This window comes from Zootoca vivipara, chromosome 14, assembly GCF_963506605.1.
Source record: "Zootoca vivipara chromosome 14, rZooViv1.1, whole genome shotgun sequence".
In the NCBI taxonomy this organism is placed as follows: domain Eukaryota; kingdom Metazoa; phylum Chordata; class Lepidosauria; order Squamata; family Lacertidae; genus Zootoca; species Zootoca vivipara.
Window position 1 is genome coordinate 27935167 of NC_083289.1, and position 108470 is coordinate 28043636.

At 52.4% G+C, this 108470-nt stretch overlaps 10 protein-coding genes across 17 annotated transcripts; 7 read left to right on the forward strand and 3 right to left on the reverse strand.

The window, feature by feature from the left end:
- The first annotated feature begins 13764 nt into the window (after window positions 1-13764).
- SEMA4B (semaphorin 4B) lies at window positions 13765-40681 on the forward strand. Its single transcript, XM_035130452.2, has 14 exons — window positions 13765-14183; window positions 29457-29617; window positions 30461-30523; window positions 30703-30801; window positions 31693-31804; window positions 32078-32194; window positions 32931-33091; window positions 34343-34521; window positions 34984-35134; window positions 35356-35569; window positions 37255-37370; window positions 37889-38055; window positions 38190-38275; window positions 38699-40681. The coding sequence occupies exons 1-14, from the start codon at window positions 14090-14092 to the stop codon at window positions 39484-39486; spliced, it is 2508 nt and encodes an 835-aa protein (XP_034986343.2). The 5' UTR covers window positions 13765-14089; the 3' UTR covers window positions 39487-40681.
- Window positions 40682-40744: 63 nt separating this feature from the next.
- CIB1 (calcium and integrin binding 1) lies at window positions 40745-45314 on the reverse strand. The gene is made up of 7 exons (XM_035130457.2): window positions 45154-45314; window positions 44844-44878; window positions 44105-44207; window positions 43162-43315; window positions 42033-42151; window positions 41797-41885; window positions 40745-41601 (listed from the first exon to the last, which is right to left on the reverse strand). Exons 1-7 carry the CDS (start codon window positions 45202-45204, stop codon window positions 41580-41582), a joined length of 573 nt encoding a protein of 190 aa, XP_034986348.1. The 5' UTR covers window positions 45205-45314; the 3' UTR covers window positions 40745-41579.
- A 23-nt stretch (window positions 45315-45337) lies between these two features.
- GDPGP1 (GDP-D-glucose phosphorylase 1) lies at window positions 45338-48240 on the forward strand. 3 transcript variants are annotated; one of them, XM_035130455.2, is made up of 3 exons: window positions 45349-45487; window positions 45579-45747; window positions 46309-48239. In XM_035130455.2, exon 3 carries the CDS (start codon window positions 46357-46359, stop codon window positions 47518-47520), a length of 1164 nt encoding a protein of 387 aa, XP_034986346.1. In that variant the 5' UTR covers window positions 45349-45487; window positions 45579-45747; window positions 46309-46356; the 3' UTR covers window positions 47521-48239. The 3 variants fall into 3 exon arrangements, with proteins under 3 accessions (XP_034986344.1, XP_034986346.1, XP_060138467.1); XM_035130453.2 differs by lacking the exon at window positions 45579-45747 and having other exon boundaries at window positions 45338-45487; window positions 46309-48240; XM_060282484.1 differs by having other exon boundaries at window positions 45368-45692.
- Window positions 48241-49639: 1399 nt separating this feature from the next.
- Window positions 49640-60648, forward strand: TTLL13 (tubulin tyrosine ligase like 13). 4 transcript variants are annotated; one of them, XM_035130458.2, is made up of 16 exons: window positions 49641-49786; window positions 51774-52073; window positions 52336-52376; window positions 52738-52856; window positions 53723-53853; window positions 54067-54223; window positions 54404-54547; window positions 54905-54990; window positions 55453-55678; window positions 56591-56775; window positions 57279-57467; window positions 57592-57763; window positions 58461-58661; window positions 59102-59468; window positions 59837-60074; window positions 60182-60647. In XM_035130458.2, the coding sequence occupies exons 2-16, from the start codon at window positions 51787-51789 to the stop codon at window positions 60192-60194; spliced, it is 2556 nt and encodes an 851-aa protein (XP_034986349.2). In that variant the 5' UTR covers window positions 49641-49786; window positions 51774-51786; the 3' UTR covers window positions 60195-60647. The 4 variants fall into 4 exon arrangements, with proteins under 4 accessions (XP_060138468.1, XP_034986349.2, XP_060138470.1 ...); XM_060282485.1 differs by lacking the exon at window positions 57279-57467 and having other exon boundaries at window positions 49640-49786; XM_060282487.1 differs by lacking the exon at window positions 49641-49786 and having other exon boundaries at window positions 52005-52073; window positions 52305-52376.
- A 1636-nt stretch (window positions 60649-62284) lies between these two features.
- Window positions 62285-65982, forward strand: NGRN (neugrin, neurite outgrowth associated). Its single transcript, XM_035130463.2, has 3 exons — window positions 62285-62452; window positions 62542-62652; window positions 62808-65982. The coding sequence occupies exons 1-3, from the start codon at window positions 62337-62339 to the stop codon at window positions 63310-63312; spliced, it is 732 nt and encodes a 243-aa protein (XP_034986354.1). The 5' UTR covers window positions 62285-62336; the 3' UTR covers window positions 63313-65982.
- Window positions 65983-66205: 223 nt separating this feature from the next.
- Window positions 66206-68514, forward strand: HDDC3 (HD domain containing 3). The gene is made up of 4 exons (XM_035130464.2): window positions 66206-66478; window positions 66681-66736; window positions 66958-67198; window positions 67749-68514. Exons 1-4 carry the CDS (start codon window positions 66364-66366, stop codon window positions 67871-67873), a joined length of 537 nt encoding a protein of 178 aa, XP_034986355.2. The 5' UTR covers window positions 66206-66363; the 3' UTR covers window positions 67874-68514.
- An 84-nt stretch (window positions 68515-68598) lies between these two features.
- On the forward strand, window positions 68599-78647 carry VPS33B (VPS33B late endosome and lysosome associated). Its single transcript, XM_035130461.2, has 23 exons — window positions 68599-69242; window positions 69337-69417; window positions 69837-69898; window positions 70111-70160; window positions 70828-70895; window positions 71446-71491; window positions 71997-72091; window positions 72255-72359; window positions 72684-72780; window positions 73263-73340; window positions 73518-73591; window positions 73785-73871; window positions 73960-74050; window positions 74399-74473; window positions 75116-75180; window positions 75553-75607; window positions 75700-75746; window positions 75966-76098; window positions 76269-76342; window positions 76432-76533; window positions 76661-76736; window positions 77273-77389; window positions 77790-78647. Exons 1-23 carry the CDS (start codon window positions 69147-69149, stop codon window positions 77867-77869), a joined length of 1854 nt encoding a protein of 617 aa, XP_034986352.1. The 5' UTR covers window positions 68599-69146; the 3' UTR covers window positions 77870-78647.
- Window positions 78648-81354: 2707 nt separating this feature from the next.
- On the forward strand, window positions 81355-89759 carry PRC1 (protein regulator of cytokinesis 1). 3 transcript variants are annotated; one of them, XM_035131262.2, is made up of 14 exons: window positions 81355-81558; window positions 81778-81910; window positions 83759-83881; window positions 83969-84202; window positions 84293-84463; window positions 84568-84717; window positions 84972-85119; window positions 85225-85361; window positions 85491-85586; window positions 85699-85845; window positions 86384-86497; window positions 87323-87421; window positions 87846-88088; window positions 88770-89759. In XM_035131262.2, the coding sequence occupies exons 1-14, from the start codon at window positions 81548-81550 to the stop codon at window positions 88845-88847; spliced, it is 1884 nt and encodes a 627-aa protein (XP_034987153.2). In that variant the 5' UTR covers window positions 81355-81547; the 3' UTR covers window positions 88848-89759. The 3 variants fall into 3 exon arrangements, with proteins under 3 accessions (XP_034987153.2, XP_060138471.1, XP_034987154.2); XM_060282488.1 differs by having other exon boundaries at window positions 87909-88088; XM_035131263.2 differs by having other exon boundaries at window positions 81356-81558; window positions 87846-88011.
- A 62-nt stretch (window positions 89760-89821) lies between these two features.
- Window positions 89822-96000, reverse strand: RCCD1 (RCC1 domain containing 1). The gene is made up of 8 exons (XM_060282490.1): window positions 93459-96000; window positions 92825-93025; window positions 92562-92715; window positions 92036-92157; window positions 91193-91297; window positions 90893-91051; window positions 90433-90462; window positions 89822-90324 (listed from the first exon to the last, which is right to left on the reverse strand). Exons 1-8 carry the CDS (start codon window positions 93631-93633, stop codon window positions 90182-90184), a joined length of 1089 nt encoding a protein of 362 aa, XP_060138473.1. The 5' UTR covers window positions 93634-96000; the 3' UTR covers window positions 89822-90181.
- Window positions 96001-96134: 134 nt separating this feature from the next.
- Window positions 96135-106948, reverse strand: UNC45A (unc-45 myosin chaperone A). The gene is made up of 20 exons (XM_035131261.2): window positions 106905-106948; window positions 106658-106825; window positions 105951-105987; window positions 105673-105848; window positions 105421-105513; window positions 104655-104822; window positions 103524-103692; window positions 103198-103368; window positions 102943-103114; window positions 101732-102032; window positions 101486-101580; window positions 101052-101193; window positions 99446-99586; window positions 99040-99167; window positions 97560-97626; window positions 97332-97445; window positions 97114-97229; window positions 96862-96979; window positions 96627-96782; window positions 96135-96489 (listed from the first exon to the last, which is right to left on the reverse strand). Exons 1-20 carry the CDS (start codon window positions 106917-106919, stop codon window positions 96211-96213), a joined length of 2826 nt encoding a protein of 941 aa, XP_034987152.2. The 5' UTR covers window positions 106920-106948; the 3' UTR covers window positions 96135-96210.
- Between the last annotated feature and the right edge of the window lie 1522 nt (window positions 106949-108470).

Below are 108470 nucleotides of genomic sequence, written 5' to 3' on the forward strand. Positions count from 1 at the left end.
CTGCATCAGGTACCCAGACCCTGGGGTTGCATCTGCAGCATAGACAGATTTGCAGGGTCTGTAGGTCCATGTGTGTTTATGGTACAGAAGCAAAAACACTAGCTTAGATCCAATGAAGCTGTGTTTGTCTCTTGGACAAACTGGAGGCAAGATTGCAACTTTTTCCATGTGCAGATATTTATAAAAAGTCACTCAAAAAACCCCACCTATGTCGCTTGCTAAGGCTCATGTCTACAATTCTATGAGTCTATGATCTGGGCTTGGAAAGTTCAGTTTTGGTTCCATTATATAAATGAACCAATTTATTTGGGATTGGTCTTGGTGACTAAAAGTTGCTAGTCTGCATTAGAGTCTTCTTGTGGTTCTTACTGTGTCTTATTGCTGCATGGTGGTTTTATTTAATTTTTGTCGTTCTGTGGTTCCAGACTAGAAGAGAGGTGGGAAGGAAAAGTCACAAACAAGCAGAAATAATCTCAGAAGCTTCATGGGAGGGTATTGACCAGTGAGAATGAACAGGCACCCAAATGCAGAATAGCCAATGGTCAGGGGAGATGGGAATTGTTGTCCAAGAACATCTGGAGAGCCTCCACAGGATATCCCTTCCTACCCAAAGGGCTCCCCAGACAGAAAGGAACACCTGAAAAAAGGAGAAACTAAATACTTAGTGGGACGGAATGGGACATAGCATCAGTTGGAGAGGAGAGGAGGAAAGATCACCCCAGGAAACAAGCAAACCCCTCAGACAGCAGTTAAATGAAGTCCAGGCAACTCTTAAACAAACTGCAAACATAGGAGATAGCGCAGCTGAGCTTCAGAACAAAGTACACAATGCGTTGTAAAAATATAAATAAAGAGTATCTCAAACAAGAAGACCTTGAAAAAGATAGCCACCAAAAGCTTCATTTTCAGACTTTTCTAAAGCAGTAGGGGGTTCAGGCACAGAAATCTCCCTTGGAAGTTGACTTGGCCAGCTCCTGGAACTGGAAGAAATGGGCAAATGCCCCCATGCCCTGAAGGTAAGTCCTGAGCAGGCTTGGAACCTGGTGCCACTCTTTGCCCCTGAGCTCTGACATGACTGCGGACTCCACAATAAAGAGTACACCATCTTTCTCCTCTCATGGAGAAGCAAAGATCCCAGCGGAGGGGACTTGCAAGATTTATGCACAATAAAACAAAGGAGACAATATTAGCTGAAGCCAGAAAAAAGATGCTCACTCAAAGAATTAATTGTACATACTCCTTATTCCTGAAAAATATTTTTATACCATCCTTCATTAATAATACCATGGTGGTTCAAAACAATGCAATTATATTAAAACTGGTACATTAAAATATATACAGCATTAAAATACATCACAGACCAGCCAGATGCCACCCAAAAATGCCTTCTGGGCAAGTAGGAAAAGCCCATCAACACTGGTGCCTTATTTCAAAGGAGAGGCCATTCCAGAAGCTGGGTGCCACAACAGAAAAGTCCCTTGTTTGGGTTGCTGCAGGAAGGATCTCAGCACATACCCAAGACAAGCTCATCCAAGGATCCTTGCATTGGGCTGGTACATACAGGAGAAGGCCTTCCTTCAGGTACTCTCACTTCATATATAGGGCTTTATACATCAAGAACAAGAAAGATAAGCTCAATATTTAAGGAAACAGTTTATCATCATCACCACCACCATCCACTTTGCATACAGAAGGTCCTAGGCTCAATTCTGGTGGCATTTCCAGGAAAGGATAGGAGCATCACTGTCAAGTTCTCCCTTTTTTTTAAAGGGAAATTCCCTTATGTTGAATAGGCTTCATCGCGAGAAAAGGGAAAACTTGACAGCTATGGATGGGAGATAACCCTGCCTGAAACCCTGGAGAGCTTCTGCCAGTCTGTGTAAGACAGTGCTGAGCTAGATGGAACAATAGCCTGGCTCCGGGAAGGACACTTCCTGTGTCTCTCTTACTTTCTCTCTCCCCATTCCGTGTTACATCTTTTGCTTCACAACCGGCCTGGAGAGGAGGCCTGGAGAACCTGGAAGCTTCCTCCCTCCCTCCTGCCCTTTCTCCTAGTGAAGGGGTTGCTCTCTTGTGGTTTGGAGGTGTTCTCTTCCCTGCATGAACCAATACAGCTCAGGACACATTTTGCTCTTTAACCTTCGTTTTATTTCGCTGGTTTTCTTGGCATACTTCTTAGTGGGTTTGAGCTGGAAGCCAAAGACAGTCAAAATCAATGTCGCTTTCCTTTCTTCAGCTGCTGGCATTTCGCCGAGGAACTTTGCTGGAACAGACACCTGTCCTTGTAGGACATGGGTCGGCAAACTAAGGCCCGCGGGCCGGATCAGGCCCAGTGGCCTTCAAGATCCGGCTCACGGACGGTCCTGGAATCCAGGCAGCCGGCACTGCGCATGCACATGGTGGTTTTTGCGACTCAGCCAGGCTTGGGGGTCAAAAGTGAGGTGAGCGGCTGCTCGAGACAAGCCCCTTCTTCATCTGTCGTGTGCACACAGCAATCTTTTCTTCCAGGGTGGGGAAGAGGGAAAAGGAGCCACAGTTCAGATTTCCACCATGGAGCTGCCGGTGACTTACCTCAGAAAGGGCAGTTGCAGCGGCAGGAGCTCAAGGCGCCTCTGAAGCGACGCCCGCTGGTTTCTGTGGCGGCGGGCATGGGTGCTCCCCGCCAAAGGAAGCGCGGAGCCCCTGGGTGGCTGCACTCCGAAGCAGTTCTGCGTTCTGCTGGGGAGGCCGCTCATTAGCTACACGGTGTGAGCCACCGCCACCACCGCCTTGTCTTCCCTCATGCGGGGGAAAGAACATTTTTGCTTCAGCGGTGCTGGCCTGACTTAGTGTGGCCAACGGCTTTTCGCTTCACCCACCCATGCACCCACGCTCTCCAGGGCTGACAGGAATGGCGCACTTACCTCAGCCCCCCACCCCGCCTTACGAGAGAAATAATAACTGTCAACACGTAAAACGCAAAGGAAGCAGCATGGGTTATGAGGGAACACCTCCCCCCCAAAAAAAAAAACATTTGGGCAACTTTGGGGTTGGTCCCAATAAGGGTTTTGGCCAAAAATGCGGGTCATAATCATGGCAACATATAGTCTGGCCCCCTACAAGGTCTGAGGGACAGTGGACTGGCCCCCTGCTGAAAACGTTTGTAGACCCCTGTTGTAGGGGTTTCCCTGGATGAACAAAGGCGCCCCTCCAGGTACCAACCGCCTTAAAGGGCTCCATGCGCAACCCGCCATTGCCCACGAGAGGGCGCTGCTCCCTCGCTCCGTGGCAGAGCCACTTGCTTTCACCTTTGGGAGTCCCTTCGCTTAATTCAGCATCCTGGAAAATCCTCCCTGCAGGAGCGCCCCCTGGAGGGCATTGGTCGAGTTGCATAAGGAAATGGAAGGGAGCGGTCTCTGCCCGCAAGCGGCTTACAATCATCCTAATAGGCAGCGCAGTGAATGCTATGGGCGGGGGAGGGGGAGGATTTGAACTCGACCCAACCTGGGAGCGGGGAGGAAGCCAAAGTCGGGGGGCGGGGCTCCTGCTGCTGTCCTCAGTGCAGCCCTGGGGCTGCCGCTGCTCCGCTGGTCTGAGCGGTGGTGAGAAGGGAATCCCGCTCCCCCGTGCCAAGAATCAGCCCCACACCACGCCCCACACCTCTCGATCTTCCACTTCCCTTGGCAGCGCGCCTTGCCCGTTTCCTCCACTTGCCCGTTGCCCGTTGACCAGGAACCAACCACCAACAATCCATGCTGTTTGAAAGGGACCTTCTTTTGCAGCATCTTCGGCTGACCGGGGTGAGGGTCGTGCTTACCTGGCATAGGGACAGAAGGCGATTCTGTCTAGGGGGGCTGGGTGACATTTCGGGGTCCCGCCCCCTCCTCAGCCTCCGACCAACCCGCCACACACCAACCTGCATTGTGTGGACCCCTCCCCAATTTCAGCCCCCCCCCCATCTCCTCCCTTTCTTGATGTCACCAGTTGGTCTGGAAGCACCGCCCCGATCCCTCCCCCCACCCCGACGGCGCCCCGCGATTCCGGCACAGACAGGGAGAGACGCACCACAAAGAAAGGCGACGGCGGGCCACGGCAGGAGAGGCTGGGGCCGGGGAGAAGACTCGCGTCTGTGCTGGAGGTGAGAGAGAGAGGCGGGCGGGCGGGCGGGCGGTGTCTCTGCCTTCAAAGGCTGCTGGCTCTGTGCCGGGACTCAGCCCCGAGTCGAGACCTGTTAGCAGCCAAGACAGACAGTGCCTCTGCCCATGTGCCGAGTCTTTTTTCCCGGCAGAGGCAGGACAGGCGGAGGAAAGCCCCTCTCCCCTGGCACAATAGCGCGCCAGGAATCCCCCCCCCAAGAGAAAGCCCCTGCAGTTATCAATTTAGCGTGGGAGGGGCAGAGGGATTTTATATTGCTAAAGGGCTTCCGAGATTTGGGGTGTGTGTATAGCCGTCTGAATGGCTCTTTTCAACATTAGAGGGGCGCAGGTGATGGCCCCTCTGGCGCACCCCCCTCCCCAGCTTAGCATTGGCTGGGGATGTGACAACCAGCAGAGCTTGTAAGGGAGCTGGGACTGACCCCTCCTGAACTCTGGGGTTCAGCCGTGGCCCTTGGCAAGCAAAGCAACCTGATGCCCACGTGCCCCACCCATCTCAGCAAGGCGCTGGACCAGACCTCGGTCACCACACAGCCAGTCCTCAAGGGCCACCCTGAGGCAAGGAGAGGAAGGCATCGCAAGTGGGGTTCTAATGGCCCCCGCACACTATCTCGCCTGCATTTGCAAAACCCTTCATCTGCTGTTCCCCCACACCAGGTTGTGCTGCCAATCTGGGCACCCAAATGTTTGTATCTGTCTTAGATAGAGCATGCTTGCCAACTCAGATTTTGCCACAGAAGCTGTGAACAAAAGTGTATTTCGGAAGGACTGTCTGCCACAGGGGGGCTGCGGAGAGAGAAAGAGAAAGGGAGGGAGGGAAAGAGAGAGTCTGTCCCCCCAGAACCCTAGGAGAGCACCTGCTTTATAGGAACATATTTTAAAATTGCTTTTATATTCAATCTTGTTCTCCAATGAGTTCAAGGTAGTGTATATGGTTCACTCCTCCTCAATTACGGTAATTCTCTCAAACTTGGGGCCCCATCTGTTGTTAAACTACAACTCCCATCATTCCTAGCTAGAGCACCTGTGGTCAGGGATGATGGAAGTTGTAGTCCAGCAACTGATAGGGACCCAAGTTTGAGAAACACTGGGTTAGTGTGTCAGACTAGGACCCAGGAAACCAGGGTTCAAATCCCCATGGAGCTCATTGGGCCAGGTACTGTCTCTCAGCACATGGTTGTTGTGGATCAGGGAGCCACATGCACACCACTTTGAGCTCCTTGGAGGAAAAACTGGGGTAGAAATGTAATAAACAAACACCAATCACCCCCAAAACCTATTTTCTGCTGCACCATGTTGCAGAGAACTTCCTGTCAGTGGACCATGACATCTTGAGAGCTTCAGGCTGGGAACTATTCCAACTTGGTTGGGAATTTTCATATTTAAAACCTTATTTCCTTCTCCCCCTCTCCTAGGTCCATTCTGAAAGCCCCAGCTGACCTCAGCATCTCTGGCCTCCCAGCCAGGTGAAACTAGTTCCTTGCATCTTAGCATCCACGCCAGCTGCTCAGAGCTGAAGAAGGTGAGTGTGAGGACCCTCAGCTTGTCAGCTCATGTGCTTCCTTTATGAGATGAAGCCTCGACAAATGGGCAAAGAAGTCGAAGCAGCTGCCAGCCGAGAGGGTATTTGGCATCTTCTGGGAAAGGCTGGGCAATCAGTGAGGGAACCTGCCTGCAAAAAAGGTTCCCCTCCAATGAATTTGGGTCCTTCCTTGGGCAAGTGCCATTCTATGAACCCCAGCCTACAATAGTGGGACCCACCAGGGTTATTGGGGAGGGCTTCCCCTGGTGTCATGTGGTGGGAGGCAGCTCACGGCCACATATCTTTCTTTCTGACAATATCCCGAGCTATTTAAGGGTAGAGTGTGTGTTGCGGGGGAGGGAGAAGGGATTGCCAGTCACCATGTTTTTAGGGTGGCAGACATTTCCTTCCTTCTCTCCAACCTCCCTACCAAAATGTTTGAGAACAACTCAATTTCCACCAGGGCATCAATGGAAATAAAGGAAGTAGCCTGGAACAGCCAGGTCAGAGTATGTTTCCCTTGGCTTTATTGGAAAGCTAGAAGCGGGGAGGAGTGTCTGTGGTGGTGGTGATTTATTAATTTACGTACTGCGTTATGTAGGTACCAAAATGGTTCCTAAGCAGTTTACAACGACAAAACCAAATATGCAGAGTACACAGCAGCATCAGAACACCCTTAATTTGAGTTCACAATGAAACAAACAATTCAGAAAGCATGACAATTAAAGACAGTTTGAAAAAAGCAGCGAAAACAATAAAACCACAAGTTCAAGTTCAGGGAAAGGCTTACCTAAGCAGGTGTGTGACCAGGTGGTGGCAGAATGCCAACAGTAATGGGGTGTCTCGAATTTCATCAGGGAAGGCATTCCACAACACTGGTGCCACCAGCAAAAAAAAAATTAAATAAAACCCAACTTCTCTGTTGCCACAAGCTGATAATCATGAGATTGTGGGCCCTGCTGTGGTGCTGACGACCTGGCATTTGCCCAAGGGAGCTGCATTGCAGAATTGCTGTTTTGTTTTATGTGGCTGAATCTCTCCCTCCATCTGCCTTTGTTTTTGCCACCTTTGGTGCCCTACAGGAACTGGCAGCAGCCATGACCACACACCCCTCTGTGGGAATGCTGTGGCCTTGAGGAGGCGGGGATTCCAACATCCGTTGCAGTTGCAAAAAGGGACAGCCTCCCTGGCAGCCTGCTTGCACTCTTTGGAGTCATCAGTGGCCCTTGCTGGGTCTCTCGGCCATGGGAGGAGGGCACAGGGCATCTTGATTGAGTCAGCATGGCTTAGGACATGGCTCCTCTGAGCTGCTCCCCACATGCATGCTGACAGTACTGGGCAAGGAAGAGGCAACCCAAGAAGGCACTCGCTCATGTCTATCCCAGCCAGCCTGGTTGACAGTGACTGGGGAGAGTTTTTCTCCCAGGGAGGATAGGGGACACCTGAAGGTCTGCACTGGGTCATCCAACTGGACCAGTGGCTGGATCTTGCTTCAGCATTGGCAACAGGACAGCACCCAAGTGCTGCAGTGGGTCACACCCACCCCATACACATTGAAAGTGCACGGGTTTCCCCAAAGAATCCTGTAGTTTACTCCTCAGAGAGCTACAATTCTCGGCACCCTTAACAAACTGTAGGATTCTTTGGGGGGAAGTCATGCACTTGAAATGTGGGAGAGTCCCTGAGGGCAAGCAGTGGTGGGGGGTGCAGCAGGTCATATGGCACATGGGGGTCTGTCTCCCAATACTTTGCAGGGGCTCCCTCTCTCTCCCCCCCCCAACACAGCACCTGGATCCTATAGGCAACAGGGCATAGGGTTGCCCTTCCCTTGTCTGAAGGCTGAAAGGGCCAGTGCTGAGCTCCTACAGGCTGGTCTCCCAGCTGCCTGCCCCTGCCTGCAACCAGATCTGGGCCCTGCCCTGAGCTAGGAGATCAAATGACACCATTGATTGTGTGGTTGATCAGATGTGCTTCCCAACAGATCCCTTCCTCCCAAATCCCAGGGCACGACAATAGACCTGGGGCAAGCAAAGCTGGCTGGCTGCATTTTTCTCAGGCCCAGAGGTGTTCTGTGGGTGGGCACACAGCCAGCTAGCCACCTGGGCAGCCACCTGGAATCTCAGCCTCCAGGCTTCCTTTCCTAATGTCCAGAAGAAGGCTCAGCAGGGGAATGCCTGCCTTTTTGATAGGGAAGGAGTGCATGCCACACGTCGACATTTGCCCTCCCGGCCACCTCGTGAGGGAGCCCAGCGTTCCCAACAGGAGGCTCCCCAAGCCGCTAATCCACAACAAGCAAGGCACCCCAGCATGGGGGTGTGGTTGTGAGGTCTGTAGATGGAAGAAAGGGGCCCAAGCCCACAAGGGTGCCTCCTTACTCCAGGCATGGGCTGCCAGCCCCCTCCCCCATTTATCTATTGCCTCTGCCCGGTTGAATTGATGCATTTGTTTCAGTGGTGGGGTTGTGTAAGGATAGTGGTATTAGAAACCCACCTGCCGCTGGAGATGCCTGAGCACCTCTGCAGGCAAATTGCAGGATTGCAAAGGGAAGGGCAGAAGCGCTGGGCTGTTTGGTTTCGAGCTCTCTATGCCCCTTCTTTCTCCTAACCACTGGCTGCCCTTGGAGAGTTTTGCTCCCACATTCCATCTCTCTGCCCAGGAAAGGGGAGGCCTGGGGTGCAGTTGGCCTCTCTCCCAAGCTGCTTTTGTCCTGGCTGCCAGCCAGGGCTTTGCCTCCTTCCTTTTGCAATGGGTGCTGCTGCCGCTGCCACCGCCCTCTGCTTGGGACCAATCCAGAGCCACATCTTGGGCTTGGCCACCATCCCTCTGGGAAGATTGAAACAGCCACTGCCTTTCCTCCTCCCCCACTTCCTCCCCCGCCTCTCTCTCCCCCCCTACTTTGCTCCGCTGGGCCCCTGATCCTCCCCGTGCTGATGCCAATGCTCATTGACCCACCACCTCGACCCTTGCTAGTTCCCGGGGGCCATTCTCTCATGCTCCTCTGTTGCCATGGCAAACCAAGTGGCAGGCATTCATCACGGGTTGCCGTGGTTACTGCTGGACTTATGCAGTGAGAAGGTCCTAGAGGGGGCTCCTGAGCAGAGTCCCACCTGGACCCCCTTCATCCTCCTCTCCCTCCTGACAGCTGTGTTTGGGAGGAAAGAAGCCTGCTCAACAGTCCCAGCACCCTAAAGAAAGGGAAGCAGAGAGAATCCTTTTTGTTAAGCCTGTGCATTGAAACCCTCCCCCATCTCCTCAAGTGCTTGCTCCTCTTGCTGCACAGTTTGTTTTCCTAAAGTGAGGGGAGAGGTGATGGTTCTGTGTACTCCCTTTTTGTGCAAAGACAGGGTGCGGGTGGGCCCCTGCCGGGGCTCCCGGAATCATCATTTCCCTGGAAGAGTTGAGAGAGCAAATATCTGCACTGAGTTCAAGGCAAGAGTGGGAGATCTTCCTTTCTGAAAGTCACGGTTCCTGCCATGGTGCTCAGGAGCTGCTCCTCAATTATATGTGAACTGGAAGGCCGCAGGAGCCATGTTCTCTGCCACGAGCATGTCTCCCTCTCTGCTTCTCCCTTTAAGATGCAGAGGCCGAGTGTTGGGCATGAGCAAATGATTCCTTCGCCACCATCCTTGTCGCAGAGCTGCCACTACCCACTGGAAGGGGTGGGGGACTTAAATCCAGGCAATGCCAAAAGGTTTTTCCTTCCCAGAGCTCAGGGGGCTTCTTAATTCTTAGAACCACCCCACAAGGGTGTTGTGGTTGCTGGATGTGGAAGGGAAGCAGAAAGAGAGAGGGGGATAGAGTTCTGTGCATAGGTGACTTGGGGATTCTCTATTTCAGGGGTCAGCAAACTTTTTCAGCAGGGGGCCGGTCCACTGTCCCTCAGACCTTGTGGGGGGCCGGACTATATTTTGAAAAAAAAAATGAACAAATTCCTATGCCCCACAAATAACCCAGAGATGCATTTTAAATAAAAGGACACATACTACTCATGTAAAAACACCAGACAGGCTGCACAAATAACCCAGAGATGCTTTTAAATAAAAGGACACATTCTACTCATGTAAAAACATGCTGATTCCCGGACCTACTGCGGGCCGGATTTAGAAGGTGATTGGGCCTCATCTGGCCCCCGGGCCTTAGTTTGGGGACCCCTGCTCTATTTGTTCAGAGTGATGGTATCCCACCCTTTGCTTCACCTCTAAAAACTCTCAGGGCAACTGACTTGTGAAATGAAAGCTAATGGAGTATTATTATTTTTTGCTGTGACTGGGGATGCACACATCTCAGGCTCTGCTGGGTCAGCATCTGGAGCCTTGCAGGGTCTGCCATGACCATTTGGCTTTGTATCTTGCCTATGAAATTGCTCATACCTGTTCCAAGGTGCTCTGGGTGGGACTGTCTTTGAAGGTGGTTTTGAACCTGTAATGGTTATAGAAAGTGGCAGCCGAGGTTATATCACACCTATACTGGTTAAAGTGACTGCTTGTTCATTCCTGTGCCCAGTTCAAGGTGCTGGTTTTGATCTTCAAGGTCTTAAACCGTTTAGGACCAGGTTACCTGAAGGGCTGTTTGCCCACCTGAACATTGAGATCAGCGCCTGAAGTCCTGAGGTCTGGCCTGCCAGCAGGAGAGATTAGATTGGTGGGCAGCAGGGACAGGGCCTTTTGAGTGGAGATCCCACATCTCTGGAAGCCTCTCTCCAGGGAAAGATGTATATCTTGGACACTGATAGCCTTTAAGGGAACTCTGAAGATGTTTCTGTTCCAGCCTGTGTTTGATTATTTCATATACTGTGCTTGAATTTCTTTTAAAAACCAGTGGTTCTATTGAAATTGCTGCTATCTTTATGAGCTTAAAACAGCTTGTGAACAACTTTTAGAAGGTGGTGGGTTATAAATATTTGAATAAATAAAAACCCAAAATACAGCACAACAATACAACACATACCGTCTTTAGGCATTACTGCCCTGAAGAGGAAGCACACGCATAATGGAACAACACTGCTAAATCATTGCCCAGCTAGTTCTAGATTCTCCATCGTTTGACTGCTATTCCTGAAGCAGGGAGCCTCCTGTGCTCATGGAGGCTCCCCACAAATGCTCCTCCAGTGCAGGAGGGTTCCTGCATCAGAAGGAAGAGGACTTCAGCTAAAACCAGCTCCAAAGTATGTTGGGCAAGCAATAAGAGCATATTTGCCTGGCACCCAAAGGACATCAACACCAGATGAGAGTCTTGGTTGCAGATGCTGAGGTGGGCACTGCACTGGGTCTTCTCTCTCTCTCCACAGTTGCCACCCACCGGACTTCAGAGGGCTTCTACTGGAGGGCTCAGGTGACAATCATAAAGTCCAGGTGGGCTTATCTGTGAGGAGGAGGAAAGATCCACAGCTGTGCCTGCCTGATATCGTAAAGCTGCTATTACATAAAAGCCCCCAGGGTGGCTTCCAACAGCATAATTGAAAACAGACACACGTAGCAATAAACATAAAACCAGCAGTAATAAAAAAGAAAGCAGCAAAACTAAACAAAAACCCATAGCCAGTTTACAGCTTAAAGCCCAAGGAAATGCAGAAGTCCTTTGCCTGGCACTGAGATGACATCAGGCCTTTAATGGTGATGGGCAGCACTTTGAATTGTGCCCAGAAATGGATGGGCAGCAGCCTGGTGGCCAGGGGTCCTCTCTAGAGCCAGTCCCAGCCCAGCAGCTGCATTCTGTCCTGACATTTCTGGGGAACCTTCCAAGGCAGGCAAGCATGTGCACTGCAGATTGCAGCTGTGGTTTAAGCTAGGAAGTTTCAGCTCTCTAATTATTCTTGATGGACGGGTTGAGTTCTAGTCTGAAGAACATCAGAAGAGCCTGCCTGCAGCAGCTGGGTCACACCACAGACTCACCTAATTCTGTATCATAAGCAAGCAGACCCTGAGCCCTCCTTTGCACTGGGCAGCACATGCTGTTTGGAAGCAGGGCAGAGTTGCCCACTGGCATCTTAAAGTTTATGTGATGCAGGATTAGGCTTCCCAAGTCACCTTCTGAAAGGTAGAGGGCTCAGCCCAAAAGTGCACCCAGGGCAGAGGCAGAAGAACCTTCAGAAACCATCAAGTCAATAGCGTATTAAAGAAAAAGGGGGGGGGGAAACTGGCACAGAATTAAAGCATTAGGAATTAAAAATAAACACGTCCAAACAAGCTGACCAGGAAACTCAGCTCAGCACAGGGGTTGCCTTTTGCAAGTCAAGGCCCAGATAACTTTCTATTGCTTGTTACAGCTTTTGTACAGCCATAGAGAAGGAATTAATCCGTTTATTCTTTAGCTGAAACAACTTATATACAAAAAAAAACCACTCCAAAATATTAGACCAGACAATTGAGCAACAGACAGAAGGCAGGAAACACATTAAGCCAATATTATAGTCGGCATTTTAATTTATTATCTGTTCTTTGTTTAACAAATATAGACATATAGGATGCTCAGTTAGGTGGTCCCCCACCTCCACCCCTCTCCGAATCATGGGTCTTGGCATCAGGATCAGCATGGGAGAGTTCCTCAATAAATAGTTCCTGGGGAAACTGGAGGGGCAAGAAAGACTAGCGGGCATCAATGGAGCTGAATGTTGGGAGACTGAAGACAGATAAGAAAAAGCACTTCTTCATGCAGTGCATAGTCAAACTATGGAAATTGCTCCCACAGGAGGGAGTGATGGCCACCAACCCAGACTGCAGTAAAAGAGGATTAAACAATTTGATGGAAGAAAAGGCTATTATTGGTGACTACTAGCCATGATGGCTTTGCTCTGCACCCGCACTTAGAAGCAGCAATGCTGCTGAATGCCAGTTGCTGGAACCCACAAGAGGGAAGAGTTGCTCTGGTGCTTGGGTTCAGCTTGCCGGTTTCCCACAGGCGTCTGGTGAGAACAGGATGCTGAACTGGATGGGCCATTGGCCTGATCCAGTAGGCCAGGCATAGGCAAACTCGGCCCTCCAGATGTTTTGGGACTGCAACTCCCATGATCCCTAGCTAACAGGACCAGTGGTCAGGGATGATGGGAACTGTAGTCCAAAAACATCTGGAGGCCCGAGTTTGCCTATGCCTGCAGTAGGCTTTCCTGATGTTCTTATGTTTTCAGAGAGAAAACAAGACACCCACTGGCACTGGGACATGATAATCTTCAAGGCTCCACTCTCCAAGGCAGATGCAGTCTGTGTTAAGAGATTCAGCACATTCAGGATAAGATTTTACATAAACAAAAACAAAATCAAGGAAAGGGGTGTGATCCCTGCTCAGGAGTGTTGTAATGATGGTGTTGATATTTCACATTTTACTTCCACCCTGTTGGTTCAGTGGTCCCTGACCCAGGCAGCTGTTAGGGTGGACTCTCAGCCATTCACTTATGATGCACCAGAGGGAGTTGCAACCCAGGAGGAGGAGGGTCAGACTGGGCAGAGCCAGGTGCCCAGGGCAGGCTCAGAGCAGCGGGCCAGTTGCCAGGGGAACAGGCAGGAGCCTGTTGCAGGCCTGCCTCTCTGAGGCTGCCCTGCTGGTTGGCCCCACAGCCTGTGCGTCTCTCCCTCTCTGTTTGCCAGCCCTGCCTGGGCGCTCTGCCAGGGCGGGGTGGGCACGGTGCCCAGGGGAGCATGGAGATTAGCCCAGAGTTCAACAATACCCACAGGGCAGAGGAGCTGCCAGGGAGGTCTGGCCCAGTGCGGGGGGCAGGGGGTATGCGGACACTCCCACCCTTTGCTTCTCCCCAGTGGGGTGTCCTTGAGATGCCCTCATTCAGCCTAGCTCCAGGGAGAAGCAGTCATGGAGCCCAAGGAAGAGTTGGAGGAGAGGGGCGCGGGGGTGGGGCTGTCTTTGTCATAATGCCCTGGAGGGAAAGAGGTTGCCTTGGGCCCAAGAGGCTCTTTTGTTTTGGGCTGCGGTTTTGGGGTTCGCGGGGGGGCACCCATGGGTGCTAAAGCTGCCGCGTGCCTTGGTTTGACGGCGCCGCCAGGCGAAGCCCCAACGAGGGTAGCTGCCTAGCTCGGGATTGGGGCGTCAGTTTTGGAGGGCGGGAGGGAGGAGGAGGAGGAGGAGGAGGAGGAACCGCTTGGGGGTGGTGCGGTTCTGGGAGAGATTAGCAAAGGGACGTTCAGGGCTGCTTTCAACGGCCGGGGGAAGGTGTTGGGGCGGGGACGGCTCTCGGAGCTTCCCCCACATCTCCTCCCTCTCCCTCTCCCTGTCTCTCTCTCTCTCAGGTCCGGACCTGTCTCTCCTCGAGGGAGGGGGCGGAGGCGCGGCCACTCCCGCCCCGACGGGGGAGGAGGAACCAGAAAGAGCAGCAGCCCGAGCAGCTCCGAAGTTTTGCAACTTGATCCGCCCGCCTGCCTGCCTGGTCGAGCGAGCAAAGCCTCCGCCGCTGCTGCCCAGGCCCCGCTCCCCTCGGACCTACTGCGCCATGGGGCTCCGGGAGTCGGCGCTGCTGCTGCTGGGAGCGCTCCTGGCCGCCGCTGCCGAAGAGGAGCCGGTGCCGCGCCTGAGCCTGCGCCTCGGTAAGCTTGAGAGGTCGGGGGCGGCCCAGCCACAGCGGAGGCCCCGTCGAGGGATGCTCCTGGCCGGGGAAGCGGCGGGGGACCAGACCGACGCTGCTCTCTCGGCTTGCCCCTTCGGGGTCTGGTTGGTGGGGGGCGGGCGCTGATATTTCATGCTGCTGGTGGGGAGAAGGAGATCTCCGCAGGCTGATGGGGCGCTTTAGTATCTTGCGGGGGCTCGAGGGCGCGGAGCCCAGGGTCTTTTCCTTCTGCTCTTTGTAAAGCACCTCGAATACTGACACACACACCCCGAATACCGTGAGAGGCCCCCTGCCCGTGAAGAGGCTTTACCTTTGGGCTTCTTCCTCGACGTGGCGAGGACTGCCCTGGCACTTTTGGTCTCCTCCTTGGAGTCGGAAGCCTTGAAAGAGGGCCGCCAAGACCATCACCCAACCTCTCGCCTTAGGAAAGGGTTTGTTGACTGGAGAGTAGTGCTGCTCCATGAAATCAGGAGCTGGGCCTGACTTGGCCCATGGCCGGACTCTGTGGCCAGCATCCATATGATAACTACACATGTCTTGCACCCTGGTGGGTGGGTGGCACCAAAAGCACCCTGGCCAGGGCTTTGTTACCCTTGTTTTCCAGCCCACCCAGTACCAATTCCCTTTGATCCAGTGGGGGGCTTTGGCCAGGGTCTCCTGAGCATCTCCCTGGGGAAACTGTGGCTTCGGACAACTGATGTCTGTGTGGATGGGGTCTTTTGGATTTGAAGGGGAGTCCAGCTGACCCTGCAGCAGTCCTGGGCTGAGCCTGAGAAGGGGGCTTCCTGTCCCCTGGGCACTGCCATTCATTGCGAGAGCAAGAGTAAGTTGCCAGCCTCTCACATTTCAGGGGGTCCTTCAGTGATTGCCCCAACATCTCTTGCCCCACAGGGCCTGGGCATTGAAGGAAATCCTTCCTCCCCTGGGAGGTCACTGCAACCACTCTTGTGGTCAGTCAAGGCCTCTGCTGCTACCCCACATCCACAGCAGTCCCCACTCTCCCTGGCCTGTGTTTTTGTTGCTCCCCAGACCAGCAGGGGGCAGGAGGAAGAGAAGGAGGGGCCTGAGCACCCTCCCTCCCTCAGGTTTGTTTGAAGGTGACGCGACCTGCCCCAACAAGCTTTTCTGGCAACTGCATTTTGCTTCAGTGGCGCTGTTCAAATGGAGGCTGGGTAGCTACTGGGGACCTCCAGAGATCCGGGGAGGGATTGGGGCCTCCTCCTGTGCATGTGCCAGCCAGGTGCCAGGTGCAGTGGGTGCCCCGAATGGCCCCAACAGACTCACCTGTGGCCCCCCTGAAATACTTTCTTTTGTGAAAACCATTAATTATCATATGGGGAGCTGGTTTATGGAGGGGATTAGTAGCAAAGAACTGCTTAGCAAAATTGGGTATAAGACAAAACACCCATCTAGTGGGCAGACTTTGGGGGTGGCTGCTATTTCCTCCGGCCTTGGTTGGGTGTGTGCGTGCAAGAGGCAACAAAGTGCTGTCTCGGCTTGTATGTTGCCTCTTCCAACACAGGGCCAGGTGTGCAGGTTGAGTGGGTTTGAGGAAGAGGCACCCGTCCTTCCGACAGCTGCCACATCAAGTGACAACTTGCCCATAGGAAGCGCTCATCACATGCCACAGGGCACAGCCCTATGTGACCTCAAAAACAATCCCTTCTGATAAGGGTGCTTCACAGGACTTTGTTTAGGAATAAGCCACTGGGAAATGAGATGGGCTCACCTGGGTGCCTCTACCTGGAAATGCCTCTTGCTGACCAGGAAGGGGTTGGAGTTTGGAAGACTGTGCTCCCTCTTACTCCCCTCACAGAAGCCAGTTGGACGCCCCAGCAGTAAGGAAGACCTGTCATGTCCTGGAGGACCCAAGCTGGAAGCACCTGCAGTCAGTTCAGACAAACTGTTGCATCTCCTTCCCTCCCTTCCCACAGTTTGCAAGGGAAAGAGGGGGCAGTTTTTTCTAGCGAAGCTTCACAGTTTGAGGTTCAGAGCAGGTGCATAGTTAAACTGTGGAACTTGCTCCCATGGGAGGCAGTGATGGCCACTAACTTTTCCAGTTTTTAATGGAGGTGGCTTGTCAATGGCTACTAGCCATGATGGCTGTGCTCTGCCACCACAGTTGGAGACAGCAATGCTTCTGAATGCGCGGGGGGAGGGTAGTCTTGTGTGCTCAAATCCTGCTGGTTCCCAAATCCCGCAGTCACCTGGTTGGTCACTGTGAGAAGAGGATCCTGGACTAGATGGGCCATTGGCCTGGTCTTACGTTCTTATGGAGGCTTTAAGAGATGATTAGACAATGGAGGAGGATACCAAATTCATGGTGCCAGTGGCTACCAGCCACAATGGCTATGCTCTCCCTCCACTGTTGGCAACAGAATGTTGCTCAATGCCATTTTGGGGAGAGTTGCTGCCGTTGCGCTCAGGTCCCATTGGGGCGTCTGGTTGGCCACTGGGGGAACTGGGTGCTGAGCTAGATGGACCCCCTTTGGCCTGATCCAGGGCCGGCCCTACGGCCAGGCTGGGTGGCGCAGGGTGCCAGGGGGGCGCCGTGCAGCAGCACCCGCCCGCCGCACTGGGAAACAGGGCGGGGCGGGGCGCCAGAGGGATCCGTCGCATCACGGCGCCAGATATGCTTAAGATGGCCCTGGCCTGATCCAGCAGCCACATTCTTTTTAGGGTCTCGTATTCAGTGTCCATGGGGATGTTGAACCCCACAGCACCATGTTCTGAATTCCTCTTGCTTGACCATAGGTGTAGTTCCCTAAAGGACTGTGCATCACAGCAAGTCCCTTTCATGGACACTGTTGTCTTTTGGTTGTGCCTTTGGACTCTCTTTTGCTGGTGTAGGAACTTGGCCAGCCCAGTCCTTCCCCTCATATTCACTCATTTCGTAGAGAGTTGCTGCAGCAACAGAGTTGTCTAATCCTGTATGATACTTTGCAGTCCAGATCAGGAAATTCCTGGATTGGATAGACTGGTGGGAGTGGCCCTCTGCCAGCCTCTGCCCCTTCTGGGTCACAAGCGAGGGCGAGACATTGCCCAACCCTGTGACGAGGCACAAAGTCACAGATGTGTGCTCTGCTGGTGCCCACGGATCACCATCCTGCGGAAGCTGGCTCATCCAGACTGCAGGCAGGTGCTTGTTCCTCGGGGAGAAGCAAGCCTCCCGTTCCCTGCTCAGCTGTTTCCCTCTTGCCTTTCCCATAGTTGGACCATCCATCCTCTGCTGGTGAATGGGAGCTGGAGCTTTTCTAAGGGATATTTGTAACTGCACAAGTGCTACATGATTGTGGTTTGCAACACACACCTCTGCATTTTCTCTGCGTGCGCACACACGCACACACACTGTTGCTTGGAGTCCTATTCCAATGGCATTTGGAGGACTACACAATAGTAGCCGAGAATCCTCAGAACTGGGAAATCTGGCAGTGCTAATGCAGAGATGTTTTATATTCAGGCTTATTTATTTAGTTAGTTCATTCAATTTATATAGTGCTTGATTGTAGAAAACCTCAAAGCGGTTTACAGAAAGAATGAAACAGCAAGGTCACTAGCAAAGCAGTTAAAACATTCAAAAAATTAGAAAGCAGCAATGAACTAACAAACACTTTAGCATTCTAACATGTCTGGGTAGGCCTGTCTGAACAAAAATGTTTTTAGCAGGCGCTGAAAAGAGTACAGATGTCAATAGGCAAGGAGTTCCAAAGTTGTAGGACTTGCGTTAGAGCAGGCATTCCCAAACTTCGACCCTCCAGATGTTTTGGACTACAATTCCCATCTTCCCCGACCACTGGTCCTGTTAGCTAGGGATCATGGGAGTTGTAGGCCAAAACATCTGGAGGGCCGCATTTTGGGGATGGCTGTTGTAGGTGCTGCCACCCTAAAAGATCAAATTACTACAAATGTGGAACAGATATTATGTGACGCCTGTAACAGTTCCTCAGATCAAAGTGGTCAAGAAGTCACATACATGGGGTAAGGCAAGCTCGCAGGTAGACTGGTACCAAGTTATTAAGGCCTTTATTTGAATACTAACAGTAACACCTTGAACCCGGCCCGGTAGCAAATCGAAAAACAATGCAGGTCTCTGAGCACATCTGTTATATGCTGGCCCAGTCTCACTGTCAGCAATTATGCTGCAGTATTCAGCTTCACACAAGAGATGTCATGGACTCAAACAAAACTATGTTTGGAATAAGAGATTTTTTAAAAGTGGAGGGATGCACAAACATCAGAACAACTGAGCCCAGCTCTCCCACTTCCCAGTACACAGACTATATTGGAACCAGGAAGTCAGCTCTTAGAGAAATAGTAATCTTGGGTATCACATATCCCATTCATCACCCAGAGACGAAAGTCTTAGTAACTTCCCAGGCACGTGGTCAGCTTTGTTAGCTAGTTTCTTCCTGCTTCTGGGAGGCCACAGGGCTGGAGAAGTGGGGCAACTGGGACAGGCTGGAGGAAAGCTCTTCTCTCTTGCCTTGAGAGGCACAGAATTGCCTTCTAGGGCAGTTGCAGGAACTCCCGGTGTTTACAGAGGAGCCTGCGTGAGCTGCTCTCTTGATTGGAGGACTTTGCTGTCGCTCTGTGTTGGAGTGGGGAGGTTCGGTCATGGTTCACTCTTGTTATATGTCAGGAGACCCAGATCATGTGTGAAGAGGGTGATTGCAAGAGTTTAGAACATCCTTCCCTGGGGCCTCCTTGAAGTCAGGATGTGGCTGGCTTCTCATTGCAGTGACAAATCTAGGCAGCAGATTTCTGTAAATTGAACATTGTTGTTCCTGAATGTTTATCGTCTTGTAGTATTTGGAGGAATCTTGGGGCGCTTCCAGATCATAGCTGCCAAGTTATCCCTTTTTAAAGGGATTTTCCCTTATGCTTAATAGGCTTCCTCGTGAGAAAAGGGAAAACTTGGCAGCTATGTTCCAGATGAGGGTGTCATGTTGCAAATGAGCCATTCAGATCCAGTTTCTTGGTACATTCTCTTCCATACACTGTTACACTGTTTGGGTGTTTGTTGCTGCACATTCTGGTGGGCAGAGATTGATAGATATATTTGTTCTATTCTGGACATGCACACAGGTTTTTATCTACCTGAGCACATGCAGGGTTTTTTTGTTTTTAAATAATTCACCAGAAGCACACAAGCAAATGTCAGCAGCTGTTAATTATCACATTTCACAACAGGCCAAATGAAGGGCTGTGCTTTTGTGAGGAGCAATATCCATTTCCATTTGAATTTTTTAAAAAATAATTCTGAGGTCTTGCACAAGAGTGATTTCAGGTGACAGGGAGAAGTGGAGCTGAGTGTCATCAGCATATCAATAGCACCTCACTGCAAATCTCCTGTTGACGCATCCAGCAGCTTTGTAAAGATAATAAAAAGCTGGAGGGAGAGGTAGGGGTAGGATGGAATATTGTGGGACCCTCAAAGCACAAATGCAACTGAGTTAAGTGGAAAACTACCACATTATCTTCTGAAACTGCCTCTGCAGATAGGAGCAGAACCTCCATGTCTCGTGAGTCCCCTATTCCCAATTACAGATTTGGTCCAGCAATACACTGTGGTCAGTAATATCAAACCTTTTCAGCAGGGGGGCGGCCCACTGTCCCTCAGACCTTGTGGGGGGCCGGACTATATTTTTTTGGGGGGGGAATGAACGAATTCTTATGCCCCACAAATAACCAGAGATGCATTTTAAATAAAAGCACACATTCTATTCATGTAAAAACACAAGGCAAGCCCCACAAATAACCCAGAGATGCGTTTTTAAATAAAAGCACACATTCTACTCATGTAAAAACACATGTAGGCAACCTAAGGCCCAGGGGCCGGATGCGGCCCAATCGCCTTCTCAATCCGGCCCATGGACGGTCCGGGAATCAGCGTGTTTTTACATGAGTAGAATGTGTGCTTTTATTTAAAATGCATCTCTGGGTTATTTGTGAGGCATAGGAATTTGTTCACCACCTACCCACCCAAAATATAGTCCCGGCCACCACATGGTCTGAGGGACAGTGGACCCACCCATGGCTGAAAAACGTTGCTGACCCCTGATTTAGCCAATGCCACTCATCCCCTGGCTAGCTGTCAATAGCCAAGACAGGCAAGGATCAAGGGTGTGGTCAGCCGCACCTTTGCCCGATGCTTTATCCACATCCTCAGGCATCCTCAGTTGAAACTGATCCCATTAAGAGGCTAGACACCTTCATAGGAGCTGCATCCAAGTTGGCCAGGTTCACAGTGAATACGAACCACTTTAAGACACAAATGTTTCACGTCGCTTCCCTTCAATAATTTCCCTGCTAAGACTGCTCTGTTTTCAGTCTTCCCCAGCTTGGAGCTGTCCAGAAGTTTTGGACTACAGCTCACATCAAGCCCAGCTGTAAAAAAAAACAAATCTGGAAGGCACCAGGATATTATTATTATTATTATTATTATTATTATTATTATTATTATTATTATTTCATTTTGCTATAATCCTGGCACCACCACCCTCATAAAAACACTTGACACAGTTCAAGACTCTGTACTGGAAGGGATCCCTTCAACTTTGAAACGATGGGGTACCTCTTGAGGACTAGAGTAGTGTGGAGACTGCAGTGACTGTGTTTGAGGAGGGAAAGAGAGATGGGTGGTCTGATCAGGCTCTAGGGTTCTAGAAGAGCCCAGACTGCTCACTAGATGCCCTCACTTTTTACAGAACAAGCAGTAACATAATACAACTTCTGCATGACACTTGAATTTCAGAACTGCATAAATATTTGGAGGGGGGAGTGCACATCTCCCCTCCCCACAGAACATCACACTTTATGTCCAGCCCCCATTCGAAGGTAGGTTCCTGGTCCTCCCTGAACAGGTTATTATTATTATTATAATAATACTTAATATTACTTTGGCCAGCTTCCAACATACTGTATATAAAAACATAATAAATCATTACACAGTAAAATATGTTGGACTCTGCCTTTGTCTGCCCCATGGTGGTCCCCACGGACCACCTGAATGGGCAGCCCGAGACACTCCCCCTGTGTCTCTTGTTAAAAATTGTTCGCCATGCCTGCAGCAGCCCTCTGAGATGTTGGCTGTTTTCTGTGTAAACACAAGCTGGCTGTGTTATCAGCGGGTTTAGGAGGCGTTGATTTGTCCAGCTGCTGCTGTGGCCATTCAAGGGGCAGGAAGTCATGGGGCAGCCCAGCTCCAGCAGGCAAATTCTGGTAATTCTCCTTCACCTCTTCATGCCTGACCTTCCCACTAGCTACACTGTGCTTGGGCCTCTCAGCTGTTCTGTTGCACTGCCCCTCAAACTTGCTGTTATCCTGCTCTATGAGCACTTGCAGAAAAGCAGGGATTTCAACAGTCAGCTGTTTTTTCTCAGGGATGAGGAACATGTGCCCCCTCCCTAGAAATGGTTGCACTACAATTCCCATCATCCATGAGCCATGCTAGCTGCTGGGGCTGCTGGGATTTGAAGTCTAGCACCTTGAGGGCTTCAGTTCTTCCCCATCATAATTTTATTTCTATTTATTACAAAATTGCATTGCTTAATTTAATAAAAGGTAAAGGTACCCCTGACCATTAGGTCCTGTCGCAGATGACTCTGGGGTTGCACACTCATTTCGCTCTATAGGCCAAGGGAGCCGGCATTTGTCCGCAGACAGCTTCCAAGTCATGTGGCCAGCATGACTAAGCCGCTTCTGGCGAACCAGAGCAGCGCACGGAAACGCCCTTTACCTTCCCGCCGGAGCGGTCTCTATTTATCTACTTGCACTTGACGTGCTTTTGAACTGCTAGGTGGGCAGGAGCTGGGACCGAACAATGGGAACGCACCCCATCATGGGGATTCGACCACAGCGCCACCCGCGTCCCTTAATTTAATAAATTAATTTAATAAATGTTTCTAAATGGTTGACACAAAAACAATACAAATACCACCACCCAGAAAAATGTCCCAAAACTAGAGAATACTAAAACTAAAACGGAGTAATCTGCAAAACAGAGAACTTTGAGTCAGAGTTCAAGACAGCTTGGGTAAACAAAGTTTTAAAAGAGTTGTTTAAAGGTCATTCCTGTCTCCTTCTCACAAATTACCCAAGGGGAGGGCATTCCAGGGGTTGCGGCGGCTTAACAGACCTGCTTCCATGTTGTCACCATCAGCTGGTCATGAGATGACCAGGAAAGCATCCCGAGAGGATCTCATAGATACGATTTTAAAAGACATCTGAAGGCAGCCCTGGGTAGGGAATTTTTAAATATTTAATGCTGTGTTGTTTTTAACACTCGATTGGGAGCCGCCCAGAATGTCTGGGGAAACTCAGCCAGATGAGCGGGGTATAAATATATTATTATTATTATTATTATTATTATTATTGACTTTGGGGGTATGTATTGGTAAATTTCCTTCCCCATACTCTCAGGGTTGAGATTTTTAAATGCCCTAGATCAGGACTGGCTAATCCATGGGCCTTCCAGATGTTGGACTACAAAGCCCATCCTCCCTGACGCTTGGCCACCCTGACTGCAGCTAATAGAGGGCCACAGATATCCTCCACATGTGCTCTAGGTCTTTGGCCTGGGTCTTCCTGACACCCCAAGCTAGCTGCCTGAAGTGGCCGCCTCATACTTTGCCCTGCCCATCTAGGCTAGCATCCTGTTTCCTGCAGTAGCCAAAGAGATGCCTTCAGCCCACAAGCAGGACACGAAAGCAACAACTTCTCTCCTGGTGCAGGGCGGGGAGGGGGAGTGCTGCTGCTCCCCAGCAACTGGCATTTAGGCACAGTTGTATATAGCCATTATGACGGATAACTACTGACTAATGATAAGACTTCTCCTCCTCTTCCTCTGTGAATATGTCCCTCTTTTCCGTAGCACTGATTTGGGACTTTCAGAATATTCTGAATTGAGGTTTTATTTTAGGGATTTGCCGGGGGGGGGGGGGGCTGCCCTGACTGAACTTTTCTTTAGGATGTAGATTTGACTTAGGTTTAGTAAACAAAACTTGTAATTTAATTTTACATTCGTAGATAGACAGACAGACACACTTCAAATGTGTTTTCAATAGCCAAAAGTAATTAAGCCGAAACATTTGATTGTGGTGGGGAGATCAGTAAAGGGCACAGTGTGGTTTATATTCAAATGAAATGAGAGCAATTCTTGGAAACTGATTTTATGGGAATACTGGTAAATGTCTTAAGTCAGAGATGTCAGCTCAACAGTTTGAACTTCCCTTTTATATTAAATTTGGATTTGAAGGGAATTTTAGCCTGCTTGAAGAACTGAGCAGAATAATATCTGCCCTTCCTACGGAGAGTCGCCTGAAAAAGTTAGTTGCAACGTTGACTTTAAGCTGCAGCCATCCACTGTGCTGCTGCACTCTGTCAATTCATTCGCTTGCTTTATGAAGCAAGGCATTTCTAAAGGTAAACTTTGCATGGAGAAATGCAGCAGTGGGGAAATCTCTGCCCCACTTCATTCAGGTTTGGTGCCATGGAGGAAGCCTAACTCTGAATTGTTGGTGGAAATTGTCAGAATCGGGGCCTCTCCGCCCTTCCCAGAATGCTGCTGTCTCACCCAGAAGGAATCCATGGTCTCTAGAAAGCAATGCAGCAGAGAACTCTAGCTAGCCCCTCTGTGATTTCATAGCCCTTATACTGTGTTCATCCTCTCCTCCTCTCAACCCATCTAAACTTGTTCTCCTGGGATAGAAGGGGCTTTGCTGAATCCCACCCCCTCATCCAGCCTGCCAAAAAGCGTTGTGCTGCCCTCAGCAAAACCCAGCTGGCTCTGTTTGTGCTCACAGATCTCTTGCCAGGCGCAGCTGGTTGGCCTAGTCTTTGAATCTTACGGAGAATCCCATAGGAGGAGCAACTGTTGAGCTGGAGGGAGATTCTGCCCAGTGCTTTGCTTGCATGGGCTGATGGACAGGCTGGGGCAGGGCAAAGCCTTGCTTTCTTCCCCCATAGGGGCCTACCTTTAGCCACTCTTGGGTCCCTTTGCTGATGCAGCTCTCTGTGCTGTCTGTAAGCCTGCTTCAAGCTTAGTCAAGGCTTCAGGGCACAGTGGCGAGAGGCAAAGTGTGTGTGAGGGGGGGGGGGGGCAGAGAAGCCTGGCCCGTGACTTGCACCTCAGTCCCTGGCTTCCACAGTTGCATAACCTTTGCCAAGCTGGATCCTTTGGAATACAACTCCCATCTTCTGGCCATGGAGGCTGCGGCTGCTAGGAGCTGTAGTCCTAAACATCTGGAAGGCTATGGGTTGGTGAAGACTGCCAGAGGGGGGGGCAGGGGAGGGCATGACATCTTGCTTGTGAGAGTCAGCTGACAAACTAGGCATTCTTTGCGCCTAGTTGGGTATGAGAGGAGCCCCGGGGAATGCTGGTATCTAGTTGTGGGCCGGGGCCTCTCTGTGCTGCACAGAAGAGGTTGAGCCAGCTGTTCCTTCTCAGCCCAGAGTGGCCTTCCCGCTGACGGAGCCCCAGGACTTCCTGCAAAGTTTGCCTTAGGGGCGCCCAAACTTTTTTCAAAGAGGGCCAGATTTGATGAAGTGAACATGTGTGAGGGCCGACCAAAGCTGTTGACCTTTTTTTAGGATTGAAGTTGTTGAGCTTTTTTTTACGATTTTACCCCAGGAAATAAACTGCCACAGGGGCCGGATTCGGCAGGCCAGATTAGGCCCCCGAAACAGACTTTGGACATGCCTGCTTCTTGGGAATAAGGAAGAATAGCTTGAAGGACAGAGGGTGATGTGACTGGAAAAAGGGAAGAGAGGAGCTGGGCACAGCCTGGCTAGTGTCTTCTCCTGCCCCCCCCCCCGCTCCCTTGGTGGGATGCTCTACCCAGGGAGGCCCACCTGACTCCGTCATGCTCAGTTTATAGTCCCTAAATTTAGATGCTTTTGTCCCCAGGTTCTGGCTCATAACATTGGACTGTTTCAAAATTTGATTTCTATTACAATTTTTATTTATGATTTTCAGTTGTATACATTTCAACAATAGCGTAACAGTGGTTCTAACATTTCAAACCTCGACTTCCTTCCTCCTCTTTCTGCGGTTCCTTAAATTTATTTTATCATTCCCTGCATATTTTAAGTTATCTTAATTCATTCTTTTATTCATCTACTTTGATATACATTTTTTGAAACTGCCAGTTATTGTAATAATCCTGCCAATGTTTATCTGTTTACAGTTTGCTTGTAAATATACAACAAACCATTTCCATTCCTTTAGGAAAAGTTTATTATCTTGATTTTTATTATCTTGAAATTAGATTTCTGACCTTTTCATGTGTATTGATGGATGGGCACTTTTTGGTATTTGTGTGTTTGGCTTGAGTGTTTCTTACACTATTCATATTTTATGAATTGCATGTTGCTCTGAGGCATCTTTTGTGAAAATTGATGAATAACTCCATTAATAGATGAATGTTGTAGCTTGCTGGGATTGGACAGAGCCAGCAGGATCTGCCCCCTGCTCAAATGGCTGCCCAGCCTCTGCATCAGAGAGAGATCCTCACCAACCCTCCAGGTCTCCATTGACGAGCCACACTTTTAATTCCAGAGTTTGTCCTATTGTGTTCCTTCTTCTGCCCATGAGATCTATAAAGGCCCAGAGGTATCCCCACAGGCAGAGTGCCCTGATACTCTGGCCAGCTGCTTCTTAGCACCGCCGGTTATCCAGGGACAGTCCCTCTTTCAGTCCTCTTCACCTTTTGGCACACATTCAAGGGGTGACTCAGCTGCAAGAGAGCAGGTCACCTGTGGGGAGCTCCTTTGGCCTCCTTCTCTTTCCTCTCATTTGCCTTTGATGAGTAATTAACGGGAGAGACAAGGCAAGACAGACTCTTGCTGTCCCTTTGCCCCTATTGTATCACACTTATGCCACCTGTGGGGCTCAAGGCCATTAGTCATCCTTGGGGGATGGGCACCTACCAAAGCTCTCAGCTGGGAAGTCCTTGGGAAGAGGCACCGGTGCCTGAATGTCCTCCCAGGTGTTCTTTTGATCTCTCACTGTACCTGTGCGATGCTCACCCACAGAGCCTCACCAGCGAGACCAATTATCGTTGAATCTTTCTCCCACTCACCTGTGTGAGAACGTTTTGCTTACTCAGTTCATAGGGACACCAGTGCTCCATGTGTCACCTTTCAGGTTCTCAATCAGATTCAAGCATTTTCTCCTGGCTAGGGCTGGCTGGCAGGTTTTAGATGAGGCTTGTATTGTGGGAGAGCCAGGTGGAATGGGAAGAGTGTCACAAGGTGGATTGATGGAGGTGTGCAGGCAGTCAGGTGATTGATGCATGCATGGGGTGTTTGTGTAGCACTGCCTGTTTCAGTAGGCAGCTTCCAAACTTGAATGCAGTGAAATAAAAAAAAATTCCTTCAGTAGCACCTTAAAGACCAACTAAGTTTTTATTTTGGTATGAGCTTTCGTGTGCATTTAAACTAGCGTATGCACATTTTATGCAGATCTGTGCCTTTTTTCTTTCTTTGGGGTGATGCATTTACTTTCCTGTGTTTTGGTAACCCATAAGCGGACCACCTCTCTGTTATCCTTTAATTCAGTGTTTTACAAAGTGAGCATTACCACTCCCTGGGGGGGGGCATTGGAATGACCTAGGGGGACACCAAGAGGCAACGGGATGACAGTGGGGCCCTATTTGTCAGACTTCGAAAAGCTGGTATCACTGGATCAAGCTCATCAATTCTGTTGACTTAATTAAACGAGTTTAATTAAATTGAAATTAATTGAATTGAATTAAACTAGTAGTTTAATAAGATTTTGAATAAGTGTGAAATTGTTACTGTTCTGAATGTCATTGTGTTTACTACCTTCCTTAGTGGATCATGCAAACAGCTTTTCTTAATACGGGGTACCACTGTACTGCTTTTTATAGGGCATAGCTGCCAAGTTTTCCCTTTTCTCGCGAGGAAGCCTATTCAGCATAAGGGAAAATCCCTTAAAAAAGGGGATAACTTGGCAGCTATGTTATAGGGTAAGGTAGGAGGCACTGGGGATGAGTTTGTGGAACCAAGGGGGCAGCCTGAAAAGGTTTGGAAATCACTGCTCTAGTTTATTAAAGAGGAATTTACATTCCTGCACTGTGGGGGGGGGTTTGAACTAGATGACTCTTGGGGTCCCTTCCAACTCTACAGTTCCATGATTCTATGAATTTCCAAACTCCCAGAGCCCCTCAGCTATCAAAGGAGCAGCAGAAGGGGACTGGAAGTTCCTCCTTTCTCCGCCACGGTCCACAGAGCTGCAGGGAGATGGCTGTTGCCCATGGCTGGCTGGGAACAAACAGTGTGGCTCTTTGAGCCACGTGTGGGCTGAAGTTGAGAAGCTGCTCCGGGTTCCCTTGGCAAGGCCGGAGCACCAGCCGCCCACACCTATGCCAGGCCTGTGTTGCCACCCAGGAGGAAGAGCAGGGCTGGGAGAACTTTTCAGCCTTTTAGTGAAGCAGGAGCAGGAACGGGCTGGAACTTGTCCAGTGGCAAACAATCAGGCACAGGCTTGCTTGAAACACACAGAACAGGCTGTGCTGCAGAGCTGGAGTCGTGCAACAGGGAAGGTCACCCAAGGTCACCTGGGTTGGGCTTCGCAATCCAGCGCAGAGGCTGTTCCCAGACTCTGCAGGCAGGCTCCCAGGGAGAGTCCCTGTGATGGGTGCCACACCCAGGTACTCTGCCCTTCCCTCCCTTCTGCTGAAGCTACACAGACCCCGCCAGCCTCCCCAGCCAGTCCTCTAGGCACCCACAGCATGGTAACTCTGGCTTACGCTCCAAAATGAGAGGTCCTGGGGCTGAAAGCTGTGCCCTTGAGACCTCAGCTGTGTGCCAGTTCAAATAGGTAGGTGCCGGTGCCCCACAAGGAGTTGGGCCAAGAATGGCAATGGGTGACTCACAGGGTCCCCTCCCCCAACAACTCAATAGGGTCCCATCCTGCACTGCAGCTGAATCATCCAGCAGTTTCAGGTACCCTCAGGCAGAGGTGAGTCATTTCCTGTTAGCAAGAGCCCTGACTGGAAGCTACCAGGCCCTTGCAGGAGGGTCTTTCCCCCAGAGTCAGGTGTCACCTCTGCTCTGAAGCGGAAGGGGAAAGGAGCACAGGCAGAGTCATCCCAGGTGTGGAGGTGGAGGGGAATTTCGAGCAGCAGCCAGCTCTTCCTCAGGGAGTCCCTCACCTCACACACACCCCACCCCCAAATGCAAGAGGGAACCAGTAAGCCAGTTGTTGAGATTTTGGCGTGTGCCATACAACAGCCTCTGGGAATGTTGCCTTGCCCAAGGCTGTTATGGAGACAACGACACCATGAGCGCCACCAGTTACCATAGGTAAAAGGTAAAGGGGACCCCTGACCATTAGGTCCAGTCGTGACCGACTCTGGGGTTGCGCGCTCATCTCGCATTATTGGCCGAGGGAGCCGGCGTATAGCTTCCAGGTCATGTGGCCAGCATGACAAAGCCGCTTCTGGCAAACCAGAGCAGCACATGGAAACGCCGTTTACCTTCCCGCTGTAGCGGTTCCTATTTATCTACTTGCATTTTGACGTGCTTTCGAACTGCTAGGTTGGCAGGAGCTGGGACCAAGCAACGGGAGCTCACCCCGTCACAGGGATTCGAACCGCCGACCTTCTGATCAGCAAGCCCTAGGCTCAGTGGTTTAACCACAGCGCCACCTGGGTCCCTTACCATAGAACCATAGATTTGTAGAGTTGGAAGGGGCCCTGAGCATCATCTAGTCCAAACCTCTGCAGTGCAGGAATATGCAGCTGTCCCATATGGGGATCAACCCTGCAACCTTGCCATTATCAGCACAGAGGTGGACATGAGAGAAAAGTAACTGCAAAACCTGTAATGGATAGAAAAGACTGGGAGCAAATAATTGCTTTTGATAATCTGAAAAGGCTGGACTCCTGTCTTCCGCCTTCTGCTCGGGTGGATTATTGAAACTCATTCACCTTTTCTGTATTTGTGTGTGGCCAGTTCCCTGAGCAAAATGCTGCTCTTGGGCATTCTGCAATACTGAATGTTGTTTGCAACACTCAAATGCCTTTTTGGAGAGTTCTGACCTGTTATGTCTACCTTGAGCTTTGTTTTGACAAATGAAGGTGCATTTGAGACACGCTTGATAAGTTGTTAAAATGTGGCAGCGCCTTTGTTCTCTGCTTGGTGAGGGGGCAGGACTGCTTGGGACACTGGGGTTCAACCTGCCTCTCATAGGCCATCTCTCTTTTCTTACCTTCTCTCCCCCCCCCAGGCTCCCCCCTCCGGCTCTTGACCCGCTTTGAAGAGCCTGGAATCACCAACTACACCACGATGCTGCTGAGCCCAGATGGGGGCACCTTGTACGCAGGTGCCCGTGAGAGGCTCCTTGCCCTCAACACCAGCTCCTTCTCTCCTGGGCCACAGCACCAAAAAGTAAGTGCAGGGTGCCCACCGGCCACTTTAGAGCCCCACAGTTCAGATGGGCAGTGGAAATATGCAGGAAGGACACCGCTAGTTGACGGGCTGGCTGGTATTTCCATTGTACTGTACCTCTCAGTCTGATGGGACCAGCAAGTCCCTACTCATCCTGGAAGCAGTTTGGGCAGCAGTCAAGGAGCCAGTCCTCAACACTGGCAGCAGAGGCTGCCTCTCCTTCCCCCTCTGAGGGTTCCTAGCCTGGGAGGGTTTCCTAACCATTGCCACACACAACTGCACTCTTTGGGTTCAGGCACAGAAACTGGCAACCTGAGGATCTTGGAGCCTGTTGTCTTTCTAAAAGCATGCTGCTTCAGCATTTGATTGAGGAGGATAGCTTGGAAATGCTGGTCAGCACCCCATAGCCTCCCAGGTGCCAAAGGAGGGCTGGGCAGCTGCTGCTGCTTCCCTTGGCCCTGCCCCATGGCAGTTACTCTAGATGCCCCGGTCATCCTCTTGGCATAGTATTTGGGCCACTTTAGGGGAATGCTGGGGTTTTCCATTTAATGCATCTGCAGCCCTGGCACTGGACATCACTGGGCTGGCCCCCCTTGCAGCAGGTGAGCTGTCCTTTGGGGCTGGAGACTGCCACAGGCACAGATGAGGTTCACTGAGAGGCCCCAGAAAGTACCAGTGGGAAAATCAAGGAAGATTGGGAAATCAAGGGTCCAACTGGGAATGGGGCAAGAGGGGCACTGCTGGGGCTCACAGCCTGCCAAGGATGGCTCTGAAATGCCATTCTAGAAACCGCCCTAGAGGGAGGCAAGCCCCCTGGTCACTTCCTCTCTTCCTGTCCTGCAGCTGCTGTGGGGGGCTGAGGAGGAGAAGAAGCGCCAGTGTGTCTTCAAGGGCAAAGACCCCCAGGTGAGTGCTAGGGACGTGACTCCCCCCTCCCTACCAGAAGTGGGTCTGCCATTCCTGTGCCATGGGGGCTCCTTCTGCCCCTTGGATTGGGCTGTGACCTGCTCAAGGCATCCCCTCCATTGCTGGGGGGCATTCTGAGTTAGGCGGAGCTCAAAGCTTTCCTTTTCTGTCCTGTGCAGAGAGACTGTCACAATTACATCAAGATCTTGCTGCAGCTGAATAGTACCCACCTGTACACCTGTGGGACCAGCGCCTTCAGCCCCACCTGCACCTACATTGTGAGTAAGCTTGTGGGGGGAGGCACACCTTGCTGCCAGTATGGGACCCCTCACCTTGGAGAAGCAGATCTATCGGGTTCTACAAATACAACTCCCAGCAGCCCAGCCAGTGCGGCAGTTCCCCCATCGACCCCTGTGTCACATGCAAGCTGGGGCTGGTGGTGGTGGTACCGGCAGTCCAAAGCATGTGGAGGACACCAGGTTGGCAGAGGCTGAGCTATCTCAAGAGATTATCCCATGCATCCTTCAGCAGGATCCAAGAAATGCCCTTTGGAGTTGTTTGTCTTGCCAGGAGTTTCCACCACCTCCCTGGGCAGCCTGGCCCAGTCCTGTATGGACCTTCTCGCACAGGATCAAGCCCCATTCATTAGGAAGCCTCCAGCTGCCAGTTGTGGGCAGACCCTGGATGGAGTCCTGTTTTCTGGGAAGGACCCACTGCTGTTGACTGCTGTAGTGTTGAAAACACAGCTCAGTGCTCTCACAGGCCAAGACCCTGGCAGGATTTGCACCTGGAGGCTGTGCAAGGGTCTTATTGATGGCCCTATAGTTAGAGTCTACATCAGGCACTCCCAAACTCGGCCCTCCAGATGTTTTGGGACTACAGTTCCCATCATCCCTGACCACTGGTCCTGTTAGCTAGGGATGGTGGGAATTGTAGTCCCAAAACATCTGGAGGGCCGAGTTTGGGGGTGCCTGGTCTACATGTTCAGGGAGCCCCAGCCCCTTCTATTTGGGGTTAGTGGGAAGGGTTAGGCTAGGTCTTGTCTCCTGGCCTATTTGAGCTCCCAGACCTTTTTTTAAAAAAAACAGAAATCAAACGTTTTTGTTGCAACACCACCCCCAAATACATACTTCCAGGCATCTTCCTGACTGCACCATCCTCCCCTTTAGAACATTCCAGAATTCAGCCTGAAGCGAGAGGCCTCTGGGAAGCTGTTGCTGGAGGACGGGAAAGGGCGCTGCCCCTTTGATCCTGCATACAGGTCCACGGCCATCATGGTTGGTAAGGAGATCCTGGATTATAGCCAGTGGCTGCCTCCCTTCATTCCATGGAACCAAGGAGGGAAGGGCCTGGGCCACCCCAGGACTGGAAGAGTCATAGAATCATAGGTGGTGGGACGGGGACCCAAAGGGTCAACTAGTCTGGTCCCCTGCAATGCAGCAGGGAGAGGGGAGCCAGCCAAGTCTTTCTAAAGCACTGAAGAAGAGGAGACTGTCCCTGGGTGTCTGGTAAAGGGCTCTGAGGGTCTTCCCTGATGGGCATACTTTCTGGCAGATGGAGAACTGTACGCGGGGACTGTGAGCAACTTCCAAGGCAACGAGCCGACCATCCTGCGGAGTCATGGCAATCGCTCAGCCATCAAGACCGAGAACTCGCTCAACTGGCTGCAAGGTGTGTGGGGTAGTGTAAGAACATGAGAAGAGCCTTCTGGATCAGGCCCATCTAGTCAATCATCCAACCAAAGGCCCCAAAGGGAAACCCTGAAAGCAGGATCCAAGCACAAGAGCCCTCTTCCCCTCCTGCGGTTTCCAGCAGCTGGTATTCATAATCATGGCTGCCTCTGACTGTGGATGCAGAGCTGAGCCTTGTGGCTAGTAGGCATCCATAGTCCTCTCCTTCATGATGCTGGAGGAGGTGGGTGAGCAGGGAAGCTCCGCTGCTCAGTGAGACGACTGGGGAGAATGCTTATTGCCTCAGATGGCTCAGACATCAAGACCTTCACTGGCCCTTCCCATGGCCTTGGGGGCAGGAGTGAATTCGCAAGAGCCTTCTTCAAGCCAAGGTGTTCTTCCACCAGCCAGACCCCCTGCAGCTCTGGTTTAGACTCCCCATAGGGATGGGGGACTCCAAGATTCTTCCTTGAATCCGGGTAAATGGGATGAGGGAGCAACTGCAGAAAGGCCTGCCTCTTTGCCATCAGGAGGGCTGCAGCTCAGCAGCAGAACATCTGCCTTGCATGTGGAAAGTCCCAGGTTCAGCCCCCCATGGCATCTCCAGGTAAGGGTCGGAGAGACTCCTGCCTGGAACCCTGGAGAGCTGCTGCCAGCCAGTGTAGGTAATGCTCAGCAAGATGGACCAATGGCCTGTCTCTGTATAAGGCAGCTTCCTATGTTCGTATGTGCCACAGATCCCTTCTTTGTGGGCTCGGCCTACCTGCGAGAGAGCCACCTGCCCAGCAGCCCCCAGGGGGGTGACGACGACAAGATCTACTTCTTCTTCAGCGAAAGTGGCAAGGAGTTTGACTTCTTTGAAGACACTGTTGTGTCGCGCATCGCCCGCGTGTGCAAGGTGAGGAAGGCTTCGTCTGTTTGGGGACCAGGATATTTGCCCCCCCCCTTCTGCTCTTTGCAAAAGTTTGGAGGAGGAGGCAACCTGCCTTTCTGCTGAGCCAGGGCCAGCCCAAGACATTTTGCTGCCTGAGCCAGAGCAGTAAATGGTCCTCCCCGCCCTCTTTAAGTCAAGGTTCATTGTGCCCAAGGCTGGCCGAGTTATTTTGGCGCCTGAGGCAGGAGATTCTACAAGCGCTTCTCCCAGGGAGAAGAATGGTCATAAACTAATAAACTAGCAATATGCAGCTGCCCTTGCTGCCTTCTCTGGGCCTGCAGCGTCCCCTGGTGCCCACCTCTTGCTCTCTCATGCCTTCTCTCGGCACCAGCAGGAACAGCAAGTGGCAGCTGAAAGCTCCCAGCTGGGTTCAGCGTGGAAGGAGAGCTTAAAAAAAATTTAAAAGCCACCTTTCTGTCCTAAGTGGGGAACTCGGTTTTTATATGCAACAGGTTTCGACCTGTTCCTCTCAAAGTTTTATTGAAGCATTTCTTATTTATTGCATTTAAATCCCACCTCTTTCTCCCTGGAGCTCAAGGTGGCTTACATGGTTCTCCTCCTCGTCATTTAATCCCCACAACCACCCTGTAAGGTTGGCTAGGCTGAGAGATGGTGATGGGTCCAAGGTTACCCAGTAAGCTTTGTGGCCAAGTGGAGATTTTGAACCCTGGTCTCCCAAGTCCCAGTCCAACATTCTAACCACTGTGCCACCTTTTGCTGCAAGGTTAATCCCATACTGTCTTAGAAATAAAAGTGAATCCAGTTACACCCTCAAAGGACTCTGTAATGTAATACAACTTGGGACCAAACTAGATGTGAGCATCTGGGATGCAGGAACTTGCCTCCCCCCCCATTGGGTGGGTGGGTGGGGAGGGAAGAATAATTTGCATCTAGCTACATGTTCGCCAGAAGCGGCTTTGTCATGCTGGCCACATGACCTGGAAGCTGTACGTCGGCTCCCTCGGCCAATAACGCGAGATGAGTGCCACAACCCCAGAGTCGGTCACGACTGGACCTAATGGTCAGGGGTCCCTTTATCTTTACCTTACATCTCATTTGGCCCCAAGTCTAACCGTCTTCCACCAAGCCTGTCTCAAGTCCAAAATTAAACGCCCATTAGATGTCCTTCCTGCCACACTGTGCCTTTTCTAGGCCCGGCTCTTGCAACTTGGCATGGCAGCACCACCCCTCACCACCTCTTTCTCTCCCTGCCAGGGCGACGTTGGGGGTGAGCGGGTTCTCCAGAGGCGGTGGACGACCTTCCTGAAGGCCCAGCTGCTGTGCTCACACCCCGAAGACGGCTTCCCCTTCAACGTGTTGCAGGACATGTTTGTGCTCACCCCAGGCGAGAGCTTGGCAGAGACCGTCTTCTACGGGGTCTTCACCTCTCAGTGGTGAGCAGCGAGAGGAGGCTGCCTCTGTGGGCTGCCAGGTTCTCTTGGCAGAGGGCACTGGGTGCATGCCCCATTACTTCTGCATGCCTGTGGGTTCCTGACTGCCCCATTTACTTATTTTTTGTCGATTATTTTTTATTCAGTTTTCAAATTTATAACACATCAACGCCAAATTAAAACGAATACATCCCCCCCCCCAAAAAAACCTGGCTTCTTGCTCTCTCAGATATTTCAATTTCTTCCCCTTTTACATGCTGCTTAAGTAACAGATTTATCTCTAATTAACACCTATTTTTCTTTAGCAAATTCCTCATCCCTCAGCTGTGCCTGTACCAACTCTTGCATGTAGATCAAACAAAATTATATCAAATGACAAGTGAGGTTATCGTAGTTTAAATCTTTCATTCTTATTTCTCGACTGTCCCATCCTTGACCCTCCTTCTCCTTCCTCCTCTCTCCCAGGGACAGGAAGGGCACTGGGGGCGCAGCAGTCTGTGCCTTCTCCAAGGCGCATGTGGAGGATGCCTTCAGTGGGCTCTACAAGGAAGTCAACCGGGAGACCCAACAGTGGTATACGGACACCCACCCTGTGCCGGAGCCCCGACCTGGAGCGGTATGTCCATCACCCAGCAACCAGCTCCATGGGCTTGGGGGTGGGAAGGCCTTGGGACTAATGCTGGTGGGTCTGCCTGCCCTCCACCTTGAAGGCTACCAGGCTTTTGCCTTCGGCTTTTGCCTTCGGTCCTGCAGAGCATAGGGGCTGCCAGAGTCCATTGCTGGACAACCTAAGCTCACTTCAAGACGGCTCTTCTTTTCCAATCCCCCTGCCCACAGTGCATTAACAACCAGGCCCGGCGGATGAAGATCAACTCCTCACTCCAGATGCCCGACCGGGTGCTCAACTACCTCAAGGACCACTTCCTGATGAGCAGCCCCATCCGGAGCAAGCCACTCTTCCTCCTGCAGGGTCATGCCCGCTACCAGCAGATCAGCGTCCAGCGTGTCCAAGGCCTGCACCGGGCCTACGATGTCTTGTTCTTGGGCACAGGTGGGTGGTGATGATGGCGGTGGCGGTGGTTGGGAGGAGGGAGGCAGGGGGAGGCCCTCTGGCAATGGCTAGAATGTCAGGAGGAGGAAGAGATGGTTCATAGCTGGGCAAGGGGAAGGATGGACCCTCCAAGGTGCTGGCTGCCTCTCATCTGCGCTTCCTGGAGGAGAGGGTTATTATTAATAATAATTTACACACACACACACACCGCCCATCTGGCTGGGTTTCCCCAGACACTCTGGGTAGCTTGCAGCACATAAAAATTGTAAAACATCAGACGTTAACATTTCCCGATACAAGGCTGCCTTCAGATGTCTTCTAGAAGTCAGATAGTTGTTTATTTCCTTGGCATCTGATGGGAGGACATTCCACGGGGTGGGTGCCACTACTGAGAAGGTCCTCTGCCTTCCATGACTACCAGCCACGATGGGTATGTGCTGCTTCCACGGTCAAGAGGCAGCAATGCTTCTGCATGCCAGTGGCTGGAAACCGTAGGAGGGGAGAGGGCTCTTGTGCTCAGGTCCTCCTCGTGGGTTTCCCGCAATGGGCATCTGGTTGGCTGCTGTGAACACAGGAGGCCAGACTAGATGGGCCATTGGCCTGATCTTCTCCTGGAAACTTGCTCCAAGCATCCTTAGAGAGGAGGCATCCTTAGAGAGCAAGGCTGCGTCCTGAGTACTCTTGGAGGTGCCCCGGGTTCTATCCTGCCTATCATGGAACCCAAGGGAGCAGGCTCTCAGGAGGTCCCCCACCCAGGCCCTGACCAGGCTTGGGCCTGCTTATCTTCAGCAAGGTGGTGATGGTGACCTCCTCCACCTTCTCCATTGCCTGGACTGCTGTAGCTGCCCTGTGGTGGCTGGGAGAGACCTGTTTAGGGAAGTTTTTAATGTTTGATGTTTTATTGTATTTTTAATATATTGTTGGAAGCCGCCCAGAGTGGCTGGGGAAACCCAGCCAGATGGGCGGGGTATAAATTATTATTATTATTATTATTATTATTACACTCCAAGTCTCTCATTCTACAGCTGGCTTCTTTGTTCTCGCTGCTGCCTTCAGAATTTCCCTGTTTCAATTTGCCGTGTGTGTTACGATTCTTTAAGACGCCTATTGAGGGATCTGCATCAGGCCAAAGAAGCTGGGGGAGGAATTAGAGACTGCTGAATTTAAAGGTGGGAGAGGTCAGTGGGAGAGTGTTGCAGAGTGAGGCACATCTTGCCTTAAAGGCTGTTGATGGGATAGCCCAGGGTTCCCCAAACTTGGGTCTCCAACTGTTTTTTGGACTACATCTCCCATCTTCTCTAGCTAACAGGACCAACGGTCAGGGGTTATGGGAATTGTAGTCCAAGAGCAGCTGGAGACCCAAGTTTGGGAAACCTTGGTCTAGCCCAACCTAAGGCCAGCCTGGCCACAAAGGGGATTCTGTGTCGTTTCCACTTACTCAGAATAGCAGGCAGGAAAATGCCCAACAGCAGGAGAGACCAGGCTGTCGGGTGACTGGGAAGGCTTTTGGCTTCTCTTGGTTGGGACCTCCAGACTTCAAACATGCAGGTTTTGGTTCTCTGTGGCTGGCCCTGGACAGGTGGGGAGGGAGAGAATGGAGCTCTGCCGTGTGGGACTGGCCGGCAGGGTGGGAGACAGCTGTTTGCCCTGGCCCTCATTGCTGGGTTCCCCTTTCTGCTTTGCAGATGACGGCTGGCTGCACAAGGCCGTGGTGACGGAGCAGCAGGTCCAAATCATTGAAGAGATCCAGCTCTTCCCTGCTGGGCAGCCTGTCCTCAAGCTGCTTCTGGACCCTGCCCAGGTAAGACAGAGGGGCATCCTGGGAAACTCCCACCAGCATCCTCATCAGAAGAGGGAAGTCGTCTCCACAAGAGAGAGAGAAGTGGTCAATCTAGAGGTTGTGTGCCTTTCAAGAGGACTCAGCCCTGAGCTTCAAAGCGAGGGTTCCCTCCTCAATGGCTGCTGTAGATCCACCCTTGCCTTGATCTGCATGGGCACCTGGGGTCTCTGGAGGGAAAGGTGTGCCATATCTTGCCTCCACACCTTCCCAGAAACGTCACTCTGTGCTAGCCTGGACTCAGGCATATCCTGCTGAAGAAGCAGGGACCCCCTTAGCTAGGCACAGTGGGCAGGACTTGCTACAAGGGCTGGTTTTGAGAGCTTCTGTTGCCTGATGGCCAGCTGCTCTGCCCACAGGGGTCAGGTGCTGCAAGACTGGCTTGTGGCCACTGGAGACCCTCTGACAGGTGACCTACAGGGGGCACGGTGGGTCTGCTCTGTGGAACGAGCCTGACTTCGCTCCTCCTGTCCTCCCCGCAGGGCCTCCTTTATGCTGCCTCCTACAATGCGCTCGTCCAAGTGCCGCTCTCCAACTGCAGCATGTACCGGACCTGTGCCGAATGCATCCTGTCTCGGGACCCCTTCTGCATCTGGAGCGGAGGGGCCTGCCATCCACTTCTCCCAGACCGCTCATGGCCCCATGCAGGGTGAGTGCTTCTTCCACCAGGGTTAAGTGGGGGTGCCTATCTCCTTCCTCCCCTTCCCCCTCAACCCATGGGTGGCCTCTGCCCCCTCCCTCCTTGCCTCTCCCTTCACCATTACTGCCTCCATCTCTCACCAGGCCCGGCTGGCTTCAGGACATCGAAGGGGCTGATGCCACCCAGCTTTGCCAGGCGGACAATGGACAGCCCAGCCGCTCAGCCACAGGTAAAGACCAAAGCTGGGGTGGGGGCTTTGAGGACTCTGGGGACAAAGAGGGAAAATGAGATGAGGGGTTACAGGCACTCTCTTTCTGGCTCTGTCCTGCCTGCTGGCCTAGAGTCTCTCTGGCAACTTATTTATTTATCACATTTATATTCCACCTTTCCTTCAAGCAGCTCAAGGTGGCATACATTCTTCTGTTCCCCGCAATTTTATCCTCAGAACAACCCTGTGAGGTAGACTAGGCTGAGAGACAGTGACTGGCTCAAGGCCATGCCCAGTGAATTTGATGGGTGGGAGGGGATTTGAACGCTGGTCTCCCAGGCCCCAGTCTGACACTGCACTGGGTCTCCTGGGCTCAGCTGCCTGGCAGCCTCCCCGTGTTACCCAGGGCCTGACTGGTGGGTGCCCCTTCTCTCCCCTCTGCAGAAAAGTCCCAGTGCCAAGCGGTGGTGATCTTGGGCTCCAGCGCTGTGCAGACGCTCCCTTGCCCGCAGCTCTCCAACCTGGCTTCTCGGCACTGGCTGCACAATGGGGTTGCCATCAACACCTCGGCTGTCCTGGTGCTTCCCGAAGGGGAGCTGGTGCTTATGGGCAGCCCAACCCAGGCAGGACGCTATGACTGCTGGTCACAGGAAGGTGGCTTCTGGCAGCTGATGGCCAGTTACTGTGTGCGGGTTGAGCCCACTCTGGGAGCCCGGATTGTGCCCCTCCAGAACCCCCTGGAGACCATCAGCACCTCCAGGAGCGTCTCGGCGGCGGCCGCGGGGAGCAGCATGTCGGCTCTGCTGGAGGGCAAGACCTACTGGACGGAGTTCCTAGTGATGTGCGTGGCCTTTGCCGTCACAGTGACATTCCTGACCCTCTTTGTGCTGCACCGGCACCGCAACGCCGTGAAGACCTTCCTCAAGCAGGGCAAGTGCACCAGCGCCCATCCCAAGAAACCCCGCAAGATGGGGCTTCCCGCAGAGAACTTGCCCCTTAACGGGGCCCATACACCCAGTGCCATCCTAGACCACAAGGGCTACCAGGCCCTCCACGACAGCCATGCGGCCAACACGCCTCTGCATGCTGCTCCGGCGGCGCAGCCCAGCGTGGCCTTCTCGGAGTCCGACCGACGCCCGCTCAGCGTCCACGAAAGCGTCATGGAGGTGTTGACTCCCACCCAGCGGCCACGTGTGCGCCTCGGCTCCGAGATCCGGGACTCTGTCGTATGAGCCGCATTGTTGCATCCATAGACTTGCTGCGCTGAGCCTTCCAAGGTACCAGGAGCTCCTGGTGCCCCCGCCCAAACCAGAACTGCCCTATGGACTGTGAATGGACAGAAGAGGCCCTGCGGGGTTGGGCACTTGGGCCACGTCCTCTCACCCTGCGCTGGGGCACCTGTGTGTTTCTGCGCTGCCCTGGACTCCTTGCAAACAATGGCCGGAACCTGCAGAGAACAGAGCGGGCACTCCTAAGCCTTGAGGTGCAGGGGTAGCCTGCTCTCCGGCTGCTGCAAGGATGCTCAGATGGGCAGAAGGGGAGACACTTTGGCCCAGGCTGTCGTCCTAGGTCAGAGGAGCCAGACCCAAACCCCACCGGGCTGCGGCAGAACAAGAGACTGCAAGGAGGCTGCAGAAGGAGGCCCTGTCTTTGCCTGCCCTTCCTTCCAAATAGAGCACCCTCTGGGCCAAGATGTGGCACCTGCAAGCTCTCTCAGTGGGTGGGTGTGTTGTGTTGTGTGCATGGGGTGGAGTCTGGCTTCTCGTGAACTCTGTGGGGTTAGGGGGAGAATCTGTTGAATGTTTAGGGTGTTTGCTTGGTGTGTGGAAGTGTGAGAGGGGGGCTCAGGTGCCATGTTGCGAGGGGGGGGGACACACGCCCACCAAACACAGATACCAGGCCTGCCCTTCGGACTCTTGCACACTCTAAGTTTGGCTGTCTGCCACTGTGAATTCTGCCTGGGCTCCAGCACAGAGCTGCCTCCTGCCCAGGCCAGGTATGTGGAAGGGCAGGCCCTGGTTTGGCCACTCGCAACAGCAGCCCCAGCGCACCCCCCACACTTCCCACAAGTGCACTTGCACAAGCCTTGTGTGTTGGTTGTGTTTATTTTTACATAAAAGTTGACGTCTCCTTTGACAACGGCTTGGGCCTGACCTCTCTAATCGCTGCCCAGCCTTCTCACACCACCAAGGCTCCCTGATCCCTGCCTCTCAACCCTCTCTGGCAGCCCCGGTGGCACGGTGTGTGCTTTGGAGCCTCCAGGTCCCACCAGCATCCCTGTGTGCCCCTTGAGTGCTGGGAGCTGTGGCACATACCTATGGGCAAAGTCTCAGCCTCTACCACCAGGGGAATCTGGGCAGAATGGCTGCTGCTGCCCCTTTGGGCCATGTTGCAATCCTGCCCCCCCCCCTTTCTGGCTGCATGACTAGAAATGGTTCCGAATGGGGCAAAGATCAAAGGGTAGAAGGAAACAAAAGCAGGCCAGGGGACTTACAGGTGCTGAGTTTTATTAGTAGCAGACAAGATCACAACAGGTTTTGTAAAAAGAGGGTGGGTATTTAAGGCTTTTGGAAACAACCACCAGCCTCTGGATTGCAAGTGCATCCACAACCCCCCCCCCCCGCCAGCTCAAATAACTGGCCAGAAAATTCAGATCCAACCCCCCACCCCAACCTGCCAATATCACAAGTGGGCCAGAAGTGGTGACTGCACTTGTCTTTACACCAACTGCTCTCCTGACAGCTGATCTCCAAGTGGGGAAGGTGAGAAGCTGGAAAGAGTTTGCAAAGGAGTGGGCAATTGTTAGGAGCTGCTGTCCATTTGCCAGGGTGCGAAAGCCAGTCCAGGGCCCACAAAGAGACAGGCAGAGTTGGAGGCAGCCCTTGCTGCAGCAAAGGCACAGAGTCGGTGGGAATGTCAGTGTAGGTACAGCAGCACCGGGGAACAATGATCGTCATCGCCCAGGATAGAAACCTCCTTGGAGTGTGACTTTTCTGCTGCAGGTGAGAAGAGTCCAGTGCTCAGCACTCAGCCAAGGTCTTCCCTGTCCCAGGCTGCCATAAAGCAAGAATTCATACAGACCATGGCTCCCAGCATGCCTTGCTCCACACCCAACTCTCCAAGAACAGCAGTAGGGGGGATGAGGCTCAAAGACACCCCACCCTGTCAAGAGCCTGGTTGCTGTCCAGACCTAGAGCTTGGGTGGGGTTGCAAGGCAGGATCTTCCCCTTGGCACAGCTGTCCTCGGGCGGCTAGAAAGAGGTGGTTTGTTCCCTCTGTAGAGAGATGGAGGCATCTTCCAGCAGGAGGGAGAAGTAGGGAGGAATCAGAGCACAATTTTGAAGGAACTGCGAGAGAAAAGGGAAGAGGAGGAATAATGAGTTTGATTTTGCAAACTTGGGACTGCAGGAGCTCATAGGCAGAATACTCCCAAGGGAGGCTCCTGAAGCATTCACACATGCACACACCCCTGGCTGTGAGCTAGCTGGTCAACCAGGGAACAAGCCCAACCCCAAGTGAAGCAAGGGAAGGGCAGAAGGTACCTGGTGAAGTCTGGGGAGCGGGAAATTATGTGCTGGAACTCGGAGAGGTTGATGGTCCCATCTTTGTCAATATCGGACTCCTCCAAGATCTGATGGAAACAAAGGAGCCTTGTGGGGCAAGAGCAGCAGCAGTTCCCAGATTGGGCCCACCTTCCTCTTCACTCCACCCAGGGAGAGAGATGAGAACTCGAACCCAGCTCCCCAGCAGCAGTAGCCCCACCTTGGCTGGCACTCACGTTCTGAATGAGCTGGTCCATCTCCATGGCACTCAGCCTGCTGTCCTCGCCTTCCCCCGTCAGGCAATTCACCAGGTTCTCCAAATCCTTCTTGTCAAGAGTTCCATCATCATCAAAATCTGGGGGTGCGGAGGAGAACCGACCATTAGTTGGCGCTTGCTGAGCTTGCTGAGGTCCTTTTGTTTTGAGCGGGGAGGCCTGCTTTGCTTCTAAGAAAGAAGCAGGCCACTTTCAGCAAAGCTCTGAGGGGTTAGTCTAGATTTCTCCACTGCTTTTGAGAAGGGACAAATGGATACTGCAAGGGACTGCGAGGTGAGCCCTGCAGTCCTGGGGAACATGTGGCGCTCAATATGTTTCTGGGTAATCCCTCACCCACTGGCCATGCTGGGATTCCAACCAAGTCCGAAGGAACATGGATTCTCATATATCCTGGTGGGGGGGGGGTCAAAGAGGCAGAGACCACCTTCCTGCCTCCATGGCAACAGCCACCTAGGCATCAGGAGCCTAAGAACAACCCGCTGCATCAGGCCAATGGCCCATCTTGTCCAGCATTCTGTTCTCAGAGTGGCCAACCAGATGCCCCAAAGGAAAGCAGGATCTGAGCACAGCTACAGGCATTCAGAAGCATTACTCTGCCCGATCATGGAGACATAACATACCATAATAGCCTTCGTAGTGCTCCTTGGGGACTCAAAGGCCAGCCCAGGCTACTTCAAGAAGCCAGAAGGGTTTCCCATTGCTCATCAAGTCCAGCAGTGCCCAGGCAAGGGAGATAAAAGCCACTTCCCAACTGACCCCTTCCTAACATGGGGTAAGCAAGGAGATCTGCCACCTCCAGATGTTGAGAAGGTCCTTCACCCATGCCTGTTGGTAGCCATCAATCCTCAAATTTTTCTAATCCTTTGACCAAGCTGCTGGGAAGCCAGCGCCATCCTGTCTCGAGGCTAAGAATCCCATCAGCTCGTTTTGCACACTGTGTGCCAATCCGTATCCCCGCGCGGCTCTTGCATTTCAGCTCTTTCAAAGAGAGTGCGGCTGCACTCTTGGCTCAGCTCACAGAAAGTCTCCCAACAAAGTGCTCCCACTCTCGCTCTCTCGCAGACTAAGCCCCAACCAGGCTGGAACTCACCAAAGATGCGGAAGGCATAATGCGATTTGATCTCTGGTGTTGCAGAGTCGCTGAAGACGCTCAGCATGTCCAGAAAGTCCTCAAAGGACAGGCCGCCTTCCCTGTCATCCGTGGTAGAGAAGACATGGCAAATGCGGTGCCGGAAGGGGTTTGCCTGGAAGCACAAAGAGGGGAGGGGGGACTGTAAGGAGCTTCCTCCAGTGTGTTTATCTAAAGCCAGTGCAGGTGGAAAGGAACAGAAGGCTTAACCCATACCAGCAAACTGGCCCTACAGATCTACCCCGTGGCAGGGATGGAGAAATGTGTTGGGCTCTCCAAGTGATGCTGGATGTCCCCTGCCCCCAGTGATCATCTCTAGCCAACATAGCCAATTATCAGAGATTAGATTTCTTTGCAATACCTATATCCCCACTTTCATTATAAATGATTTCAGGACAGGTCCCAACAGTAAAAACTATATAAATCCAATCAAAAGTTGGGACAAAAATCTGCAGCTTATGGTATAGTACAAAGATCACTCCCCTCGTGCTCCTCCTCCACTACACAGGCCTAAACTCAAAAGACCTAGAGGAAGGCACCGGCTTACTGGAGGATGTGATTGTTCCACAACCAGGGTGCCACCACTGAGAAGGCCCTATCCTGAGTCCCAGCACCCAGGACCTTGTTTGGTGATGGTACCACCAAGATGGCCATCCTGGCACATCTCAAGTCACAGGCTGGACAATACAGGGAGGGAGAAGACTGCCTTCAAAGGTGGGCTCTGGGCGCTTTAGGGCTCTACATATCAAAAACAAAACAATGAGTTGAGCTCACTAGCAAATAGATGGGATGTGCAGCCCAGCCACAGCTCTTGGATGCCACCCAGCTGCAGGTCACAGAACAATAAACATGCCCAGGGCCTCTCCTGAGAGGCAAACAGTGTTCCCCTCCCCTCCCAGCATACCCGCAGCTCAGGCAGCATCAAGATCTTGCTCTTGGGGATCCTTGTGGTGAAAGCCTGATCCCGGTCCTCCTTGGGCAGCAGTTCACTGAATCGCTTGTGGGCCCTGGAAGAGAAGACAGCGGGCAATGCCAGCCAAGTTCCTTCCCGCCTGGATGGGTGCCCTGCCCAGCTGGTGCCAGCTTTCCATCAACCCTGCGGCACCAGCTCCTCCTCTATGGCTGCTCTTTGTTACTGTGGGGAGGGTGTTTCCCCTGTGCTGCCCTATGCCTGGCAGTGCCCTCCTCCTCATCCCACTTATGTACCCACCCTCAGCTTGGAGAATTCCCACAGACATCCCCACAGGTGAAGCTGCAGGTGCCTCTGAACCCTTGAGCAAAGTCTTCCTGCCAACCCAGGGCTGAGGCCAGGGGGAGGGGACTGGACCTTGGCATTCCCAGGGGAGGGGGAGGGCCACAGCAGCTCCGTGATGGGACACCCAGTTCAACCCCTGCTTGTATCTCCAGCAGATACTTTTAGTACCCCTCCCTGCGCCAGTAGAAATAGCTTGGCTACCTTAAAATCATAGAACTGCAGAGCGGGAAGGGACCCCAAGGGTCATCTACTCCAACCCCCTGCAATGCTCTTGGGAGTCAGGCAAGCTTGCTCAGCGATGGCAGGGTCGTTGGGAAGCCTGTCTCCCCACTGCTCACACCCAGGCACCCTAGAAAGAGCCCCACGAAGGAGGGGGGAATGTACTCACAGCAGGATCTCTTGCTTAGTCAAGAAGGTCAGCTCCTAGGAAAGCAGGACCGGGAGGAAAGAGGGGAGAGAAGGTTAGTCTGCTGCCCCGCAACCTGGGGCTGCCCTCCAGACATGGCTGGACTGGACACCTCCTCCCAGAAGCCTGCACCATCTATGGGCAACAGGGATGAGCTGGAGTTCCGCCACATCTGGAGGGAAGCCCCCTTGGGGGGGGGGCAAACTGCCGCCCACGCACAACTTCTGTTGCTCCTCAGCTCCACCCCCACCCGCCCCCAAGCGGGAAAGGTTTAGAGAGCCCAGCAGCGTACCTGGTACTCCCCCAGGAGGTCTCGGGGTAGGCGGCTGCCAGAGGCCCCCATGGCGACGACGGTACAACTTGAGACAAACTACGGGAACTTCCTTGTCTCCTCCTCCCCACTCCCCTCGACGGGACGTCACTGTCGCCAGGCAACTCCCCCGTAGCCCCGCCCACTCCGAAAGAAGGCAGGCGGAGCCCGGCATGACCCGTTGCGGGGGTGGGGATGTCCCGGGATGCGTCGTTGCTGGGCTGGCAGACTCCGAGGCATCTCCTCCTCCGCTCACCGGCCGGCCGGTTAGGACAGGATGGATGGAGGCCCCCTCTCCCACCATTCTCCGCACCAGGTAAGCTCCGGCGGCCGGAGCCGTCGAGGGGGAATCAGCGGCGATGGCATCCCGCGCCGTGGCCAAGCCGATGATGGGCTTCCTTCCCCAGATCAGTCGACGCTGCTGCCAGTCCCGCCCGACGACCGCGACTAAGGGAAGCGCCGCCCGGGACGTGGCCACGTGGCCCACCGGCAGTCCGACGTGAGCAGGACAGCGGCGGCAGGTGACGAAGAGGAGAGAGGGATCCGGCCGGACTTCGACTGCGGGGCCCAGGAGTGGTAGGAGACTAGGAGCGGGCCGGGCTGTGTTGCTTGTGGGGCAGCGGGGAGGCTGCAGTCTGGGCCCTGGGCGGCGTCCCCTTCGGGCTTTTTCGCCAACAGAGGCTGGGGCTGGCGAGTCCCCTGTGCGTTAAGGAGCCCGAGGGGGACGCCATGGTCGAGGAGTGAAGGGCACCCACTGGCGCTGCCTGGACTCCCAGCATGAGGAGCTCCCTCAATTTCTTGTGCTTTCAGGAAATAGTACAGCCCAGCAGGGCCACAGAGCAGCAATGGGGCAGGGAGTTTCATCCTTCGCACTGACCCAGCCTTTGCCATCCTGGTGCCTCCATATATTTTGGACTACAACTCCCATCAGCCCCCAAACATCTGGAGGGCACCAGGTTGGCGTTTGCAAAGGAAGGGCTGGTGGTGCCAGCCTCAGACTCCTCCTCCACATATGTTTGGCCGTCCAGTCCAAAGCTGAGTTACCCAGCCTAACTGCAGGCACTGAAAGCAACCAAGAACAGCTCTCTGGGGCTTCATTGTGGCTCTCTCTAATGCGGGCTCTTCTGCCTTTCTTAGTTCTATTTCAGAGCAGCAGAGGAGCCTCCGGTTGCCTCCACCCTAACCATGGAGCTTGGCCCCACCAGCCATGAACCTCCAAGACCCCCATCACAGAAGGGCTCTGATCTCTCCTTTGCAGAGGTTTTTGCTTATGACGAGAGGGACTTTGTGCTGAGTGGAGTAGAGTGGCAGGAAAACAGAGGTAATTGTGGACCCCCTGGCCACACCATGTCCCGCTTTGACAGAGTTCTTCAGTCAGGCTGGAAGGACAGACAGAACCGGGGACTCTTCCGCTACTACTTAGAGGAGCTGCAGACCAGGATCCTGCCAGGGATGGTAGGATTTGTGGCCCAGCTGAACATCCAGAGGGGGTCAGAGAGAAGGAGACCCCAGGAGATCCGAAGCATCCAGCAGAGATTTGACCCCCAGCAGTTCAACTTCAGCAAGATCCGGCCTGAGGAGATTCTCTTTGGCATGTCCAGGAGCCAGACTTCTTCCAGGCCCTGCTTGATGGATGCACAGATCCTGCCTGGCTCTGCCTTTGTGCTTGTAGTGATCAATGTCAGCCCTTTGGAGTTTGGGCACATCCTTCTCATCCCTGATCCCACACTCTCATTGCCACAGATCCTCACCCCACAGGTTGTCTGCTTTGGCCTGGATGCCGTCCTCCTCAGTGGCCATCCTGGCTTCCGTGTGGGTTTCAACAGCCTTGGGGCCTTTGCCTCGGTCAACCACTTGCACCTGCATGGCTTTTACTTGAACTGGGAGCTGCTGGTTGAATCAGCCCCCTGTGAGCCCCTCCTGCCCGAAGCAAACTTCTATCTGCTGCAGGAGGTCCCAGTTCCCTGCTTCGTCTTCTATAGCGAAGGGCAGCAGTTAGAGGAGCTGGCACAGCGTGTTTGCCAGGTCACCAACTATCTGGTAAAGAAGGAGATCGCTCACAACCTGTTCATAACCAGGGGTGCAAAACCAGAGGGGCCTGCCCACTCAGAAACCCGACCTGGAATCCGGATCATAGTCTGGGCCAGGAAATCCTATTTTGGTACCAAAGAAGAATCGGCATTCAATGTGGCTCTCTGCGAGCTGGCAGGGCACCTGCCCATCAAAACTGCCCAGGATTTTGAGAGTCTCACAGAAGCACTGGCCATTCACACCCTTCAGAAATGTCTCCTCCCAGACTCTCTGTTTTCCCAGCTCCAGTGTGAGCTGGTGGCCCTCCTCAAAGAGTGACCTCACAGGGATGGTTGTGCTTCTGGAAATTCTGCTAATGTGTGCCTGTTCAGTAAGGAGAGGAGGGAGACCTCGTTTACCCACAAATGCCATGGTAGGAGGACATGCAAGATTGCTGGTCAATAAAGCATAAATTCAACTGAATTCCCATCTTTGTTCTTTTGACTCACAAGCTGTAACACAATATTTGCTTTCCTTAAAGCGCTTACATGAAGTCAGACCATTTGGCTCAGTATTGTCCACCCCGGGAGTAGCCAACATAGCCAATTAAGGGAATCGTAGCCCACATCTAGGTGGGCACCACTCTTGTTACCCCTGGTCTACAAGGCCAGGTGTGAGCTCTCTAAGGTATCAGGTAGGAATCTTTCGTGGCCCCACTGGGAGATACTGTCTGGACTTGGACTAGGAATCCTGCTCTGCACTGAGCTATAGCCCCCAAGCTTGTCTTGCATAGGCTGTTTAAAAGGGACTTGTGAGTTTAGTGCAGAGGTTTCTGCTGGAGCAAGGATGCTTGGCACCTGCAGGCTTACTCCAAGAGATTACCAGTAGTTACAGTTAGGTAGCCGTGTTGCTCTGGCGTAGTCAAAACAAAATTTAAAAAATCCTTCCAGTAGCACCTTGTTGTTGTTGTTTAGTCGTTTAGTCGTGTCCGACTCTTCGTGACCCCATGGACCAGAGCACGCCAGGCACTCCTGTCTTGCACTGCCTCCCGCAGTTTGGTCAAACTCATGTTCGTAGCTTCGAGAACACTGTCCACGAGTCTCTTGGACAAAAAAAAAAAAAATATCAGTGTATCTGAAGAAGTGTGCATGCAGACGAAAGCTCATACCAATGACAAACATAGCTGGTCTCTAAGGTGCTACTGAAGATGAGCCCCTCAGTAGCATCTTAGAGACCAGCTATGTTTGTCATTGGTATGAGCTTTCGTCTGCATGCACACTTCTTCAGATACACTGATATTTTTTTTTATTTTTTTTTGTCCAAGAGACTTGTGCATCAAACATGAGTGCTAAACTGAATATTTGTGATCCCTAAGCATTCCCAGTTAGAGCCCCTGTCAGTGTAGACAATACTGAGCCAGATGGACCAAGGATCTAATTTGGCACATCCTTAATTTAACATCTTCCTATATAAACAAACTGTTGCAAAAAAGTAGGGTTGTATACAACGCCATGCTAGTGAAAGCCAGGGTGGGATAAGCATGAGCCTTGGGCACTGGTTGTAGGGATCCTGTCTTTAGACAAATGCCCTAGTATTGCCTGAGCCATCCCTGAATAACAACAGTCCTGCAGCTGTTGGTGATATTTATTTGCTCAGCACACCTTCTCCAATTAAGAACATAAGAACCTACTGGATCAGGCCAATGGCCCATCTAGTCTAGCATCCTAGATGAACATCTGTCTGTGAGAAGCTGGCAAGTAGGATTTAAGCACAAGAACAGCACTACCCCTTCTTCTTGCTTTCAGAAACTGGTATTCAGAAGCATTGCTTCCTCCGACTGTGAAGGCAGGGAAAAGCCATATTGGCTAGTAGCCATTAATGGTCCTTTCCTTGAAGAAGAGTTCTGGATAACTCTAAAGCTTGCACACTTTGGCATGATAAAGGTGATTTCGGCTTCTTTCAGGGCCACCTTTTTATTTTACATCTATCTATTTATTTAATGACGCTTTATTAAAACAAGGTCAAGCAATGTCCAGATAAACACAAGGGAAGAAGAGAGGAGAGAGAATTGGCTTTCTAAAGCGATCACTGAAGAAGTGTGCATGCACACGAAAGCTCATACCAAAATAAAAACTTAGTTGGTCTTTAAGGTGCTACTGAAGGAATTTTTTCTATTTTAAAGCGGTCACAGGCAGCGAGGACTGAACTGGAATCTCCCCGACCGGATATCCGCTTCCTCTCTCTCTCCCCACTGCCATGTGAGGGAAGAGACGTCCAATAGGAATGAGCAAATCCGAGACGCGCGGCTTGACGGTCCATGTAAATCGAATTACAACGCGGGCCAACGGCGAGCGAGATCCTGTTTTGCGTCACAAAGAGCAGGTCGCCAGGCGATGACGAAATGCGGAAGCGCAGTGGGAAGGAAGCGGCGCTCCATCCTTCGAACCACCCTTTATGGTTGTGGCGCTTCGCCCCACCCCTTCGTCCGCGTCCGCCCGAGGGGGCGGGGCCCGCTGTCGGCATGGTGACCGCGTCAGGGCCCGAGGCAGCCCGAGGCCCAGGCGCCGCCGCCGCCGCCGCCGCCCCAGGGAAAGCCGCGGGGCCGGTAAGGAGCCGCCAAGAGGAATGAGTGGCGGTGGGGCGAAAGAGCCCCCAGGCCCGCCGGTGGCGGCGCAGCCCTGGGGTTTCCCCCGGGCGGGCCCGGGAAGCCTCGAAGGTGCACCGCCGACCTCTCCCCCCCCCGGTGACGCCTCTAGTCCCAGCAGAAGAGGGCCGCCGAGGACCCGCCTCCTCTCAGGGTGAACCTGAGGCCGCTTTAGTGCTGTCCTACACGCCGAGTCAGTGTGTGGATGTGAATCGGTCTGGCCCCAAAGCAACCCCGGCCAGCCTGGCGCCTTGGAGCCCAGAACCGCAGCCAGAACTAATAAGTCCTCGTAGGCCCAAACACCTGGAAGGCGGCGTCAGGCTGGCTAAGGCTGCCAAAGATGGGGTCGCTGGTACCCTGCAGGTGTAGCTGGGAACAGCTCCCACCCGCCTACCCTTCCTGGCTCTTGGCTTACCTCCGCCTGCTGGTATTTGTGGAGCAGCATCTAGAGGGCTACATAAGATCCCCTGCCCCTCCTCTCCCCAAGATCCGCTTCCCCAGAGCTTCTCCCTGTGGCACATCTCCCTTCCCCTTTGGCAGACATGCAGGTCACTTGCGTATGGGTTCCTCTCCCAGAGTCTGTCTTCCCCTATCTGGTGCCCTACAGACTGTTTTATGACTTCCATAATCCCTGACCATTGACCATACTGGTTGGAGCTGATGGGAGTTGTCATCCAATACATTTTGGAGGGTGGCCAGTTGGAGAAGATTGCCTTAATGCCTTCTTTCTCTCCCCCCCCCCCCGGCAAGGAGAGCAAGTTGTGCTGAAATTGGAAGTGCAGAGTTGGCTACAGAAACAATATTTTAATTCTTTGGTTGTATTCTTTTCGTTTTGTTACTATCATTTACTTTTGTTTAAGATGACTATTGTAAACAACCCTGTGATTCTGACAGCCTAGAAATATAGTAAAAAAACAATGAATAATATACTAGTACAGTAGTGCTCAATCCATGATCAATACTGCTAAGGCCAGCACAAATTTGTGCCACTCCCTGCCACACTTTGCTGTGGGGTCTGGCTGTCCAACCTCTCCAAGCTGCCCTCTCCCTGGCCCCTTTTCATTCAGTGTCTCTGGATGTCCCAGTCTTCAGGCAGGGTACCTCCTTTGTCTTTGGCTGCTAAACTGCATAATCCAAGCCTCTCCAGTAATTTGTGGGATATGTGCTCTGCTGGTAAACTCAATCAACTGCAAGTAAAATGAGGATTTAGAAAGGCTTCAGTTTTCGAATCTGGAGAGTTACTGCCAGTCAGAGCATGTATTAATATGAAAGTGGACCTGCCATTCTGATTCATTATGAGGTATTTTCGCTGGAAGTTTTAGAGGAAGGGGAGATGTCCTAGGTGGCTGAAGAGACTTGGAAGAAACCCACAAAGATGGTGCTGCCATTTTAAAATTTACCTATACCCCACATTGGGACACGGGTGGTGCTGTGGTATAAACCACAGAGCCTAGGGCTTGCCGATCAGAAGGTCTGGGATTCAAATCCCCGCAACGGGGTGAGCTCCCTAGCAGTTTGAAAGCATGTAAAAGTGCAAGTGGATAAATACGGTAGGTACTGCTCCAGCGGGAAGGTAAACAGCGTTTCCGTGTGCTGCTCTGGTTCGCCAGAAGTGGCTTAGTCATGCTGGCCACATGACCTGGAAGCTGTACACCGGCTCCCTCAGGCAATAAAGCGAGATGAGCGCCGCAACCCCTGAGTCATCCACGACCGGACCTAACAGTCAAGGGTCCCTTTACTGTACCTTTATACCCCACATTCAGGAACATCCCTGGGCAGCTTACGAATAATTAACATTCCAGTAAAACAAAAGCATTAAAATACCACAATAAAAAGGAACATTATAAAGAAGATAAGTTTGCTTTGGATGTCATTATCAGTAGCTAGTAAGAAATGTCAGAGTGGCAGGATCTGCTGACAACCCTTCTTCTCTGTGCTCTTTTGTAAGAGTGTCTGAGAGAATGAAGATCAATACAGACGAAAGTAGTGAGTCTGAGAACGAAACTGATGAAGACGAAGATGAGGATGACGAAGGGGCCCTGTCAGATGAGTCTGCCAATGAATGCCTTAAGAGGCTTGATGCAGAAAACAAGGACAAGCAGCGAACCCAGGGCCAAGGGTACAAAGGCACTAGGCCACCAGGGGAGAAGAATGACCAGCCGAGTGTCTCCCTGATCGATTTGGAGGAGCAACTGGCAGAAGAATGTGAGCTGGAAGAGACAACGAGGAGGAAGAAGAAGAAACACAGGTGGGCCACTTCTGGGTTTCCCCCTTGTGAATCTCTTCAGGGCAAGCTGTGCAGTTTCCATTCACACTTAGGAGTGCAGACACCACCGCTGTTGGAATCCCACAGTTCTCTACTTTGGCCCCCCAAGTCATTGTGTTCTGTGCCCCAAGGGTCAAGGCCTGGTGGGTTGGCCCCATGTTTCCATAGGCATTTCCCCTCCCAGCTTGTCAGCTCAAGGTTTGCTCTCCCCAGCTGCTGAGCCACTGTTCCATCTCAATTCCAGGCTGCTGTCCATCAACCTCGCCAGCTGCAAATATGAGAGTGGTAAGTTAGGGTTGCTTCTTGGTGGCTTTCTCCTGTACCCTGAGAGCATCATCACATGGGCCCTGGTTATTGCTTGGTCTCCTGAATTGGCTTTATGCCACTCACAGGAAGGAACCAACAGCAGTCAGGGTGACTCCAGGCAGCTTCTGAATTGGTTGGGCTAGGGGATCTGTGAGGCACCTGCATTAGGATAGAAGTTCCCAGGGTCACTTTTGTTTTGGAGGGTTGCTCCCCCCCCCGCGCCCGCCAGAGGGGTGACTCCTGCTGTTCAGATGGTAGCTGCGCTCCCGCTGCCACATGCAAGATCCAGAGGGGTTCCAGTGCCTCTTGGATCCATGTGGCACTCTTTCTTTTGCTGCAGTTAGGCGTGCTGCTCGACGCTGTGGTTTGAAAGAAGTGGGGGAGGACGAGGAGTGGACCGTTTGCTGGACTGACTGCTCGGTCTCCCTGGAGCGTGTCATGGAAATGAAGAGGTTTCAGGTAGCTGGAGCAGAGCCAGAAGGGAGGGAGCTGTGGCTGGCAGGCAGGTTGGAGTCGGGAAGGGAGATAGCTAGTCTCTGACATGTCACAGCACTTTTGATCTCTTACGCTGCCTCAGGCAGTTCTGGGATTTGAGTGGCTTGTGCCCCTCTGCTGGGGCAAGCCCCTGGTGTCAATCAGCACATTTGTCCATGGGCATAGCCAGGATGTTTGTTAGTGGGAGCAGAACTTCAGTTGGCTACTGATTTTTATTGATGAGGGGGGCAACTGCCCATGCATCTGTCCGATTAAGCTCTGGCTCTTCCATGGCTTTGCCACTACCAGGAGGGCATGTCTGTGTGCACTCCACTGCCTTGCTCTGATCCAAATTATCACAAGGAGAGGGTGGTGGGCAAGGTCTGGCTGCAACCCCTCCTAGACAGACACTGCTTAGCCACAAATTAGACTACCAATGGCAAAGCATTGTTAGACGGGCTCCCTTTACTTGCAACCTTTGCTTGGTACAGCAGCTAGATTGTAAACATTTATGTTGTGAACTGTCCTGAGATCTTCAGATGGAGGGTGACATATAGATTTAATAAATAAATAAAAATAAACCAACCACTTGCAAAATATCCTGCCATCAGCATCTGCTGCACTGGTTCCTGTGTATTTCTGAGTTCAATTCAAAGTGTTGGTTTTTATGATTGATTGTACTCAGTTTTAATATGGAAGCTTTCTAGGGAATCCTACAAGAAAATTCCCCAGGCAGTTTCTACATTAAAATGGATATTGGAAGGTGGTGTAAAAAATACCCTAAACAAACAGCAACACTCCTTTCCAGAGGTGCTGGTGATTCTCTTCCTCTGTCCCTGCTCTATTTTCAGAAAATCAACCACTTCCCAGGCATGGCAGAGATCTGCCGCAAGGACCTGCTTGCCCGCAACCTCAACCGCATGCTTAAGCTCTTTCCCAAGGAGTACAGCATCTTCCCACGCACCTGGTGCCTGCCAGCTGAGTGAGTGAGGGGACTCTGATCCAAGTAGTGGTGCTGGGGGAAGGGCAAGCAGTGGGCCACTGTTGAGGAGGGGCTTCTATCACTTAGTCACCCTATGCCAGTTCTGGAGCACACACATGCACCCTCATGCACCAAGAACAATTCCTGCCACTGGCTTGAGGGCACCCTTTGTGGAATCTCCCATATGCCAGCTTTTGTGTTGTCCCTTTATAGCTATGGGGACTTCCAAGCCTATGGGCGCATGAGAAAGAACAGAACTTACATCTGCAAGCCAGATAGCGGCTGCCAAGGACGGGGCATCTTCATCACACGCAATCCCAAGGAGATCAAGCACGGCGAGCACATGATCTGCCAGCAGTACATTGCCAAGGTGGGCCTGGTGGACACTGAGAGAGAATTGCCTCCCTTTGCCTAAATGCACAACTCCTGCCCTCTTAGCATAGCTGGTTGAGAAAGCTGGCCTTGCCTGGGGATATTTGGTGCAAGACTCCTGAGCTTACTGGCTGTCTGCCCCTGACCATCAATCACAGACCCACCCCTCTCTCTGCAGCCCTTCCTCATTGATGGCTTCAAGTTTGACATGCGCATCTACGTCCTGGTCACCTCCTGCGACCCACTGAAGATCTTTGTCTATGAGGAGGGGCTCGCCCGCTTTGCCACCATGAGGTACATCGAGCCCAGCAGCAGCAACCTGGTAAAGAAGGGATGTTTCCCAGGAACTGGCATTTGCTTTGTAGAATAATAAGTTGTTGTGGTGCCTGATGTGATTTCTGGGAGCTCTCCAAGAGGGGGTGGATGGATGTAGTGTCCCTGTGGCACTTTGCAAGTGAAAGGTCAACCCAGATCAATGGAGTCTTGCTTGAGAGATGCTGTCAGGAAAATGAACTGCCCTCCTTGCATCCCATGACAGACAGCACTGAGACATGTGGGCAAGAGGGTTCTGGCGCTGCTCAGGCAGGACTGATGAATGCTGTTGGTCCAGGGAACCTAGGCAGGAAGGGAACAGGCCTCCAGGTGCGGACAGTAAACCCTTCCACTGTCTCTCTTGCAGGAAGACATATGTATGCACCTGACCAACTACGCCATCAACAAGCATAACGAGAACTTTGTGCGTGATGACAATACAGGCAGCAAGAGGTATTTTCCTTGCCAAGCCCCCTGCAGGAGCAGAGCTGGGCCTTCTGCTTGGGGGCAGCTACCTTCTGCTAAAGTGACTGCTTAGATGGGCAGAGGCAGCTGGAAGCAATGCAAGCTGGAAGGACAGTGCAGGGTGGGGGACAATGTACGGGTTCAGGTTTCCTCTTAGCCAGAAACTTATCCAAGACCATCAGTATTATGGAGGAGGGGTAGAGGGTACACATTTTATATGGAGAAGATCCCATGTTCAATCTCTGGTAGCATCTCCAACTAAAAAAAATGGCTGAAAGCAGGAAGGGTCTTAATGCTTGTTTGGAAATATGCCCTGCCGAAAGGAGACTGTCCTGATATTCTTGCTAAGCCCCTTTCTTTGTGGTTGTGGGGATCAGGGTTTGGGGTTTGGCCACCCTCAGGAGCAGAGTCTGGCCTTGACATCCCTGCAGCCCATTTTCCTCCCCATAGGAAGCTGTCCACGCTGAACAGCTGGATGCGGGAGCACAGCTATGATACGGCCGAGCTGTGGCGGGACATTGAGGACATCATCATCAAGACCCTCATTGCTGCCCACCCAGTGCTGAAGCACAATTACCGCACCTGCTTCCCCAATCACATATCAGGCTGCGCTTGCTTTGAGATCCTAGGCTTCGACATCCTCCTGGACAGGAAGCTCAAGCCTTGGCTCTTGGAGGTACGTGGGGTGCTGTTGTCCTTCTGAAGCAGAATTCCCAATGGCAGCCTGCACTACTTCTCTTCAGCAAGACCCTTCAATCTCTGCAATTCAATGATTCTAATCCCAGGAACACTCTCAGACCTCTCTTCAACACTCTTTTGTTCTCGATCCCAACAAAGTCTGGGAAGAGTCTCAAACTCTTCCTCAATAGTTCCTTCTCCCCGATCCAGCTAGTCTCCAACACTCAGTGGTAGATGGTAGATACAAGTAAGTCCCAGGTTCAATCCAAGTAGGGTTGAGAGAGAGAGACTCCTCTCTCCTGTCTGAAACCCTGGAGAGCTGCTGCCAGTCAGTGTAGACAATATTGAGTTAGATGGACAAAGGGTCTGACTGGGTATAAGGCAGCTTCCTTTGTTCCTATGTCTACTCTTTTGTATCTTGAAAGAAGCAGGAAAGATGTCTAAATACCTTGGAAGTCAGAGGTGAGGTGGGGTGGGTATCTTCAGACAATAGTAACACAAACTGGCACATGAAACTGAATCAGAATGCTTCCAGATCTGAATTAAAATTGTCAATCCTGATTGGCTGCAAATGTCAAACTTCTCCCCACACCCTCCAAGGTATGCCATCCTGTTGTTCATTCCCAGTCGAGCCACTTCAGGCCCCTGGGGAACACGTTCCGTCTCCCTGAAACACCCATGTGATCCTGACTGCTCCAGTGTTTTACTACACGCTACCTAACTAGCTGCAACTGTATACAAAAAACTGCAAACTCTTTCTTGAGAAAAACTAAGCATCAGAATAGATGCCTCTGTCCTGAAGGAGTGGAGGTCCCGAAGTCTCATGGGCCAAACCAGATCCCAGAGTGGCTACCTTGTAAGAAGCTGCATGTAAAACCCAGGCCATTCTCCATTGCTCTTTCCCCTCCAGGTCAACCACTCCCCCAGCTTCACCACTGACTCCCGCCTGGACCGTGAAGTGAAGGATGCCCTGCTCTGCGATGCCATCAACCTTATCAACCTGCGTGCTTGTGACAAGAAGAAGGTGCTAGAAGAGGACAAGCGGCGGGTGAAGGAGCGCCTCCTCCAAGCCCACCAGCCGCCCCGAGAAGCCAGGTAACCCTGGGAGGGGCCCAGCCTGACTGTGGCTGTACTAAGTGCCTCCCTTGTCCTGGCCATGCTGCCTCCTTCTCCCCCAGAAGCAGCTTTTCCTGGCTTTGCCTTCAGAGACGCCCAACACCCAGTCCCCACAGCCTTGTCAGGTTGCATGTTAGCCTCCAACCACCATGAGGGAGGGGAGAAAATGGAGCAAGGTGCTAATCAGATGGGTTTGCGTTTATTTCTCTGGTCGTGTAATGGGCCATGAGGCAGTGCAGGAGTCCTGGGTCCTGGCATGTGGGTCATTGGTTGCCTTGGCAGAAGCTGTGCAACACCCCATGCAGACAAGGTGGGGGAGCAGGGGGGAAGAGAGGGAGGAAAATGGCTTGGGTACCAGTGACAGGGGAGGCCAAGGGGGGGGGGACTCAGAGGACAGCAGTGCCCATTAGTCTCTCCCTCCCCGGCAGAACCTAGGATTTCTCTACTGCCGGGGCCCCAGCCTGAACTCTCTCGATCTGCAGGCGGGAGCAGTTGGAGAGCAGTCAGGCTGCCTGGCTGGCCCAGGCCGAGAAGTACGAGAGCAGCCACCTGGGTGGCTACCGAAAGATCTTCCCATCGCGGGGCACAGAGAAGTACACCCCTTTCTTCAAGCACAGTGGATCCCTCTTCCAAGAGACCGTGGCCTCCAAGGCCAGGGAAGAGTGTGCCAGGTAGGGCAAGCGGAAGCCGTTCCTCACAAGGCAGGCTGAGCCAGGCCTAGTCCTTGCATGTACACACATATGGACATGCAAAAGGATGACATACCGACACGCCGTGTCTTGTGTCTTCTGTCAGGCAACAGCTGGAGGAGATTCGCCAGAAGCAGGAGCAGAGGGAGAGCACAGCTGCAAAGAAGAAGAGGGACGTGAAGGAGAACTTGCAGGGGGAGTCAGCAGGGGAGAAGGGGAAGGGCAAGCCAGCCCTCACTCGCATAGCCTACAGCCACAGCAAGACCTGGAACCCAAAGGTACCTCATGGGGGAGTGAGGAGCAGCTCTTGAGTCCCTCCCTCTTCTAACACCAGGGAGGAGGAAGGACTTTCAAGGCCAGCTGCTGCACCTCGAGATGGAACTATTCTACTTTAAGAGCCTGGTGAATGTTTCTTTTTAAAAACTTGGGTGGTTAAAATCTTCTGCCTGCCCCAGGGAGAGGTGAGGGATCCCATAGTCCCACCCCAGCCTCCCTGCCCCTTTCCATAGCTATTGCCCACATATATTCAGCCATAAATGCAAGCAGCCTCTTTTTGCTGGAACTGAGTTTGCAGTTCTGAGGGAGCCAGTGGCTTTCCACATGCAATGCAATCACAGAAGGGTCCTTTTTTGCCTTTGGGCAACTTGGAGCTTGAAAGAGCCTGAGTCCTGCCAGACCTGGCGATAAGGGTGGGCCTTGTGCTTTGTCTGGCATGGCTGCAGAGGAGCTGGCCAGAGGGCTCTGTGGGATACAAGCTGCAGGGCAAAACAATATATGGGGGCTAAAGCTGGAACACAACGTCATCAGTCTTGGCCTTACAGAATTAGATCTGGTTTTGCTTCTTATGTGGAGGAGCAGGTGTGTTGTTTTGTTTTCTGTAAGCTGCTTGTTGAGCTGTTAAGGATCTAAATACCGGTATCTAAAATGAGCCCAGCTCCTCTTCTCAATTCTGACCCAGGCTGCCTTCTTCTCTAGATGTCCTCCATACCATATGACAGCATGACCCCCCAGGCCATCGTGGAGGAAGAGGAAGTGGAGAGGGTCAAAGCCCTCTTACGGAGGGAGAACCTCATCCGAGGGCTGGGCATTGTCGACCAGCTGACACGCCTGCTCCGCAACACGGAACCCAAGCCTGTGGAGGTCCAGAGGCCACATATTAACATCTCAGAAAGCCAGGTACGCAGGTGCTGTTTCCACACCCCAAGAACCACACTGGATGGAAAGTCTTGGAGGAGATTTCTCTCTAGCAAAGGAGGAGGGTTGGAACAAACATTGTTCCCTAGCTCTGGAGGGAGCTGGGTTCCTGCTCCTGCCATGCAATCAGCCTGCCTTGCTCTCCGGCTTTGTTCTCTGTCTGCAAAGCAGAAATCCTTCTGACTAGTATCAAAGGGCCAACTGTTGTGCCTTACCAAGGCTACGGAAATGTTTAATGGCTGGTTTGGGGGAACATGACCAATGGGGAGTGGATGCCTGCCATTCCCTTTGGCTGTGCTATCTGGGTCTTTGTAAAGAAGCGGTCAGTGTGGGAGGGGGACACCTCAAAACCTGGCAGCAGCCACAGGTGACTCCTGTAAGGTCCCCTATCCAAGCCTCACCCTGCTGCTTTTTTCTTCCAGCCTCAATTTCTCCAGGATCTGTTTAATAACCGAGAGCCCCAGAATCTGATGACCCTCGTCCCCCTCTCCCTCCTAGGGGGCTCCGTCCAGGAGCTGGGCCAGCAGATCATGCAGCAGCATCCCACAACCCGTGTCCAACTACTGGGAAACCAAGGATTCATCCCAACCATTTTGGGCGCCCTGTCGGGCCTGGGCCAGTCTTCCCATGAGTCCTGCTCCACACACTTCAAGCCACAGCTCCACATCCAGCCCCCCAAGAACATGAACTGGTTGGGTACAGCCATGGTGGGCGAGCCGGGTTCTCTGGCCCGGATGCTGAAGGCAGGAGGGCGCCGGTTTGGCAGCGCCAAGAACAAGCTGGAAGTTGGTGAGTATTGCGGGTGAGAGACTTGTGGTCTTCTGGTGCTGCCCCAGTTGCTCCATGACTACTGCCAGCAGCAGCAGGAGGGTTGAGACACCAGGAAATGTAACCTTTCCCTGTCTGCGTGCTCAGGAACCCCAAGACTCGGGAACAGGGGCAACATGAGGGCCACAGCCTGCAGTGGAGACAGGGCAAGCAAGTATCCTGGCAGGTGTGTCCAGCAGTGGTGCCCAGGGGCAGCCAGACCACTGAGGAGCAGGGAGCACAGGCGGTCTTCTTCAGCACCACCACCTCCTCCTCCCTCCCCCAGCATCTTGCTTGTCCTACGGGCATGGAGCCCGGCCACCCATGCCTCTCTCCTCCTCCTCTTTCAGGCAGCCCTGCAAGCAAGCGGCCCCTGTACATGAGCTCCGGTTCCCTGAGCTACCTGTCGCACGGTGGCAAAGCTACCAGCCACATGTACAGCAGCTTTCCCTTCCCCTCTGCGGCAGCTCCACTAAACCGCGCTGACCTGCACGGACTGGCCATCAATTCTGCGTCTGCCCCGCTCATCCGGCGCACCAGCCCACACCGCTCCAGCAACATGGCCACTCTGCATCTCAACCAGTCCAGGTAACCTCCTCATCCTAGGCCCGCTCAGGCAGCAGCAGGATGGACCCTGCTAAGAAGGTCCTCCAGCCAAACTTCCTCATGATCTCCTTGTCTTTCTCCTCCCCCAGGAAAGGCACTTGACTTGACCTCTTGGCAGAACAGCAATCCAGGAGCCAGAAGAGCTGGGGGACTTCGTTGCTGCGGCCTGTGCCAAGAGGGGCAGTAGAGGAGGTGAAGCCCCTGCTCTGTGGAGGCAGTGGCAGCAGCAGCAGCAGCGGCCTGGTGCCATGGCCCTGGGCATAACACATCCACCCCAGCCAGGCAGTCGTCCAGGAGCCCCTTGCCAACCTACTCCTCCATGCCAAAATCATTTCCCCCTTTCCCCACTCCAAAGCAGCAGCAACAAATTCTAAGAACAGTATTAGGCACCTTTGGCCATGCCCCCCTTCCTCCATGCCAACTCCCCTGTCACCAATGCCAGTCACCCTGCCAAAGGCCAGGTCCCAATCCTGAAGAGCACTATGGGCTGGGAACGGAGTTTCTTTTGTAGCCGACTTTGTATTAAAGTTTTATACGGTTATACAATATGGGGTCTCTCTCTCTCTCTCTCTCTCTCTCTCTCTCTCTCTCTCTCTCTCTCTCTCTCTCTCTCTCTCTCTCTCCTTTGACTTGCAAAGCACATCATCTTGTTCTCCCAGCAGCTACCCTCCTTGCTGGGAGCAGGAACAGGGACTTCCTTACCCCCAAAAGTTTTTATCCCTCTCTCATAGCACTAGAGCTTGCAGACACCCAATGAAGCTGAATGTTGGAAGATTCAGGACAGATAAAAGGATGTCCAGCACACAGTGCAGAGTTAAAACTATGGAACTCCCTCCCATAGGAAGCACTGAAGGCCACTGAGTTTGATGTTTAAAAGAGGATTAGACAAATTCATGGAGGAGAGGACTATCGATGGCTAGTAGCCACAGTGCCTATGCTCTGCAGCCATAGTTGGAGCCAGCAATGCTTCTGAATAGCAATTGCTGAAACCACAGGAGGGGAGAGGGTTCTTGAGCTCAGATCCAGCTTGCAGGTTTACCATGAAGGCATCTATTTGGCCACTGTGGGAACAGGATGGTGGATAGATCCAGCAAGCTCTTCAAAGAGGCAGAGGAATACAAAGAGTTCATTGTTCTTTGCCCTTCATCATACTTGAATTTCAGTGAAAGGGATGCAAAGGGGGCCATGGGTGTAGGCAGGGGAGCAGCTGCCCCCTAAATCAAGTAAATAAATAAAAATACTTAGCTAACTGACCAATCGTATCGCAGGTAGCGATTCTGCCCCCCCCCCCAATAAATCCTGGCTATGTTCATGGATGGGGGCTCTACTATTTACTGCTAGGCAAACTGCGGCAGACCCTACCCCACCCAGGGCTGGCCTCCTGAGTGGGATGAAAAGCATAAGCCTCCAGGTCCACAAAGTTTACAGGGAAAAACGGGATGGACCTTATTTTAGGGGTACAGTATCCAGTTTGCATGCAGCAAGTCCTAGGTATATTCAGTGAAAGACTCTCCTGAAGAGTACTGTGTCCAGTTCTGGGCACCACAGTTCAAGAAGGATACTGACAAGCTGGAACGTGTCCAGAAGAGGACAACCCAAATGGTCAAAGGCCTGGAAACGATACCTTATGATGAGGAACGGCTTAGGGAGCTGGGTATGTTTAGCCTGGAGAAGAGAATGTTAAGGGGTGATATGATAGCCACGTTCAAATATATAAAAGGATGTCACATAGAGGAGGGAGAAAGGTTGTTTTCTGCTGCTCCAGAGAAGCGGACACGGAGCAATAGATTCAAACTACAAGATAGGATTCCACCTAAACATTAGGAAGAACTTCCTGACAGTAAGAGCTGTTTGGCAGTGGAATTTGCTACCAAGGAGGGTGGTGGAATCTCTTTCTTTGGAGGTCTTTAAGCAGAGGCTTGACAGGCATATGTCAAGAATGCTTTGGTGGTGCTTCCTGCTTGGCAGGGGGTTGGACTGGATGGCCCTTGTGGTCTCTTCCAACTCTATGATTCTATGATTCTAAGAGCCGCTGCCAGTCTGTGTAGACAACACTGAGCTACAGGGATTCCGCATCAGGCCATTACCTCCGAGGCGCGCTTTTCCTACTGAAACTGAGATGGGCTAAGCTCGGCCTCAGTCGCGCCGGTTCCGGATTGCGCCCTCCCTCCGGAAGTGCCCGCTCCGCCCCCATGTACTCCTGGGCGGCTCTGCCTCGCCACAGTCTCTTTCCTCTGAGCTACAATGGCCGGGTCTGGGCGCTTCGTGGGTCTGCGGCGGGTGGCTGCTCGGCTGGCGGCGAGAGAGGCAGAAGGCAAACTGCCCGAGGAGCAGCCGGAGGTGGAGCAGGAGGTGGAGAGGTAGGGCCCGATCTCCCGAAAGCTTCCCTCCCTGGCCCAGGAGCCCCCCTGCCCGAGACGCTCATTCGCTCTCTCTCTTCCCCCGACAGGTTGCTGCAGCGCCAGGAGAAGGCGATCCGCCTGCGCAAAATCCAGAGGCTAATGGAACCGCGCGGCCCCCCCGAGCGCACCCTGACCCGCCAGGCCATGGAGCAGATCCGGTAAGAACGGAGGCAAGGGAGGTCGACCGCGGAGAAGGTGGCGGCGCCGGCAGCTCGCGACGAGCCGCGTCTCTCTCTCTCTCCGCCCCAAGCGGGGCGCGGGCTACGCTTCTCCAACGCGCCTCTCTAACTTCTCTTTCTCCCTTTTGCGCCAGGTACCTGAGGCAGGAGCTGCCGGAGGAATGGCCCGTCTCCCGCCTGGCGCGGAGCTTCCAGGTGGAACCCGGGGTCATCCTTCGAGTCCTCCGGAGCAGCTTCTCTCCTCCACCGGAGCGGAGCGCCAAGCAAGACGCCAAGGTCGCCGCCAATGTGGCCTCCGCCCCCGAAAGCAGCGCCCGCCCCAGGATCGTCGTGGCCACCGAGGCCTCCGGCCATCTACTGCCCGCCCCCGGCGCTGCTACTGCGCTCTCCCGGCCAGTCGCCCCCAAGGCGGCACGTGCGGGCCCCTCTGCGCCGAAGAAGAAGCAGCAGCAACAGGAGGAAGAAGAAGACGAGGAGGGGGAAGGTCGGGGTTGGCGGGCCCCGAGCCCTGCGGAGCTGGAGGCGATGGTGGCTGAGGGCACCTGGGAGTCCCAGCTGAAAGTCGTACAGAAGGGCCGAGAGTTCTTCGACAGCGATGGGAACTTCCTTTACAGACTCCCCCAAACCCATCAGGCCTGAGGATCTGGCAGTACTGGAAGGCAGGCTGGCCTCTTTTTGCATGTCAGCTAAAATGGCCACATCCAGGCCCTAAAAAAGGGGGGGAGCCCCTCCTCACTCGAGTCAAAAGCTGGCCCTTCAGTGGACTTCCTGCTCAGATTCTGCTCCCAGGCAGCTAGGAGAACTCTGCTTCCTGCAGTACAAGGGACCACAGTTGCCTAGGCTGCTTCTTTGCTGTCTGCTCAGAGTAGAATCATCAAGCATTGAGAGGCAGACACCAGGCTTATATAAAGGGTCCTGCTGAGTTTTGCCTTTACAAGGTGCTGTGACGCAGGTGGTTAGAATTTCCCTTGGACACATGCAGGTGAGAGACTCAGAAAGAGCCATGTGGCCCTGCAGGGACTCAGTGGTAGTGACTGCAGCAACAGCAGCAAGGTCTCCCAGGCCTATGAAAGCAAGTGCATGATGATAAGCCTCCATGCCTTTCTGAAAGCATTTTGGAAGGGATTAGTAGCTTGGGTTTCTTAAAGTTCCTCAGATGCCTGTTACCCCTTCTTGAGAGGAATCCCCAGCCACCTACTATGAAAAGCAGGTTGGGGAAGCTCACTTACTCTTTTAGTGTAGAAGTTGGTATGTTGTTGTTCGGTTTTTTTTGCAGGCATCAGAGAAGCGATTCTTAGCAAACTGCCCAGCTGTCACTCAGCCCCTCCTAACCTGCTGCCCTCCTGGTGTTCAGGACTATAATTCCCATGGCCCCAGCCAGCACAGCTGATCGAAGCTATTAGTCCAAAATATTTGGAGGGTACCAGGCTGGACTAGCGAGGCCCTGCTTGAATGTCTGTCTCGTGGCTGATGCATGAAAGGGTAGCCCATAGGCCCAGTGCTTGGAAGTGCCTTGCCTGCCCTCTCCCTCCAATTTCTTGGAGCTGGGTGAAAGCTGTGCTTTGTCTTGAGGCCTCATTTGGGTGCCAGAATTCTCCTGCCCTGCTCCTTGGTGACAGTCTGGCCCTTCGGATCATGAAAAGAATGTTGCCTGGGCAGGATTGGTGGCAGGACACAGCACAAGGAATTAAAAGGATTTTGATGGATAAAATTCTTCTCGGCCTAATAGGAGGGATCCATATTCTGTGCTCCTACCCATGTCTGTCATGTCAAACAAGCCCAAACCATTTCATCCTGAACATGAGGGAATTCCTGTGTGAGGAGCATGAAGTGCCTGCTGTCAGAGGGAAATGACTTTGTGATCCTCTTATCAATGATTTGGGATGATCAATAAAAGTGCAAGATCTGTAGGGGAAGAGGAATGAGGAAGATGTGAGTGTATTCTTCCTTTAAAAACCTCAATTTTCTCTTTTTTTGATGGTTTACAAAATGTAAAAGATTGTGCTACAGGCAGAGGGGTCTCCCGTTTGCTGGCTTGGTGGAATACTTTTAGGGGCTTCTAAAGTTGAGGTTTCAGAGTTCCCATTCTAATCAATAGGAGGTGAAGCCAAGCTGGGGGGGGGGTGCCCCACTACATGTCTCTTTGGTGAATGGGAAGACATGATGGTCTTTGCTTCCCTCTGCCCTCAGAGCAGAGAAGATGAGTGAGGCTGAAAACCCAGGAAAAGAAAGCAAGCATACTGGGCAAGGCTCACCTTTGTGGAATTGTGGAATCCTCTTAGGAGGACTTAATGGGACTAGAAAAAATGGGATACCAATATGCTACATAAAAAGTATTTACTACTCCTGTGGCATGGAAGTGGAAGTAGGAAAATAAATTTACACTCTCCATAAGCAATAAAGATGTGAGACCCCTATTTGTAACAGTCTCAGCTCAAAAGTTTTTTTCTGTTATCCTAGCGTTTCTTACAGCTTTTTCTACCCTCAAATCCTTATTTTGTAATAAAATGCTTAAATCTTTCAAGTTAATACTTCTGTTTCATTCTACAAACATGCAGTTAACTGCATTCTTATATAAAGCAGCAAGGAGGGTTCCCCCCCCCTTTAATTGGGTGGGGGTTGAAGCTTTATTGCAGTCAGCCTGTGAAAGGGCTCTGCCCTTTTATTCATTTCAGTGAACTTGTGCTGCAGAACCTCCAGGTACCCTCATTGCTTTCAAGATGGGAAGGCCACCATGGAGTCAAGATGGGAAGGCTTTGCATGCAGTCTCCTGTATCTCTAAAGGGAAAAGTGGCTGTCTGTTGGAGATGCTACCTGCTAGATCAGGGGTCAGCACAGTTTACCTTGCCTGGGCCAGTTCACTCCAGCGGAGATCCCTCTGTGGGTCGGATTGCGCGCTCAAATGAGCTCGCGTCTGCCATTTCCAGAGTCTGTGCAGACGCGATTTTCGGCACCGTGGAAGCGAGTCCCCGCACTGTGCCGGTTTAGTGCAGCGTGCAGGGTCTCGCCAAGCGGGCTGCTCGGTTTGGGGGCTGGTTAAGCGACCCCTGTGGGCATTTTAAAGCCACATTTAACAAGCCTGAGGCTCTAAGTACAGTATACCTGATGGTGATTGTGTTTAATGGAAATTCTGGTTTAATGTAAGTTGTGTACTTGAATTGCAATAGCAACATGGAGAGTAGGGTGATTCCCAGGTGCATAGAGAAACAGAGCTGCTTGAAGATAGGGGAACAGTTGGGGATGATTTTAATTGCAAAAATGGCCACGTGCTGCTGCAGTCAAGTTTGCACAACCCCCCTTCAATCTGCACGCCCCTTTTAAAACAAACTATGCTTGGATTTCCCTGCCTAGGTCGAAGTACGTACAGTATTGGATTTAGTACTGTAGTCCCTTCCTGGCTGCTACCATTTGGTTGAGAGCCGTGGGGGAGATCAGTTTTCCAGCTGATGCCACTGTTTCCTCTGCGTCTCATTTCCACCCCTGCGGAGGGGACGGCGATAAAAGAACCCGGAAGGGGCCTTTCCATCCCGTTGGCAGCTCTTTCCCTTCCCAGCCAAACCAGCCCATCGCCCTCCGTCCATCGCCTTTGCAAAAGGGCTACCGGAGTGCCTGCCCGCCCCGCGTGCTCTTGGGCATTAGGCCGCCTGCGCTTTGCATCCGGGGAGAGCGACCGTTTCCCCGGTGGTGGCCATGAGTGCCCCGGACGCGGTACGCCTGCTAGACGCCGCCGACTTCGCGGCCCGGAAGCACGCGACGCAGCGGCGCAAAGACCCGGAAGGCACGCCGTACATCAACCACCCCATCGGTGAGCAGTCTCCTGAGCATGTGCAGTGTGTGCTTTCTTCCGCAATGCAGTGGGGGCGGGGGCTTCACTTCCAGCTCATCATCTGTCGTGGATGCATTGCAGGGGGTTGGACTAGATGGCCCTTGGGATCCCTTCCATTTCTACAATTCTATTATTCCTTTTAGAGGCTAAGTACTGCCCCTCTGTCTAACACCCCCTACAGGTGTAGCCCAGATACTGGCACAGGAAGCTGGAATAACAGAAATTGCAATACTGCAGGTAAGGGCACCCCCTCTCCCTCGCTGATATTTTCCCTGTCCTAGTTTAAAGCTTCCAAGCACAGCCTGGCAAGGTTTAGCCTGGAAAACTCATAATAAGTGTGCCATTAAGCATGTATGAATGGCCTTGCATTCATGCAGAGAAGCACTTCAAAGAAGAGGGCAGGGTGTTAGGGATCAAAGTCCTTTAGGAACTGAGCATCAAGAACCTCCTATTTCCAGGCTGCTCTCCTCCATGACACTGTTGAAGACACAGACACCACCTTCTCAGAGATCGAGGAGCACTTCGGGGAGGAAGTGAGGCGAATTGTGGAGGAAGTGACGGATGACAAGACTTTGGGCAAGAAGGAGCGCAAGCGGCTGCAGATTGAACAAGCCGCTCAGAGCAGCCGAGAGGCCAAGCTGGTGAAACTGGCAGATAAGCTGTACAACCTGCGAGATCTCAACCGCTGCACACCCCAAGGTCCGTCTCTGGCCAGCCACGCTGGGTAGCCCTTCTGAAAAGAGGGGGAGTAGTTGGCATGGGATGGCAGGGTCCTTGCTGTCCTTTTCTGTGTTACAGAACAGGAGCTCAGTAACTAATTTATTAAGATTTCTGCTCTATATCTATAATCTGGTGGGGGCAGGATCCAATACAGCATTTTAAAATACTGAGCTTGGACAAAACATAATACAAAACCTCCCTATGCTGCACACAGTTCTGGCCACACACAAAAATGAGTTCAATATCAAAGCATGTAGCTTTTCCCAAATTAGTCTCTGGTGAGCATTGCTGTCAGCTGAAGAGTAAAGCACCTATGAGAATAGGTTTAGCTAGTAGACATCAATGCTGTTTTGGAACAGGTCAGGGAGATCACACAGTCTTCACCCCACTTATTGAGCGGCTCTGATCCCCTCCTCAAAGTAGCAAAGCAAGTCCAGCTGTCCCAGTGTGTGGCAAAGCAGTAGTCAGGTTTGTGTATGGATGCAAGTATGAATTTCTGACTTGTGGGTTTCTCTCTCTCTTTGTCCAGGCTGGTCCGAGAAGCGAGTCCAGGAGTACTTCCACTGGGCTTCGAAGGTAGTGACAGGCTTGCGCGGGACAAGCCCAGTGTTGGAGGATAAATTGTGGCTGCTGTTTAAAGCCAGAGGGCTTTAAACCTGAGTGACATGGCTAAGCTGCAGCCAAATCCACTGGAAGGGAAAGCAGGCCACAAACCTTGCTGAGCTACTAGGTAAAAAATGGAGAAGACTTTCGCCAATTTGTCTTCGGTCCCACTTAACTCTTATCCTGCCTCAGGGTTTCTGCACTGCCCATTAGCTACACTCAGTGTAAAGTGATACCCTCTACATATATTTGGAATACTCTGAAAGTATTCTGGAAACAAGGCCTTTTCCATCCTCTGGAACAAGCGTATACATTAAGGCATACAAGGGGAGAGGATGAAAGTAGCTCACTTCCTTCTCTTTTCCCCCTGTCCCCGGTCCCTGCAAATAAAGAGGAAGGCAGCCTAAGGATACCACGGCCTACTCCTTTCCCCACGTGACTTGGCTATTGCAGCACCTTTGGAGGGCAGGACTACAAAAAACTCTTGCACCTGCAGTTCAAGCACAGCATCCTCCTTCCCTCAGCTCATTACGGGCATATGCAGAAAATCACTTTGCAATATGGTTCCTGGAGCGTAATGGAGTGTCTCCGTTCCCAAGATCTTACTTATCTCACCCACCCACCTTGCTTGGCTGGATAGCGAAAGCATGTATGTTGAGTGGTTCTCAATAAAAGCCTTGAGCAATTTGTGATTCTGCATTGGCATAAGTCTATAAAAATTGCAAGGAGGTGGGTTGATTCCCTGGCTATCTGAGGCGGAGAGGGAGGGTTTCCAGCTTCAAGGATGGGGTGGGTGGGAGTGCAGCCCCTGGTATAAATCATCAAAACAAAGTTTCTCCGGATGATAATGCTTTTCTCCTTGGGCTCATGGAGCTGACCAGGCATTAATGAAGCAATGAAGTTGGAAAAAGAAACTGCCCCAAGGGTGGTCACAGTTTGCTTTGGGACCAAGGAGGGGAGAGGTCTCCGAGAGGTGAATGCTCTCCTAGGAAGGGAGGTGGCTGGGTTTTGGGGCCGGGCAGTATGCACCGAAGCAGCCTGCTGCGGGGGAGGCAAGCAGCGTTCCCTCTTAGCAGGGAAACAAATGCGGCCGCGGTTGGCTCTGCCCTCCCAGCATCATCGGGCAGCGAATGAGAAGTTTCCCCACCACCTCAACAAGGAAATGGGGAAGTCGGAACAATAACAAGAGCGGACGTGGGCGCGAACGGAAGCCGGCTGGGCCGCGTTGTCATGGCAGCAGGTCCGCTTCCGGGCTGTCCCGGCAACAACAGCGTTCGCTGTAGAGAGTTCCGGGAAGGAAGGGCGACGTCCTACCCTGCCAGCCATGGCCTCCCCCGGCCACCGCGACGCCCCAGAGCTGCCGGACTTCGGTCTTCTGAAGCGCCTCGCGCGGGACCAGCTGGTCTACTTGCTGGAGCAGGTGGGATGGGCGGGTACCGGGGCGAAGGCGAAAGCTGCTCCCCTCGGCCCTTGCCTGGCAATGACGCTTCGCCTCATTCTCCCTCTCCCTGCAGCTCCCCGGCAAGAAAGATTTGTTCATCGAGGCCGACCTGATGAGCCCCCTCGACCGCATCGCCAACGTCTCCATCCTCAAGGTGCGCAAGGAGCTCCCCGCTTGCTCCCTCTTCCTGCTCCTTCAGGCAGGCAGAAATTCGGCAGGTGCAGCTTCTCGCTCCCGCCCCGTTTAGGGGTGTAGTACGGACAGCGGCGGGGAGGCTTCCCATGTTGTGACTGCCCGGGCTTTCAGGCAGCTGCTGAAGGCACAAAAGCTCATCTAGCAGAAAAGGGCAAGGGGCGGGGAGACTGACATGAGGATGCTGGGATGAGGAATTGAACTTGGAGGATCCCGGTTGAGCTGTGCCTACTGGCAACTTCTGTCCAATTTCGTTGCTGCATAAATCAGAGGAAATGGGGAAAGAGGAATAGGGATTCATTCCCACCACCACCCTCAAGAAGCAGGGGTGCTGTGCAGGATGTGGAGCTGATCACTCTCTGCTTCCATCTCTCTTTGCAGCAACATGAAGTGGACAAACTTTACAAAGTGGAGAATAAACCAGCCCACAGTACCAGTGATCAGTAAGTGTGTAGCAGGAGGCCTGCCCTGTTTGGCCAGTGCTGACTGAGCCTGCTGCATGGGGTTGCCTGCCTGCCTGCCTCTTTTCTGCTTGCCAGGGAAAGGCTATGCTTCTCCATCCCTGAGCTGTGGGACAAGGTCACTCACAGGCAGGCAGAGCAGAGCTGTTTCCAAGACTACTCCTTTCACGTCTGTTTTGTTTCTTTCTCCCAAGATTGTGCTTTTTGGTCCGGCCACGGATCAGGAATATGAAGTACGTGGCAGGTGAGTTGTGGTTTGCATGTGCTGGCCTGAGGGAGGAGCAGTAATTGCAGTTGTCATTGGTAGATCTGCTTTACATGCCAAAAGTTCCAGGTTCAATCTCCAGATAGGGCTTGGAATGTCTCCCTGCCTCAAACCTTGGAGAACTGCTGCCAGTCAGTGTGGAAAATACTGAATTAAATGGACCAAGGGTCTGACTCAATATAAGGCTGCTTCCTAGCTCCCAGGCTTAGCAGGAGATCCCAGTATGGACAGTCTGTGCTGAGCACCTCTGAAAGGGATATGAACCCTGTAGTGGTCTGATTGTAGCAGTGCCCTGAGGAATCATAGAAAAAGGGTATCATGACTAGGTCGGAGCAGAAGTTTTATCTACTCTGCCTATGGTGATGTTTCAGGCTGCTACCAGAATTCTGGGGGGTGCTGGGTAATTGGGGAGTGGGTTTCAGCCTGTCTCTTCTCCTGGTTCTTGGCAGTCTGCCTCCCTGCATCTATCTCAACAGGGGTCTTTGTGAAAGTTCCTGGGGTGTTCTGTATTATAATCTGTTGCAAAGCTGTCTTGATATTAAATTTAAAATATTCTAAATAAAAAAATGTGGACAGCCTTTTGCTGGGCTGCCTGGAAAGGGCTTGGCCACCCTCGCCTGCTCCTTGACTCATTTTTTCCCCCTAGACATAGTAAACGCTGATAAGGCAGCTGGCCGGACCCGCAAGTACAAGATTATCTTCAGTCCTCAGAAGGCGAGTCTCTTGTAGCTGGGAGTTGTGGGGTCGAGTTTCTTGGGACTTACCTTCCAAGTAGTCCAGGGGTAGCTCAGCATTGATGTGATGTGTGGACCTTCTGAAGTGCTGCTGGCTGGCTGGTCCCTCTGGCTGGGTGGCATTTCCCAGTCTGGGCTGTGGCTGCTGCCTGGGCTGCCCAGCTCTAAGATGCATTGATTTGTGGGCAATACTGAGGCAGATGAACCAATGTTCTGCTTTGTTATAAGGCAGCTTCCTGTGTAGTCTGGGCAGTGGGTGGTATATGGGTGTAGAATTTGGGGAGGGGGTCTCTTTTATCTCCCAAGCCCCCAAAGCATTTGGTTGAGCTTAACATGTTTCAATTTAGCCACCACCAATTTCACTCTCTGCAACAGTTTAGAGGCTAAAATTGGTTGTGCCTGTAAAACACCCTCATCTGCCCTTGGAGGAGTCTCTTCAGTTTTTCTCAGTAGAAGGGGGTTCTAGGGACACTCAGACTGTTTGTTCCCAAGGCTGCCTGGAGCTGATTGCCTTCTCCAACCCTTTCCAGTTCTACACATGTGAGATGGTGCTGGAAGAAGAGGGGATCTATGGGGGTGAGTTTCAGAGACGGAGAACAGAGATTTTGCTTGGCAGGACATCAGGATCAAAGTCAGGGGGTGGGGAGGGGGGCTGTACTTGAGGCGAGCAGCAGTTCAGCTGGCGATTGGCTCCCTGGCATCCCCTTCCCCAAGCTCAGAAACTAACCAATGCTGTCCTGTTCATGCTTGCTCAAAAGTACGACACTGTGTTTCATAAGGCTAACTTCCAGCATAAGATTGCAGTCTGAATATGCCAGTGGTTATTGTTCCGTGTAAGGGAAGGTATTTTGATCATGTTTTAAGATGATTGTTCACTATCCTGGGCAACACCAGGAGGAAGGGTTGGGTATAAGATGAATGAATGAATAAAAATGGTATATTGCTATGTTTAAAATAAAATTTAAAAAACACCTCTGGCCAGTCACCTGAGTAACTCCAAGCAGCTAATTTAAGGCAGTGGAGAGTTTGTATCATGGGTCAAAGACAAAATTCGCCTTGTGTTGTCCTGGTTCCTTGGCAGACGTGACCTGGGATGAGTGGTCCTTCTACTTACTCCCTTTGGATGATGACATCATCAGCATGGAGCTTCCGGAATTCTTCCGTGACTATTTCCTGGTCAGTATTGACTCCTGTAATGTCCCTATCTATTCAAACTGCCCTCCTGCCCCCTTCTTTGCTGCTGTTTCACACAGCAAGTACCAGCTCAAGAATTTTAGGCACAACTTCAGTTTCCAGCCTCTTGGGTCAGTCATAGCTTCCTTCTCTTGTGCCCCAGTAGGAAGGAGACCAGCGCTGGATCAGCACCGTGGCCCAGGCCTTACAACTGATGAACTCTCTCTATGGACCATTCAGCAGGACCTACGGAATTGGCCGGTGTGCTAAGGTGGGGCCTTGTTGGTACAGGAGGATCAGCTGGATGGATGTGAGAGGGGCCTGGTCCAGAGAGCAGAAAGTCTCTGGGTAGGATGGGGTGGGCAGAAAGAGCTCTGAATACATATGTATTCAGAGGTCTCACCACATTGGTGAGACCTTAGCATCATATCAGAGTGGGTAGCAAAGTTAGTGCAGGACAAGTAAGCAGCTGGATTCTGCCAAGTCACTTAAACGGGGGCTGTTGGAAGTTGGAGGCAAGATTCCTGCCTCCTTGATGGGGCCCCCTCCCAGGTACACTGGTTGGGCTGACGGGCAGGGTCTGATCTTTTTCCAGATGGTCCATGAACTCTGGCGCGAAGTGGTGGAGGAAAGTGAAGTTGACAGTGTTGGCCGGAAGCCAGAGATTGGTCACATATTCCTCGTGGACAGAGGTAAGGGCGTGAGAAGTAGGTTCTGTTAGATGGGCAGATGGGGCCTGGTGTCATGCCTGGAGTCCTGGCCCAAAGTCATGACTAGAAGTTTCTGAAAGGGCCTAAGCATTCATCTGTGTAATTCAAGCAAGCGCAGCTATTTTTGCTAAGCTGAGATGCATGAAATGCTGTAAAACAAAACAGATCTCATGGACATGGGACCCTGTCTTCAGTGAATCTTTGGTCCACCTAGCTCTAGGGGCAGCTATTCAGTATTTCAGGCAGAGTCTCTCTCCCAGCTCTTACCTGGAGATGCCATTGAACCTGAGACCCTCTGCATGCAAGGTAGTTTCTCTGCCTAGGATGGCCCTTCCCTCTTATGGGTGTGGGTGGGGAAGAAGCCCAGGGTGTACACCCCCAATGCTCCCAGGAGGTGTCCTCTTCTGTTCTGATACTCTTCCTACCACCTGCCCATCCCATTCCTCTCCTGGCTTTCTTTTCAGACGTGGATTATGTCACAGCCCTTTGTTCCCAGGTTGTGTACGAAGGCCTGGTGGACGATACCTTCCGCATCAAGTGTGGTAAGTTTCCATTCCGGGGGGGGGGGTGCTGCTTCCCCACCTGCTACCTCTCCAGAGGTCAGGAGGGCCTGCCTGCCTCCCAGAACGGTCATTGATCAGCTGACACTTGGGGGCAGAGGCTGCTTTCAGGCCAGGTGTCCTGTCAAGCGAGCTTCCTGGTGAATTCACTTTCTGCAGGGAGCGTTGACTTTGGCCCAGATGTCACCTCCTCTGATCGGAGCATCAAAGTCCTGCTAAATGCTCAGGACAAGGTGAGTGTCTGCCTTCCCTTCTCCTGAAGGCAGGCTTGGTCAGGGAATTTAAGCCCTCTTGATAGCAGCAGCAGGTGCTGCCCTGTTGTGAGGGCGAGTGGTGGGGGCACTGGTGCTGTGAGCTGAGGGTTGGCCTAAATGGGGGTGGGGAGAGCTGGGTGCTGTCTGGGCACCTACTTGCCTCTCCCCGCAGGTCTTCAGCCAGATCCGCAATGAGCACTTCTCCAGTGTCTTCGGTTTCCTGAGCCAGAAGGCCCGGAACCTGCAGGCACAGTATGACGTGAGTGGGATAAGCGGAGAGGGGCAGTGGGGGGGGCAGGTAGGATTCCTGGATGCCTCAGGATGCAAGAAGTGTTCTCCCTTTGCAGCGACGGCGAGGGATGGACATCAAGCAGATGAAGAACTTTGTCTCCCAGGAGCTGAAAGGCTTGAAGCAAGAGCATCGCCTGCTGAGTCTCCGTAGGTCTCCTTCTCTCCCTCCTGGGGCAACAGCATCAAATGGGGGAGGATCAGCTGGCAGCAACAGTGTGTCATCACTGACTTCCTTCTACAGACCTGGCCCAGGAGCCTCGTTCTAGGGAGGGGAACCTGTAGCCCATGAGCCACATGCTGCCTTTTGCGCATGGAGAGCAGAAGAACAATGGGGTTGAAGCGGCACAAGGAGAGAGGATGGGAAGAGTGCTGTGCACCCCTGCAGTGCTGTAAACTCCACCCCCTGTCAGCAACAGCTTGTGATTTGTCTTTTCCTCTGGGTCAGTGCCCTTGATTAGTGCTGCCCTAGTTCAAGAGTCTTCTTTGTGTCTGCAGATATTGGTGCATGCGAGTCCATCATGAAGAAAAAAACCAAGCAAGATTTCCAGGAGCTGCTGAAGACAGAGCATGGTGAGATCCTGACCTTTCCCCCCTCAATCTAGCTTCCTGAGCCATAAGAGCCTCATTTTCAGGCATGTAAAAATCCAGGTGCTCAATAGCTGTTGATGCCTCTGGCAATTCACTGAAGAAGCTGGTTTTACCTCTTTTCGGGTTTCTAGAATATCTCACTGCCTCCTGAGTTTTGGGGGGGAAACAAAAACCCTCAATGCCTTAGATGTTCTTGTTGCTATTTCTCTCCCCACAACTGAAATTACATGCTTGCTACACCCAAGATTTGGACCACTAAACAATCAAGATTTTATCTATTGCAGTTGAAGACCTATAGTGGTTGAACTTGATGATAATAGTCAGGTGCCGAATTTGGGGAGTTAGACTGGAAGACAAGAGAGAGACACAATGGGGTGACCGGGGGGTGGGCATGCTTGCCAATCTCAGGGCTTCTTTCTGTTTCAAAACCGGTACAGTTAAGAGGGTTCTCAGTCTCAATTGATGGATTCTTATGGAACAGTTTGTGCTTTCTAACCAGAAGTGTTACAAGCTCCTCTGAGCATGGCTGTTGCAAGATATGCTGCTGGGAAGCAAAGGGATTTTTTTGAGGGGAGGGGGAGAATACTGAAACTCTCTAGTAAAGTTGCCCACTTGCTTTTGCAGCCCTCCTGGAAGGGTTTGACATCCGCGACAGCATCAGCTTCATTGAAGAGCACATTGACCGACAGGTAAGGGGTGGGGAGAAAATGCACTGACCTCAATTGGCGTCCGGGTTCACCAGACAATGTAATCAGGAGCAGAAATCCACTCCCCTAAAAGGAAAGGTTTCAGTTTACTGTTATTCAGTAACATAGTCCCCACATTTGAAGCTACGAACATGAGTTTGACCAAACTGCGGGAGGCAGTGGAAGACAGGAGTGCCTGGCGTGCTATGGTCCATGGGGTCACGAAGAGTCAGACACGACTAAACGACTAAACAACAACAACAACAACAACAACAACAACAACAACAACAACAACAACAACAAGTCCCCACATGGTTAGCTTTTCAGAAGATATAATTGTACAAAAAGTTAAAATTTTGCTCTCCCTCCTTGCAGGTCTCCCCCCTTGAGAGTCTACGCATGCTGTGCCTGCTGTCCATCACAGAGAACGGTGGGTACTCTGTTGCAGGAGGAGGGGAGCAATGGGAGCATGCAGGGGTGTACTGCAGCGCATTCACCTCTCCTTTCTTCTGGTTGCTCCAGGGTTCGCCCCCAAGGACTATCGCTCCCTGAAAACCCAGTACCTCCAGGTGAGGCGGGAAGGGAGCAGCCCTCCTTTGGGCAGGAGGAGAGGGAAATTGGCTTTCCTGAGCCTCTGTAGCTGTACAGTTCCTCCTGGCTGGTGCTGGTCCTGCTGGCCTCCTGCTCCCCTTTGTTGTGATCCCCTGCGGTCCTCCTCGTCTTGGGACAGAGCATCCTCAGCAATGCCTCTGCCCTGATGCTCATCTCCCCCCACCCTTCCCTGCTAGAGCTACGGACCAGAGCACCTGCTGACCTTCCATAACCTGAAGCACCTGGGGCTTCTGACAGAGCAGGTCCCAGGGGAGACCCTGACAGCCGTAGAGAACAAAGTCAGCAAGCTGGTGACAGACAGAGCGGCAGGTACAGCATCCTGCAGCAGCAGTTTCCCTTTGAAGCCTCTGTGTGGCCTGTGGAGGGGCATCCTGATGAGCCAGGAAGCAGCAGCTCCTCAGCAGAGCAGACAAGAGCTCAGTGCTCTTTCAAACCTTGTTGGCCCCAATGACCTGCTTCCTTTTGCCCTCCTCTTCCAGGGAAGCTCTCGGATGCCTTCAACTCACTGGCCAGGAAGAGCAATTTCCGAGGCATCAGCAAGAAGCTGGGACTAGTGAGTGCCATGGAGGGGAGGGGTGGAGCCGTGAGGTTGGTGTGGGGGAGCAAGGATCCTGATAAAACAAATCTCTCCCCCTGCTCCAGATCCCCCGTGTGGATGGGGAGTACAACCTGAAAGTGCCCCGGGACATGGCGTACGTCTTCAGCGGTGCCTACATCCCCCTGAGCTGCAAGTTGATAGAGCAGGTGCAAACCAGACTCCCCCCCCCTCTTCCCTTGTGGCCCTGGCCAGCCTCCCAAGAGAGGCCCCAGTGCCCATGTCCCTTATTGTGGCTTCTGCTAACTCTGCTGTCATCTTGGCTGCCTCATGCAGGTGCTGGAACGCAAGAGCTGGCTAGGCCTGGAGGAGGTGGTGCGGCTCCTCGGGGGAAATGAATTTTCTGTTGCAGGTCAGTGGCTGGGAGCACAGAGTGGGCAGCACCAACATGCTCTGTCAATGCTTTTTCACCCCGTGGGTTATCATTTCACCCACGTGTGATAACATACGTCCTCTAGGCATGGAGTGGCGTGGTGATTCGCCATAGCCTGAGCAGTACAGGAAGCTGTGGACGTTCCCTCTGTTGTATCTTTGGAGTGGTGGTTAGACATTACTGTATACTCATTATTTTTTAAAAATGCACCATGCCTTCTTGACTTTTTGAAAAAACTTACCAAGGTGGTTAACACATTTTTGTAAAACACAACGTTATCAAGCACCAGAGCTTGAAGCGAGGAAGGTGCTTCATACCATCTAGGACACTGACAGCAGCTCTCTGGGAATTGAGGCAGAGTTCCCCCCCCCAGCCCTCCCTGATATCACACACACACACACACACACACCCCTACCCCTGCTTCAGTTGTGTGTTCATGCCTGCCTGGAGCTTAAGCATTTCCTTGGAATTAAACTGAGGGAGACCAGCTGCATCCTTCTCTGTTCTCCTTGCAGATACCACTGTGGAGGAGAATCCTGCCTGGGACTCCCAGCGCATAGTTCTGGCCATCTTCTTAGGTGGCTGCACCTTCTCTGAGATCTCAGCTCTTCGCTTCCTTGGCAGAGAAAGAGGTAAAAGCAATCCCTGAGCCAGAGGCAGCAGCGGCTTGGGAACTGGCAGTGGGCCTGCCCTGGTTTATGATCCCAGATAACTGTTTGTTTGGCATAATACATCTTTTTAAATAGTATTTTAAATGTAAGAGGAAAGCAAGAATCTAGCCCTTATGAAGTTTGAAAAGGGGATCAGAAGCTGGAGAGGCCTCTCTGTATAGCTCCTTGTAATACATTGCTTAATAAATCATGCAGATAAGCAAACACATGCAAGCTTCCTAAATTAACGTATTTTCAAGGCTTTGAATTTAGCTATTTTTGCCTCTCTTAGAGCAAGCCAGTAGAGGCTTTTGTTCTCACCAGACTCCAGGCAGCCTGTTTGCCTTTTGCAATTTCACCCTCTGGCTCCCCTTTTTTGCAGGGATCAGGTTCATTTTCCTGACGACAGCCATCACCAACAGTGCCCGGCTGCTGGAATCAATGATAGAAACAAGGGCATGAGAGCTTCTGCAGCAAGGCATGGGTGATGGGCATACTTCAAGCAGCTGTGGCAGCCCTCGGATATTGCAGCAGTGCTACTTGGAAAGTCTCCCCACTGCTTCCTGTAGGCCAGCAGCTGGAGAGTTGTTTCTCTACCCAGCAAGAAATCTGGGCTTGGACGTCTCTTCCTTCTTGCTCAGCCCGCCCATGGCAGCCAACGGGCTGTGCTTTCAAGAGCTTGACTCTCCACTGCTTTGAACTTTGGGCTGCCTCCTGTCCAGTGAGAGGGCCTTTCCTTCACCCACCCTGGAGACACTTGGCCTTCCACTGCCCCCTTCCACTGCAACTCCTCCTGGCCTGCCATAGCACTGAGAGTATGCAGGGGGAGGTGGTCACCTGCAAATGTGACTCCTGCCAGTCTGAGCAGTGCAATAAAGATGTGTCTGGTAGCTGGTCTGAGCACCTGCTCTTTCTTCTTTCTCCCTCCATGTCAATATGGGGAAAGTGGGCTGGCAGGGAAACGGCTTCTTTTGTCATTGACTACCCGTTTTAAGGTGCTTTGGAGCTTCTGCCAACATATCAGCGAAGCCAACCAAGAAGCGGGTGGAGGGGAGGCAGGTGCTGTAGCTGTAGGGGAGTGGCACAAAGCCAGCTTTGAAGTGGGAGCAAGGAAGGGCCTTGGCCCCCAGGGAGACTACCTCAGCACACAGGAGAGAAGAGGAAGCCATTGCCGACCCTCTCCCCTCAACAAAGATGAGCCTTTTTCAGCCTCGGGGTCTGTGCAAGATCCAAAAGAAAACTGAGCTGCAGTTGTCAAAATGACAACTCTACACAAATATTTACATTTATTACTAAGGTTTTATATGCTGTTTTTTAGTAAAAGTGTTGGGGCTAGGGCAGGGGTCAGCAAACTTTTCCAGCAGGGGGCCAGTCCACTGTCCCTCAGACCTTGTGGGGGGCCGCCGGACTATATTTTGAAAAAAAATAATGAACAAATTCCTATGCCCCACAAATAACCCAGAGGTGCATTTTAAATGAAAGGACACATTCTACTCATGTAAAAACATGCTGATTCCCGGACCATCTGCAGGCTGGATTTAGAAGGCAATTGGGCCCAGGGCCTTAGTTTGGGGACCCTGGGCTGGGGATACATAAAAATAAAAACTCCAAATAAAATAGATCAAGACATAAAAGCATAAGAGTGAAAAAGCAACAGAGAAGGGAGGTTCCCAAATATCTGAAATTCCACCTCCTTCCCTACAGACCACCTCGGGGGCAGTGGAGGCTCTCTTGGTAGTTCCTCCACCCTCAAAGACATGGGGGGGGGCAGCCCAGATGTGGGCCTTCTCTGCAACAGTCCCTAAGCTGTAGAACTCCCTACAGAGGTGCATCCAGTGCCTTCATTGTACAGCTTTTGGATAATGCTGAAGATGCACTTCTTTGTCCTAGCTTTTGACATTTGAGGTGTGTTAATTTTATGGTTGTAAGTTGTTTTACTGTATATTGTTTTTTTAATATTGTTAATGCTGTAACCTACGCTGTGACCTCAGGGTGAAAGACAGGTAAATAATAAAAGAGGAGGAAAAAGAGGAACCCCACCCACCCCACACCCTCTTTAGAAGAGGCAGAAGGGATGAGAGGAACTGTCACTGTACGAAACAACTGTGCATAATGGTGCAAAGAAAGCTCATTGCTGGTGTATTGCGGAAGATAAGAGTCAGAGGCCTTTTCAGACCTTTGGCCAAATGAGACCCTAGTACGGTATGAGCCCAGCCTTGTCACAACAGCACTTTTCTCTATCTGCTTGTTTTCGCAACTTTCTTTGCTGCAGGAGAAGCTGCCTACTCAGACAAGGTGTGGATATTTTTCCCTTGGGAAGGAAAGTGAGTAATCCAATGCACAAGCTACAGCAAGGAGTGCAGAGAATGGCTGGCCGCCAGATCCTATAGTCATGGGGATGGGAGACTCAGGCGGAAGAAACACAACCCTCGGAAGGAAATGCACCAAAAATAGAAAGGATAGCAAGACTGGCAGTGCCCACCAAGCATCAGCTGCCAGAGTCGTGACACCCCATGGAGGGTGGCAGCCCCAGGACCATCTTCCCCCTTTGGCATACACAGCAATGGCACTCCAGCATTCCCTTCCTATGGCAATGGTAGTAGTGCTTGCCACCCGCTGTGCAAGCAAACAGGAGTGCAATTGCAAGTTACCCCATTTTTGGGAGGAACAGCACAACACAGCACAGACTTTGGTCCTTTGGCAGAAGAGATGCACAGCCTTGTGGACAAGCACTCAAGACCCCCTGAAGGGGAAAGAGTGCCTTTGTAAAAAATGCTGGGCAATGCAAAACGCTGGTCGTTGGTGCCCACTGGGACTGGCAGGAAGACCAAGACCAACCAGAGCCAATTTTTCTTTTATTCATTACATTTCTAACCCATCTTTCTTCCCCCAATGATATCAAGACAGTGCATGTGGTTCTACCCGCTTCTCCATTTTACCCTCAGAACAACCCTGCGAGGTAGGTTAGATCAGGCATCCCCAAACTTCGGCCCTCCAGATGTTTTGGACTACAATTCCCATCTTCCCTGACCACTGGTCCTCTTAGGTAGGGATCATGGGAGTTGTAGGCCAAAACATCTGAAGGGCCGCAGTTTGGGGGTGCCTGGGTTAGATTGAGAGCAGTCATAGAATGGTGGGAGCAGCCTGAGATCACCTAGTGAGCTCCATGGCTGAGCCGAGACTTAACCTCTAATAAAGCACACTGGCGCTCTAGGACTGACAGGCTAGAACAGGCTTCCTTAACCTCGGCCCTGCAGATGTTATTGGTCTACAACTCCCATGATCCCAGCTAGCAGGACCAGCGGTCAGGGATGATGGGAATTGTAGTCTGAAAACATCTGGAGGACCGAGATTGAGGAAGCCTGGGCTAGAACCACCCTCTGGTCATCAGGAAGGAGGCAGACAAGTGGGGGGGGGTAGCCTGAGGGTGTGGGGCACTGCCCCATTTGCCTCCATGGCCCACAAAAGGGTTCCCGGGGCTATGGCAACTGCTCCCTCCGCGTTGGCTGCAATCGCCTGGCCGTTGCCGTTTTCCTCCCCTCCCCCTGGCCTGGGCAGAGACCAGGGGATGGCTGGGTGGCACCCCGTCCCTCCCCTCCAACAAAATCAGTGCGCATTCCGGGGAATCCCCGGGCCAGTTTTGCAGAGGGGGAACGCCCGGCCCCCACCCTATTTTAAAAGCAGGGGCTGGAAAAGCCGGTAGGCGGGTCCACACTCCAATCCATGATCCGCAGGACCGGGCCGGCTCCTCCTCAGCAGCGGAGATGCTTGACGCATTGAGATTCGCCTCGCGCCGAGCACCAGACTTGGACAATTGTTACGTTCCTTCCTTCTACGTTGCTACCCTCCGATAGGCTACAGTGAAAACAGCGCTTCCATCTCATTGGGCAGAACGAACGCTCGGACGGAATAAACGCCAGGGAGGTGTCGTCCGTCTGGCAGTTGGGGGCGTGGCGGCGCCTTATACGGAAGCCAATCAGGGGGCCGCGGGGTAGAGTTTGAATCCTAGGCGGAGGCGCAACGGCTAGCGGAGTTGTGCGACGTGGAGCCGAATAAGCAGCGGCGGTGGCAGCAGCAGCGAGGAAAAGAGAGCAAGAGGGAGAGAAGTGGGCTGGCTGACCTTGGCGGATACCCGCGGCCATGAGGAAGAGGTGGGCATTTGGAGGACGAAGTAGGGGGCGCTCTCTGGTTCGCAGGCGGCTGCCCGTCCGGTGTAACTCCGCAGTCGCCTCGCTGCGAGCCAGGTTGGCCAGGGGCGGCCTCTGCCCCGGAGCGTCGCTCTCTTCCCACCAGGTGGCTGGTCGTTCATGGGGAGGGTTCCTTCCCCCCCCCCTCTCCGCCCCTGACGGACTACCTTCCCTCTCTCGCAGCGAGGTTTTGGCCAGCGAGTCGGTGGCCTGCCTGAACCAGGCGCTGTTCCAGCTGCGCGAAATCTGGGAGGAAATCGGCATCCCCGAGGACCAGCGCCTGCAGCGCACCGAAGTGGTGAAGAAGCATGTCAAGGTGAGCAGGGCCGAGAGATGCTGCCAGCTGAGCAAGGGCGAGGCCATGGGATGCCTTATGCTGACTCAGAGCAGTGGCCCATCTCCCCCAGCGTTGGCTGCACTGACTGGCAGCAATGGCTGTTCAGGGTTTCAGACAGGGTCTTCTCGCAGCCTGACCTGGGGGTTGGACTTTCTGCATACAAAAGCAGGTGCACTGTCACTGAGCTGACATGGTCCTTTCCTACCAGGGCTGGCATAGATATTAGGCAGGGTGAGGCTGCTTCATAGCCCCATGTGTGGCAGGGTGGGGCGCTGCAGTTGGAGGCAGGGTGGCATTTTCCATTTTGCCTCAAGTGACTAAATGAGACACGCCATTCCTGTTTCCCATTGCACTGCTCAATCAGGTGCTGCTGGGCTACAACTTACTCCCTCCCCAGTTAGCTTAGGTAGTGATCAGAGAGGCTGATGGCAGCTGTAGGTCCAACAATATCTGGAGACTGAAAATTGAAAAAAAATGCTGTTCTGGAGCAGGGGCTCCCAAATTGTCTGAGGCTCTTCATTTAGATCACTGTGGCATGTCTACTTTAACTGTTCATAACAATTTTTAACCATAATTTTATTGCTTGTTTCATTTGTTTGTGTTCTTCATATTTTGTTGTAATGCTATCTATCTGTTCTTTGATTTATATACCACCCTTCATCTCAGAGCAGAATACTGTAAACCGCGGAATAAAATCATACAGCATCTGACAATAGAGCATTACAATTGCTACAGCAGGTGGAAAAATCATTAAGCAGTCTGGGCGGGGGGGAACAGAGAATAGGGGAGGCTCACCTGGCCTCACGGTTCAAGGTCAAGACCTGTAAGATGAGTGCCTTAGTACTTTGGTCCAGGAAAGTGCCTTACTACTTTGGTCCATCTAGCTCAGTATTATTCACTGGCAACAACTCTTCAAGGTTTCAACTTTCCCAGCCCTACCTGGAGATACCAAGGATTGAACACCTGCATGTAAAGCAGGTGTTCTACCAGAACTGTGGCCCTTCTCATCCTATAGTAGCCACTGAGGTGCCCGAATGTAAAGCCCATAAGCCAGGCAATAGCACAAGAGCTCTGTTGCCTGCCCCTGCTCCCCTGCAACTGGTGCACTGTCAAAGGCTTACTGCACCCAACACTGGAGGGTTAACTATAGTATACAGTGGTACCTCGGTTTATGAACACAATTGGTTCCGGAAGTCTGTTCATAAACTGAAGCGAACTTTCCCAATGAAAGTAATGGAAAGTGGATTAATCTGTTCCAGACGGTCCATGGAGTACTTAAACTGAAGCATTCATAAACTGAAGCGAACTTTCCCATTGAAAGTAATGGAAAGTGGATTAATCCGTTCCAGACGGGTCCGCGGAGTACTCAACCTAGTGTACTTAATCCGAAGCATGGGTGTAATTGGTTCTGGAAGTCTGTTCATAAACTGAAGCATTCATAAACTGAAGCGAACTTTCCCATTGAAAGTAATGGAAAGTGAATTAATCCGTTCCAGATGCGTTCTAAGATGCAGGAACCAAAACAACCTCACAGTCCAAGTTCAGCTGTGTGCCACATTTGTATGAAGATGTTACAATATAAGCAATTTTATTTTTAGCCCCTGTCCTAACAGTTTCTCTTTGGTGAAGGACTTGTGCATGATCTTCACGAAAAAATATGCCCAAACGTATGGCGCTTTCTTGGGAATGATCAGCGGGGGCCTCTGACATGCTCTACTGATGTGGAGCTGCAAGCATCAGGGGAGGGGGTTTGTCTCAGACACTCTGCAGCTGCTGTAGTGTCCTTGCTTGCTCTGGGTTCAATGCTGCCTGCTCTTGTGCCACCAGGGCTTGCTGGACATGATGATTGCGGAGGAGGAGAACCTCAAAGAGCGTCTCCTGAAGAGCATTGCAGTGTGTCGCAAGGAATTGGTGGTCCTCTGCAAGGAGCTACAACTGGCTCCTTTTGAGGTGAGGCTGTGGGCTGGCGAATGTGGCTCAGATGCCAGCTCTTAGAGGGTGGTCCTGCTGAGCTCAGGGGGACTGTTTTTCTCGCAGGAGGATGAGGAGACCACCATCCTGCAGCTAGAGAAGGACCTGCGCACCCGTGTGGAAGTAATGCTGAAGCAAAAGCGGGAGAGGAAGCAGGAGCTGAAGGTGCTGCAGGAGCGAGACCGGGAGATGTGTGACCTGCTCTGCACAGCTCCCTATGACATCAACACTGAGGCTGTACCCAGCCTGGCGGAGCTGGACCACTTCCGGCGCCACTTGGCAGGACTAGCAACCGAAAAGGTGGGCACACTTTGTGTGTGCATGAGCAAAGGGGGGGGGGCTGAGGTTGGGGCTTGATGGGTAATGTCCTGCTTTGTCCTGCTCCTCCAGGAGCGCCGGCAGAAGGAGTTTCTCGACACCAAGAGGCAGATCATCCTGTGCATGGAGGAGCTGGAGCACACCCCGGACACCAGCTTTGAGCGAGATGTTGTGTGTGAGGAGGAGGAGGCCTTCTGTCTCTCGGAGGAGAACATTGCTGCCCTGAAGGATCTCTTGCAGCAGGTCAGAGGGTGGGGTCTGGGGGAAGGGTCTGGGGGGCTTTGCCTGTGACATCCCATCTCTTCTGCTGCCTTTAGTTTGTCTCAGGCTGGTCTTTCTGTCCCTAGCTCGAGAGCAGGAAAGTTCAGAAGGAAGCCTTGTGCCAAGAGCTGCGTTCCAGGATTCGGGTGCTGTGGGAGCGGCTGCAGGTGCCTGCGGAGGAAAGGGAAGCCTTTGCCCCCTACATGGTGGGAGCCAAAGCCGCCATCATGGATGCTGTAAGAAATACTAAAGGCCTGAGGCCTCGGACCAGCAGCAGTGGTCCCTGTGCCAAGCCAAGAGGGAGAAGGCGTGCTTCGTGCTGGGCTGTTGGGCTCAGGATCAAAGGGGAGCTGTATCAAACCTTCTTCTGCCTGCTCTGAATCCCAGTGCACCATGAGAGAGCCCCCCTCATGTTCTGTGGTGCACGTAGGGGGGAGAGGGGGTCAGCGCCATCAGGGCATGTGTTGACCCTTTGCTCTTCCCCATCTAGCTGCAACTGGAAGTGGATCGCTTGCAAGAGCTGAAGTTTCAGAATATCAGAAATGTGGTGGAAGCCACCCGGGCCGAGCTGGCAGACTACTGGGACAAGTGTTTTTATGGGGATGAGCAGAGGCGAGCCTTCTGCCCCTACTATGAAGGTGAGCAAGTAGACCCCCCCCCCCAAGCTGTTGCTGCTGGGTATAGATTGATTGGCTGTGGCCTCTTCCTACTGGGCATCCTGTTGTTTTCCTCCTCCTTCCCAGATGATTTCACTGAAGAGCTGCTGCAGCAGCATGAAGAGGAAGTTTCCCGGATAAAGCAGTGCTACGAAAGGCATCAAGAGCTGTTTGAATCCATCCAGAAGTGGGAGACGAACTGGCGCCTCTTCCAGGAGCTTGAGGTACAGCCAGAAGCCACACAGGTGGCCAGATGTCTGGTGCTGGGCCAGGGGGGAAGCCACTGAGGGCCAGCCTAGGGTGGCTTCCCAAGCACAAGAGGCCAGCCCATTTCCCAACTTCTCCTTTTTCAGAGGAAGGCAACGGACCCCAGCCGCTTCACCAACCGAGGGGGTAACCTTCTCAAAGAGGAGAAGCTGCGAGCGAAACTCCAGAAGACTCTTCCAAAGGCATGTGGCTCTTTCTGCCCTTGGGAGGGACTGAGGCAGAAGGCCAACCAGCCTGCTGTTGGCTTTGCACCCTGGTTGTGTAGCTTAGCTGAAGCAAGTTGTCTCATTGCAGCTGGAGGAGGAGCTAAAGGGGCGCGTGGAGCTCTGGGAGCAGGAGCAAGAGCAGGCCTTCCTGGTGAATGGGCAGCGCTTCATGGAGTACGTGGCAGAGCAATGGCAGCTCCACCACTTGGAAAAGGAGAAGGAAAAGCAGGAGCGAGTGAGTGAACCAGCTGAGAGCCCTCAAGCAGCTTCCATCTCCGCATCACTTAACAAGGATCCCCTTGTCCTCCTTGCTTTAGCCTGAAAAATGGGCTCTTTTTCTCTTCTCTGGCTGGAGATCACAGGCGGCTTGGCCAAGGTCTCCAAAGGATGGGAATGAGCTGAACCATCCACACTGGGTGTTTGAGGCCTTGCTTTGTGTGTCTGAAGTACAGGGGAGAGGGGGATATACTTTAGAGCAATGGTCCCAAAGTTGACACATGCTGCTGCAAGAACCACCCAGTAATTTGAAGCTTAAAATTAGCTGCTGGGCTTTCTTGGGCAACCTGAGCAGGAGTCATCAGTACCCCTCTGGCAGTGGGTAGGTAGGCTGAAGAGAAGATGCCTGCAGAGGACTTCAGTCCTACCAGTCTTGTAGCCAGACATGAAGGACTTCTTGTTGCCTTCCCTTTTTGTGGCTAATCTAACTCACTTGCTCACCATCCCCTTCTGGGGCTTCTGTGGATACCAACCACCCCTATTCCTTTTTCTTCCAGCAACTCAAGAAGTCCCGCCAGATTGAGGAGGAGATGATGTATGGCAGCACCCCATCAAGGACCCCCAACAAGAGACGGGGGTTGGGCTGCATCACACCCAGCAAAGTGCGGAAGGTCCGTTTTGCCATGTGTTGCTTCATGCAGAAGAGGCACTTTGTTTGTTCCCTAGTACCACATGTGCAATGAATTATGAATTTTGGTATTTTTTTTTAGTTATTCTTGAAATAGTTATGGGATGGCAGTGTGGCTTTTGTTGAGCATTTCGGTTGTAAACAGCCTCAAGTACAGTAATGTAGAAAAGTGGTGTACAAATTAGCAATGAAATATAAATGCTGGAAATGCAAGCATTAGTGCAATAAAACCAAATGATTTTCATTGACCAAGGAAAAATGCCCAAGGAGCCCGAGAATTGAGAATCCCTCACAGCGGCTGCAAGAACCTGTTTTTGCAAAATACTGGGTAGAAACACAAATTCCAGGAATAGCTGAGATAAAAAGCAAAGATGTGTGAATCACAAAGCTCACACAAGAGGAAAGGAGGCAAACCTAATAAATTTATGCAGAGCTACAGTATGTTTACTGATTGATAGTCTAGCAAGGTATACTCCTCAGGAGATGGTGTAATAATAAATAACATAACTATAACCCTTTATTAATCCTGACCTTTTGCACAATATTTTCTTTTATTAAAAAAACACAAATCTTATGGTGCAGCCACATCCAGAGCATTATGCACAGTTCTGCTTGCTCTTAATATGCATCCATATACCCTTCCAATCTTGATAGGGTTGGAGATGGTATATATATATTATAAAGCACTGCACCTCCACTGTGAAGAAATGTTTTATTGCTAGATGCTTGGGGTGGGAAAAAAAGAGTGTTTTTGCCACATGGAGTTAGGGAGAGCGCACTTGTGTTAACTCATGGCTTTTTCTTGCAGCTTAACACCACAGCTACCCCGAACAGCACCATCCGTTCAGCATTTGGGGGCTCTCTGTTCCACTCCCCAACACCCCACCCAGCACTCTCTGGAGCAAAAGTAAGCAGCAGCAGCTGGTATCTATTTCCAACATTAAGTCCTGGGTGCAAATCTTTTTTATAGCTACACATGGACCCAAGAGGGAAATTATCAGCAAGTGCTGGGGGCAACCTCATGGTTTACTGAAGTGCAAGAAAACTTTTTATTTTTAAAAAAGTGTTAATGTTTATTACTTGCTTTGTAACACATTATTTGGCAACATACATTTCTTCCTCCCAACTATCCTCTTAAGCGACGGGTATTGCAAGTAGAAAAGAGGCCATCTTCCTAAGACTTCAGCAAAAGTTCTGTTGCCACATTTATGCCCAGTCAGAAGAATGCAGTGCCCTCGTAGAATGTTGTTCTGTGCTGTCCCCCACCCACCCCTGTGGCTTACTGAGCAACCAAGAACTAGTGTCTCCTTTTCTGTGCTGCTTCTCTGCAGGGCTCCCGAAAGCTTGCTGTCAAAAGCTCTAATCTCCAGTGCTACTCCCCTCTGCCTCCGCAGCCTGTCCGGACTGCCAGCCGCATGGCCCCCAAGTCCCCTCGCCCAGGACCCATGGAGCACAACAAGGAGAACGTCACTCAGCTCAACAGAACAGCTCTGAGCGGTGGGTGCATCCCTGCAGCCCCTGCCCAGAGCACCTGCAGCATTAACTCTGTTGCCAGCACCTATTCAGAGTTTGCGGTAATTTCCCTCTTCTCTCAACGCCTCTAACCTGACAGCCACCACTCTCGGCAACTGGGCTGCCAACCACCCTTGCCTGCCTCACTCATTCCCTTGGGGAGCCACAGGCCACCCAGTATGCTGTGAGCCACCCTTGAACTGTAATGGAGCATGCAGTACAATGGTAATCATTTCACATTTTCCTTCCCAAGAGCACCCCCTCCCTAGCTGAGCCAACCTCCTAATGCAACGAGCCAGCTGTCTCTATCACTGGCCACTCTCCTCTGCTTGGTTGGTCTCAAACATGGATGGCACCTGGCCCCACACCTGGCTTCCGGTGGCACTTTATGGATAAATTCAGGTTGCATGTGAGCCTATGTAATAAAGCCCTAGCCCCGTGTATGTGTTTTCTAGAATGGAAAGTAGCTCAAGGGAGGGGGATGAACAGTGTACCAGGAGACTGGGAGGGGGACATTTGGAAAGGGGTTAAGCACCTCTTTATTCCCCTTGCATGTGTTTGCCTGCAATATACCTGCACGGAGCTTGGTGTCAGTGGGGAAGGTGCCCTTGGTTGTGTAGTGTTGGTACACCTTCCCTTCCCTTCTGCCCTGGGCTGGGACTTCCACACTCACAAGAGGGTCTCCACTGCTCTTTGATCCAGCTTGCTCAGTTACTTCACATAGAATTTTTATCTCTTCACAGCAAGAACTTTCAAAGGCTTCCAGATCTGACTTCAAATCCCGCATACTTAACTCCACGGTTTCCAATGCTGAGAGCTGACAGAGAGCTTGTACACAGCGGCAAAGGAAGGTAGCCAAAGGAGCTGGCACCACTGGACTTCCCTTCCGGGGTTAGGCAAAGCCGTGTGCCTCCCTGCCTGGCCCTGTTGCCTGTGGCAATGGAGGCAGGGCCACTTTTAACTATTTGTTCCTTGTTTTTACCACAATTTTTTAAAACCATTTTTTTTGTATATTAAAAAGAATAAAATGTAAATGTTGCAAAGGGATTCTATAAGTAAGCCTACTCTAGTGCACAACTTGCTGTCTAGTCTAGGGTTCCAGCAGCAAGGGAAGAGGGATCATGGCCCACCCCAAACTATACTCTTGCAAACCTCTGGAACATTTGCTCCTGCCCTCTGCTAGGCAAAGGGTGGAAGAGAGCCCACAGTGGCAGCACTCCGTCCATCCTGTTTACGGGGGCAGAATCTTTACTGCCCTCCTTGGTGCTCATGCGGTTGCTTTTGGGGGAGGGAGTAGTTGCAACAGAAGTGGGGAGGGAAAGCAGGCAGCCCCTAAACTTGCTTGCAGTAGAAAAAGTGATCAGGTCATGGGGCTTTTTAGGATGCTTCCCCATGCTTGCTTCAGGGGTCTTGTTCCACTGGAGAGAAGCACAGCTTACCTTTAGTTATAACAAATGGGGCGGGGCTGACTTCTTGAGCTGGGCTAGTCCTGGTTTCCTCTTGGGATGGGGAAGGAGGAGGAGAGGCTTCTGCCAGCCACCAACCACCCTCCCCATCATCGTGGCTAGATTTGCACCTTGTTTTCACTACAGTGTCCTTTTATTATTTATTTGTATGGCAGAATGTTCACATCTTGTTTATCTGCTGTTCTGTATAATGACTAATCAATTGTATTGTTCTGATGAGGGCTCTTAGCTGAGGAGAGCAGTCTAACTACTCCATTTCTACCACAATGTCCTGCTGCCTGGCATCTGGCTTCTTGCCCGAAGAACCATGACTGTGTTGCTAATAAGGATGACGGTGGAAGCAACAGCTTTATTCACAAAATGACTGTTCCAACATCTGTTTTGTCTGTCATGGCAATTTAGTGCTACATAAAATATGCTCTGTATAACTCTGCCTCTGTGGTGTTCTTGGAGGTGCTAAAACAGCTCCCTCTTTTATCTAAAGATGCCCTTGTGTTGTCCATTGAAGTAGTTGTTACTGGAAGGCAGGTGGAGGGAGGATTAGATGGAGCCACTACCCCTGATCTGGGACTTGGATAAAGTCAGATTGAGCCTCAACTCAGACAGTTGGACTGGAGCGGCAGTAGGAGTAGGTCCTGTTCATGCTGTCTTCCCAAAGGTTTCTGGCTTCTTGCCCTCCATCTCAGCTGTTATTGGGCCACAGCATGTACATAGGTAGTCCATGGTCCACATACCACGTCCACTACACGTAGACCCCAATCCACAAAGCAGGACACCCTCTTTGCCTCATCAGAGCTCGCTGTCTGCCCATGCCCTAGCTGGCCATATTTACCTGCAACCAAGAAGAGCTATTGGCACCAGTTTGCCCTTGGAGCAGGAAGAGGAGAAGCCAGAGTACTAACCCTAAGGGCAGCTATAATCCTCCCCCCAGCTTACTTACCCCAGCCCCAGGTGTAGAGCTCTCCTGCACCTGAAATACAAGGATGACCTGTGTTTAACTGAGGTTGAAGGATAACAGTTGAGCACCTCTTTGGGGGAATGGGGCAGATCCAAGAAGCAATCGAAAAGGAGAAACCTTCAGGACCCTTTTACGCTATGTTGTGATTTCCCAACCATGCAAAAACCAAAGAGCTTGCGCTGTTTAGGAACTCCATTTTAAAGTGCAGCAATTTTGACAGCAGTTTTGGGAGGGCTGCTGGACATCCTTACACATAAACTGTGTTAGGAGTCACACATTTTATGCACATTTGTCTTTCACTCTTGGATGTTTCCCCTTCCACAAATGAGGCTCAGGCGGACAGCAACAGCCCCAGGATATTTTTCAGGTACTGGGCAGTGAAGCCTTCATCCTGCTGTCCCTGTGCTCCCCTCACTGAAAGACAAACCCAGCGTCCTCTTACATGTCACAGCAGCGGTGTGTCGTGAACCACAGCTGATCTTACAGACATCTTCCCCATCTGGCATATCCAGCAAAGCAGGGAAGGCTTGGATCGAAATGAATGCAGCCTTGCAGGGTCCTTGTGCTGCCTCCTGCTCTGCCAAGCTCAACTCTGTGTCCCCTAGAAAAAACCCAGTATAAATAAAACTATCAAAGTCAACCCATATCCCAGCAACAGCTATGGGGGTGTAGTGTATGGTATGTTTGCCCTGGGCCAAGTTTGCCAACAGAACATCTAGCTCTGTCCCCGAAGTGGCCTCACCTCTCTTCACCTCTGTCGTGGTGACTCTACTCTCAGCCACAGATTTGGAAGGTAGGGCCAGCTGTCCCGTCTCGTTCCAGCCCCAGACGTACAAATCACCTGCTTCTGGCAGAGAGCGAGAAAGAGAGGAACTAGGAGCTCAGTCCAGGACCAACGTGGCCTTTTTCCCAAGGAAGAGGCCTCACAGGGCTGGCGAAATCTATTCTCCAGCGAAGGCTGGTTCTAGCCCTATGAGGGATTTGGCTTCCCATGCAGAGGGGAGTTTATTATTTGAAAGTGATGGGAATGGGAAGGGTTGTAGCAGAAGCCTCACCCCCAACTTTATATTTTTGGGTTTATAACTTTAAGAAAGATTAAGACAGAAAAGGTAAATAAGGGCAAAGGAGGTAACTGTTAGCAGTATCTTTAACAGCTGTGAAGAAAAGGGAATTTCACTTCTGTAGGAGATGCATCTCTCAAACCCCCATGAACTATTTAAGCAGTGGCAATGGCTGACTGGTTGCCTTAAGTCAGCTCTGGCCATTGAAGGAGGAGCTCCAACAAAAATATTTGGCCGGCCACAGGGTCGCTGCCTCTGTTCAAGGAGCAGGAGCCCAGTTAACCGGACACCACATCAACAATGAGGGAAATGGCCAGGTGCAAATGAAAAGGAGGTTCCCTGCAGGTTTGTTCTTGCCAGCCTCAAAAAGTTGACATCAACAATTCCATTGATGTTTTTGTTGCTATTGTTATTATCAATGTAAAAAAGCAACACACAAACTACAGCAAGTCTATTTTGGGGTGCAGGAATTAGCTAGTCATTGCTTAAGATGGACCACTATAGACCATGCCCTCCCCCCTTACCACTAATGCCAGCTGAATGCCATCCTCCAGCCGCCACATCCACCAGGGGCACCCCGTGCAAGGCTTCCACCAGCTGGGGCTCTGTCCTGCTCTCCAGCTCCCCATGGCCCAACTGCCCATGCCTGGGAAGAAAAGACAGGAGGAGGAGAAGCCACCATGATTCCCCTCCACCCAATGCAGAAGCCCACCTGGCACTAGGTAAGAACCTAAGAAGAGGCTTGCAGGATTTGGACCATTCTAGTCCAACATCCTGTTCTCATATTGGCCAACCAGATGCCTGTGGAAACCCACAAGCAGGATCTGAGCCTAAGAGCACCTCTCCCTTCCTCTACTGGCTTCCAGTAACTATGGAGGCAGAACATAGCCATCATGGCTAGTAGTCATTGAGAGCCCTCTCCTCCATGAAGTTGCCCAACCCTCCTTTAAAGTTGCCAGCCATCACTGCCTCCTGCAGGAGGTCGGTCGCTAGTTTTAACTATAGCCCTGCCAGGAGGGCAAGGCTAGTCCTCACCTGTGCCAGACTCACCTGCCGCCTCCCCACGAGAAGAGGGCCCCCTCTGTGTTCAGCAGCACCGCATGCTCGTAGCCCAGGGCCAGCTTGCGAGCCTGCAAGGTGGAGGGCAGAGGGGTGAAGAAAGGGGGCCGAGGGGCCACGTACCCGCCAGGCACCAGGGGCAGCTCTGAGGCAGAAGAGAAAGAGGGTTAGGGGCAGAAGGGATGAGCCTCCTGGGGTGCAGCAACAGCGTCCTCTTCTTTCAGGGCGGCGCTTCTGCCCGCGCACCTACCTACCTACGGTCGCTGCTTCCTCAGGGAGGATCTCGCACCTCCACGCCGGCTCCCCTTCCAGGACCAGGGCCAAGCCCTCCACCGGCCAGCTCTCCATCGCCGCCTCCCGCAGCACCAGCACGTGGGTCTCCGACGGCAGCACGTCCCGACAGTCCTCGGGCAACGCCGCGCATACCGCGCCTTGCAACAGCACCGGGGGGGACCCTGCGGGAGGCAGAAGGCAAGACGGGGCGAGGGGGGGGGCGGATTGGAGCTAAGTCCAAGCGGAGCAGGAGGCAAAGAAAGAATATCGGGGCCACAGAAAAGGAGGTCACACACCCCCCGCCGCCGCCAGGGACGATCAGGCAGCAACCTAGAAAGGCGGCTTGGGGCCATCATCAAGGCTCATGGAAAAACGGGATGGGGTTCCTGTGACCTGTCTGGCGTCGTGGGGTTGCATCTCCCACAGCCCCAGCAAGCAGGGGAGCGGAGTTTGGGTGTGCTGATGGGGGGTGCAGAGCAGCATCTTCCCCACGGCCGGGATCCCTTAGTCTGTCCCTTTTATATGCCTTGGAGCGCGCGGTTCCCCGCTCCTGCTCAGCCTAAGAAAAAGGGGTGGGGAAGCATGAACCCCGGGACTCTGGTGGGCGCCTCTCACCGCCGGCGCGGACGATCCCGGAGAAGCTCCAGCTCGGCCTGACGCAGCGCACTGGCCCGGCCTCGCCCCCGACCAGCAGCGGCGCCACTTCCAGCCCGGCCTCCGTCGCCTTCCCGAAGCAGAATCCGAACTGGAACCAGCCACCGTCGCCGCCTCCCCGAGCTCCCTCCGCCATCTCAGCCGCCCGGAAGGCGAGCGCCTCTTGCGGCGGGACGTGGACAAGACGCGCCTCGGTCGGCTGTTTCCACCCTTTCCCTGGCTCTGGCGGAGGCTGCCTTGGGTCGCCCTGGTGTCCCGCTACCCTCCCCCCCACGCCCGAAAACAACTTGCTCTTTCCGCTCAAAGTTGATGGCTATTGCCATTCAAATAGTGTGCATGCGCTGCATCATGTGATCGATTGTGTGGGGCGGGGCTTACCTGGCCCGCCCAATATTTTATTCAAGTTGGCACCCCTGGTCTGAGGAATCAACTGGAGGTGTCCCCCTTGCTTCCCACCCCCGAAAACAGAAGAAGGAACAGCTTAGCCTCGTAGGTGCCTGAGGCAGTGAACTGGGGCAGTACTGGACTTACAGTGCTTCTTAGAAGGTAATGGTTGTTCCTTCACATCTGTCATAAGTCATAGCTGCCAAGTTATCCCTTTTTTTAAGGGATTTTCCCTTATGCTGAATAGGCTTCCTCGCGAGAAAAGGGAAAACTTGGCAGCTATGTAGAGTCATAAGCTGCAAGCAACCCAGGTTGCCCCAAGAGCAAGTCCCATGCAGTTCAGTGGGATACTTCTGAGCAGACACACAGGAGCACAGTAACTGCCTCCCCCTCCCCCCTGTACAATGAAGCTGAGAGAGACAGTGGTAGAAGGAATGCCTCAACATATGCTATAATTACGTGGGTTAAGTCCCCTTGGGCTTCCTGCTCAGTAGGCAAGCCTAAGAGTGCACATTAACTCTGCTTTTAAATACAGGTAGGTAGACGTGTTGGTCTGAGTCGAAACAAAATAAAAAAATTCATTCAGTAGCACCTTAAAGACCAACTAAGTTTTTATTTTGGTATGAGCTTTTCGTACTCTGCTTTTAAAATCACCCAAGGCTTTTCTTCCCTGCCCCTTATCAGAGAAACAGCTTGATGCTTGTGTTACATGTGTTGTTGTTATCTTGAATGAAGCTGTGGAGAGAATATCCTAAATAATTCAAACCAGGAGCAGAGAGGAACTATTATGATGCCCCTACTACTGCCAAGCAGCTGGTGAAGAAGCTGGACCACAGAAAACCAGGGCAAGCCTGAAACCTTTCCCTGGTTGACAAAAGGCGCTGCTTTGGCAGGAGAGGGGGTGGGGGCTGAAGTACCTCTGCCCAGCTACCGATGGTGGTATTGCTAGTGAATAAAACAGCCAGTGGAGAAAACCAGGAGCACTTCTGTGGCTTTCTTCGCGAAGGAGTTTGAAGGACTTTTCATTCTTCTGCAATTTCAAAAACCTCTGTGGGATGGCAGACCCCCCCAAATCACCTGAGAAACTTAACCTGACACCACCCCTTGTTGCACCCATATCAAATAGTCCATGGCTCTCTTGAGGGTTGAAAACTAAAATCTCATTTTTTCTTTCCCCAACACATGAGGTGATATGAAGACTTTATCTTATTCTTCCCTGCAAATGACAGTTCATTCCATGACACCTACAGTAGAACCAGCTCCAGGCCCAGTTTTAAAGGCAGCTGGCCTGGATTATGGCCTGGATTCAAAGGCAGCTGGCCTGGATTATGAAAGTGCTGCAAAGCCTCCGCCATGCCCCCACTTGGTTTTTTAAAGTAAAATGGGGAGGGAGAGTTTAAAACCCTCAAAAGTATGCCATCTGTTAGTACATGGCAAGTGCGTGGTTGCTTGCAAGAGTTTAATATAAAGCAGGACGGAGGGGGCTTCAGCCTTCGCTCCTGGGCCATAGGACACTGGCTTGGTTGTTCTTCCTTGTGGGAGGGAGGTTGGACCAAGTGGGAAGGGGTCCGATCATCTTCTCCCTCTGCCTGAGTCACTCTGGAGGTCAGACATATCCCTAAATGGTGATGGGTCCCGTCCCCCCAATTTACATACAGCCTAGTACAGTTCTCTCCCCATTCGATCAATGCAATATTGAGAAACACAAGAAATCAGATTTACCGAAAAAGTCATCTGTATAGTTTCCCATAATCTTTTCATACAGTTTACATTCTTTCCACATCATCTTTGCTTACAATAAACTGTGGTCCTGTCTGCCAAAGAGGGCAAGAGGAATGGATTGTCAGTAAGGCAGTTTCTTCCTACCCCAAGGGAGGGGAGGAGGCCTCAGGAGCTGCAGCCTCAGACCATGAAGGAGCAGCTCCAGAGGGACAAGAAGGCTGTGACTTCCAGCAGCAGGAAATTTTAAAAAGGCAGCCATGCAGCACAAGCAGCTCCGTGACCCCAAGCCTTGGGGTAGTTGGGGAGCCCACCACCCGTCACCACCAGCACTGCCAAGGTATGTGGCAGCAGCAGCCCAGCGAGACCCTCCTCCAGGTGAGAGGCAGCTAAGAGCACCAAGAGGCTGCAAAACAGGCCCTGGAGCTGCCTTCTGTGCCTCAAAATGGTGGCACCAGCCCCTGTGGCTCTGATGGGTTCTAGCGGCAATTGCTGTGGCTCACTCCCCTGGTCCCAGCAGCCCCAAGCCCCCTCCCTCCTGTGCCCTGGTGCCTGTGCCCAGCAGCAGCGACAGTGCAGTGTGCCCAAGCAGGTTGGAAGGGGGAAGCTCTCACTCCTCCTCCTTCTCAGCAGCTGCAGGAGGGTTGGGCTTGATCAAGCCATAAGCCACAGCCTGCGCCAGGCACTCCTGGGCCACTTGGGCAATTTGGGGCTTGTCCCTGGCCTTGGCCATAACAGACAGGATCTCCATCGTCTCACTCTCCATCAGCTTCTCGGCCACCTCCTTGTCAGCAGCCACCATGTTCCTCACTACCACCACCCCACGGTGCTGGAGCTCAGTGCCAGGGCTGAGGAGCAGGGCCTGCAGGATCTCCAGCCAGTGAGTTGTCTGGGGAAAGAGGGTGAGAGGTCAGTTAGCAAGCAGGAAGGAAACCCTGCCTCCACCAGTTCCTGGAGACCCTCCACAGGCCTGTCATGCCAAGTGGGCAGCTGCTGGGCTCAGCCCACCCTCCAGGCAGTACTCACCACTTGAGGGATGCGGGAGCAGATCTGGGGCAGCAATGAGGTCAAGACGGCCAGCGTCCCTGAAGCTGCCCGCTGCAGCCTCTCGTCGTCCTCCCCGCTGTACAGGACCAGTAGCTTGAGCCGGTCACTGCCCTCCACCAGGAACAGCTCCCCAACCTGCCCGAAAGAGAGGTATGAGTGGAGATAAACCTCCTGAGGCCCCCGCACAGCCAGGTGGCCCAGTACCCCCACTCACCTCTGGGCTCAGTGCCATGTTGCACATGCACTCAGTGGCTGCCAAGCGGATCATTTCGTGCTCCTCAAACATGTAGCCCTCGATCATGGGCACGGCCTTCTCCTTCACAATCTTCTGCCTGCAGGAGGAGGAGCCAGCAGGAGAAGATAATGCCCCCTGCCTCCAAGGAACGTAACCGTCCCAGAGGACATGGCTGGGACCCAGGGAGATGGCCAGCCTGCCTGCCTCCCTGGCCTCCCTCTTCAGCCTTACCGGAGCCGCTCACTGGTCCCCGCCAGGTTGGTGAGAGCCATCAGCCCCTCGAAATTCTGCAGGGCATTGCGGTTCAAGTGCAGGAGGCCCACCAGGGGCCGGACCACCTCGTAGATCTGCAGGAGGAGAGAAAAAAGGCTCAGGGCGGTGAGGAGAGGTAAGGGGAACCCGACCCCATCCACTGCCTTGCTGTGATACTGCCCTGACTCCACACTGACCCGTTCTCCCGGAAAAGCCATCTCAGGGGCGGTGGTGATTGTGATCTTTGCCAGGGCCTGCGCAGCCTTCGTCTGCCCTATTTCAGTGCCTTCCAGGGCCAGAGGGATGAGTGCCTAGTGGTGGAATAAAATCCATATTCTGCTTGACTGTGAAAAAGCCTTGATGCCCCAGTGCTGCTGCAGGGAAAGCCAAACAGGAGAGGGTGTATATGCATGTGTGAGGCTCACCTTCCCGCCTCCAGCAGCCACCACAGCCCCTCGGTCCTCAGGGTCTTCCACGACAGCCAGGAACACCCTGTAGCACACAATAGCAGGCACTGAATGTGGGACCCAGAACTCTCTCCACACAGACAACACACAGCAACTTGAGATCACAGGAAGGCGTCATCTTGGCTCAACTGAATTTTCTGAGCTCCTTGGCTAAGCAGAAACCCACAGGTAAGAAGGCCAGCATGTCTCCTCTGTGTAGCAGGTCTGGAGGACTTGCCTTTGAATAGCAACTTCAGAGGGGCCAGCAGGGCAGCGAGGAGTGAAAAGGCACCCAGGGCTCAGGGAAAAGGGCAGGCTCAGGCCAGACTCTTCTATTCTACTGCTTCAAGTGGGATATTTACAATGCAGTCAAAACCAACAGTTCATTATTGCTAGGTAGGCACTTGGTAAGAGCTGAAACTCACAAGTGTTCTCCTGTAAGTTTGCTAGAGTGAACTCTCTGAGAGACACTCCCACTGTGCTGTGACAGGGGAAGGGCATAGCTATATATATTCTTTTACCTGTTTGGGCAAATCCTCTTTTTTCATCACTTTCCATCAAACCAAAAATGCGAAGAATATCTGCTGTGTCTGAGCTCCAATGCTGAGACACCATTTTAAACTAGACTAAAGTATGTCTTTGTAACTGAATTACCATTATAAGCCTGCCTGAACAAGGCTGATACTCTTCAACAAATATTCTGAGTGAGCAAATGTTACTTTGACCTTTTACAAGACTTTTTGTGTGATGGTTATTTTAAGGGGGAGAAAATGGAGAAAGGCCAGGAGAAATCCAGTCTGCCTTAAAGCACCTTGGATTATTTAAACTAAAAGGTTAAAACTAGCTTATTTAAGCTTCCCTTTCAAGCTGCAAAGGGATGGCACTCTGCTGAACTCACAAACACGAGCAAGGAAGAATGTCTAATAAATATATCCCCTCCTAGCATATATTCATATCTTTACACTTCTATTTTACTGTTCTCTCAAAGAGCCCACTGGGGATACCCTCTCCTCTCAGGGGTGTATGGTCCAAGGGCAGCTCTTAGAAGCAGAGAAGTTGCCTTGCAATGTCAACAGTAGGTATGTGACAGGACCAGCTCCCAGCTGCCATGTTTAGCTTCTGCTTGATCAATGATGTTTCGGGCAAGACAACCAGAGGTATGAAGTCACCTTTCCCCCCCAACCTGGGCACCCCACAGCAGATTCAAATGACAAGAAAGGAGATTCTGACTACACATTACTAAGAGCTTTGGGACAGCAGAACGGACTCCCTTAGAAGGTAGCAGATGCTCCCTTATTGGAGGTTTTAAAGCAGGGATTGCATGGCCATCCATCAGGGATTTTTTAACGACGATATCTGCATTGCATGGGGTTGAGCATGATCACCCTGTGGGTCCCTTCCCTTCTATGATTCTATGAAAGCTCTGCAGGGGTCAAGGCCTGTGGCCTGCTGGCCTCACCTGGAGATCAGCTCCCGGCAGGCAGGGCTCAGGGAGGGGCTTTCAGTCTTCACCATGCAGGTGAGTGCTGACACCACACCGGCGGCCAGCAGCTTCCTCACACGTTGGCGCACGAACTCTGGCTTGTCCTGGGCAGGAAGAGATGGAGAGAGAGGATGAGAACAGGCCGTGGGATGCCTCTCCTCCTCCTCCTCTCGCCCTCCTTGCTCCATCCACCAGCATCTCACACAAGAATTCTGGTCTTTGCATCACAAACTTCTAAAAGCTCCCTACTCCAGCCTCAACTCCCCATTACCCGAAAAACCATCCCTGCGGAGGGCAGGGGGGCCAGGCCCAGCCACACACACCCCAGCCTGCTAGAAGGCTTCTATCGGCCCCCTCAGGGCACTCCTCTCCCCACTCTCACCTTTGGGTGCTTCTCAGGGATGTGTTGCTTGGCGTACTTCGCCAACTCCACCATCTGGGGGTCAGGCTCCTCTTGGTCGTAGCTGCTGGTGCAATTCACCAGCGTGGAGGCCACTGCGAAGAGAACGCTCCGGTTCTCTGACTGAGGGGAGCAGATCGGTGGCAGGAACAAAGACAAAGAAGGTGGTCAGTCAGGATCTTCATGATTCTTTGGGACCAGGGACCACCACTTGTGCATTTGTTACCTCAAGACTAGGCTACTACCAGGCAAAGTAAAGTGTGCCCGCCCTTGAGTACTATTCAGAAGCGTCAGCTGATGCAGAACAAGACAGCCCAGCCATCGAACACCAGAAGCTAATCAGAAGTGATCTCTTAATATCCTTGCACCCCTGATGAACCGAGTTGGGCAGGTAGGTTGGGCCACACACCTGTCAATCGCCAGATGTAATGGTGATGCTGCACTTTAAAGCCTCAGTTGCCCAGACTTCAAAGCACAGCATGGCGCTGTGTGAAAGGCTTTTTAGAAGCTGCCCTGCCCTGCTGGGAGGAGCAGTTTTTCCTGAATGGAATCCACTTTCCCGCCAACTTGAGCAAGGCTAATCAGCTGATGAGAGACTGGGAACAAGCCTTGCCTCAGCAAAGGAGCAACCCCCTTTAAGCTCTCAAGTGTTCCTTTGAAGCCCCCCTTACCCCCCCCCCACCTAACATCAGGTGGCCGGGCATGGCTTCCCCAAAATGGTGGACCAAGTTTGGCCCACAGGCCGGAAGTTGCCAACCCCTGCTCCAGAGCATGGTCTGGATTTGAAAGCCCTAAAGGGGCCGGGTGGGCCAACTCTACCCCTCTGGGCTGGTCTTCCTGGGGGCAACCAGCATGTCTCTGGGCTGTACAGAGCCCACTGCGGGGAGATATAATCAAAATGCTTCCGCACAAACAAGATATTTGCATACAGAGAAGAGGCATGTTGTTGCAAGGGTCCTCCAAAACACTCATTTACTATGCAGAGAAATCCTTTTCTTCTTGGGTGTTGAAGTGGGGGAATAATTTCATCATGCGAAACTGCAGCTATGGATCTTAAGTGGTACAGCGGAGACACTTCACTGAGACTCAGGAAATTTTGCCACAGAACAGCATTTTACATCTTCAAATATATGAAGGGCTATCACATAGAAGACAGAGCAAGGTGGTTTTCTTCTGCTCCAATGGTAGGAACCCAAACCAATGTATTCAAATGACAACAAAGAAGTTTCCCACTAAACATTAGGAAGAACCTTCTGATGGTAGTTGTTTGACAACGGAACAGACTCTCTCAGAAAGTGGTGGGCTCCCCCTTCACTGAAAGTTTTTTAGCAGAGGCTGTATGGTCATCTGTCAGGGATTTTAAACTTTAATTCCTGCATTGCAGGGGTTGGACTAGATGACCCTTGGGACCTCTTCCAATTCTACAATTCTAAAAATTACTGCGTACCATATACTACAGCTGGGTTGCTATTCCTAAGCAAGGGAAATTCAACATAAACAAGGCAGAGGCAAAAAGAACCTCTGGACATGCCCTCCCACAGATACCCCACCCACCCACTTTGCCCTCCCTCTTGGAAGAGGACCTCACCCTGGCCAGCCAGAAGAGAGCCTGCAGGGCAGCCTTGTCCTCCAGGAGCTCCTCCTTAACATCCGCATCCAAGGAGAGGAAGGCCAGTCCCTCAGCTGCCCAGTAGCGGGTGCCGGCATCGATGGCCTCATTGCACAGCCACCTGGAAGCAGGAGAAGGAGAATCAGGATCCCTCCCTAGTGCCTCTACCAGTTGAGACCCTAGCGGGAAAGGGGCATAGGAAGCCCCACCACCCCATGCTTCAGTGGGGCATGGTCTGTTGCGCAGCCGCCAGAAGGACTCATTCTTGTCATCCGTCAGCTCCCACCAGCCCCCAAGATTTTGAGCAGAAGGGGACAGGCAGCCTGACATCCTTCTAAAGGGGAAGGCAGTCATGTGGCACAGAAGAGGCTAAAGCGCCTGGGACATGGGGGAAGAAAGCAGCGCTCACTCACTTCCGGCACTGCTTGGCCAGCTTCAGGGTAGAGCCTTCCGCAAACTGCTTCATGCTGAAATCTGTGCCCCCTGCCGAGCCCAATTTGCAGAGGCCCTGGAAAGAGAAACTGTGATGTGCCACAGCCACCACCTGACCCTAGAACTTCCTTCAATCTGGGAAGATGGAGGAGGAACAGTGTTGGGTCTTGTTGCAGCCAGAAAATGGCTTCCCCCCCCCTCTCCAAGATCTGCTGCCTTTTGCTCACCACCAGGGCCCGGATGCGAATGCTGTCGCGCTCACTGTGCTTGTAGATCTCCTTGAGTAGTGTCACCCCATTGGCAGTGATGAAGGTGGCCCGCTTGGCCTTGTCGGCAGCATGGATCAGGGCCTCCACGGCCACGAGCTGGTCGGCCTCCCGTGATGAGGCGCACAAGGCCAGAATGCTCTCCATGATGCCACTCATCTCCAGCACCCTGTTCCCAGCCTCAGAGGGGCCTTGCAGGAGACAGGAGGCCGTCTGGATGGCCCGCAATTTCCCAGGGACGCCATGGTCCTGGAACCAGCCCCTGGGAGGTGAAGGAAAGGCGGCCCGTCAGGAGCAGCCAGGACATTCCAAAGCTGAAACCCCAAGCTCTGCACCAGAAAGAAGGCTGGAGTCTCAAATCCGAGATTAACCAACAGCATCTCCTGGCAACAAAAGTCCTCCTCCCACCCCCTATTATGTATTTATTTCATAACATCTATATATCACATGACTGTAGAAAACCTCAAAGTGGTTTATAAAAAGAATAAGACAGTAAGATTATTGGTACAAACAACACATTCTAAAAATTAAAACCAGCAATAAACTAAAAACACACCAGCCTTTTAAATATATGGGTAGGCTTGGCTACACAAAAATGTTTTCAGCAGACACCGAAAAGAGTAGAATGAAGGTGCCTGCCTGATATCGCCACACTAGAAGATCCATTTCTTATAAATGCAGAACAGGTATTATATGGCACTTGGAACAGTGCCAATTCTGCAGATGGAAGTGGTCGAGTGAGCGTATCTGGGTTAAGGCAATCTCACAGGTAAATTATTAAGGGCTTTGCATACTAATAGTAACTTTTTGAACCTGTCTCGGTAGCAAATCAGCAACCAGTACAGATTTCTGAGGACGGGTGCTATATGCTGACAAGTTTTTGCTCCTTTCAGCAATCAAGCTGCAGCATTCTGTGCTAGCTTCAGCTTCCAGATCAGGTGCAAGGGAAGCCCCATATAGAGTGCACTGCAGTAATCCAGTCTTGAAGCAACCAGTACCTGAACAACAGTAACTGGGTGTCTCTGGCCAAGCTGATGGGCTGTTGTGACGCTTTCAATGTCTGTCAGCAACTAAGCGCTGAGCAGCACTCTCCGCCACCTCTGCACTACTTCATTTGCCCCCCCATGCCTTCCCAGCACCCCCTACCAGAAGCAGCAGGGGGTCAGGCCTACCTGACATAGTCCTCGCACAGCCGGTGAAAATTCTCCCGTTCCCCGTCACACTTCAGGTCCCCGAAGAGCTTGCTGAGGAGGACGGCTGCGCTCATGTGAGTATTCTCTGTCACCCGCAGGCCCCCAGGACTGTGGCTCACTGTGCCCCCCACCTCCAGGATCTGCTTGAGACCTAGCAAGGACAGACATGCTCACTGGCGCTGGCGAGGGACCCAGGCCAGGAAGAGGAGGAGCTCAGGAATGGGCTAGACGTACCCTGGTCAATGACCCAGAGGGTCAGGCAATTGTTTGGGTCCTTCAGCGACTTCCGGGGCACCACACTGATCAGCAGGTTGAGGATGCTGTCCCGGCCATAGGAGGAAATGTTCTCCCGTGTCAGGGCTTCCAGCAGCTGCTTGAGGAGCAATTTCAGCTCTTTGGATGTATCTACAGGAGCAGAATCAAGTTGAGGAGGTCTGAGCCTCCTCTGCTCCAGGCCAGCATTCGCAGCCCAGTCCCACCCAAGGCATCAGCACAAAGATGAGCTTGGCACGACACAAAGTGGATGCTGAGCCCAGCAGGGAGGTACCCAAGAGACTCACCCAAGACCACAGCTTCCTCCTTGCCACGCACGTCCCTCTGCAGCCCCTCCTTGAGGGCATCAAACATAACCTGCAGCAGGTTGTAGGATGCCAGCGAGACTTGCTCGTCCTCCATCTCTAGGATAGCAAAGAGGCGCTGCGGCCCCAGCTCAGCCAGGATCACTGCAGTCTGAAAGAAGGGCAGCATCCACTGAGACTTGGGGAGGAATCCAGGCCTGTCTCTCAAGAACCAGTTACCTCCCCAACAATGCTCAGAGCAGAGCTGGATACCTGCCTAGTAGGCAACTCCACAAGTGCAACTGTGGTTTGTCAGTAGGAACTCTGGGGACCCATAAACTTACCCAAGGAGACAGAGTTCAGGGTTTTTTAAAAAAAATATATTAGAGGAATATCTATGTTATCTTGCAGCATGTATTACTTGAGGATTCAACAGTCTTGCTAGCCCCCTGTCCCCTGACTTCCAGTTCAACCCCCTGAAATGCAGGAATCACAGCTAAAGTATCCCTGACAGGTGGCCATTCAAACTCTGCTTTAAAACCTCCAATGAAGGAGAGTCCACCACCTGGAGGGTGTCCATTCCAAGAGGTTGAACAACACCAGGCTCAGGACAGAACCCTGCAGTACCCCGCTTGTCACTGGACAAGGAACTGTTGGGGAGCACTCTTAGTGAATCACTGGTGGTTAGCCAGACTCCAGCAAATAGGAAACCAGAGATTTCCTCTCAACACTGGAGCAGCAGAGAGGGAGGGGTGAATCCATCCCCTTTCCCAGGCTAAAAAATGGGTGAAAACTCAACTCTGTGCCTGCCAGGTGGATGGGGTTGCAACCTATAAGCAGGTGCAGAGGCAGAGAAAGCCCAAGTGCCTCTGCAACCCCTCCCTGGCTCTGTGCTGGAGGAGGACAGAAGAGACCATTTGGTTTGCCTCTGACCTCCTTAGGCATTTCAAAGACGCAGTACAAGGTCAGGGACAAGTTCCAGGCACACACACCCTCAGAGAAGTGGCATGCCCTTGAAGCAACAGGTTTTGGAGAGAGTTTTATGCATAACCTGTCAGCAAACGGACTGAACCTGTTAACCCCCCCCCCAAAAAAAAAGAGTGAAGAAGCTTTCATCTTAAAAAGTGAACATACCCGAGAACGATGCCCACTGCAAAGGCCAGTGAGGGTTCGCACAGCTGCTAGCACCGTGTCCGCCCGACCTGTATCTAGCAGCTGTAGCAAGAGGCGCACCCCGTCATTCTGGAAAATCTTCTCAGCACCAGGCTCCTCACGAGCCAAAACAATCAAATTCTGAGCTGCCTAGACAGGAGAAGAGCCAGTTAGCTAGACAATTCACTTTAACCACTCCCCATCAGGCCACACAGCTGATGGAGGGGCACAGCCAGAAGTTAGGGCTATAGAGGTTTGGAGATCCTGGCCCATAATTCCATTGTCCTTGCTTCTCTAAGAGCCATGGGGGTGAGGATCTCCTCCTTGGGCAGAGTTCCAGGTGCATTTTATGTTATGAACCACCCTGTGATTGTTGGATGAAGGGCGGTATACAAATCCCATGAGACAGAATGAATCACTCTACACTGAGACTGATAGTATTAAAATAAGCACCACCCTAATATATTCTGGTTTTGTCAGTCACGGAAAAGGAAGTTACGGTACAATGACTCAAAGTCCTCCTTCCTCCCTCAGGTATCCTGATCCAGGCATCAGAATCAAAAGCCCTCTGGCTTTTGCCTACAGGCAACTTTGGAAATGCAAAACTTGTATTTTGAAATAGAAAACAGAATTGAAGACTGCCTAATTCTACAACTGCATCCCACATATGTACAGTTGCAGCACCCCCAAAGTTGCTCTTCATCAGGGCACATCACACCTCCCACTTGCTTGCTGGTTAGAGGCGTACCTTTTGTTTCTTGTCCAGATCTTTTTCTTCAGGGTCGAGCAGCAACTTAAACATCTGCTCCACTTTGGAGTCTGTGCGGGACATGGCTGTCATCTGAGGCAAACAGGCAGTTGGTGAGAAACCCCACAGTCATACTTCAGAATCCCAGTACACACCTGAAGCCCAGAATCTTTCCTGGGTGGAGAGCTAGGCTGCCCCGCAAGGGAGGCGCCTACCCTCACAATGCCCCTACTCCCCCAATGCTTCTCCTACCTTCTCATGCATGCTGCTGCCAAGGTTGCGCAGAGCCTCCTGGAAGGCCTTGTTCTTGGGCTCCAGGCTCACACACCTCTGCAGGTCCATGAGGGCCTGGTCGAGGCGGCCCAGTTTCTGCAGGGCTTGGCTGCGCCGGAAGAGGCTCTTCACGTCATGCCCATCAGCTTCTATGGCTGTGAACAGGCAAGAAAGTATTAAGAGGCAGCAAAGAGGCTTCTGCAGAGAAAGTGACTTTGGAAGGAGAGTAGTCCCCCACCCCACCCCTTGCAGCTCACCTTTAGAAGCATCCAGTTCTGCCTGGACATAGTCCTCCTGCAAAAGAAGCAGAATGCCAGAGAGGCATTGGTGAAAGGAGATGTAACGGGGGGTGGGAAGTGAGGGGAGAAGAGGGGGAACAGCTCCTGCCCCTTCCCAGAAATACTCGAGGAACTCAGGCTGAAAATGACAGCCCTGACTATCTTTCTGGGGGACACCTGTCGAATCCTAAATTCTCTGGAGGTTACAGGAGAAGGAGGAGGCAAGGGATCAGGCTGGCCTCTCACTATATGACCTCTGTCTTCCCGGTACTTCATAGCCAGACAGCCATGCCCAAGGGCTCCCCTTGACTGCGCATAAAGACATCTCAGCTTCTAAGGAGCAGTAGGGTGAGAAGAAGCCCACCTAAAGGGGCTCAGCATAGTTAGAATGAGAAATGCACAGAACCGTTGACACGGGGGGCACAGGGAAGCTCTGTGACCATTTAGGGGAAAACTGACACACACACAATGTCTGCTACCTTCTGATGTGTGCTACGTTCACTTGAGAGCTTTGAGAACAAAAGACACGTGGGAATAATCACTTAAAATTCCCCCCCAAGAGTGTCCCCAAGAGTTTCTCCTCCTGCAGAAGTGAGCGGCAGGTAGGCAGGCTGGCAATGCCCCCCCCGGGGGGGGGCCTCCTGTAACTCAGGCAACCTTCCCGCTTTCCCCCCTTCCCCCCTCACCAGCTTGAGGTGGCAGGCGGCGCGGTTGCGGTGGAGGACAGCGCGGTGCGAGTCGGTCTCCTCGCCATCCCCAGGGCAGAGGCTGAGGGCCCGGGTGTAGGCGGCCAGCGCCTCCTCATAGCGGCCTGCCTGGAAGAGCTCGTTGCCCTCCCGGCGGAGCTCCGGGACCTGCGGAGATAAGAGGGGCGGGGTGGATGAGCGATTCAGTTTGGGGGTCAGCTGGGCTCCCACCGTCCACCCCACTCACCGCCGTCTCCTCCATGGCGCGCTCTAGTGACGTCACGCGAGCGCGACAGCCGCTCCCCAGCTGACCCACGTGCCACCAGCGCCTTTCTTGGAGCGCCCAGCGGAGAAGAGAGCGGGAGGCCCGCGAGCGGAGCTGCTCCACCTCCCGCCCCGCCCCGCGTACCTTCTTGCCGCCTTCATGTTTCTTGCAGGGGCACCTCCCGAGGATTCGTCGGTGGAGGAGGCGGTGGAAGCTGCGCTGGTGGAGGCGGTAGAAGTGTAGGAAGTCGACCACCATGAGGGCCAGGACGAGGCAGCCGTAGAGCCCCACGCCCAGCAGCGGCCCCAACAGGCTCCTGTGGAGGGAAAGTGGGCTCAGACGGAAGGGCGGGAGGAAGAGGGGCAGAGGGGAACCCCCCAACGCCCCTCTCGCCGCCCCGTCCGTCCTTCCCCCCACAAGGGCATCTCACCGGGGCGCGGCTGGCGGAGCAGAAGCCGAGGCATTGCCGCGGAGCCTCTCAAATTCGGGCCGTGGACAGCAGGACTTGAAGCGGCGAGAGGCGGCAACGGCAGGCAGGCAGCAGTAGACGTGGGTCGGGGGGTCGGTTAGGCGTGGGCAGTAGAAGCCTGCGTGCTGGAGCCCGGCGGGGTCCAGGTAGCCCTCGCAAAGGTGCACGTTTTGGGTACCAGCTGGAAAGAGGAAGCGATTGGAACAAGCTGGGTGCTCCGTGGGCTGCCCTCCCTGCCTGGGCTCGCGGGGAGGGGGGAGGATACTGCCGCTCCAGCCCCGCTGAAAGCCCACACAGGAGAACCCCGGGGAGGGGGCAGGCAGGCCCAGGGACTGCAGTTTCAGCGTCTCTTTGGTCGCATGGCTATAGAGTGGTTGGCAGTCCTGTGGAAGAGGGCTGAACAGCGAGGGAAAGTATCCTAATAAATAAGGCTGCAAAGTCGTGGCCACTTATGCTATAGGAGAACCACTTCCTGCCCTGAGCCAGATCAGACCTCAAACAACCAGCACCCAGGTTCCGGGGACATTTGTTTCCCATAAAGAGTAAAGCCAAACCCAGTAAAGACTGAAGGTGACTGGTTCTGTGCTAAGGGATTTGAGGGTACCTAGTTCCGATCAGACAGATCTGCATTGGCAAGGCACAAAAGTCTGGTGAAGTTGTCCTTGAGTTGGAAGATGCAAGGATCTGGGAAAGGTTTTCCTCATACTGACTGGAAAACTGAGCAGAGCACCTGAAGGCAAACTGGCCTATGAACACAAGCTTAACTCTCTGTTTCAAACACATTCACACATGCACTCCAATTGTCATGCACACAAACACAGACCCATCATTCCTTGTCAACATACTTGGATCCTGGGTTGATTCCTTCCTCCAGCTGATGGGACATCCCAGAACAAGTGGCACCCTGCAAACAGGGCTTTTACTTAGCTCTAGGATGGCCCTGGAGCCCCTGAGAGTAAGAGTCTTGCTCGAAGCAGGTCTGCACATGGGCTGAGAAGCCCCTGGGAGGCTATAGAAACTGCAATTTCAAAGTGAGGGTTTGACACACAAGTTGGAGCTCCTGGGGGGCTACTGGGCTG

Coding starts and splice junctions, on each gene's coding strand:
- SEMA4B (XM_035130452.2), top strand. CDS start 14,090: ATGGGGCTCCGGGAGTCGGCGCTGCTGCTGCTGGGAGCGCTCCTGGCC. Junction 31,805..32,077: donor GTCCACGGCCATCATGGTTG/GTAAGGAGATCC, acceptor ACTTTCTGGCAG/ATGGAGAACTGTACGCGGGG. Junction 35,570..37,254: donor TGTCTTGTTCTTGGGCACAG/GTGGGTGGTGAT, acceptor TCTGCTTTGCAG/ATGACGGCTGGCTGCACAAG.
- CIB1 (XM_035130457.2), bottom strand. CDS start 45,204: ATGGGGGCCTCTGGCAGCCGCCTACCCCGAGACCTCCTGGGGGAGTAC. Junction 42,152..43,161: donor TTATGCCTTCCGCATCTTTG/GTGAGTTCCAGC, acceptor CCGCACCCCCAG/ATTTTGATGATGATGGAACT. Junction 41,602..41,796: donor CGCTCCCCAGACTTCACCAG/GTACCTTCTGCC, acceptor TTTCTCTCGCAG/TTCCTTCAAAATTGTGCTCT.
- GDPGP1 (XM_035130453.2), top strand. CDS start 45,449: ATGGATGGAGGCCCCCTCTCCCACCATTCTCCGCACCAG. Junction 45,488..46,308: donor CCCACCATTCTCCGCACCAG/GTAAGCTCCGGC, acceptor TGCCTTTCTTAG/TTCTATTTCAGAGCAGCAGA.
- TTLL13 (XM_035130458.2), top strand. CDS start 51,787: ATGAAGATCAATACAGACGAAAGTAGTGAGTCTGAGAACGAAACTGAT. Junction 54,224..54,403: donor GCCAGCAGTACATTGCCAAG/GTGGGCCTGGTG, acceptor CTCTCTCTGCAG/CCCTTCCTCATTGATGGCTT. Junction 54,548..54,904: donor AGCCCAGCAGCAGCAACCTG/GTAAAGAAGGGA, acceptor TCTCTCTTGCAG/GAAGACATATGTATGCACCT.
- NGRN (XM_035130463.2), top strand. CDS start 62,337: ATGGCCGGGTCTGGGCGCTTCGTGGGTCTGCGGCGGGTGGCTGCTCGG. Junction 62,453..62,541: donor GTGGAGCAGGAGGTGGAGAG/GTAGGGCCCGAT, acceptor TTCCCCCGACAG/GTTGCTGCAGCGCCAGGAGA. Junction 62,653..62,807: donor CAGGCCATGGAGCAGATCCG/GTAAGAACGGAG, acceptor CTTTTGCGCCAG/GTACCTGAGGCAGGAGCTGC.
- HDDC3 (XM_035130464.2), top strand. CDS start 66,364: ATGAGTGCCCCGGACGCGGTACGCCTGCTAGACGCCGCCGACTTCGCG. Junction 66,737..66,957: donor CAGAAATTGCAATACTGCAG/GTAAGGGCACCC, acceptor TCCTATTTCCAG/GCTGCTCTCCTCCATGACAC. Junction 67,199..67,748: donor CAACCGCTGCACACCCCAAG/GTCCGTCTCTGG, acceptor CTCTTTGTCCAG/GCTGGTCCGAGAAGCGAGTC.
- VPS33B (XM_035130461.2), top strand. CDS start 69,147: ATGGCCTCCCCCGGCCACCGCGACGCCCCAGAGCTGCCGGACTTCGGT. Junction 75,181..75,552: donor AAGAGCACATTGACCGACAG/GTAAGGGGTGGG, acceptor CCCTCCTTGCAG/GTCTCCCCCCTTGAGAGTCT. Junction 76,099..76,268: donor GGTGACAGACAGAGCGGCAG/GTACAGCATCCT, acceptor CTCCTCTTCCAG/GGAAGCTCTCGGATGCCTTC.
- PRC1 (XM_035131262.2), top strand. Junction 85,120..85,224: donor CTTCTGCCCCTACTATGAAG/GTGAGCAAGTAG, acceptor CCTCCTTCCCAG/ATGATTTCACTGAAGAGCTG. Junction 85,587..85,698: donor TCCAGAAGACTCTTCCAAAG/GCATGTGGCTCT, acceptor GTCTCATTGCAG/CTGGAGGAGGAGCTAAAGGG.
- RCCD1 (XM_060282490.1), bottom strand. CDS start 93,633: ATGGCGGAGGGAGCTCGGGGAGGCGGCGACGGTGGCTGGTTCCAGTTC. Junction 92,716..92,824: donor TGAGGAAGCAGCGACCGTAG/GTAGGTAGGTGC, acceptor CTTCTGCCTCAG/AGCTGCCCCTGGTGCCTGGC. Junction 90,325..90,432: donor GCTCTACACCTGGGGCTGGG/GTAAGTAAGCTG, acceptor TCTTGGTTGCAG/GTAAATATGGCCAGCTAGGG.
- UNC45A (XM_035131261.2), bottom strand. Junction 105,988..106,657: donor CCGCCTGCCACCTCAAGCTG/GTGAGGGGGGAA, acceptor CTTCTTTTGCAG/GAGGACTATGTCCAGGCAGA. Junction 102,033..102,942: donor CTGTGCGAGGACTATGTCAG/GTAGGCCTGACC, acceptor TTCACCTCCCAG/GGGCTGGTTCCAGGACCATG.